Below are 129,188 nucleotides of genomic sequence, written 5' to 3' on the forward strand. Positions count from 1 at the left end.
GCTAGGTGATTGTTCTAATTTGTTTTCTGTTGTTGTGATAAACACCATGACCAAAAATAAGGGGGGGGGGAGAAGGTTTTTATTTACTATTACATGTTACAGTCTATCATTGAGGGAAGTCAAGGCAGAGACTATGAAGGAACTCTTTGCTGGCTTGCTCACTTTACCTTCTTATTTAACCCAGGACCACCTGCCCAGGGATTGGACCACTTACTGTATGGTGGCTAGCGCACACCAACTAGTAATGGGGAAAATGAATCCACAGACGTACCCACAGGCAGTCTGATGGAGACAATTCCTCAATTGAAGTTCCCTCTTTCCAGATGACTCTAGTTTATGTCAGGTTGACAGAAATCTAACTGGTGTAAAGATCTTCAAATGATTTTGAACTCAAGGTGTGCCTGTGTGGAGGCGCTGGGAGTGGTGATGGTAGTGTGTAGTTTGCCTCAGGAAGCCCAACCCTTGGCTCCTGTCCTCAGCATCACACAATAAGTAAATATTTAAACAAATGGAAAATTAAAAATTGTTACCTTGTACCCATGGGACCAAATGGAGACTGGTCCTGTACAGGGAGTTTCCATTGCTTCTGCCCAGAGCCTAGTTAGTAGTCCTAGGACCTCTTCAGTTCTCTTCAGAATCCTCTGCCTAGTGGTGGGAGGCTCAGGCTCCAGATTTCACTGCCAGAGCAGTGTGATGAGGAGGACATGTGGTACCAGAATGGTCTGAGACCTGGTTTAAAGCCTGAGGGCTGCTTCATAGTTTGCCCCTTTAGAGCAGTGGTTCTCAGCCTTCCTAATGCTGTGTGTGACCCTTTAATAACTGTGTGACCCCCAATCATAAAATGATTTTGTTGCTACTTAATAACTATAATGTTGCTACTGTTAGCAATCATAATGTAAATACCTGGTATGTGAAACTTGTGAAAGGGTCGCGACCCACAGGTTGAGAATCACGGTTTTAGTGTGAGCTGGACGGGGTGGTTTTTATATAATTTCTCTGAGATTGCTGATAGCATGTAGTCTGTTGTCCTGTGTACCTAAGCACCTGCTATTATTTCAAATAGATTTTTTAAAAAAAGCATAAACATCATCCTGTCTTCAATTTGGTACAATGCATGGCTGAGAAGGCTGCAACTTGTCAGGACTTTAGAGTTGCTTAAGTGTATGTCCAACCCTTGGCCCAGATAGTTACGATTCAGCCCAACACAAAATTGTAAACTTACTTAAAACACTGTGAAGGGTGAGAGGTTTGTTTGTTTTTATTTTTGGTACGCGATTTCTCGGTCGTGAACTTTGTAGATGACAATGTCGCCTGGTAATGTCACGCAAAATAAACACGGAACTGCAGGCCACTCGTCATTCCGTGTCGCCCAGAGAAGCAAAAGGCTTGCACATTCCTGCGAGTCCAAAGCGCCGTTTTGCTGATGTGTAAAGCGGGAGGTTTCGATCTCTTTTTTCCAGGTTCCGGTGACGTCCGCGAGGATGGAAACTGAGAAGCACCAGGGGCCTAGTTCGCTAACCTCAGAAAGGTTTGTGATCCCGCAAAGGCTGAATTGTGCAACCCTTCTTTTTCTCAAGCCCCTGCAGTTCCCTGTGCGGCTGGCCCCGCCGGTTGGTGGCGCCAAGTCCCTGGAGAACAGAGCAGGCGCGCCCCGCTATGGCATTGCGTGCGAGGCGGAGCCGGGGCTGTAGAGCCGCCTCCCGGCGGCGCAGTCCACCAGGGACATCCCGGGGATTGCTCCTCACCACCTCCCCTTCCCCGGGCGGCCTCGCGGTGGCCGCGTCCGGGGTGAGTACGCGGGGCCCGAGCTCCGCGGCTGCGCGCTCCGAGCGGTCATCGCCGGGCTGCGGGCCTGGTGGGTCCACGGGATGGGGCCGGGCGGGCGCGGAGTCTGCGCGGTCAGGCCTCGGTGCGGCTGTCCTGCCTGGCGAGAGGCCCGCGGGCTGGGGGCCTGCAGAGGCCCCACCTCGGCGGGGCTTGGGCTCGGGCTCGGGCATCCGGCTCGGGTGCGGGCGCCCCAGTGCGCAGGGCAGGGGAGATGCTGGGCGCAGCGGGGAGATGCAGGGAGCATCCACAGCGTCCCGCGTCCCCGTGCTGGCATCCTCCACCTGGAAAAGGCCCATCTTCGTGGGCCCGGATTAGACAGGGTTTCACCTGGGGAGGCGGCTCAGCTGAGCTGTACTTCCGCGCCTGAGAGCGCCGGGGGAGCGCAGGGCGAGCGCTGGGCGTCCTCAGCAGGAGGTTGTCACAGGGGATTTGAAGGACTTCAGACACCTGCCATAGGTCCAGCACCTGATCCCTTTGGGGTCTGTGGATCCTTATCTCTTGATGTTCTGGCTTTCTAAGACAAAGGTGACTAACTCTTGGTTTGGGGTTCAGGGTGAGAGTGATAAGTACCTAGTGAGAGCCTTTGGGGGGCGTGATTATGACTCTGAGGGCACCTGTGGTTGCTAAGTGTAGGGAGGTGGGCGAGATATGAAGTCCTGGAAGCTGCTCTGGCTGATCTCCCCACTGGTTTGGTGGTGAAACCCCAGAAAGAAGGTAATTTGAGAGTTAAGAAAAGGCCTCTCTGTCTCATTTTAACAAACAATTAGCTGGTGTGGTGTGGTGTGGTGTGGTGTGTGTGTGTGTGTAAAATCAATCTTCTGAAGATGTAAGAAACTCAAGGAATCTGAGATGTGGTTCAGGTTAAGCAAGTGGAATTCAGGATAGGGTGTGGAAGGCTGTTCCAACACCCTGCCAGAGAGTGCGGAAATGTGGACACGTTGGTTGGTTTTCTTTTCTTCCTTTTTAAAAGTTAGTTTAAAAGAACAGGTTTGGGCTTTGTGGACTCTGAAAACTCCATGAGATAGCACACACGTTTGTGTACTGGCTGCATTAGAGAGAGGTCCAGTTTTAAGGGTTAAAAACATCTCAAACAGAATAGCTGACCATGCGGAACTGTTTGAGGAAGAATATGTAGGTAGGCAGCCACTTGATTGGGCTAGTCATAGTGTGTGCTTTATCCAGAGATGAGTGCAAATGCCTTGGAAACCAACCATCAAATGTCTCTTGGAGACCTTTCATCTACAGTGGGGACATCCAAAGCAAGTCAGTCCTGGCCTGGAACTCACAAATGCAGTCCAGATTGGCATGGGACTTGGGAAGACCTCTTGCTTCGGTCTTCCCAGTGCTCGTAGTATAATCATGAACCAGGTGACTCCTGGTTTTCTTTTCTTTCTTAATTTTTTCTTTCCTTTAACCTTTTGTGAACAATGGTATGTGTCAGAATTGCCCAGGTTCCTGTTTAAAGTACATTTCTTGGCTATGCCCCAGCCCATTGAAACAAAATCTGTGGGTGTGGACCCAGGAATAGGTATTTTAAGAAGAGTACATGGTGTTACAGGTCTCTGGCTAGTGTTGAAGTTCACTGACAGCTTGTGTGTGTGTGTGTGTGTGTGTGTGTGTGTGTGTGTGTGTGTGTGTATAGAAGTTTGTAGGTCATATTTAGAACAGGCCCTCTTAAAATTTACATGATCAAGTTGCCACTATATGTAACTGGATGTTACTGTCTATAAAGTTACCTGTCTATAATGATGTCATTTTAATCTTTTAGATTATTGTAATGGAAGTTAGCTATTTTTACTAGAAAGCAATGGCATTGTTTCTGGTAATGAGTCACCCCCACCCCTGAATTAGAAATACAACTTTCTCAAATTTGTCTTAGTGACAATTTCTGCTGTTTTGTTCAGGTAGAATTTATGCACACACACATATATTGCATAATTGGGATTGTGTTTTATATATGTTTTTACGTTATTTTTTTCCTACTTGGCTACTGTGAGCCCTTAGGCCATAGTTAGGGTCTTTTAAACATCCATTTTTGGGGTGTGTATGCTTATGTGCACACTTGCATGAGGAGGCCAGGGGACAGCCACTTGTGTTATTGGGGTTAAAAGCCAGTGTCACCATGCCTGCCTCTTTTGGGTGGATTCTATGAATCAGCATCAGGTTCTTGTGTGGTAAACACTTTACAGACTGTCTCTCCAGTCTCTCCAGTCTCTCTCTCTCTCCAGTCTCTTTCTCTCTCTTTCTTTTTTGTTTTTATTTTTTGATATTTTTTATTTGTTTTTTATTTGTTTTTATATTTTTGCCCTGGAACTCACTCTGTAGACCAGGCTGGCCTTGAACTCACAGAGATCTGCCTGCCTCTGCCTCCTGAGTGCTGGGATTAAAGATGTGTGCCACTACCACCTGGCTCTGTTCAGTCTCTTATATACCCTTTTAATAAAAGCATATGCTCTAGGATGTACTATATCAATTAAATCAGATTCCTGGTATTAACTTTTGAGTACATTTCAAGGTTTTATTGTTTTAGCAATGTTGATGCCCATATCACAGTCTCCTCTGATCATACACTAAATGATGGAATCAAGAGTTTTATATATAGTAAAATGCACTTTAAAAATCTTAATTTGCACCTATCTTCTTACTGATATCCCTCCCCAGAAGGAAAAGTGATATGTCTCAGGGTTCTCTTCTGTCCCTGGTCCATTTTCCTTCACTGGATCTCACACTTCGCTGCATGGAAGAGTCCTCTCTTGTTTAAGTTTCAGTCCAGGTCTCGTACTCGGCTGCTAGAATCTGCCAGCTTTGGAGTGAAATTCGGAAGTCTTCCACTTTGTCTGCTCCTCTGGAGAGCCAATCAATACACATTTAAGAGCATGAGAAATGCTCTTAAATAAATGGCAGAGAGTCAGGAAATGCAGACCACTCATCTGCAAACATTCACACACTTGTTAAGAAGTTGAACTTTGAACAGCAGAGGCCTGCTTTTTGTTTGTTTGTTTTTTGTTTTTTTTTCACATTATCTTAGAGATTCTCAGCTCTTAGGGCCATGGGTAGACCTGACCTGTAGTGACAGCAGAAGGTGGGCTTGTTTTTTCTTTAACTTTTACTCTTCTTTCATACATTACATCCTCACTGAAGTTCCCCCTCTCTCCACCCTCCCTGTCCTCCTATCTCCTCCCTCTCCCCATATCAACTCCTCCTGCTTCTCTTAAAAACAAAACAGGCCTCCCAAGGATATCCACCCAACATGGCCTAACAAGTTACAGTAAGACTGGGCACAAACCCTTGTGTCACGGCTGGATATGACAACCCAGTGGGAGGAAAAGGGTCCCAAGTACAAGCACAAGAGTCAGAGACAGCCCCCTTCTACTCCTACTGTTAGAAGTCCCATTGACACCAAGCTACATAGCCATAAGGAAGATGCAGAGGACCTAGCTCAGACCCAGACAGGGGCCATGTTTGTTGCTTGTGAGCCCCTGTGGTCCCTGCTTAGTTGATTTAGTGGCCCATGTTCTTCTACAACCAGAAGGTAGACTTCTTCTTATTGTACTGAAGAATTCTCAGAGAGCTGAAATTGACATAGAAATACTCACTGAGGTTCTACCGAAAAGTCCCACCGGGAATTCTTGTGACTTCTGCAAGCATATGTTATGTAAAACAACTTCAGCCATTTCCTAGTTCAGTTGACTTCATGTTTCTGGACTGTTTTAGGACAACTTTTGTTATAGAATAGGTGTTGCAGAGCCACCAGCATGCTTGTGAAGGGGGCAGACCATCTTTGCCCCTTCCTCTTTCTCTTACTTTTGGCTCCAAGATCAGAACTTTTGCTTCCTACGTGCCACCTACCATGGTAATGTTGCCTCACCACAGCCCAGAAACAGTGAGGCCATTCAATCATGAGTTGAAACATGTCAAACTGGGAGCCAAAATAGCTCTTTTCTAAGTTGATTATCTCAAGGACACACACTTTCTGACAGGAAGCTAGGAGGAGCACATACAACACGTCTGGGTTCACAGAAGGTGTGGGCTGAGTGGTGGCCCTTCCCTTTTGAGTAGTCAGTAGTGGAGGGGAGGAAGTGGTAGGCGTGACCCAGAGCTGTTTTAGAACAGTAAATTGAAGGGTGCTAAGGTGAGCCTTTTCATCGGTTACACTTCTCCTAAGATGAAACTTTGCTTTGTATCTGTTTAATCCATTTTCTTCCCTGTTAATCTTGGTTTTCCCACTCTCTCTCTCTCTCTCTCTCTCTCTCTCTCTCTCTCTCTCTCTCTCTCTCTGTCCCTCTTTTTCTGGTTTCTCTGTGTCACCTGGGTGCCTCTGGAACTCATGATTTACACTAGGTTAGACTCAAACTCAGAGATCTGTCTGCCTCTGCCTCCCAAGTGCTGGGATTAAAGGATTGTGCCATCACCACCTGGCTTCTTTCTCTCTTTTTAAAGATAGCTTCTCTTTCTTCAGTAGGCTTGACTTATGTCATGTTCTTATTCATATAGAGTATCTTAGGAAGTTACGTGTTAGGTTGATTTGAGACATCAGGAGTACACAGAGTTGGGATTTTTTTTTTTTTTTGAGAATTCAGTTAATTGGGGCTATACTCAGGTTCTGACTTTATGTTTTTCCCCCATTTTATAATATTTCAATTTAAATTGCTTAAACGTTTTGAAAATGATAAAGTTCGCTTAGCTTCTAATATGGTAATCCCTTTACACAGCCACAAAATCTCTTATCAATACTATCTAGACTTCATCTTTCAATACTGTTGATGGCCTTTATGTATCAGTACTATTGGCAGGTTTGCAAGGTGGGCAGGCCTCACCTGGTGATGTAATGGCCTCTAAGATGACATCAGTTCCTCTGTTAAGTGTTGTGATTAGCACTTGACAGAGAGTCTTTGAAACTAAGCAGAGGACAAAACTTCATCCTCAAATTTCCATCCATTAATTTTAATGCCCATTGGTGAAATTGGATGGAAGCAATGATGGCTGTAGTATTTGCTTAGTGGTGATTTTTGTTTTCTTCTTGGCTCCTAAATTGGAAATTTACTGTGAGAAAGAGCTACCTTTTGTCTCCTATCCCTTTCTTTATTTGATCACTTATATAAATATGTACTCACAGAAATTCATTTTATCCTGTATGTTAAAATACAGGACCACATTAAAAAGTATTAAATGTTTCCAGTTTGGAATTTGAAGTGACTTAAAATTTTAATATTTATTTGTTGTTGTTGTTGTTGTTGTGGTGGTGGTGGTATGTGTGTTTGTGCAAGCCACCTCTGCACATGTGTGGAAGTCAGAGGATAGCTTGTGGGAGTGGGTTCTGCCCTTCTACCATATGAGTTCTAGAGATCAAATTCAGCCTGGTGATCTCGGTGACAGGTGACCTTACTTGACAAGCTGTCTTGCTGACTCCTACATAGTAACGGTTGTTATCATTTCTATCCCATTCTTACGTCAGAGGTGTCATAGGCATAGGTCATCCAGAAGCTCCCTAGGAAGTTGTAATTGAGACCTAAGGGAAGTGGGAATATATATATATTTGCCAGTCTCTTGGAGTTCTGATGGGACATCAGCTCTTCCTCTGCTGCCCCAGAGAGTCTCAAGCAGCAGGACCAGTGTCCAGGGCCACATGCCCATGGCCATGTGCCCCTCAGTCACATACCCTGTCTGTCGCACATGTGGATAGCCTCAGAGGTATTGAGACTCAGACTTTAGTGTTCATCAACTGCTGAGTGCACTACATCCTTTCTGTCTGGTGCAACAAGCACTTAGTATATAAATTTGGTACCCACCACATCTGCCATGGACACATGGAGATGTGGGTTACTAAGACATCTACTAAGAATGGATATTTGTGCCATTTTGATACTGGTTATAGCTCATCTACCTTAGATTATTTTTGTTATTATGGAAAGTTTAAAAAGTACAGAAGTGGAAAGACAATGGACCCCAGGTTAATATCACTGACCCATCTCAATGTTTTACCAGTCTTGTTTCATGTATTACTCTTCTCTGGAGTCTGGAGGGGATAGTGTATTTGAAAAACAGATTGCAGACATTGAAGGCTGGTGGGTGTCTAAGCCTGTGCTTAAAAGTGGCAGGTGCTCAGAGCACAATTGCTGCATTGAGGGGGAAGAGAAAATAAAAACAAACTCTAGAGCAGATTTCTAGGAAGGAAAGGTGTGTGAGGGTACACTAAAATAATGCCTGAATTTGCTTTCCACAGATTTCCCTGTCATTTCCCATATCAATGTCTTGATTCAATACAAGAGTGCCTCTGGGAATAGGGGAGTCTCACAGTTCCCTAAAGAATAGTACAATAAGTCCCTTGGCACCTTCCTGAGCACCACCTGGGACTTTCTTTTGGAAAGTCATCGTGTTTCTAATTAATAAAGTATTATTTACTTGTGGAAATTATTATTAATTCAGCAGGGGTATGATTATGATTATATCTGGGCTATATCTGATAACACAAGCATCACGGCGATAGACAGCAAATACTATAGCTCTGGAAATATGGCAGGTGTTTGGGTGTGCCTTCTCATTAAATTCTTACAACGTCATTATGAAGTAAGCATGTTCCATCCTCCCATGTTTTATATGAGCTAGGGAAATGTGGAGAGAGCCTGTCCACAAGCCTCTGGTCACTTGGCTGACAAGCAGAGGACGAAGTAGGAGATCTGTCTTGAATACAGAGAGGTGTCCTAACCCCTTTGTATTTTTTTTTTCCTCACAGAAACAAGAAGTTTTGCCCTTGAGCTTTCTTCTGTGTTATCAGTTTTATGGAGGACACTTAAGCTTAGAAGGGGTAAGTGATTATTTCTTAACTGGGCCAGATTTAGTCTCAAGAAGTAGGATTAGGAGTGGGGAGGTCTAATGATTATTAGTCACACTTTTCTCTTTGAGGCTATGTGGCTTGTCTTTGAACAAATTCCATGTACTGCAGTTTAGGGATATTAGTTTATCATTATTCATAGCTCTCTAGTTCTCAGGGAGAGCTCTGAAAAATGTTAAGGCTGGTGCGGTAGCACAGTGGTTAAGACTACACACTGCTCTCAGGCTCCCAGAGCCTACACTGGGAAGCTCCCAGCTGTCTTTGACTCCACCTGCACTTTCATGCGTGTACCCATACACAGACATATACACAATTACAAATACAATCTTAAAAAGTTATTTAGAGCAATTTTAGATTCACAGAAATGTCATAGAGAAGAAGGTTTGGAGTTTTCAAACTTCACCCCATCCACTGTAGGGTTATTTATTTATTTAAGTCAGGGTCTCCCTATGTATTCCTGGATGTTCTGGAATTTGCTCTTTAGACCAGACTGGCCTTGAAGTCACAGGCATCTGCCTGGGTTTGTCTCCCAATGGCTGGGATTAAATGCATGCATCACCACCACCACCCAGCCAGGTTTTAAATTTCTTTAAGTCAAGCCTCTCCACACCCTGTAGATGAGTGCTACTTGTGTATTTTTTTTTTTTTAAAAAAATTCCTTCCTACTTCCCACACTGCAGTCATTTCGTGATCATAGGTTCTTTTAATGCAGTGAGAATTTCCAGGCAGTGTCTCCATAAACAGCTCTCAGGAAAGCAGTGTTCAAAGGCCAGATTTACAAAGGATTTTTATAAAACATGATTACCTATTCCATTTAAGTTTCCCGAAATGAAGTTCTCAAGTCCATATGGGGTTGTCTAGCTGGCCCAGAATGCTGATGGCTTCTTGCCAACTGAGGGGAAGAGAGCAGGTCTCCAGGCAGGCATTTGAACTAGTCCCAAGGAGAGGGGCAAGAAGGTGTAGGAGAGGCAGAGGCCACAAGAGGCACCTGCATGATTCATTTGTGTGTGTTGTGTCTATCCGGGCATGAAAGAAACTGCCAACCTGAGGGTGTTGCTGATGAACACAGGGGCTCACACCCCTAACAGTTCTACCTGGTGTGTGCTTCTGGGCAGTTTAATGGTCTTTGTGAGCTGGGTTAGTGGGTCCAGGTGCCTGCTGACAAGTCTGATGACCCAGTTCCACCCCTGGGGCCCCCATGATGGAATCAAAGAACACCAGTTCCCACAAGTTGTCCTCTAACCTCCATACCTATGCCCTGCCCCATAAATAAATAGTTTTAAAAACAAGGAGGCTAAAATTCTTACCTCACAGAGAATTGTTTGCCTGCTGTCCACATTTGCTATATGCGTTGAAGCCTTAGTCCACAATGTGATGGAACTTGGAGGTGGGGCACAAGTACCCCACCTCTTTGAGACATTTGGGTTAAGGTGAGGACATGAGGATACAGCTTTCTTGTCGGGATTAGTAGTCATAAAAAGGACAAGAGATGTAAAATCTGGATTTTAGATCTCTCTCTCTCTCTCTCTCTCTCTCTCTCCCTCTCTCTCTCTGTGTGTGTTTGTGTGTGTATACATGTACCAAGGAAAAGCCATTGGGGGTATAACTAGTATGAGGGCCCCTAACAAGAGGCTAACCTTGGATCCCAATCTGAGATTTCCAGAAAGCCTCCAGAAGCAGGAGAACTCAAGTCACACTGTTTTATTTTAACAGCCAAGCAGGGTGAGGCCGTGGGATTGTAATCTGTGCAGCTGCCTAAGAAGAACAGGCCTGTAAAGAACCCCAGGCCACCCTACAGACAGGTCTCTTAGTGTAACACAGGGAGATGTGGTTGCCCATCAGAGAGGGTTCCAGCCAGCTCTGATGAAGACCTCAAGATAGGTAGCATACATACTTAATGCATGTATGCATTTCCTTTTCCTTTCTAGTCACGAAAGGTTTAACTAGGAACATGTTCTCGTTGGTCCTTAGCACAGTCTGTTTGACTATGGAAATTATCTAAAATCTGGCTTTATCCCTAGCTGCATTTCTCTTGCTAAGATGTTTGGAATTTGAGACATAATGTGACTTTGATGGCACAGAGAGGATGCTGTGCCCCATAGGTCTTCAGCAAGATGTCCTTACCATCTCATGAATTTACCAGTAGTGGTGCTAGATCCAAAGTACCCTGGAAAGCTGGGGTTTTGTTAATAATTAAGAGCATAGCTCCTCTTAGAGATGAATTTGTATTATCCCACCTCATGGTATTGAAGTATGAAATCAGGATAGCTTATCACCTGTGAGAAACACTATTGATAAAGTGGTGGTCCAGGTGGCTGCCAGTACATCTGCCCACTGGCCATCCCTGGACTAGTCTCTTAAATGTAGCAGGGAGGGTGACGGTCACTATTTGGTGGCTGCTTTAGTGTAGTGGTTTATTATTAATGATTTATTAAAGCTTGCCTGAGGATTCAGAAAAGTAAAGTCAGTCTCAAACTATAGAGATCAGACAGTGGTGATATACATATTTAATCCCAGCAGCCAGAACGTAGGAGGTGGTGGTACACACCTTTAATCCTAGGACTCAGGATTAATAGATAGATGGAACTCTTGAGTTCAAGGCTACCCAGGGGTACACCAGATTGAATCAGTCTAAATGAGTAACAGAGCTCACACATTTAATCCCGGCACTAGAGGGTAGAAAAGAAAGAAACAGGGTCTTCAGTAGAGTGGAGGCATTCATTCTCTAGCCACACTGAGAGGCAGCAGTTTGAGGCTTAGTAAAGAGCTCGTAGGTCAGCCCTTTCAGCCTGAGGTAGAGGTAAGAATTAGTGGCCCGCTGAGTTGCTTTTCTGAACTTCAGCTTGAAGTTTGAACCCCAATATCAGTCTCTGGGTCTTTTATTATTCGTTTACACTTTAGCGTATGCCATGAGGCTGGTCAGTACTTTACATGCTAGTCCAGCCCTGTAGGAAGGTAGATGCTATCTGGGTGAGTTTCATTTTACCACCACTTTCCAGATAAGGAAGGTGGGGTCAGTGAAGCAACTGGGCATAGATCTCATGGCTGCCCTGTGGTCCTGGGTTTCTGTCTGAACCATAGTCCCCGATCTTTACTTGTTTGCCTCATAGATTGTTGACATCCTCTGTTTGGGTCCCCTTGTGTTTCTTGTCCAACTCTACCTCTGTTGGGCTCTGCCCTGGGCTAGCATCTCACTGAGACTGCAACTCAACCGGGATTGGGTTTCTTTTTTCTTTTTCTTTTTTATTAATTTACTTTTTACATTCCAATCCCAGTTAGGGATTGTATTTCTAATGTGCACTGAGGTCTGTCATTCTTGGACAGGGTTTCCACCCAAAACAACACATCCTTTGTGATTGCCTTTCAGGGTTCTCTGGATTAGAAGTGCCGGGCAATGGCAGACATCGCTTCTTAAGTTGTCATCACGTTCTCAGTCGGACTGGCAAAGTATAATTCGAAACCTCTTCACTCCAGCTGAAGTAGAGATACACACTACTCATAAAATAAGAGACATGGGCTGCAACCCACCATACCTGCTACCCTATAGATTACGATTATTGTTGATTTTTACCCTGTGCCTGACTGTGGTTGGATGGGCCACCAGCAACTACTTTGTGGGTCCTATTCAAGTGATTCCTAAGGCAAAGGTCTTCATGGCTAGTTTCTACAAGGTCATACCTTTGGGGAAGGAAGAAACTCTGGTCCATGATGCAATCATGGAAAAAATAGAACTTGGTAACTGCCCTTCTGTGTCTCCAAACCTCAGTAAGTATTTGCTGTTTTTGTTTTGTAAGTACTTACAAAAATATATCATATATATATATATATATATATATATATATATATATATAACAGATATGCAAAGAAGTAAAAGAAAAAAATCAGAATACAGCCTAGTTAAGTTTCAGCAAATGGATGTACCTTGAAGTCAGCATGCCAGTTAAGAAATGCTGTCTCCCAGGAATTTTTAATTTCATATCCTGACTTCAGGGTTTGAAGGTCTTTGAACCTGGCACTGAGAGCATGTGCTATGTGTGGCTGCTGTGACTCAACATTGTGTTCAACTTCTACTTTGTTGATTCTCACCAATATGCAGTATCACATGAATGAACGCGATTGTTAGCATTCATGCTATATTGGGTCGGCTGATCTGGACTTATGGTTCTGTTTCATGTGTTTCCCATATTCTTCCTAAGACAGTGGACTGCCCGGGCACGCTCTCCTGGATTAATGGTGGAAGATGAAAGCATGTGTGGTCTTTTGTTTGTGCCTTGTCTGTTAGTGTCCCTTTGGCTAAACGTATGGAGTCAAGAGATAGGACCAAGTTCTTCAGTGTTGTTTTTAGGGTTATTTCTTCAGGATCTTGTACGTTTTTGATTTCCCATTGATTTCTTGCCTTTCAGCTTCAACGAACAATACATTGGTTTTAGTGGGCATGGTACATTTCAATATATGCTTACATATATTGAATGTGTGGATCAGTATTCACATATTGATTCTTCAGGGCTCACCCTTTCCCAGAAAGCCCTTTAAGCCTTGCCTTATATTGGTCCCCCTTCCCAGAATGCCTTTCTGCAGCCCATGTCTGTCTAGTGGTCCCTCATTCCTTTTCTAGGGAGGACTCAGTGACTGCCTGGGAATGAGCCCCAGCCCCAGGAAATCTCAGCTCCCTGTATGCTCCACCTGCTGTGTTGGTCACAGTGTGGTGCTCATCTGTGTTTCTTAGCGAGACAGTAAACAAACTGTATGAATACTGGCTGCCCCTTCTAGCTGTGTATGTAGTCCAGCTGCTCTCCAAGACAGGCATCTGTGGCTCTAACAGTGTGGTCTGTTGGGTGGCCTGGGGCCTGATGTGGATTGTAGTCTCTCTATCTTAGAATGCCTTAGGCTGTTGAGAAAGGCCACATGAACAACTTGTAAGCAGCTTGAGAATTGAAAGCCTGTTCAGTGTATGTGGGCTCTTACAGGGGCTGTAAAGTACAGGGAAGTTTAATCTTAGTTCCTAAGCAGAATTCTGTCTCCTCCCTTACTGGTCAGCAAACCCTTTGAATTCAGGTCAGAAAGTGGGGGTGAGTTACTTCAGTCTGATATTTGAAGCTTTGCCCAGGTTTCATTACCATGAACAGTCTCTAGTTTCACAGGCAGATGCTGGCTTAGCTGGAAATGTTTACCCTGGTGGTATTATGGGAGAGAAGTTGCAGAGTATATGTAGTTGTAACCTTGGCTACGGATTCAGGTGGGTCTTCTAGTACCTTGCCTGCAGGGATCTAAGTGAGAGTAAAAAGTACACCCCATCTCCCTATCCCCCCACCCCCGGGCAGGAATGGAGTCTATAGAATGTTCTCAGCTTTTGTTTCACCCTCTTTCTGGTGGAGGAGTTGCCCAGTCCTTTCAGATCTCTAGTGAGCAGTGAGGTGTCTGGGCAGTCTACATGCCTCATTCAGAACTGGATCATAGAGCCCGAGTTGACCTTCCCGACACATGAGATGCTCTCACACACCAGCTGCATGCTTCCTCACCAGGCTGCCATCGTCTTACGTTCTATGCATAGTTCATGACTAAATGAGACTTTGACTGGTTGAGAGCAATAGAAGCTGGCAACTCCTATGGTGCTCACAGTGCCAAGGGTCAACCCCCCTTCATCTGAATCAGTGGTGTAATCCCCAGAGCTTTGTGCCATAGACCCTCTTATGACATGATTCCCATGGTGATTGCAGGAGGCCAGAGCAAGCTCATTTTTGAGCCGGACCTCACTTTGGAGGAAGTACAGGCAAAAAACCCCAAAGTGTCTGGAGGCCGGTATCACCCTGAGGGATGTCAGGCTGTGCAGCGGGTTGCCGTCCTCATTCCCCATCGGAACAGAGAGAAGCACCTCATATATCTGCTGGAGCACCTGCACCCCTTCCTGCAGAGGCAGCAGCTGGACTATGGCATTTACATCATCCACCAGGTGAGTGTGGGGCTTTCCTGGGCCCTGTACTCCGCCGTGGAGGCAGCAGTATGTCTGCCTGTTTGAGGTCAAAGGATCATCACCAAAGGGAGAGTTTTCTTCCCTCACCCAGAAGAGAGCAGAGGAAATTCTGATCCTGAATGTTTAGTCACGGACTGATCTCCATGAAATGTTACTATCCTAAAATGTACCCTGGGAGGAAGCCTGCTTTTGTAATCCTTCTCACGTTAGCCAGCAATAGCCTATCCACACCCCTGAGTTCTCCTGCCTGTCCTGTTCCTTCTGGGCTTTCAGTGTTTGTTACACAATGTGGGGTTGGGCTTCTGCCTGTTGCTGTTGAATGTGGCCGTGCAGGAGAGAGCTCTCATGATCGATTTTGCAGAGTGCCAGTGGTACAGCCAGCCAGATCTGTGGCTTTCTAATCATCTCAGATGAGGTTTACTTTTCACTCTCTTGACTCACTCATTTGGCTTGTAGAAGCAGTTAGTAGGAACAGCATGTAACCAACAGTAGGCTGCCTTGGAACAGTTCAGCTTTAAGGTCGGTCAGTTAATGGTGGGTGAGTAAAGATGCCTCTTTTTGGTGTTAAAGTTAATTAAAAGAAAAATAGAGCATCAGTTTAAACATCTGTGTCTTAAGCTTTTTACTTGCCCTGGGCTATTTAAATGATACCCCTTCATATCCTTATAAACTCTAATAAGAGTGTGGGCAAAATCATTAACTGCTTCCTTAAAAGCAGATGTAGCAGATAATAACAATTTTGGGTAGAATTGACAGTTCATGGGTTTTCCTGTCTAGTGCATACTTTATGAGAGACTTGATAATCAGGGGGTTTAATCTAGTACATCTGTGTCCAATTATTTAGGACTTGAAATAAAACTTTAGCGGTTTCAAAGATTTATTTTTATTACATGTATATGAGTGTTTGCCTACGTATCTCTAAGTGCATTGCGTGTATGACTGGTGCCCACCCAGGTCAGAAGAGGCTCTTGGCTTTTCTGCAACTGGAATTACCGATGGTTGTGAGCTGTCAGGAGGGTGTGGGGAACCAAACCCATACCCTCTGTAAACCAGTGATTGTTCTTACTTCCTGTGCTTGCCAAATATTGGATAGTAGGAAGGCATCACCTGGTTCTGCTGGTGCTGGGAGCTGAACTCAGGGCCCTATGGGTGCCAGCAAGCATTCTATCAACAGAGCTAAATCTCTAGCCCACTCATTTTGTTTTAGAATTAATTTTGTTTTTAATGTCATTGGTCAAAACTGTGGTTTACTGAGTTTGAGTTCTTACTCAGGATGGGTAACTACCAAAATATGGTATTATTTTGTTTTCAAAATTATTTTTGCGTGGGTGCCATACTCGTTTGTGCATGATAACATGAATTGTGTCTTCTACCTTGTTGAGATAGGGCCTCTCTTACTGTTTCTGTTGTGGATACTCCAGGGTAGCTTACCTGAGAGCCTCCAGGCAATTCTGTTTCTACCTTCTGTCTTGTCACAGGAGTGCTGGGATTGCAGGTATTTGCACCTCATCTGGCTCTCTTTTCCTCTTTAGTTGGACCAGTTATTAGCTTGCCACTCCCACAAGTTTTGCACCATCTTTACCTCAGCTCATCTTGCAGACAGGACAAATCGTAGGTTGAAGGTTTTGTGTCTGGGTTGGTGTCCCTGTCCTTCCACTCGAAGCCTTGCCTGGTCACAGAATCATCTGGCTTTTTATGTGAGTTCTGGGGATTGAACTCAGGTTGTTAGGCATATGTGGCGGTCTCCCAAGCCCCACCTCCCCTTGCTACTCCTTCTCCTAGCCTACCCCTCACTCCCCCACCCCCAGACTGGCCAGGCTAGCTTGATGAAACCATGAATCCTCCTGCCTCTGCCTCTGAGTACTGAGCTCATAAGCATGTGCCATCACGCCTGTCTGGATCCTCTGTAATTTGTATGAACAGGACAGGAATGTGTCTAGTCTGTTACTTTTTCAGGAAAGTACTGTGGCAATGTCTAAGAATTGCTTATAACCTTGTTACAATAAACTGTCAACTCAGACTTTTTCCTTACAGAATTTGATTTGCCTTAAACAAAGCAAATACTGAAAAGTCCTTGGGTCATACTGCATGTGAAGTGTTGATGATATTGCAGGTTGAGTTTCTTTAGATCCTTCTGCAAGGCCATTGAGGAATAACCTTTGCCATTAGTGTTGTAACAAGATTTTTCCCCCCTTAACCCATTTCCAAGAAAGTTTTAAGTAGCTTAGAAATATTAGCAACAACTTTTTCTGTTGATAGTCCACAATTTCTTCATCCTTGCTGTTGAGCCCTTAGCTTAGTCTCTTGGAAGTTCAGTATCAGCATGTGAGGTTAGCTGGGGATCAGCAGAGAGCTGACAGGAAGCAGTGACACTAATTGGTGTGACAAGCATGGAATTAGTAGTGACACTTTAAAATTGAGTTTAGAACACGTAACATGAGCTCCAGCCTCTTAATGAATGTAAGTGCCCAATTGATTAGTGTTGCTTTATTTTTATTTGTATTTTTAGGCAACATTAATTTTTAGTGCTAAATTACTACATAAAATGTATCCCCTCAGCTGTTTTTTTTCCTTTTTTAAAAACTGTCTTGTGAGCTTTTAAGCTTACTGTTCTGTAGGATTAAGTATGTGAGGTGGGGTTGGGTGTGGAAAGATGACTCAGTGGTTATGAGTACATCCTGCTCTGGCAGAGGTCAGTTTGGTTTCTTGCACTCAATTCCTATAGCTCACAACTGCTTGTAACTCCAGCACCAGGGGACCTGGTGCCTTCTTCTGACCTTAGAGGGCACTTCTTATATTCACATATACTCACATGGGCAGGCACGTGCACGTGCGCGCGCGCGCGCGCGCGCACACACACACACACACACACACACACACAGAGAGAGAGAGAGAGAGAGAGAGAGAGAGAGAGAGAGGAGAGAGAGAGAATAATTTTTTTAAAATGTTGTTTTCTGTTCTGGTATGATGGTTCATGCTATCATCTCAGCATGTGGGAATCTGAAGCAGGAGGATTTCTGTGAGTTCCAGGCCACTTTGGTCTATAGAAGGAATGTCTCAAAAACAAAAACAACGAAAATTTGCTCTCATGCAACCAATCTGCTAAACTTTTTAGTCTTTCTAAGAAAATTAGCCACCATCAGACACCTTGCCAGGCTCAAGGGGTTGCCTTTAAATTATAGACTATAAGTGTGTGTGAAACACACAGCCCAGGCTGGTCTTTTATTATCATTGCATTTCCTCTGTTACATCCTTAGTGTCTCTTGTCTTGTGAATGAACAAGGGTAATATACCTCTCTTAAATGGGTGTGAAGGGAGAGCTGTATCTCCCGAGCTCTTTTCATTTTTATTTCCATCCTCAATAGACTGGAAGTAAAAAGTTTAATCGAGCCAAGCTCCTGAATGTGGGCTATCTGGAAGCTCTCAAGGAGCAGAACTGGGATTGCTTCATATTCCACGATGTGGACCTGGTGCCAGAGAATGACTTCAACCTTTACACATGTGGTGATCAGCCCAAGCACCTGGTGGTGGGCAGGAACAGCACTGGCTACAGGTAAGGCAGCTCGGGCCGTGCATCCCATTTTACTGTGACCAAGGCTGTAATGTGCTGTCCGGAGCGAGTTAGGAAAGAAGGTGGGGGAAGATCTCCCTTAATGTGCAGAACAGCAATTAAATTAAAGGATGAAATAAGGAGAAAAAAGACCTCCCACAACCTTGGCAAGAAGCACAAAACCAGAGGAAGATGGCCTCAGCCTGCAGCACCTGTAGTGGGACTGGACAGGCTTTCCCACAGTAGAATTCCAGTAACCTGCCCATCTATCCCTATCTCCTCTACTGGACAACGTGATTGTGCCCCCATAGGCCAGTGCTTGGACATGCCAACTCCTTTTAGGATAGCTTGCCAGAGTTCTAGGGAAAGGTGGCATACAGATGTCTGATTGGGAATCAGGATATCAGGACAAATTCCTTTCTTTCAAAGCCACTATGGGAAATGCTACCGTTCTTTCATCCCTCTCCATTTCTATCCCCAGGAGAGGAACAAATGATTTTAATTGTGTTTTATATAAGCTCCTAGTCAAACACAACTGAAGGAAATAGGGATTGAGCTACCTTCTAGGTAAATTAAACTGATTGCGGGCACACTTCCCTGTCACCACCTTCTAAGCCCTGCAATTCATGTGTGGTTACCAGGCTAGGGGCCAAGAAGTCAGTTTGAAAAGGCAGTTTAATATACTGAGACAGGAAGCTCCTATGGAGATGGTTAACCTGCAAACACAGCTGTAAGCACTTGGGAAGGAGGGAGGGAGGGATTTAGGGAGGGAGAAGTCCGTAGGAAAATAAACTAAACCGTGAAAAGGGTGGGAGGCGCTGCCTGAGCATATAGAGGGTAGAAGGGAAACTGAGTCTCTTGACACCTTCCCTTGGTCTTCCGGTAGATCTCTGCCTTGGACTCAAGAGAACTCTTTTGTAACTTCCATGGGAATTCCCAGGGTAGGAGTGTAACCCACATCTGCCCCCTCCTTCTGAGGTCCCTGTGACAAAGCAAAGTTTGATTCCACCGAAGTTCACTCTGAGGAATGACCTGTTTATTAGGCTTGTTTATAGAGCATGGGTGAGCAGCTACCGGCAGGACCATGTATGTCACTAAAGCAGCCTCTTGGACATCTGCACTAAGGGTGGCTTCTCTGTGCCTATAGACATGATGGTCCATTGGGTTAGCCTCCCTCAGCCCTTGTAACTTAGCACCTCCTCAGATCTCAAGGTCACGTGCAGTTAGGGCATTTTATTCATATGGTTGGGATGAGTAACTGGCAACAGAGGCTAGGGTCCAGTGATCCTCTCTGCTCCCTCCTTCTATGTAGAAATGTCTAGAGTCTGTATGCCCGGTTGGGATTGACTCTCTGCCTCTGAACCCGAAGCTTCCTGTTCCTTCTGAGCAATTACACAGGTTGTTAAGAGTCTAGATTGTATCATTTTGTTAACCTGCCTTCAGTGGGCAAAGATAATTGCCCACTCCTGCTGGGAACTGATTCTGACTTTCACTTTGGTGTCAACATCATGGATTCCATCAGATGCCATGCACTCTGAAACAGACAGCCCATGCCTGAATCTTGCAGTTTAACTTGTCCTTACAATTGGCCAGACATTGCTATTCCCACACGCCTTTGTCTCCCTTGCATAATTGATTATGCCCGCCCATCTTTTGTCTTAAATCTCTGAGAAAAATTGTGACCCTCTTTTAAAAACTGAAAATAAGCTTGTTTCATGACCTCTCTGTCTATCTGTCTCTCCTCTCTCTCTCTCTCTCTCTCTCTCATATGGTAGGCAAGATCTCCACCACCAGGTTATACTTGCCCTGTTCAGACCTAGATTTTACATTTTAAGCAAATTTTATGACTTTAATTTTTCTTGTCTTATTATATGCATCATATAGGTGCCTCATTTTTTGTGGCCAGAGAGAGATAGGACTTCTATCTCCTTAACTTTGCTATCATAGGCAAAATTCTGCCAGTGGCTGGCACATTCAGTTGCAGGCACTCAGTGCCTTGGCTGGAAGCTCTGTTGCCACTGTGTCATGGAGCATCAAGCAGCTCAGGCTTCTTCACTGTCCTCTTTCAGCCATGGCAGCCATCTCCCAGTAACTCACCAAAAACAAGCACAAGGGAAAGAGGAAGGTCAGAAGCCCTATGTGCCCCAGGCCTTTTAGAAACATGGCCACATAATACAAGTCTGCAAGAGAGATGATGCTGTAAACATCAGGGAATGGGCACTGTCCAAAAAGGAATGCCCCATAAATGGCAAAACTGGAAGAGTCCACAATACTACCCATAATGCAGTGGGGGCATCATTGCAAGCAAGCTAATTAAGGGCAAGATTCTTGTCAAGGGAATTAATGTGCGGATTAAGCACACCAACTCTCCCAGAGCAGAGCTAGTTTCCTGTGTCAGGTGAAGGAAAATGATGGAAGAAAAATGAAGCAGAAAAAGAGGGGCCCCTGGGTTCAGCTGATGCATCAACCTGCTCTACCCAGAGCCACACACTGTGTGAGGACTGACTGGAAGGAGCCTGAGCTGCTGGTGTCCATTCCATACGAATTCATGACCTAATATACAAGAAGGAATAAATGGCCTGTACTGTGAAAACAAAACAAACAAACAAGAAATATTTTCACTTGCTACACATTGGGCATGAGGAGGTTAAAGTAACTTGCCCAAGTATTTCAGCCTCATGGTGAATTTTACTGCCAGGAATTCCTCTGAATTTGCTCCCTTTCTCCAAGGACTCTATTGTAACTCTATGACTACATTTTCCTCATTCTGGGGACCTTACAGCCCTTTAAAATATGTTTGTAAACTCACCTTAGGGCCAGTTAAAATGTAACAAATGCAAAAAAGCAAAAGGCAGTTCAGAGGCATGTGCTAGATAGCTGTGGTGAGAGTAGGTATGTAGTCCCCTTCCTCCCCCCACCCCCGCCAGGCATCTGCTGATCCTCCCCAGATCAGAACTGGTCGCAGTGCTCCTTAGCCTATGTTGGTCCTTGCCAACTTCTGACCACCAGATCCTCCCTTTTTTGCAGATCTAGGTCGTTCCAAGCTCTGTTCCCCTTGATGTGGCAGTGATTCCTTTCCAAGAACCCTGGGGTTGTTCAGTTCCGAGCTCTAGGAGGGAAGAGCTATGGTGGCACTGTGCCCCAGCCAGCAGCTAGAGCATCATGAGTGGTGGCATTGGCAGTCCCCTTCAGAGCATGTGTGCTGGGTCTCTCATGGAGACTGCTCTTTGGTGCCTGGAAGGTTTTTGTGGGGCTGATATTTCTATCCGCAGGGTCTAGATGTAGCTGCTGCTTTGGTAGTTGAGTCCCTTCCCAATTAGCTAGAGTCTGGGAATCTTGGGACACAAGCATTGCCAGTAAATGATAGTAATAGCCATCTTCTAAATATCTTATTTCTTTTTATTGGTTTTAGGTTGAAAATGCCATTTCCCAGAATTTTAGGTGCACTAATGTAATTGTGATAGTCAGTCTAGGTTGTCAATTTGATTAGACTGAGAGGTACCGATGAAATCAATTGTACTTCAGGGGTGCATATGAGGACATCACTAGAGCTAGATCCTGAGGGCTCTGACCTAATCAGTGGATTAAAGGATGGGTTTGTAATCTGATGGCATTAATGGGAAGTGATGGATATTTTCAGAGCTGGGGTCTACTCGGAGGAAGTAGGTCACTCGAAGTGTGTTCTCAGGGGTGTATCTTGTCCAGTCCCCTTTCCTCATCTTTGTATTTTGATTGTCCAGAAGTGAGTAATCTTCTCCACTGGCCACACCTTTTGCATCATGAAATTCTCACTTGCCACAGGCCTGAAAGCAATGGAGCCAGCTGTCCACGAATTGGAAGTATGAGGCAAAATTAAAATTTTCCTCCTCTAAAGTTGTTTCCCTTGGATATTTGTCATGATTATAATCTGGATAATATAACTAACTCTATTTCTATGATGCCATAACTAGGGTCACTAGTTTGTACTAGGAGTGAGAAAGTCCTCGGCCTCAGAGACACCTCAGGGATCTCACTTGTCAGGTGGGAAATGTCTACAGTGTGCTGAGTCTTTCTTTTTTGGTTTTTCTTCTTGGCTGGGAAATGTCAGTATTTAGTTGGCTCCCGGACATTTAGCACTGAAGTTGACTGAAGTTAGAAATCCTCCATGCAGTGCCATGATTGTTCCATAGCTCCATCCACCTGCACTTCCAAAGAATGTCGGTTGTTTTGAGGATTAGCCTCATCACAGCTTGTTGCCTTGTCACTAGAACACGAAGAACCCTTTCACCCTGGAGGTACTCTCTGATGTGTCTCCCAGTCCTTCTCGCGGCTTCTCGCGGCCTTTAGCTACGCTCTTTTGTGTTACTCTCAACAGTCATCCCACACATGCTCAGCTCTTCTTGCCCACTCTGGTTTTCCAGTCATCTCTTCTACTCTGGCATCCTCAAGTGTTCACAGCTGCCAAGTTATCTGTAGCCACAGGTGTCTTGTGAGCATGCACTCTGCTCATCCTTTGCCTGTTGGCAAAAGGCCCAGGAACATCTCCAACTTAGCCTAAGAATAATTTGTTGTCTTGCCCTCAAAACCAAATTATCTTCTTTACACTCAATTTTCATGCAAGGCACTGTATCCCATCCAGTTGCCCAAGCCAGCAGTTCAGGCCAGTGGGGTGTTGTGGTGAATTCTATAGGAAAAAAAAAAACTCCAAGATGGAGATCTGCAGAGTGAGCACTTGCGTATTGTGGGCTGGAACCATCTCCTGATTCACACTTCTTCACTCCCAAAAGCGAAAGGTGAAAAAAAAATATTCACCTTGACTCATTCATGCTGAACATGGATGCAACCCACAATCCTTCCTCACCTAGTGCCCTTAGCAGCTGTGACCATTTGTTGGATTGGTACCTGGAATGAAAGCTCACAGACATTTGAACAGTAGTCTCCTCAGGTACCCTTACCTGTTATCAATAACAGGTATGTGGGGTCATCTTGCTTAGTGATATCAACAGCAACTTGAGTGCCAGGAGGACTGGGAGGCAGACACGAGAAAAGACTAAATGGATGAAATGAACAGAAGTGTGTTCTCCTCAAGACTTTCTGGGATGCTACCCCCAGAAGCAGAGGCAGCCAGAGTGCCTGTGGGAACAAAGGGTCCTTGTGCCAAATGTCACTACTTTTCTCTCCCTTCTCTTTGTGCTGCAGGTTGCGCTACAATAAATATTTCGGGGGTGTTACTGCCCTCAGCAGAGAACAGTTTTTCAAGGTGAATGGATTCTCTAACAACTACTGGGGATGGGGAGGCGAAGACGATGACCTCAGACTCAGGTGAACAGCAGAGAAGGGGGCCTTCCTGGGGCTCTGCTACCATGGTGGCTCTGGAAACCGGTGCTTATGTGTAGTTCCTGTGAATGCCAGGCCAGCAGGTCATGAGGCTACAGCATTTGGCTGAAAAAGGGTAGCGAGGTGTGGAGGGAGGGCAGAATGACCGAAATTGTTCTTTGTCATTGGGAGCTGAGAAACTAAGGAGGATAGTCTGTTGCTGACTTTGGGGTGCATGTTGGTGGGGGCCTTAGGGCCCACTAGTGTGTGGGCAGTCCCAAACTCTCTGATAATTCTCATGCTTTTCCTCGGATCCCCGGGGCCCTGACACTGTGCCCAGCATGAGGAGCAGAGTGCTGTTTCTAGGGAGGAGATACATGCCCCAGAGAAGGAAAGGATGTCTTTTGGCTTCCTGAGTTGGAAGGCTCACCCTGAACTGCTGTAATACCTGGATCCCTTCAGACAGCCTTCTGCCCTGAATGACCAAGAGAAACTCCCCTGACTGCTTGCCTGGCCACCTCTGTTTCCCTCCTCAGAACTTTCCTTTTTTTTTTTTTTTTTTTTTTTTATTAATTTATTTTTTGTCTATCGACGGTTATAGCTTTCCCATTGCCTAGAAAATTCCTATTCAAAAGCCCATGGTCTGTATGTCAGAGTTGTCATCACAAGGCCCTTCTCGCAGTCAGGGGACCATTTCCTCTTCCCTTGGGAAGTATGTTCCAAACTGCAGTTTTGAATGAATAGATGTGTGGCTATCAAATTCCCGCTGTGCTGGTAGGAAGGAACTGAAGGCTTCATGCTGATCAGTTCCCTTTGGGCAGGGCCATTGCAATGTTTCTGAAAGAGGTATGTTTTCCTGCCTGAGGGCTCCATGCCCTCACCATCCGTGGTCACACAGACTGCTGGATTGGGGTAGGGATAGAAAGAGTTAGAAGGAGCCAGTACTCTCTTCTTCCCCAAGTCCACTGCAACACCTAGCGGGGCTGAACTATCATAGACAGTTACTATGATGGTAATGTCCCTCGCTGTCTCCTGTCCTGCTGTTCCTCAGCTTTAAGGGAGAGGGAGACCCTCGGTTTAGGTTTCATTTGGTAAGTGTCGTGTCAGCAGTGGTTGGGGGCCGCCTTCAGCAGCTTCAGCGGTTGGTTCTCTTTAGAGATCTCTGCTCCAGGGTTCTCTTCAGAGATCTCTGCCCCCTGCAGAAAAGAACTTCAGGATAAGCCAATAGAATGGGAATTTATTTAAAGGCATTGGTAATATAGATTAGGTGCAGGTGTTCATTTAAATGTTTTTTTTGGGGGGGGCAATAAATCATACCCCTGTGTAGGTGTGGGCTTCTCTATGGGAGATTACTCTTAGCTGTCTGGTGTGCACACATTCATGCACACAAATGTACACACCCTTGACCCTGTGGGTTTCTAAGTCAGATTGCTTAAAGGGCATAAATTACAACAAGAGTTTAAAATGTTTTAATCTTTGTTACCTTATATGTATGAGTGTCTTGTATGCACAGACATATCTGTGTACCACATGCATTCAGTGCCAGTGGAGGCCAGAAGAGGGTGTTGGAATCCACCTGGGACTGGAGACTGTTGTGAGCCATCATGTGGGTGCTGAGGACTCAGGTCCTCTGGAAGGGCAAGCAGTGCTCTTAACCACCGAGCCATCTTTCCAGCCCTACAACAGGGTTTAAAGGTTAAGCAGAACTTAACGTTTAAGTAGCGTTTAATAGCCTATGAGATGGCTTACTTATTTCTCTCCCAGAATTTCCTTTTGCAAATAAAGTTGGAATGTGGTTTTAGGAGGAGAGTTATTTAGATTTAGGAATGAGAGGAGTGCTACCATGGACAAACTCAAGGGTATAAAGGTTCTGGCCCTAGGCAGACACTGTTTGCTGTTTTTAACATTGTAGCTTGAGGTGTCTATAGGAAAACCTGCATTATCTCTGCAGGCAATTTTGGCCTTATCTGCAGTGCAGAAGCTTCCTTTCTGTCTGCAGGAAAGGCAACTGGATCCCAGGGTGAGGGCCTTCCTCTTCCCATGTCCTTTTGCTTTTCTGTCTCTCTGTCCTGCCTCCATGGGAACACCATGGTCTCAGCACAGATTGACATTCATGCACTGGGTAGGCCGGGAAGGACAGAACACACATTGGTTGAGATCTGCTAGCCTTGAGCACCATGCCTGTGCTCCTACAGAGTGTATTGCCATCTGCAAAGCACAGGCCATTGCATCCTGTTTCGTGGGCCTTTGAAATGTATTCTTTGTCACCAGTCTCCCTCCTGGACAAGCCTGACATCTGGTAGGATGAGCAGACCCAAAGAAGTTGTCAGTTATGGAGCTTAGATTGAACCTTGGTTTATAGCTTTCAAGAGTATGACTTTACACAGCCCTTCCTTTCCTTGTGATGAGACAATGTTATTAATCAGAAGGCCTGACAGACTTGTTTATCTTGCTCTTTGGAATGTATTAAAATTAACATTTCATTAGATTTTTCTCTCTTTTTAAAAACAACTACAAATTGGCATTTCTCAACTAGTAAATGTTAACTATTATTTCTTTGTTTATGATATAGGATCTCACCTGCACTTCAGGTCAGCTTGCATCTTACTGTGTAGGTTAGGCTAGCCTCAATATCTCACTGCTCTTCCTGTCTCTGGTCAGCATCCCCACTCAACCTGCTGGAAGCACGGGTGTATGTTACCACTTGAAGCTTCTTTTAGTGTTTGAATGATCTTTTTCTAAAATAGTATGCTGAGAGTTTTGCAGCAGATTTTTTTTTTCTTAGAAATCACATGGTGTTATAGAATGCATTGCTTGTTAATTTAAGTATCTGGTGGACTTTGGATACAGAGGACAGGGACAATGACTACATACATCTCATTGTGCACGTGGGTAGCATCACACTGTGCCAGCCACCTTTGTGTGTGTGTGTGTGTGTTTAATTGCAGTTAACGAACATTTTTAAGTGTTCAGTGGCAAATAGATGAACAAGATTTCAAAATAACCCTCGATATTTTTCTAGGGTTGAGCTCCATAAGATGAAAATCTCCCGGCCCAACCCTGATGTGGGTAAATACACAATGATCTTCCACACCAGAGACAAAGGCAACGAAGTAAATGTGGACCGGTAAGGCCTGAATTCTCCCACCTAGCACCCCGCTGGGTGCTGAGTCTCCTGGTAGCCAACACACCATGCTGCATTGATCACATAAGCCAGTTTACCTTGTTAAAAGCTGTGTATGAAGGAGCTTTTAAAGCAGAGCCCAAATAAGGGAAGATAGTACATAGACCCTTATTTCTGTGATTGTGAACTCCTGGCTTCTCTGCCTTGTCCTGGTTTTCTCTTCTGCCCATTGGATTCTTTGTCATAGCATCTGTGTGTACGGATTTTCACAGGTGTCCTTAAAATATAAAAAGTCCTCTAAGAACCATAGTGCCATTGTCACACCTAAAATAAAATTAACAAGATACTTCATTACATCAACACATGTTCAATGAGTTTTCAGGTCCTGTTGCTCATCACTTCAATCAAGAATTGCAAAACTGTAATATCCCGATTCTAACATTTCATCTTCATTTATTAAATCTTTTTACAAAGAAGGACACACTCTCCTATCTGTTTGAGTTCCTTGGGGTATAGTTACTACAGGAAGGGCGGACTGAAGGGTGAGTACCCATCACTGATGGATCATCTTCCAGAATAATAATTGGGTACCCTTAGGCATCCTTCTGTTATAGTTCATGTTCTTCATGAAAAGAAAATGGTCTCCACTTTGACCAGCTGGAGCACTTCCCACTGGATTCTGAGTCCCCAGGATGCTCTTTGGGAGCTCCCTGCTCTGTGCTCTGCAGAGAGGCAATATCCTAGCTTTGTCCTATTCTTTCCAGCCCCCATTTGGCCTATTCACTGAGGAACTCTGGCAGATAAACACATTGTAGCTCTGCTGGAAGAAATTTAGGTTTTTGTTGTTATTGTTGTTCTGATTTTTCCCTTTTGAAAAGCTGTATTCAAGAATTTCTTGCTCCTCTATTAATCTCTATATGTTAACAATCTTTTAGCTCTTTTGTTAGAGGCTGTAATTCCAAAAGAATAGACGTTTCTATTCCATGCCAGTCTTTATCAATAGTGGTGCATTTTTTTCTGTTTGCTATTTGATATTTCCAATAGAATACTTATAAGTTGTGTGTCAAGTATGAAGTGCCTTGATACCCAGACAGACCTCTTAGCTATATCCATGTGCCCTCCCTAAACCCACACCATCTTCTTCACACCCACTCCTGCCATAGGTGACACCTGAACTTTGAGATAATTATTTGTCATAATGCTAATTCTTTAGGCTGTTTCTTGGTTTATTGTTTTCCATAAGTTTATATTCCTAAATAAAATAGGAAATAGTTTTGCACATTTTCAACTGTGTTAAGTGAAACCATACTGTATTTCTTCCCCTTGGACATTGTATAGCTCCCCATTGTGCTTCCGTTCTCCACCCGTGTTGTCATTGTCATGGCTGAGCTCTTAGAGAACTCTTCAGGGCTCACTTCTCTACCCCTGCTGCTCATCTCCAGCCACAGGGGTGGATTATCTGTCCTCAAACGCATCCTGTTCTTTTGTCCACCTGTGCCTATTGCCCAAACAGTCTTTGCCTTAGAGCATCCTTTCTTACTTTGTGAACTTCATGTCTTTAAGCTTCAGTGAAACTGACCTTCTCAATGTTCCCCCCTAGGCTCTTTCAGGAAATAAGGTGCTCCTTAATTTATCCTGCTGCATGCATGCATGCTCGACTCTTTTGAAAGCTATGTACCCTCTTATCTATAGACAGCTTTCTTCTCACAGTAGTGGAATGGTCAGAGATCCCCTGATGCTCAGCCAAGGACCTGTTCAGAGTGAGCAGCACACACCCTGTTTCTATCAGTGGTTCTTGCAATCCCTCTGCCCTATAGATGGGAGCCCATTGGAGGCAACAACCACTATTGTTCCAGGGTGTGAAGTAGGGTTTGATCCACAAATACACAGCTGTCATTAATGCCTATTCACTAAGGGAAACTTTTTTTTTTTTTTTTTTTTTTTTTTGTAATGGGGATCTCAAAAGGGATAGAAAATTATAAAACTACTTGTGCTATACTTTGGAGCAGGACAGAAAGCAGTGGAGATTTGTGCTATGTTCTCATTTTTATCCTTCTTTCTTGCTCCTTTTAGGATGAAGCTGTTACACCAGATGTCACGAGTCTGGAAAACAGATGGCTTATCAAGTTGTTCTTACAGATTACTCTCTGTGGAGCACAATCCTTTATACATCAACATCACAGTGGATTTCTGGACTGGTGTGTGACCTGGATCTTTGGATGATGTTCAGAACTGATGATTTGATTGTAATAGTTTTGGCCTAGAGACTTCCATAGTAGTACACATTATGAACTCATTCCAGCTAATTATCGGGCCAAATCTTTCCATTTTCTGTTTTCTCAGCAGAGCTCTTGGTTATGTAGAATGTAGAACCATCATAGCAAGGCAGCTTTCTTAGTTGTTTTGATCACGGTGGTGAAGCTTTGTAAAGCACATACTTGAAGGACTAGCGATCAAAGGATGCAATGGAGGCAGCTGGGGAACCTTGTCCCTGAAGGGTTGACTTCACCGTTCATTATGAGATCAAAGAGCAGGGAATAAAATCCTCAAGTGTCTCCAAGAGCCAGAATTGCTGGGCCTAAGATAGAAAGGTACTAAGCTGTGTTTCTGTTACTCACGTATCCTATATGGCCATCGGGGAAGTGGTGGATTCTGGATGAGAAGAAAGCCATAGAGGAGCGGAGCAGAGTCAAGAATCCGATACCACCAACTTGACAATGAAGAGGTGGCTAAGGGTGGAGTGTGGCATGAACTGGCCACAGTGGCTGTGCCAGCTGCTACCTCTAATCCCCTGTGGTGGATGCTTCCTCTTCAGAAACACCTTCCAGTCTGTTGCCACCCGACCTTGAATGTACCCAGTCTCTTCAGAGAACACATTCTCTCCTAGTTTTTAAAGCTTTTTTTTTTTATATAAAATGATTTTGTACATGTAAGATATGAATGATTGGTTTATAAGCTACACAATGACTGATAATACATCTATAGAGTACCTCTGTAGTAAAATATGAAAAAGCTTCTGGCTTTTCGTCTTGTTTTCTGCTGTTCATTTAGGCCAAAGGTTTATTCGTTTCAGCGCCTCTAAATTTAAACATCTTTAAAACAAAACAGTGGACTGGAGAGATGTTTCAGTAGGTAAGAGCATGGTCTGCTCTCGCAGAGGACTTGAATTTGGTTCCCAGCACTCCCTTACACCTGCCTGCTTCCGGGGACCCTACGCCTCTGGCCTCCATAGCCAACTGCATCAAGTCACATCTCAGCCTTACTCCCTGGCCTCTCTGCATTCTTATTGTTTTTATTCCACAGTGTGTCCTTCACAGCTGGAAGTGGGAACTACAGGGCTTTGGGAGTGCTCCTAGATAGCTGGTGCTCAGGTAGGGTGCAGGAGGCCCTTGAGGGGGCAGGGCCAGTCATTTGGAATAATGCTGAGATTTTGGTGCTGATGTAGAACCTAGAGAGATTTGACAGAGAAGGCTCCCTGGGGAGCAGGGCAAAGGTATTGGGGAAATAAAAGGAAGGGTATAGAAACCATTCTGTTTCTGAGCCACAGTAGTAAGACAATTTCATTTGCTTGGGTGGATGGATGGATAAGTAATTAACACAGGGGTTTGTTAAGTCTTTTGTGGCTGTATCCCAGGTTCTCTCAATCCATCATCATCCCATGCACCACCATAGTCACTTGAGAAGAGTAAATAAGAATCCTGCCAAATAGGAAGAGGAGTAGGGAGAGTTTGGAGTGAACACCACCAAATGAGGAAGAGGATTTGAATTTTTTTTTTTTTAATAGGCTTGGCAGGTTTGTTTAGGGCTAGTCTGGCTTATCAATAACTCTGCATAGGAAGTAAAAGTTTTTTTTCCCCTCTTTATTTAACAAAACCATACCCATGGTTTTCTTGTTTTCGTGCCAAACCTTATGAAAGGAGTTGTATTCTTGGGAGATTTGGTAGTGGCATATGTAGTGAGAAGCCCCTCCCACTTCCTTTCTTTACTCAGAGACTTTGGTATTTTGTCCTGCTTCCTTTGATGAAGGTCTGAAGGTTGGAGGCAGAGGGTCTCTGAAAGTGGCTGGGGAAGGTACCAGAAAAGAGTGGTGTGGTAGGGGATTTGAGACCCGGTTTCTTGGTGGAAGCGGCATATTAGTGACTGTCTATAGAAACCCCTGCCTTTTGCTGTTAGTCACAGGCATCTGCATGAACGAAATGTTGGGAACCATTGAAATTCTGCCTCTGACTTTTCTTCAGCTAATTCTTCCAACCAGGAAAATGTGTAATGAAGGTAACCTTTTGGGTTTGTGCCAGTTGACTCATGCAGGTAGTCCAAGGCCCAGTGAGGGGCTGAGGCCTGTGTTAATTGCCATCACCTAGCTGGCCAAAGGAGCCAAGCTCCCAATTCCTGCAAATGTATTTGGTCACAGTCAGTGCCATAGCATCACACATTTTGAACATTAAAGGTAGATGTGCCGACCCATAGTTGCCAAGTGAGTGCTGGCTGTTGGGGCATTGAAACTTCCTGTGGTCATGAGTGGTTGCTGCACAGGCTTTAAGTCTCCCTTTTTAAACATTTCTTAGGCTGGCACTCATTTCTACGGTGCCTACAGGTGGTAATGTTTTTATAGGGTCTCCTGAGATTACAGGGCTGAGTGAAGGGGGCAGCTGCTGGAAATCTCACAGTTGAGCAGTGGTGAGTCAAGCCCAAACTCAAGTCATCTGACTGTGAGACTGTTCTTTCATGTCTTCGTCTGGGCCTCATTCTTTGGGGGTAGCTTCCCTGAATCTGTATCCCTATTGTGACTGTTACAGAGATCTGGTATCTTCTGGACTCCCCCCAAATGACTTTCAAGTGTTCATCTGCTCTCCACCCTTTATTTGGCCCTTACCCACCACACACACTTCCTTTTATATCCCAGGTGGACACGTTTCATGGAGGAAAATGCCCACATTTCCCATGAATGGGCTCCCGAAGGAGATGAAAGACATTTTCTGCTAGACTCACATTTTCCACTTTTCCCCAGGTCTGAGAGAAGCACAGTCCCTACCAAGAGCCATCCATGTATGCTGTAAGATAGAAAATATCAAGTTCTCGTTTGCCAAGATAGTTTAAACTGTTGCACTTCACCATTTACAGTAAAGGGATAACTCCCGTCTGCTGAGAAAGTCAGGCAGGTCTCCAAAATGCACTCATATGAGTGACACAGAGGTCCCACCTCCAGGAGCACACCTGGATAGACAAAGGGTCCATTGACAGCTGATGAAAATTCATTAAGTCCTGAGCCCTAAGTATGCCTGTGTCTAAGTGTGAAGTTCGGGAGTTTAGAAAAGTCAGTGAAGGGTAGGGCACAACTGAATGCTTAGTCTGTGTCAATTTCTGTCTCTTAGAAAATAGACTGTGTGTGTGTGTGTGTGTGTGTGTGTGTGTGTGTGTGTGTGTACATAAATGTGGGTGACTGAAGAGGCCAGAAAAGAGTGTCAGATTTCTTGGAACTGGAAGTACAGTCAGTGGTGAGCCCCCGACGTGGATGCTGAGAACCAACCTTGAGTCTTTGGTAAGAGCAGCAAGCTCTCTGAATCACTGAGCCACCACTCCGCTCCTCGTATTTTTGTTTATTTTTAATGGTGCTGAACCTCACACATGCTAGGAAATGCTGTGCTACTGACTCACATCCTTCGGTTACTTTTTAGTAATTATGTAGGTGTGTGTGTACACAGGTGCAAGTACCTGACATGCCAGGCAAGGGGACTGTGGCCTGGAGGAAGGCTGGTTGAGCGAGCACATCTCCCATGTGTTGGCAGCACTGCCTTTCTCTAAGACTGTGGTTCTCAACCCGTGGGTCACAACCCCTATAGGAGTCACATATCAAATATTTACATTATAATTCATAACGGTGGCAAATTATAGTTATGAAGTAGCAGAGAAATAATTTTATAGTTGGGGGCACCTCAGCATGAGGAACTGTATTAAAGGGTTGTAGAGCGAGGAAGGTGGAGAACCATGGCTCAACAAGGCTACCCCTACTCTAACAAGGCCACACCCACTCCAAAAAGGACACACCCACTCCACCAAGTACACATGTCCTGATCTCAAGTAGCACTACTCCCTAATGACCAAACATTCAACTATTTGAGCCTATGAGGTCCACTCCTATATAAAGCACCACAGTGCAAACCATAGCACTCAACTCCCAGTTAAGGTCCTCAAAAGCAAGAAAGGATCCATTGCCCTCAAAGAACCCACATTACTGTGCTGACATCTGTTCTGAGTTAAAGACTTTTCTGGCTATCTTTGTTGGATCTGACCACTTGAGCCTTCAGATCAACGTGTATGAAACCAGACTCAACCGCTTATGTGGTGGTTGCTGGATGTTCCCTAGCCTGTTTCCTAGGAGTGGATAAGAAGCCAAGTGAGGTGAAGCAGAAAAGAGAAAGGAGATTCAGGTTGAGAGCAATCCTTTATAGCAGGAAGCAGGTTAGGGGTTAGTTTCTAGTCCTCCCACCAGAGCCCTGCTTGTCAATCAGACAGGTAGGGGTGGGGTTAGACGAGGCAGTAGCTTTCCAAGTTTATATACTACTTATGAATAGCTGGAGAGCATATGTTCTTTTCAAACAGAAGCAGACTCTTGATTCTGGTTCCAGGGCTGACAAATTCAAGCAGTGAGCTTTGAAGTATTAAACATAATCAGGCTGCCAGAGCTTAATGATAAGGAGGACCAGACAGGATGGCCTTTCTGTGTTGCAGTCAATAAAACTTGCCCCAGACTTGTTTGGGCTTTGGTGGTAATTGGTGGACAGGCTAATGGCTGAGAAAAGGAAGGTTTCACAGATGGCATGTCTGGGTGGCTCTCAAGGACAGCAGCCTTCCTTCTCCCCAGAGCCAAGTCCTCTGGCCTCTTTTCCCTGGGCTGGGAGGGCTGAGCTGGGGTCTGGGGCTTGCCACCCTATTTCCAGTCCAGAGGAGGAGAGGGAAGCCACAGGCACCAGGGGAAGCGGTGGGGACAGAAGTGGGAAGCAGCCGTGAAGAAATTGCTGGGTGACTTGAAGGGAGTAGTCCCAGTCGTCACAGCCCAGGCCTGAAAAGGTCACAAAGCTGCAGAGGGAGACTAAGGCTTATCCCTCTTATGCACTGCCCTCTGCCACTGGGGTGGCTGGGCTTACCATCCATTGCTCCTTGGTTTGGGGAGGAACAAAGTTTTCTGTGGGTAATGGGACTTGAACTTTCTACACAGTGCTTTTGAGGCCGAGAACCAATCACAAAGAGATGAAGGTTTACAACAGACAGCATTTTGGAACTTAAATCTCTGAGTGGGAAGGCAGGGGTAGGGTTGAGTAGGAATCACTCATCTAGTGGAGCCCCCTGGGAAACCTAGTTAATGGTGAAAAGCAAAACATACCAGGATGGATATAACTTAGTGGGCAGAGTACACACCATCATCATCAGACAGGAAAGATAAGGAGAAAGTTTAATTCCACGTCTCCCCCCTCCTTTTAAGAAACACAGAGGAGCTTCTGTGCCAAGTGCAGGTGTTATCCTAGCACCCACGGTGCCTTCTTCAGAGAGACAAAGCCAGGTAGAGGGTTGGCAGCAAGCTGTGCTGGGGATCAGAGAGCAGGCTTCTGCTTTAAGGGAGTCCACGCCTCTTTTCGGACTGTTCCTCTGTCCCAGTGTTCTGCCTAACCATAGGGAGCTGGTGAGGCAGGACCTCCTGTGCCTGGGTTAACTGTTCCTAAGTGATGGGTGCATTTTCTGCATAAGAAACACAGTTGGGCTGTTAGCATCATGTATGTTGCCTCCTAGTATAGGAGAGCAATAGCCTCAAAGGTCAATGTAGCAGGAGGGAAAAGAAAAAGGAGAGAGAATTCCAGCCATTTCCTGTCCACGTGGACAATGCACCGGCCAGCAGGAACCCACAGGTGTGTCTCCTACTCTTTCCTCTTTAACCCCCATACTTGGGGCTTTGCTTTTGGAAACCCCGTTTTGTTAGATTCAAGCAGGACCAGGTAAAATAAAAGAAAATGAGCGTGTGTGTTTTATGGGCTTCTTTTATTTATAGGTAAGCAAACAAGAGTGAGTTGTCCGGACTTCCTTCAGGACCCAACTATTTGGACAGCAAACAGAAGTCCCTATAAATCACCAGTTCAAATAGATGGTTTGGATCTCCACGTTGAAATCTTTGAGGGCAAAGACTGAGCTGATGCAAAATGGGCAGTGCCAATGTCCCTAAAGATTACACACTCTCATTTAAAGGAGAATGAAGTTGCTAAATGCATGCCACCCTACAGGGCAGGAGAGGAAGTCTGAATACCTACTAAGTGAAAATGAAGCATTGTCCCAAAGGTGGTGGGTGTGTCATGGCCACCACTAGTGTGGACAGAAGCTATAGCAGAACCAGCTCTGCAATCTCCCATCCTTCTCTCATCCAGTCCATATAGTGACAAACAAAAACCTTACAAGATAGAATAAATAGTAAGATATAAGGGCTGCTTGTTTCTTGCTATTAAATACAGCTTACGATGGTGAGGCAGGTTCCTTTGAATGTCATTGTGCCCCCACATTAAACATAAACAAGAATGAGAGTCATCTCCATTCTCTGCCTTATAGTGTATAAATACGTTGCAGAATGTTAGATAAGGATGAGAAATATTTCTACTGAGGACTGCAGCAGCCTGAGAGCCTAAAGGAAGCCCCTTCCACCTGAGCTGGCATTTGAGTGAGAAAAGCATATGTCACCGCAGAGCACACAGAGGGCATGTGACGAAACAGCAGGTTCCAGCACCAAATCCAGAGTCATCCGAAGAAGGAGGTGTGACAGGGACACCGTGTGCTTAATATTCAATTCTGCTCCAGTAGAGCATGGTACCCAAGAGGACCCCAAACTAGAATTAAAATGGGAAAAGGAAAACAAATGATTAAGATGGGATATTTAAAACATCTACCTTAATATACAAAATGACTTTTGTCCAGACTTAGATGACTCGGAGTTTGTAGCAATAATTTAAGTGATGGTAATTTTCCCCTCTTAGGTTTTTTTTTTTTTCAAGACAGGGTTTCTCTGTGGCTTTTGAGCCTGTCCTGGAAGTAGCTCTTGTAGACCAGGCTGGTCTCGAACTCACAGAGATCTGCCTGCCTCTGCCTCCTGAGTGCTGGGATTAAAGGCGTGAGCCACTACCACCCGGCAGTGATGGTAATCTTAAGGGCTGGCTGCTGCTGTGTCCATTCCTCATAAGATCATTTCGTATAATCTGCCACTCAGAGCAATTTCTCCCTTCCCCACGTGCCCACCACTTCCTGCGCTGTCTCTGACTTCTCAAGTGTTCTTCTCATTTCTGTACTGACATAGCCTTGGGAAAATCCTTCCTGTTATCAAGGATACATGTTCTCCTGTGTTCCTGCTTCTAGGTAGAAACTGCATAGATGATTTATCTTTCTGACTTTTATTTATGTGTTTATTTTTGCGATGAGATCTCATGTAGCCTAGGCTAGCCCTGAACTTGCTATATAACTGAGGATGGCCTTGAACTTGTGACTCCTCTGCTTCCAATTTCCAAGTAATGGGATTAGAGGCATGACAACCATACTTGGTTTATTTAGTGCTAGGATATAGTTTTGGGTTTTGGGCGTGCTATGGCGGTGTTCCACAAACTGAGCTAGATCTCCAGCCATTTGGGTCACTTTCTCTTTCTATCTTAAAACCATTCCTCCTAAAATGCTTGCACCTTGAGTGATCGCCTCTGAAGAATACCACAGAACCTAAAACCTCTTCTCAGGCATGTAGTTGGAATGTCGGGGCTGCTCCAGATCTGCCATCCACTCCCAGAGATCTAACTATGCCGCCTTACTTTCCTGAGCCCCAGTCTCTGTGTAAAATAAACTCCATAACTTCTCTCTCTACCTGAGATCTAGAGCTGTGAGTGAGAATGAAATAATAACTGGACCTAATGTTTATTATGACTTGTATGTGTTTATCATGACTGTGCGCATCAGACACATTTGCTTTCAAAATTCTTTGAAGAATTTGAAGCACAGGGAAGTAACTAACCCAAAGACACAGAACCCAACAGGCTCTCGAGCAGTGGTTCTCAACCTTCCTAGCAATGGACCCTTCAGTACAGTTTCTCATGTTGTGGTGATCCCCAACTACAGCATTATTTTTCTGCTACTTCATAACTCTATTTTTGCTCTGTTGTGAATCATAATATAGATATCTGATCCCTGACCTACGGAAGTGTCACAATCCACTTCCTTTGTGAGCCCTTTGTGAGCAGAAGAGAACTGGCTGTGCCTATGAGTTCTTCTCAAGTATGGCTCCTTGTTGGGCAGACCTACTACTGCTCTTGAGGTGGTTTCATATGAAGACTATCAGACATGGTATCTCATCCATAGCAGACCTCAACATCTCTAGTTCTTATCCCCCATCTACTGAGTTTCAGGAGTTTTACAATATCTATAGTTTAGAATTTGATACTTGTGTAAAGTTAGTTGGCAACCTTATGATCCTCAAAGGCCTTTAGATGTCCTGTAGGTCCTGGTAACACAGCACAAATAGACACTTCCCTGTCATCATTTAAATTGATTTAATAGCTTACTGAGCCTTTACTCTGTGTTATGCTAGGTACCAGGGAACAAAGAACAGCTGGCCCTCTGCCTCTGGCAGCATCAGACATGTCACAGGGACCTCGTTTCACAATAGTGATGAATTCCTGAGAGTGGTCATAAAACACTTCCTGGAGGAACAGCTTTCTCTCTTCTCCCTCGTTTTAAACCCTCTCACTTGGCACTTTTCAAAGCATAATACACAAACACCCTCCGGTGGCCAATGAGGTCAAGAATATTTAAGTAAAAGGACTTCATTTGTCCCGTCAGTGTCTTTAAATGGGCACTGGTGAAGCAAAGTCAGCATAAGGTAAGACTGCTAGGTCTGGGGGAATTGGGGAAGAGGCACTGCATGAAATCTCATGGTACTCTGCACAGCTATGCACTTGTAGGGGAAAGGAACAAGCAGGAAGTTTTATCTCTGACCATCTCCATGGAGCAGCCAAAGCTGCTGCTTGTATTGTACTTTGACTGTGCATCTTTTATAATATTCCATATGATATCCCATGGAATATTGCAATATAGTTGTGCAGAAGAAAACCATGTATGTAATTGGTTATGCACTGACCTATTTTTTTTTCTTGAAATACCATTTTATTTGGAGAAAAGTTAAGAAAAGAAACTACACTTATTTAAGCTTGGATATTTGGGCAGATATTTTCTTTAGAATTTACAGAATTAATCTGTTGCCTCATAGAAAACACCTGACCATATATGGTGCCAATAATAAATTTGATTTTTCAAGCAAAAGTTGGATCTTTGGAAAACTAGTATACTAGCCACGATCTTTTCCAGTGTGACATATAAATATGATATTTTGGTGTCACATAAAGAAATCAACAGACATCAGCAAGTGTTACGAAACATAATGAGACAGCATTTCCCAAACAGCCAGTTTGTGATATTATAGGCTTAGGCATAGATCTAAGATTTATGCAAATAGTACAGAAGTTCTTCACTAATCTAATTCCAGATTCCATATTGCAATTGATCTTGAAGAAGCTTATAGAGATGGGCACATAGTTTCAAAGGAATATTCATGATATTTGCCTTCAGTAAGGTTACCAAATATTCCTGTTTTAACCACAAACTGTTATGAAGAATCTACTTTCTTCCAGTCCTTTAACACTGGTGACATGTTAGCACAGAATGAATGAAGGAACACATGCGAAACCAGACTTCAAGAGGATGGAAGGAACATGCAAAGCGATACCACTTCATGAATTTTTCATTTTGTAAAATAGTTATTATTTTCCTACCAGGGTTATATTGTTTATATGAACTTGTAATTGGCTTATCTTATTTTACAACAAATAATAAATATTCAAATTTTTTCATTCACTATGTTTAGTGGAAATAAATGGTCAATAGACACTAGCCCCATAGAAAAATATTTTTTTTTGGAATTCTTAACATATTTTAAGGTGTTTAAAAGTAACCGGTATCAAACTTTGGAATTGTTTCCCTAATATCATGGTTCTCAGCTGTGAGGGAAATTTAGAATCATCTAGAAAAATTACCAAATCAAAACACAAACACAAGCAAAATAAAACAAAGTACCGAGGCCCAGCCATAGGGTCAACCGAAGGACCCAGAGTGATGCATACAGACTCTGCCTGTCTAGAAGGTTTCAGTGTGCAGCCAGGGCTGGGAGCTGGAGCTCTGACCTCACTGTATGTGCCTCACAGAGAGGCAGCAGGAAGTGATGAGGCCATTGAAGGAGCTAGGAAACTAATGTTGGGCTGCAGAAGCTGTCTAGAGAGGTGACAGAATGGGCCTTGAAGTCTAGCTGCAATGGATTACTTCAGTGTGGAGCACAGCTGGAGTTCACCAAGAAGTCTAGGTGGATTCATTGGGGCATCCAGAAGAAGGGTTTACATAGTAGTCACATCCTTTCCTTAGCAGGAAGGTTGACATCCCACACCTCAAGGGAGCTCATCATCCTTGGCCTGATGCTAGAAGTCTCCTGACTACCTTAGCTGCAATATCTGGTTCCCAGACTTTTTAAGGGTAGTTGAAGTAACCAGGGTCCTTCTCAAGGTCTCTCATTATTGCTACTTTCAGAACTAAAACATGTGCCAAGGATACTCACAGTCCAGCAGAGAATGGCAAATCCAAACCAGGCAACTCCCCAGGCATGCCGATCCATTGGTGCCGATATTAGTTCATAGCAGCCCTGGGAAGATGGCATGAGCTACATTAATGTGGAGAGCCCAGAGCAGAGATGAGAACTGATGCCATCGGATTAATAGTTGACAATCACACAATGCTAGAGTTCCCATCTGAGGGACTCTACCATAACCTTAGAAATCATAGGGAACTTCTAGGACACGCAGAAGCCAGGCAGATTCTGTGCACCAAAAGTTATAGAGGCAACTGTGCTAGATTCGTTCCCAAATTTCAACAACTATTCTAGGTTGGCCATGAGGTTTAGGCTCCACCCAGTGGCTACAGGTGTGCACTGGATCTTCTGTCTCCCATGATTCAGTGTCCTCCCCTTCTTAAGCCTCATACATGCTATTTTCTACCCCTGCATGTTGATAGTTCCCTCACTTACTCTATTATATTGCAGAATGCCCAAATGAAAACTCCTAGAATTTTCCTTAATTTCTTTATCCAATGTTCAACAAATTCTTTAGGGTCTATTTAAAAATATTAAAAATGCAAACACTCCCGAGTGTTTGAGTGTTTCCTTGTACCACTCTGGCCCCTCCAGGGCCTCACTTGAGGGAGAAACCCAACTCTAGAAGAACATGTATGGGCCTCCTCCTGTGGTACTGATTCAACTAATCAGGAGACAGGGCCTGGCACATCTGAGTCCACTTACTAGATCTATGTTTATCTATCCCGTCTAGACATCTCACCATTATTCTGGCCTTGTAAGGCTTGTCTCCTAGACAAGCTAACAATGCTAACAAATCTCCAGTATTTGCATGGGCTGCATCCTTTGCTTAGAAGTGTTCCCTAACACTCCAGTTCCCCATCTCCTCACTTAATTCAGAACTCTGCAGATATCATCTCAACAAAGGCTTTCTGGACAGCCACAGAAGAGACAGCTTTATTTTATCATATGCCATTTACAAACCCTGCCCTATGTCCACTCCTGGCACTACCACTACCTGGAATTTGTGCATCCGTGTGCAGTGTGTTCCTTATTTGTCATCTAGAATAGATTTCAACAGCCAAAAGGGCAGTTTTTTTATTATGCTAATTGTTGAATTCCAGAATCTAGAATGAGTGCCTGGAATCTAGTAGGTACCTAATAACAAGATTTTGTAATCCCAGCATTGAGGAAGCTTAGGTAAGAGGATTATAAATTCAAGGCCAGTCTGAACTACATAATGAGTTTAAGGTCCTTCAGGACCATATAAAGAGTTCAAAGTAAGCCTGAGCTACAGAATGACATGCTATCTTAAACAAATGAATGAATGAACAAAAGAACAAAGAAAAAACAAACTTAAGGATATTAAGTAATGATTAAAATCTCTACTTGGAAAGCAGAGAACATAATCTTGAATATCTTGGGAGGTAATCATTAATCTAATACTATTATAAGAGCCAATTTATACCAGGTGCTGGGTCCTTAGTTGGGCACTTAGCTGAGGCAAGACAGAAAGGACTCTTGTCTTTTAGGACTCAAAGTCAAAATTCCTAGTTTTTCCTTTCATTAGTGAGTTTCCAGGATACAAATCATTTTATTGGGATTTTACTCTCTGAGCATATATTCATATTCTTGAGATAAAGTCATTAAAATTTGCATGTAACATTTTCAAGGGAGCCTGTATGTGTGTGTGTGTGTGTGTGTGTATTGATCTGCTATGTAGCATTCTGGTTGGTGTCCCTCATTACTTACTATACTCAGGCTGACTTTTCTAGGTTTGCTAGATTTTATAGCAGTAGAAACACCTTGGTGTGTTGTAAGTGTTGAAAAGCTTCAATATGGTTTTGAAAGGAGGAGTCATCCACGCCTCTGTTCATTTATCCACCCACCAAACATTTACTGAGTATCTGCCTTGTGTGGAGCATTATGGAAGATGCTGAAGATACAGAACTAAGTAGTGCAGTCCTTAAGGACTGCTCACAGAAATTTATGGACAAGGTAAATGTAAAAGCAACAGCAACAGCAAAGTATAGTAGGTATTGGGTGTATTGTTTTCTTGTAGAGCAAAGGATTGTTGTGGTGGAATTAGCAGCTCCTGTGTGTCAGAAGGTGGGGATGTGTGGGAATCAAGACAGGGAGAGTCAGACTGATGGATCTGCTTATGTTCTGGGGGAGGAACGAGCGAGACTGGGGAAAGTGGGGGCAAAGGGAAAAAGGAACAGAGGAAAAAAATGTCAGAATTTGGGAACTTGGTTGAAGAGTGGGGTTGGGTAGTGCTGGTCTATGCTTGTGGCCCAGCTGGCTGGCGATGAGGATGGAGACCCTGAAGACAGATAAGGTAAAATGAAGGTGTCAAGACGGGTGTGGAGGTCCCAAAGTAGCCCAAAGAAAAAGAGTTAATTTGTATTTCCCCTTCAAACTTGCCTATCTACGCTTGAGTAAGTGGTTTTAGTAGATTTCCAGAGCTGGAGTCTTATGTATTGTAGGGGGGAAGACAAGGCTATGCAATAATTGGAAGATGAATGCCCTTTTTTTTTTGTCCATTTTAGAAAGATGACACTGTTTGTACACGATTATAATTCAGTAAAGACTGGTTTGCATGAGCCACATCTAATGTTGGCATGCTGAAAACATTTTATGAGTAGTTTGAGTGATAGTTGCATTTTATGCTGATTATAAACAATGCCATAGCAAGGTTGCTATAAAGCTCAGTACGGGTTGCTCTGGGCACTGCTACCAAGTCATCCATATCTCTCCCATGTCCTCTGTGAATTAATGCATCCAACTGTAGTCCAGGTACCCTGCCAGGTGTAACAGTGGTGTCCCTCACTCCAAATGTGTGGTTTGTGGCGTTTACTTCTGTAGGAAAAAGCCTGATGCTTCTCAGTTGTTTGACAAACTGACACACTGCCAGGCTTCCTCACAGGGACTTTTCCCAAGGCTCAATGGAGAACTGTGTCAGCGGAGGCCGGTTACAGGGTTTGAGAGAGCCCTCCAACACTTTGGGGGACTACTTCCAAGCCTTTATTGATATGGTTTCTGTGCTATCAAGCTGTGTGGCTTGGGGTTGAAGTCTGACAGCCATTTACTAATTGTGTGAGCTTGGGCGAGGCCTGATTAGCATCCCTTGCTCATATGTATAGATTACAGAGCACAGCCAGCACCAACTTTTGAATGCTCCAGGCATTATAATCTCTGTGTGACACATGACACAACATCTGCCTTTCAAGAAGACTTCAGTAAGTGTTCAGCGATCACCAGCAGGTCACTTTCATCAGTGTAGGAGCACTTCAATAAAACCCATATGAATGTAAACCATTTCATCCCAAGTCACCAGGCTAATCCTGCTAAACACTGCCCTTCATCACCTTTGACCTCAGCAGTTGCCGTTGCTCTGGAACTGAATACTGTTCTCTTTGTATTTCAGCCTTTCCGATTTACACTTTGCAGCCTTTTTATTAATGCAAATATTTCTCAGAAAAAATCAGTTCTAAACATACACAGATCGTCTTCATTGTCACCAAGGTGGTTTGTGCTATAGAAATCCTCACGTTGCAGTAATTTTACTAAGATTAAAATCGCAACCATTCTAAGTGAGCACTCACAGAGGAGATAGATAACATGAAGTGCAGGAGAAATGTACTCACAGCTGACCATCTTTTTCTTCATAAAGAAGCAGACGCACCTGCTGCTAGGTCTTCGGAGGGGAGGGGACTCACCTGACTGTGGTAATAACCCGGCACTCCGAGTTTGCAAGCGTCCAGGTTGAGAGGCTCTTTAAGCTTGTTCATGACACAACACTGCCGAGGCCAGGGATAGTCGGCATCATTATTCTCCATCCGGAAGGCAGAGGTGTATTTCTGCCAGTCTGATGGGCCATTTACACCACAGCAGTGGTCCTGCCAGAGGATAAGACACACATGTTATCTTTATGGCTCATACCAAAGCCATCAAGGTCACAACAAGGTGACATTGAGAAAATACTAGAAAGCATACCATATCTTACATTATCAAATTATTTCCGAACAAGAGCTCAAGGTTTTCCTAAGTTTCTAAAATGTTTTTTATGTTTATTGTTTTACCAGCCATTAATGGACACAATACTGTAAATTCCTAGAGCAGTGGTTCTCAACCTGTGGGTCACAACCCCTTGAGGGTGGATTGGATCTTTCACAGGGGTCGCATATCAGATATCCTGTATATCAGATATTTACATCATTATGAAGTAGCAACAACATAATTTTATGGTTGGGGGTCACCACAACATAAGGAACTGCATTAAAGAGTTGTGACATTAGGAAGGTTAATAACCGCTGCTCTAAGGCTTATTTCATTTGACTATAAATTTGAAATAAATATAGAACTTACCTTATAGAATTTTTGTGAGGATCAGGTGTGTTAATATAACTAATGTATTTGGTACAGATCTAGCTTATAGTAAACTCTTAATAGGCATTTATTATTAATAATATTTATAGAAAGACTCATTAATACAAGAGAAGTATAACTATAATCATTTACAAATCATAAAATGAGAAGTTTTAGTAGTAAAGAAATTATTAACAATTATCCTTGTTTTCCTATTTGTAACATTTTCCTAAAGTAATTATACATTAGTTTTCTTTCTTCTTCTTTTTTCTTCCTTCTTTTCTTTCTTTCTTTCTTTCTTTCTTTCTTTCTTTTTTTTTTTTTTTTTTTTTTTGAGGCAGGGTTTCTCTGCATAGCTTTGGCTGCCCTGGGTTGACCTGGAACTCACTCTGTAGACCAGGTTGGTCTCAAACTCACAGAGGCCTGCCTGTCTCTGCCTTCCAAGTGCTGGGAATAAAGGTGTGTACCACCACCTCCTGGCTATGCACTTATTTTATTAAGAAGAAAGTAAACTGGAAAAATAGTTCAGACCTGGTGGCATACAACTGTCCCTCTACATAGGAAACAGGATCAACAGATATAATCTGATGCCCTGATAACTCTGAACATACCTGGGAGAGAGGCTGTAAAACCCTTATTACGCCCTTTCCTTATCATAAATTCTGCTAAAATGTTTCAGGGAGGAAGTAAAAATTACAGGCCTCCCCCAACTTTTAGAATACATATAACCAAGCAAATCTAAGGGCAAAGGTCATCTTGAAATAGAGTGCAATTTTGCCATTGAGATATAGGAAATGCTAATCAGGAAGAAGAATCATTCTGTGGTTTGTGTGTGTGTGTGTGTGTGTGTGTGTGTGTGTGTGTGTGTGTGTGTGTGCGCGCGCGCGTGCGCGTGTGCGTGCATGTGTGTGCATGCTTGAGTGTATGAGTGCACGTGGATACCAGAGCTGGACATCAGGTGTGTTTGTCAATCTCGCCACATCATTTCCTAAGGCAAGGTCTCTCACTGAACCTGGAGATCATCAGTGAGCCTCAGGACCCCTGTCTCAGCCTCTTCAGTGCTGGCATCACAGACACACATCACCACATCCATCTTTGTATAAAGGTGCTAGTGATTGAACGCTGGTCCTCATGCTTGTGCACCAGATGATTGACAGAGCCGTTTCTCCAGCCCCTTGTTCTGTGTCATCTCTAACTATCAATCTGTGTCATCTCTCTCACTGTCATTCTGTGTTCATCTCTCTAACACTCATTCTGTGTTCCATGTTTCTCTAACCCCCATTCTGTATCCATCTCTCTCACTGTCATTCTGTGTCATCTCTCTCACTATCATTTTGTGTCTATCTCTCTCACTCTCACCCTGTATCCATATCTATAACCCTCATTCTGTGTTCATCTCTACTCCTGTGTTCATCTCTCTCGTCCTTATCCTGTATCCATCTCTTTAACGCTCATTCTGTGTTCCCTCTCTACAGCCCTTCATCCTGTGTTTCAATGTTGTGCATTCTTGGGGAAATGAGTTGCGTTTGAACAAGTTTATTTCAGATGAGGCTATAAGTATAGACAGAAAGAGTTAAGGCTCCAGAACTGAGCTTTGTTTCACTCTAACACTGAGTTGAGAAAGGTGTGGAAACCAAACAAAGGAGACTAAGAAGGGGTCTTCAAGATGACTAATGTAAAAATAAGGACAGTAATGTGGCCGCGGAGTTAGGGAGGATTGACGGAACTGGTAACTGTGGTACAAGTCCTCTAAGTAGTGCCCTGGGATCAGAAGCCTCTGTAGCTGGATAAAAGCAGCTGAAAAGTGTGGAAATGAAAATGCCAGGTACAGGCTTCTCTTCCGAGATTTGCCACAAATAGAACAGTAGTGGAGCAGAATAATAGAATAATGGGTGGACACTGGACAAGAGTTCTTGAAGATGTTCTTGTAAGCTGATGTTAGGGAGAACTGGCAAGTCAGAGCTGAGTAGGCTGAAGAAAAGCAGAGGAAGTCAGATGGAAGCCAAGGACTTGGGTGTGGGGCAGTCTGTCTGTCACTGGTGAAGAGTCTTTGCTGCAGATAGTAGATGGACAGAGGTGAAATGGATTCCATCTGTTTGCTTCTATATTGTTAAGGCATGAGGTGCTGTTGTTGCTGAGGCTGGGGGAGGGGGATTTGGCAGAGGTGGAAAAAGGAAACTCTATACAATAGTGACAAAGTGAATTAATATATATATATATATATATATATATGTATATATATATATATATATATATCTCAGGAAACAGAGAATGCCCACTTGAGCTTTATAATCATAAATTTAAATTAGCACAACTGGGGGACTTTGCTCAGTAATATCTAGCCCTTAGGTGAGGAGTGGACAAAAACTGTATTCGCTTCCATAGGGACTGGGTAGGAAAGACTGGCAAAAAAATAGACACAAATGGAGTAAAGGAGAGGACCAAAGAGAGTGAGGGCAAGAAGAGAGCATGAAAGGGTGATAGGAAAGGAAAACATGGACAATTAACTAGAGAATTAAACTAGACTAATAAATTGGTAAGTTATTCTAATGGGATAAAATGGTGGAATGAGGATATTAGAGCAAGTGAAAGCAATTATAGAAGGTTGTCAGAAAGTGGGTGCCATAGTTATTGGTGATGACATGCTGGCTGGGGCCATGGAAGAAGCTGTCTGAGACGAGGAGAGGAGAACTGGGCTGAAGACAAAGAGTTGAGAGAGCAGATGTGTAAGTACCCATGTGGGTTTTGAAGCCTCATCTAAGGCAGGATGCTGAGAACGTGAATGAAGAGGAGATGGTTGTTGATACTGAAATCCCAACCACTGGAAGGTGGTTGGCAAAAAGCCACAATAAAGAGACCACAGGCCGATCAAGGGAAGAGAAAATAGAGAAGCCATGTAGAGAAAGGGAAAACCTAGTCAATTTTTAGGTCATAGGGCACGTGAGTGTAAGAGGACAGGCAGGGGACACTGGAAGGCAGCCAGGTTTCTAGTGAAGCAGGAGTGTCAAGAGAGAGTTGAAAGGAGTAGAAAGGTTGGTAAATGCGTGAGTGTGTGATTGTGAGAATGTGTGTGTGTGTGTGTGTGTGTGAGAGAGAGAGAGAGGTGTGTGTATGTGTATGTGAGAGAAATTGTATGTGAGTGTGTATGAGTGTGTGTGTGTGTGTATGTGTGTGTGTGAGAGAGGTGTGTTGTGTGAGAAAGAGAATGTGTGTGAGAGAGTGTGTGTATGTGTATGTGAGAGTTGTATGTTTGTGTGTGTGAGTGTGAATGTCTGTGTGTGTGAGAGAATGTGTATGTGAGTGTGAATGAGTATGTGTGTGTTGGGGCCATTGAAGAGCTGGCTCATATTATACACAAAAGATAAAATGGGCCAATATTCTGAAAGACTAGGGTTTCTGATGGTATTTGGAATAAGTTTGGGTATATGGCATGATGTGCACTTAAAACTGTGATTAAATCAAATATCATCTCCTGATACTTAGCAGAATTCTACATAGGAGATATAAAAAGGTGAGACAGGTGCAATCACTATTTGAGTTTGCTGTGGGGGAGAGAAGGCCCCTTTTTCTGTCAATGTAAGGGAGACCTAACATTGTAAGAGGCAGAACACATTATTAATCTAAAGTTTTTAACATGCACTCTGTAAAGGCAAGCTAATCAGCATTATAGCTTGACATAAAGTATGGATCCAGAGGCCTCACCAAGTTATGTTTCCCATTCCCCCTTCTGCACCATCTCCAGTAAACAAGAGGCATTGCTAACCTGGCCAGGAACGAGTCTCTTCCTGAAGGAAGTCCTTGGAGGCATTGACCTCACTCCCACCAACATTCATGTTCTTACTGGTTCAGATGGACCATAGATCACCGAAGGACCACACATCTTACCTGGAGCATAAGCCTATCCCAGGTCTTGGTAACGCCATTGTTTTTCCATTCATCATCATTGGTTGGGGGGCTGTTGTTTTGATACCTTAACAGCATCTGCTTCAGGAAGAGGTTGGTTGTGAACTGCAGGGGTGGGGATTACACAAGAGGGAGTGTCAGCATGCCTGCTCCCAGGAAAGGTAATGTCTTCTGCAGAGCTAGTTGTCAAGGATGCTGAACATCCTCTTGGAGGGAAGCTAACCTTGGGCACCAAGCTTATTTGGCTTGGGCTACTTAGGGTTTTCATAGAAAAAGAAACCACTGCATGATCAGGATAGACAGGTGTTTTGAGATGGCATAGGTTAGGGAAACAGTGAGAAACAGAACAAGAAAGACTCTGAATTGTGTCTCCCATGAGGCAGAACATGCAGGAAGGCCATGGAGTGGTTGAGTGATGAGCAATGCAGGTATCACAGGTTGGGCTTGGGGAACCAGGCTTGCTGGGATCCGAAGTCTTGCTGTCACCTGTCAGTTGCTCATCTTTAAGTTGCTCTCTTAATTTAGAAAAGACAAGCAATACTTCCCATTCTAGATTTCTGAGTATTAAGTAAAAGTGCACTTGTATTAGTAGTGTGCTATTAGCATGGCCAGCACACAGCAAGGGCTTAAAGCATGTCAGCTGCTGCAGTGCCAGCAATGTTGTCATTTTTGCTCTGTGCTTTGGGGACCATACTCACAAAGTCTCGTTGTGTCGCTGCTGTAATACAAGATGCCACTTCAAAACCATACACTATAAACATCATAATGAAGTACTGGGAAGGAAACAGATGAAAACAGAGAATTACAAGAGAAGTCTCACCACGTGATTGCTGTGAGTTTTAAGCACATTCATCTAACTGTGATATGCAGTCACTATGTAGTCCAAACTCTCTTGGATCAGCTGCTTGGAAACGGGGCTAGTGCATGCGGGTCAGCACAGTTCTCTGCTTATCTCTAGAAAAATGGCTATTAAACTTAGAGCTTTCTCACCCAGCATCATGAATTTCTATTTTAACTTGGAGGAGCTACTACAAGCAATGAAGGAATGGCGTGGGTATTCCAGAGTCTTCGTGTACACACGCATGCCCAGTGGCGGCTGTTAAGATAGCCTTAGTGCTTCATACACGATGCCACAGATTGTAAACCCCTTCTAAGTGGGAGTCATTTTCTTCATGGATTGCTGAAGATGTAGAACTACAGAAACCAGGAAAAGATGACAGAACACGTTTAATGCCTTATGTCTTTCCTACCCAGGCTCATCTGCAACGAGCAGGCAGCCCTCAGGCATGGGGACTCATTGGTGACCTCCTTTCACAAACCCATGTCCTAGTGATTCCAGCTCTGGTGAGGGCAGAGCAGAGCTCTCTGTGTGCTACCCACGCTGTGCACAGGTTGCACAGGTGGCAAGCTACTGTGGACAAACAGCTCTGCACAGCCCCGTCCCTAGTGTCTGGCTGGCAAACAGCAGAACAAGCAGATGCCCTTCAGTGTGTGTCAACCCCTTGTGAGAACTTGATCTCTGCCTTGCACACTTTTATACATGCGATGTTGCCCCTAATGTCCTCCTTGTGAGGAAGCGCTGTGGGAGGCAGTGGGGGAGACTGGAAGTTGTCGTCCCTTTTTGGGTTCAAATGTCAGGGCTGTTTGATGCTTTCACTATCTGGCTCCAAAAGGAAACAAACACAACTACTTCCATGAAAAGATGAGTAAAAAGGGCCTTTTGAGACACCATAGACCCCACAATTGTCTCCATATTGGCCATTGCCTTGCTTCCTGGTAGGAGCTCTGGTGGCTTCTCTTACAGAACCTCAGGACCCTCTACAGTCAGGCCAGACAGGAAGCATTGGCACAGGCATTTCCTTCAGCTTCATAGAGAAGTCTCCGTTCCATGCCTCCTTGCCAGCTCAATTCTCTGGCTTTGTTAGGCACATATGGCTGGCCCAGAAGGAGCCCAGGCTGCAGCGGAAGATGTCTTCAGGAAGATTCCCCCCACCCCTGCCTTTTCCCACTGTCTGAGTGGCTGCCTTTGCCCTGGAACTAACTCACCCAAAGGAAACAGAGAAGGTAAATATTCTGCATTCCCAGGCACTAGAGCGATGGTTACCTTAAAGAAGTGAACCAACAAGCTCCTTAAGTGACTGATCTTCTTCTCTAGAAGTGGGACTCAGGGTAGATTCTCTTAAGGGATAGGGAGAGGTGAGTGTGTATGTGTGTGTAGTCGTGATGGCATAAACTGATGTCTGGGACACAGGAGCAGAAGGCTGAGGTCTAGGCCCAAGGAAGAGTTTCTTCCCAGCTGGCTAACAGTTCATTTCCATTTGCAAAGGCAGAGCATGATTTAGTCAGTGGCTTGAGACCACAGAATAGTGTGTATGGGTCAGTCACATTAGTGCTGTTCAGGCACTTCCAAGGTTCCTGTACTGCAGTCAATGACAGCGTGGGAATGCAGGCTATCACACAAAATCGTTGGCCTTGAACTCAAAAACGTCTTCGGAGAGATTCTTGTTTGCTTTGAAAAATTCATGTTTACTTTGTATTTTGTATCTTAACACACTAATATCTGACTAATATTAAAAGAAAACTTAAAACTACCTATTACAAGGATCTAACAAAAAAGCCCTCCATGTGACTTTTCTCCTGTTCATATAATTCCTGGCTGCAAATGTTGGGCACATGCAGACAGGAGCTGAGAAGAACACACCGGGTGCACACAGTCAACCAGAGCACCCACAGGTGTTTTCCTTTTCAGTTCTTTTTACTAGAACCTGAACTTGCAATCATGGAGGGCATCTATCTCTACTTCCTGCATGGATGATCTTACAACTGGGGACCTCCAGTTTCTGTTTTGTTTTGTTGTTTTTACCACTCACTGGAACTCTTCTTCCACTTAGCTCAGTGAAAACTGAAGCTCCGTGCTCGGTGGAGAAGAAATAGTTGACAATTGGCCCAGGAAAACAACTGCAGAGAATTTGTTGTCGTTTTGAGAAAGGGTCTCCTGTAATACAGGCTGGCCTCAAACTTGCTATTTAGTCAAGGATTACCTTGAATTTCTGATCATCCTGCCTCTACCTACAGAATGCTATAGGACTGTAGATATGAATTACCACAGCCAAATAATATGGTGCTAGGGTTTGAACCCAAGACCTTACATGTGCTAGGCAGGCACCCTATCAACCGAGCTATACCTCCAGCTCCAAGAGCGTTGTAAGGTCTTACCGCCAAGAGGATTTTCCTGTTGGACTTCACAATTCCTACTATGGCTAGAACGGATAGGCAGAAGAGGCAGATACCCACGAACATGCCTATCCAAGCTGCCCCGTAGATATCATCGTTGTTGGTGGCTTCAAGCAGCGGGTAGAGACTGTGTTGGTCGGATACAAAGAAGATGCACTCTGCAGTCAGGGCAATGCCACACATCTGGAAACAAGCCACGAGTGGATCTGTCAGGTTGGTGGCCAAGAGCAGATCACTGGGAAGGGGATGAGGGCAGGGTATGTCCTAGAGCTGAGTCCTTTCCCTTGCAGAGGTTTTATGCAATGGATTCCTCATTTCCAGGAGATCCATGTACTTTGCTTTCTCTTTGATGCTTTCTTCTACATATATCTCTGTCTGTTTTCAATTTGGGAAAAGATTTAGGTAATCTCAGACTACCCATAAAGCTCCTGTGATACAATCCATTTAGACAGTGCCTTCTTGATTGAAAGTTATCTCCCTATCCTCTCCCAATAAGAATCTTCCTCTCTTGTTATATTTGAAATGTGCTGGCCATTGTCACAGTGGTTATGGAATCTTAGCAACTGTCCTCCAAGTGCTCATATTCTGTGGATGAACAATCATGTCTCTGAATGATGATAACTCACCCACAGGTATTCACAGAGAGGCAGAACAGAACTGAGCCAAGGACCAGCTCTCTTGACTTCTTGACTAATGTTCTTTCCTTATCCACATGTCCACACAGCTTGGGCTCTGAGCCGCTCTCACACTCTGTCCCAGCACAGTCCCCAAGTCAAACCAAGGTGAAACTGGGCAGATGCATAAAGGAAAGTTTGGCAGGTGTATTTGGACACTGGCCATAGTGAACATGACTCTAAAAATTCATTATATCTTAAAAATTGGATAGAAGATATCTATTTTAAAGTTGACCATGGCCTTTTGTCATAATAGGTAATTATTCATGAGTGTTTTAAGATTCTAGCTAGTGTGTTCCCTACCACATTTCTTAAAATAAAGGCAGTATAAAGGGGAGCAGTAACTGTACCATTTTCTTAAACTTTCACTTTTAGTTAATCTAAAAACCATGCTTACAAGAACAACACAATGTTTTGAAAAGTACTCTTGACTTACACCGACAATCACGTGTCCAAAAATCAACAGGCCCTGGAAGCAACGAACAGTGGAATCGTCTTTGGCCATCTTCAGGATTTCCCACAAGCTGAAGACACAGTTAAGGCTGTTACAGTTTGATGGAAGCAGGTAGCAAATATTGCCTCAGTTTCTACACTGTCATCAAATCATGACATCACTTGTTTCTTTTTTTTTGCATCCAAATCTAGGCCATGAGAGATTCTAGTAATGGTGGAAATTTGATACCCAAGGTTGGCAGTCACAGAAGTTTTATAAAGAATAAAATAAAGGCCCTCATAGTTTGACCAGTGCCTTTTAGGAGTCCTTTAGCATATGAAGAACACCAGAGTCATCATTCTGAGAGGGGTACTGAGATTCTTCAAGATCACCAGGGCCACAAAGAGCAGACCTATCATGGTGATGACCAGGCTGACATACACTAAGAGTCCCTGCTATTGGCTCTGCCATCCTTGGACAAGGCCAACAGTAACCACAAGGAAATGAAGAGAGTTGGCTGAGGTCACTATGGCCTGTGGGCTGATGTTAAACATTTTGTTATCCTATATATATATATATATATATATATATATATATATATATGTGTGTGTGTGTGTGTGTGTGTGTGTGTGTGTGTGTGTGTGTGTGTAATTTCCTTGTCATAGGAGAGACCTGCAGAGACAGAGGGATGTTTAGCTCCAAAGTGTACTCTTCTAGGAACTTCATATACATATCAGATTCCCAGAACCTAACAAGAACAAAAATGTGGGGGAGAATGAGGCTCCTTTGCACACCAGGAAATCAAAACCCAACTAGCTGGTGAAGCAGTACCTCCATGGTCACACAGACCAACAGTGACAGATTCAGTGACATCTTTGGTCTGTGTGACTCTGAGGCCCACACTCTTTTCTGCTGATTGCATGAACTCCTAGAAACTATTTATACTGTTTATGCCAAATGCAACTAAACATGGGTCTCATGTCTCCTTGAAGATCCTCTGGAAGGAACACAAGGTTAAGTGTTCGGGTCAATCATTTTGGCTTCTGCACTTGAGACGCTTTGAGAGAAGCTGTTCCATCCCTCGACACTTTAACCAATTGACACCCTAAGTCTAAGGGTATTAAATGATACAGTTTGCATGTTGAGGCATGTAAAGGCGCATGAGGAAGATTGTTACTTTCTAGGATTTTGTGCTAGGAGAGACGCTAAGTCGTCAAACAGTTATCATATATAAGTGGATGTCTAAATACCTTACTGGGGTCTGGGTGCGAAAGACTCCTGGCTAGCTGATTATAGAGTCAGCCTTTGGATCAGGAGAGTAGAGGAAAGTAGAGAAAAGCCTCTGGATCAGGACAGTAGAGGTATGATATGTAGGAGGAAAGTGAGGTGGGTGGTAGGCATTCCAAGGAGAGGGGAGATGAGGGAGTAGATTCAGAAGAGCCAGGTGAAGACAAGATAGCAAGTTAGCCAGCTTGCTTGAACTCCTGGTTTATGGACAAGAAATCTGTAGGGAGGTGCGTCTTGCTTTTGTTGTTTTATTTCTCCCCTTCTAAAATTATGTGTTTTTGTGTGTCTGTGTGAGTGTATGTTATGTCGTATGTATGTGGATGCCTGTGTAGATCAGTCACTTCGGATCCCCTGGAGCTGGAGTTATAGGCTGTTTTGAGTCACCTGATATGGTTGCTAGGGAGTGAACTCAGGCCTTTTTAGAAAAATTGCTGCTCTTCCGTGCTGAGCCATCTCCTTCAGCCCAAGACTTTTGTATGACCTGGGCTTTGATAACAGTTAACTCTGCTGTTGTTCTGTAAGGCGTGTATTAATAACCTATGTAATTTAAACACCCATAGATATTTTCCATTTCTTGAAGGCTGTGGAAATTTAAGGTGTTAAATGTGTGAGTGCTTTTGGCTCAGGGCTTGGCACACACATCCCATCAATGTTTGTCAAAGGAACAGAAGAGTCTGGACCCTTGTTACACCATCTCCCAACTCCACCCACCCTGTAGAGTTTCTGCTTAGAAATGTCAGTTGTTTGTCTGGAGTAATTCTTGTACATCAGAGGGTTAGAACCTTGCAATGTCTAGAAGGCTCCACCAGGAAGAATCTAACAGGTACAGCCGGATTAGTTACATTGTAAAGTTTGCTATTGGCATGCATGGACATTAATTCTGACCAGCTGGGCTACTTTCTAAACCAGACACACAAGTAAACCGACCTTGAAAGACAGAAGTTCAGATAATGGAAACAGAATAAAGGGCAAATATCTGGAGAGACCAAGTTCAGCATCATCCCTGGCCATCAGTGCACAGACTCTGTAAGCATGTGTCACATAGCAGTCTCTTGGTAGTGGGCTCAAAGAATAGAGAAGAGACTTTTTTTTCTTTCAGGAAATCTAAAGTGGGGTGAGAGCAATATGCATTTTAAAGGCAAATGAACAGGATTCAGTGCTAATAAAAGGGGAAGCGTGAGGGATGCAGAGAAAAAGGAAGGGGCCAAGTAAGGGCTCTTAACTGGTCCAGGTGGAAGCTGAAGGGGTCAGGAGCAAGGGATGTTGCTCCAGTGCCTGACTATGCTTTCCCAGAGATGCTTTTGTGACGGAGTCTTTAGAAGTAGGTGGTTACTGTTTGGCTTCTTGGCTGAGACCAGGTGAGGAAAGAGGCAAAGAGCGACAAATCAGTACCACACAGGAGAATCGCAAGAATCAGAATTAGGATGAGAAAACGCAGACCAGAGTAGAGAAGAGAAGGGAGGAGGTCAGCGGCTGGTATGGGCAAGAAAAACACAGGAGAAACCTAGACTGTGGTGTGGCAGGAAAGACTGGTGGGGCAGTCTCCCGTGGGCTGGCCGCTTGAGGAAGGACTGCATCAGTAGACAAGGTGTTCTGAACTTGCTGGCTCTTCCAGCTTTTTCAAATAGTAACCCAGAGAGCCAAGCTTGCCTTGGGGCTGGAGAGGTGGGTCAGCAGTAAAAACTGACTACTACTCTTAAGAGGACCTGAGAGTCCAGCTCTCTGCATCTGGGTTGGACAGCCCACTACTGCCTGCGACTCCACTTCCAGGGGATCCAATGCCCTCTTCTGGCCTCCAAGGGCACTTGCATACTCTTGATTACTCCACTCCCCCACACACAATTAAACATAAGTCTTTTGTAGTTCTGTTTTGTTATAAATAAATATAAATAAAAAATAAAAAAAGCCATGATTATTTTCCATAATGACCAAAAGGGATGGGAGCTGTCACTTGCCAGCCTCCAAAGCTCTCTGTTCTGGGATAAGCACCTTTTGTTCATCTTCTCAACAGACTTAATAAATGGATATTTTTGCCAAAAATCTGCACTTGTTTTTTTATTGCTATAGTAACAGATTTCCTCAGTCTAACAAATATAATATCTGACAAATTAAGGTCAGAAGTCTTAAGTGAGTGACAATGGGCTCATCTGTTGGCTGGGCTGCATTCCTTTTAACATTTTAAATGTTGTATATTTTTGCAAATTTCATGCATGAGTACTATGTTTATAATCATTCACACTTTCCCTCTCCCTCCAACTCTTCTGCACCTACTTACTCCCTCTCAAATGTATGATCTCTTCTATAACTATTATTGTTTCACACACACACACACACACACACACACACACACACACACACACACACACACACACACTGAGCCCATTTAGTGTTACTTCTATGAGCATGTATTTAGGGGCTGACCTCTTGGGATTGAATGACCTGTCTGAGAGCCAATAACTCTTCATCTAGGGGCCTTCTGAGATTTCCCTAATCACGTTGGTATTGTCACGAAGGTCTTTGTCTTGAGCATTCCTATTGTTGAGGTTTCATGGGATACACACTCCATAAGGATCTAGGCAGAGAACTTGTTTCCTTCCATCTTGACCATGAATAAATTTGGACTCATTTGCTCAAGGCCACATTGCCAGAAATCCCCAGGACCCAGAGTCAAGTTCAGGTCACCCTGGTTAGGTTATCTAACACCAGAGTTTAGCAATCCTGACACAATGCTAGCACTTTAAGTAGGAAAAGCAATGCCTATCTAGCTTCCTTGCAAACATGGGAATAAAGAGAACACATACATTTTCTCTGTTCACAAGAGCCTGTCTTTGCAGAGGTCAGCAACACCTGACTTCTCCCCATTCACTTCACTAGTTTTTTGCCATAGCCTTTCACAGGGCATTAACACACTAATAGTTTCCCACTGTTATCCAGGATTCTATGTAGATGTTTTGCAAGCCCACAGCTTCTTACTCCCTTCTATTTTCTGGAAATATAGGGTGTAGCATGAAGTCAGTGGGAGGCCAGTGTTTGGTAGCATATCCTCAGCCACTTGCATATTGTTTTCCGGAGACAGGGTCTTTTGAAATAGACGAGACAGGCCTCAAACCTGTGATCTTCCCACCTCAGCTTGCCAAGTGTGTCATGATGCCTGGCCTTGTCTGTTATTTAGATTAAGCAGATATTTGTGGCAGCCCCTTACAGCCATATACGTTAGAAGGAAGCCAAATGCGGGTTCCCTGTTGTTCACATTCACTGTGTGGTCAAGTAGTGTGAACTAATGGCAAGTATGCTAGACTTGGCAACAGAATGCCAGATTCAATCAAATCAAGTGTCCCTGTAAGAGCTACTCTGAGCAATGACTGACCTTCTTAGGGGCTACTTCCTCGTTTATAAAATGGGCAGAATACAACTAGTTTCACGGACTACCATTATCATTATCATCAAATACTAGATGGTTTACAAGCGAGATGTTAATTATGACTGGGGGGGGGTATTTGGAAAGGAGAGAGACTTGGGTTAAGGTTATATTTTATACTCTAGAGACCCATGAAACATAGAAAGGATGTACTAATGGTGGCTGGTTGGCCCTACAGTTAAGGGCTTCCAGGTCAAGGAGAATCAGCCTTGTATCCACCTCCTCTTCCCTAATGGGCAGCTACTCTGCCAGAGGGTACTGGAGGCCTCACACGAACTTGGTACTCTTTTGTGCCTCTTTTTGATTCCATGATTGGCTTTAAGAGGTAAAAACCTCTCTGGGAAAAGAGAAAAAAGCCTCCTAGCTGTGCTGGGGTGTGACCAGTGTCAGGTACCAAGTTGCACGCCTGTCTGCAGGGAGGGTGTCTGTACATTCCATCAGCATTCCTGCACAGTTAACTCTTGCCCTTGTGCCCTGGCTGTTGCTGAGCCTGTAGTGATGTAGATGTGGCCTCTGAGATTTTCTCCTGCTTTCTCTTTTTGCATCGTTCCTCTCCATAAGAACATAACGTTAGAATCCAGCTGCTGCTCGGGGTCACATAGCTCACAGCAGCGGTTCCTTCTGTGAGTCCCTAACTGACAGACCTCCAGATGCCTGAATCTGTCACCTGGGGTGTGAGCAGTTATCAGTGGCCACAAACCCTGTTTCCCACTACCTTCTCTGCCTCCTTCCAGAGATCTCCCACATCCTCAGATAGGTATGAAAAGAGAGCCCACTTCTGCCACATGGTCTCTGATGGTCTCTATAGAGATGCTGTCATGTTGTCTGTCTCTGATCCTGGGGCCTGAGCATTTCTCACTACCACCACCATGCTGCTACCTCTGCCTGTCTATCTATGGCATCAATAACTTTTCTAATAAACTTTTCCCTCCCCCCCCCCCATTCCCTCGGTGTCCCTCTTGAGCCTCCCTCCCCACTCTGAAACCTTTTACTCTTAGTAACTTCTGTGGAGGGCTTCCTGAATATTATAGCAAGGACTCCCAGATGGTTTCTGTTATAGTTGCTCCAGCCCCAGAACAGCATAGTGCCTGATACCCAAGAAACATTCAATGATTTTTCTAAATAAAAAGAAAAAGTTGGTTAATGTTTGTTTGAGGGAATGGGAATGTAACTGAATGTGTGAATGAGTGATTTGCATAGAGCTTGTTGTGGAAAAGGTTAAGGAATAGGGAAAAGCAGAGAGAATGGCCATCCATAGATCCTGGCTTGAGTCTTAGTTTGATCACTTAGTTCAGTGACCCCAGGACTCTGGTTAAGCTTTATCTGTTAATGAGAGTTGCAAAGCCTGGTATCAAGGGGTCTCTAAAAATTAAATGAGACTATGCAAAGGTCTCATACCATATTGGTTGCCTAGCCAATATTAATTTTCTTGGCCTTTGTCTCAGCATTTTGAAGCAAATTAGAGCTAGGAAGCATTGAAGGCAACTAAATCAGTGGATTCATTAAAAAACAAAACACAACATAGCCATGATTTCAAACGAAATAAAGATATATGATTTCAATATGGACTCTAATATATTAAGCAGATCAAAATGGTGCTTCTTCAGCTGGAAGAGGAGTGGGGTGTCTGTGACCTCAGAGCACCTGGCACCAGGTCTCAATCTTGTCCAAAACTAGTATTCTAGGACTACCAGAAAAGAAAAAGAAAGATGCAAGTAGGCTAAGCAGGCCGTCACCCAGAGAATGTATGGAGTGTAGACAGACAGCCCTGGCTACAACAGAAGTGGACAGCATACGGTCTCTGTGCAAAGGGACATTGAGAGGCTTTTAACTATGCTTTGACCTGACTTTTATCTCACAGTTAAGGGAATCCTGTACACAAAGCCACCAGGAGGAAGCCTTCCACCCCCAACCCGCCACACCCTGCTGAGTCCTCTCCTCTCTTCCTTCTAGTTTATGAAATGCCACAGACACAGAATCACTCCTTGGCTCCTGATTAGAATGTAAAAGCATCCAGGAGAATCATGATGAGCCCCATGAGGAACAGCGGCAGTGCCTCATTGTGAGGGAGTGGGAAGAGCTTTCTTCTTACTGATCTTCAGAGGGAGAAGAAAAGTGCTACCAGAGGGAAGGAAGCAGACCCCAAATGAAAGTATGACATGAAAAGACAAACCTCCCTTGTCAAGCCCAGAGTCTCAGGTTGGGTGTGGTGGCATGTGCCTGCAATTCCATCATTCTGGGGTCAAGAGAGGAGAGCTCTGAATTTAAGGGCAGTCTGGGCTACATTGTGAGAGATCTCATTTTAAAACATAAAACAAGGCTGGGGATGTAGCTCAGTGTTCGAGTACCTGCCTAACAACACATAAAACAACAATGACAAAAAGAAAAGGTAAAGAGACGAGGGTGGGGGAAGGGAAACACACACACACACACACACACACACACACACACACGGAGCGGGAGAGAAAGAGGAAGAAAGAGAGAGAGAAACGAGAGAGAGAGAATACATATAGGCACAACTTTAGCTTGGATCTTTCTAGATAGATGACTCCTAGAGATGTGATAGGCTCTCTGGTCTTGCCTTCCATTTAGCACACAGCATTAGAGGTGGGCTCACAGTTGTGACTTCCTGAAACTTCTCAAATTATTCTCTTATACCACTTCCCTCACGTATGTTAAGTTTTCTTGCCTGGCAGTGCTAGAAAGGAAATAGATAGGGTATGAGAAATACCTAAATGTCAAGTAGCAGAGAGCAGAGGAATAGCTGTGCCTGCTAACAGTGATGGCCCTGTTGGCTGACTGTGGGCCTCACCTTACAAGAAAGGGTCCCTGTGAGCCCCGCCCTAAAGAAGAATGTCCCAGTGACCCAGCACCTCCATGATTTAACTGCTCAACACCCTGGGAGGCTCTCTTCTTTTAGACGTGCTGCTTTTTTAAGAGGTTAAAAAATGTATTGTCTTCTTTTCTTGTGCCCTCATTGTTTTCTCATGAAGTTGTTCATGCCCAGGGTGTTGATCACCTCCAGACACACTGAGTAGGTTTAAAAACAATTGCTCACTAAACAAACCAAAGTTCAAAGCAGGAGAGAGGTGAGGCTCACCTACCAGTCATGAGATTGTCTTTTCAAGTTCATTACCTCTTTTCCTCACCAGAAAGCACACAAACCACACCTCAAACTCATGCTAGAGAAATCTGGATTAAGAGAATGGGAGGGGAGGAAGGGGGGGAAGAGGGAAAGAAGGAGAAAGACAAGTCAGAGACCCTTCCCATCAGTGTGGTCTCTGTCCCAGTTAGAGAGCAGTGGCTCATCAGGTGTGTGGGCAGCCCGCAGAGCCATTGGGACCGAATTCCAGGACAGGGCACCGTAGATTCTGGGGTTGATTTATGCTGTTGCCAGGAATGTAAGCAAGAATGAAAAAATTTGATGTTTCACTTACTGCCTAAATGGTGGTATCTAGTTAACTTCTCTTGCTGTCTAAATGTTTATGAGTCTTTCTAGGTAGTTTAAACATATAGGAAAGTTGATTTTGTAAGTCTAGTACAGCAGAAAGCGAGACATTGTGCTGTGAGCATGGAAAAAAGGCATTTTTACACTTACTGGGAAGATTAATCACAAGGAGAACTACTTTCTCATGGAGCTGGGAAGAGCAGAGCAACCACGTTAGCTGTGAAAATGAAATATTGCACAAGCATGATGCATATTGCCTTCTTTTCTGCTGTGCTTACCAAGCCTACTCAGCAAGAAACAGACAAGCAATTGCCTTGACTTTTTATAAAGGCCTTAAAATTAATAAAAACTCATAAATGTTCTTTAAAAAGCCTAGAGCCACTGATCAATGAAAATTTAGGCTTATAAACAGAATCATAAAAGTATGAATATCCAATAATGCTAGTGTTACTTGAAACAATTTGTGTGAAAATACAAAAATATGTGTTTTTAGAGTCTGCAGATCATGGTGGACTCATTGGTGAACAGAAAAAAAAAATCAGTCCCGTAAAAATGGCCTTGATTAGATAAAATTAATTTGTTGACTTATTCTACACTGATCAAAGCAGAACTGTTCTCAGGGAAGACCTGTGAAGAAACTGCCCCATAAATCCTTTCAAGGGCTTGTCAGACCAAATGATTTCTGACAAGAACAGGAAACTTTTTTGTCAGGTAAAGAGATAGGCAATTAGCAAAAGAGCATTTCTTGTAAAAGTTACAAGATCTCAAACTAGAAAAGGTACAGACTCTTAGCGGTTAGGATGTATGTATAGCCCCCTTTCTTCAAATCCCACTTTCTTGCTCCCAGGAGAGCATAGATTGTGAGGTGGCGGGCTTCTCTGAGAGGTTTGTGTACTCACACTGTGGCTGCAGGGTGATCTCTGCTCCGTTTGGCTCCTGGTCCTGGGCGGCCGACTCACTGCAGTGCACACCAGCCCAAGGTGCTTTTCTACCCCACTGCTTCTCTGCAGCGCCCTTCCCAGGGAAGGGTGGTCTGTGCCTGGGAGGAGCATCTCACATGGGCTGAGCCTGATGCTGTCTGAACCTGCCCAGCTGAGCAGGAAGCTGTGGAATGTACATCTCTGATGTCGGGGTCAGCTTTACTCCTGGAGTACAAACTTGGGATTTTTTTGTGCTTAGTTGGATGTTCCTTCGCTTGACTGGATCATTAACTTCTAAGGCTTTGTGTGGTAAAGAAGCCTGTTCATTTTCCCTACTCATTCATTTGCACAGGGTCAGGGCTAGGTTCAATTTCTGTAACCACAGGTTATATTCTCAGGGACAGCAAATGAAGTAATGCTCATACAGTGAATGCCACAACAACTGTAAAGGAGAAGAAAGTTGGAAACATAGATGGAGGAACACAAAGAGACAGGATCAAGTAATTATTTGAGGTCTAAAACTAGGTCCTTCCTTTCTCTTGCTTCTCTTTGTCCCTTCCTTTATGACCACTGAGTCATATGCACACAGCATGAAGACTATTGCATGGTTAGTTTAGTCTAGTGTTGAGGGGTAAATAGAGTAATATTAGAAAGAACTGAACACTTTCATCAATAGACTTGGGAGTTCCTCATAGATTAGCACCACCACCTGTCATAGGCAATGCTCTTCTTATTCAACGGGAAGAATTAGTATGCATTGCTTATTAGGGAGTGCCCCAAGATCCATGCCCATAGAGGCTCAAGCCCAGTCTAGGGAAGACAGCCTTGGGTCATGGCCTGGCAGTGATGAGGCTGATGGCTTGTCTGAGCTCTGCACTGAGTCCTCCATGATCTGTCTTTAGGAGAGGGTCACCCAAGGAAACAGATTTTCATAGCTGAGGCCAATTCCTGAGCAGGGCTGACAATAGGAGGCAGTTAGTCTTCGAAAGGGGACAACATAGAATGTCCACATCCCTTTGAAAGCCTTCTTTCTCTTCAATGTTCCAGAGTCTGGTTAGACAAATTAGGATATGTCACACAATAGAATTCTACACAATGGTTAATGAATCCATGTACAAATAGTACCATAGGAACACGTTTTAGTCATTTATTCAGCTAATGCTTATGAATATTCATGAAATGTCAGGATTAATATAGAAGCTAAAGATGAAAATCAGCAAGCAAAATACAACAGAACAGCTCAGCTTACACAGTAGCCTGTCTAGTTCTGTACAACTTTATTTTTAAAAACAATATATGAATTTCCACTTTAGGAAGAATATTCAACAACTATTAATAGGAATCCATTTGGGTGGTAAGGTATGGGAGACTTTGCTATTGTTTCTGAAGTTCATATCCTTCCAGCACCTACATGACAACGTTACAAAGAGAAACATGCCATTAAAACACCATCCCTTGGAAACTGAAAGCATAGTGAAGGTGTAAGAATGCACTGTGTGAAGCCCATGTTCCCTACTCAGAGCTGCCCATGTGCTCTGTCCACATCTCAGGTGCCACTAGCAATCTCTTCCTCCTGGCTGTTGCCAGACTGATTCCTCACCACTCTAGCTGCTGAGGGACCCTTCCCAGTTGCTCTCATATCCCCAGAAGTGTCTAATATTTGCAGTGCTCACAGCCAATCCTGCTTCCCTTTTCATCATCTTGTTAAATTTCCTTTTATAAAAGAATCTAGTCAGGCTGCAGAGATGGCTCTGCAGTTAAATGCGCTTCCTGCATTTTCTAGAGGCTCTGTGCTCAATTCCTAGCATCCACATCTGGTAGCTCCCAACTATCTGCCTGTAACTCCAGCTCTAGGGGATCTGACACCCTCTTCTGGCCTCTGTGGACCCTTGCATTCATGTGCACAGGCACACACATAGCCACATAAGTGAAAATAAATCTTAAGGAAAAGAACAGAAGCCTGGTGTTGCTGTTGTGTTGAGTTCCTGGCCCACATTGCCCCACCCAAACAAGTTAGAGCAGTATTGGATGAGAAAATGATTTTCTTATTTGGAAGGGTTTAGGGTGAGTTAGTTTTACTCCATCTTGGAAAAACATGATTGTTGCATAAGAAATGCTCAAAAAGAAAGCCAAAAGCACATGGCCAAAGTGCCAGTCCTATGGTGTTTGCTTTTCTATTTTTCCCTTTATTATTATTAATTTCATTTTACATTCTAACCAAAGTTCTCCCTCCCTCCCTTCTTCCTGCCCCCATATCAACCCCCCCAGCCCACCCCCATCTACTCCTAGAAACAGATAAGGGCTTCCATGGGGCATTGACAAAGTCTGGCACATTAAGTTGGGCAGGGCCAGGCTCCTCCCTCCCGCCCCTGCCCCCCCCCCCATTTAAGGCTGAGCATGTATTACTCTAAATTATTTTCTGCTTTAATGCATATTTTTAGTCTGATAGCTATGATAGAGAATAATCCACCTATTTCCTTCAGCCCCTCACTCAGCGGAAAACAACATTTTGTAGTGGAATCATTCCTTCAGGGACTATTGGGATATGCCTCCTCGTTCGAGACAGTCCCATCATGAATCAAGGGCAGACAAACCCTGATCTCCTGGCTTCTTTGCATTTCACTCCACAGGACTGGGTCCCATTGTCTCCTCTACCAGGTGTTTTCACTTAAACACGGGTGGAGGAGATGATGGTTCGGTTGCTAAACTGCCTTCCATGCACACAGGAGGTCTCAAGTTTGGATCCTTAGCCCCCACATAAAAAGGCAGATGTGACAGCAAATGTCTAACTCAGTGCTGAGGACAGGAACAGGTGGATTTCCTGAGCTCATTGGGGAGCCAGCCTTTTCAACCAGTGAGCTCCAGTTTCATTGAGAGACCTTGACTCAAATAATAGGGTGGAGAGTGACCGAGGAAAGCTGCTATAGTTCAGCAGCAGCCTGGGTTCAGGCCCTTGGACCGGGAAGGGGTGTCAGTGAGAAGAAATAACCAGATGAGTTTCCCACAAGAGGCTGGCCCTGAATAGCTCCAGCCATCCTTATTTATACATTAAAAACAAGCATGTTTTTCCATACTAACGAACAAGGATTTCCCATCCTCCAGTGGTAAGCTCCAGCAAAAACAAATATGTCAAATACATTTTTTTGTTTGTTCCCAACTTTTACATCAACATTTTTAAACTAAAAACAACACTTATCATTTTGCAGGCTTGGCCAAATACTGATCCAGGTATATCCTATCTTTACAAAACTAAAGGTGATTGACATAGACACACATTTTCAAGAACAACAATATTGTTCAAAACATATTTACAGAAATAGGTGTGATCTGCCCAAATCCTGTCAGCACTGAATTAGAACAGCTCCTGGGGTCTGAAGTGACACTTTGCATCCCCAGACGAGAAACCTGAGAAGCATAGGCTCCCAAAGTATTTTAGGGGAAGATATACTAGGAAAAAAAGTGATCACATCTATTCTATGCATGATAGACAAAATGTTGCTAAAACCACCAAGAAACTAGCCAGTATTGCAAGAGAGAAGGCAGTGTGCAGCCAAACAGTCTTAGCTAGCAGTGTTCTGCATTGTCCAGAAGCCCACAGTCCTTGCCTGTGGGCTTTTGTCTCATCTGGTCACCTGTTGGACAAGCACTCATATACTGGCCCAAATCTAGGCTGCACAGCTCCCAACAGAAAGTGCTTACTGTCAACCTCTGGACTCCACATACATGGCCTTCATGTGCATGTGCACAACCCCACATGAACATGTACTTATCACATACAGAGAGATAACTCTGATTCTTTACAACATAATTTGAGTGGGTATTGTATTCTGTTCTATGAATTTGAAATAATTTTCCTGGTTGAAAATTCAGGTCATTAAAAAATTCTATCGTTATAATAATGTTGCAGAAAACATAAGATTTTAAATACTCATTATTTCCTTGGTTAAAAACACTTAAAATGTAGATTTATGGCTAAAGACTATGTTTACTTTAAAAAGTTTTATTGATGAGCATCTCAGAGATGTTGGGAAATGATTGCTTCCTGCAATAGTGTAAGAAAGTTCCCATTTCTCTTCACTTTCAGGTATGATCTTAAGATCAAAGGGCACTTAAAAATCCTTTAATTTTTAAAAAAATTTCTATTTCCTTGGTCAGTTACATGCTTTCATTAGTGAATGTGTTATTTTTATATTGCTTGTATTGTCATGACAAAACACCCTTGACAAAGGCGACTTATAAGATAGAGCGATTAATTGGGTTCATGGCTCCAGAGGTTAGAGTCCATGACTATCATGGCAGGCAGCATAGCAGCAGGCATGCAGGCATGACCCTGAGATAGTAGCTGAGAGCTATCGTCTGATCTACAAGCATGAGGCACAGGGAAATAGAGAATGGGAATGATGTGGGCTTTTGAAAGCTCGCAGCCCACCACCAAGAACACCTCCTCCAATAAGGCCACACCTCCTAATTCTTCCCAAACAGTTCCAGCAACTAGCAACCAAGTGCTCACTCGAATACGTGAGCCTGTGGAACCATTCTCATTTAATCCACCTCAGTAAATTTTCTTTCATGTTCTTGACCATCTTCTTTAAGTGGCCATGTGTGTGGGCTTACAAATTAGCCTGAGGAAGACTTGGTACATTTTGAGAATATTGATACATCATGTATGTTGCAACTATTATTGTTTTTTTCCGGTTACCCCATAGGTTTTATTCTCTCATGTCAGTTATGTATAGCTCTTAATGGTTTCTGATTTTGGCATTGTATTTAAATGCCCTTTTAACTCAGGATTTCATATTACCCTGTTTTTCTACTTTATTTAATCTTTCTTTTCACCTATGTGACTATATTTTTCTATATGTGTTTGTTATTATGTATGTCAAAAGGTATTATATGATGTGTGTTAGATCATATACTAACACACAATTATAATAGCAGCAGCAACATCATTTGGACTGCTCTACTATAGTTTCATTGTATGTTTCAAACATGACCAATGAATAGCTGGACAATTCTGTGTTTTGAGAATTATCCTTATATTTTTATTATAAAAATTGACACGAATCTTCCCTATGAAACTCTATAAACTCAGTGCTACTTCTGAAGGGATATATAGTTCATCCACCCGAGTGGTTTTATACTGGGGCAGTGTAGTGAGACATTTACTTTGTCTGCACCTTTGGCACAGACCACACCCATTGGGGTGGCAGACCACGGCCATTGGGGGGTGGGGACATGGGCGCATGTTACCTGGGGGAACTAAGGCTGAGGAGGGGGCTCTGGGAGGTCTCTTGCTGGCAGCACAGGGACAGGAGAACATCCAGAGGCATCCTTGGGACCTGCTGGGGTTCATCTGTCTATGTTGTAAGTTATTTCTCCCTGAATAAACATCTATTCAGCCTATTTGTTTCTCCTGATCCTTATTAAACCTCAATAGGGCAGTTTTGGTGATGACCATGTGTGATGACTAACACAACTGTAAAGGTCATCAGAACAGGCACTCCCCCAGTGACTCAGCCATATGTCAAAAACACAGCTCTTTCTGAGTTTTACCCTCACAATGCTCTTAATTAAATATTTTTCTTCCTTGTGGCTGAGGATTCAACCCACAGCCTCACATGGCTGACGTGATGATTGTTACTGCTTCTGGGACACAGGTACCCTGGAACAACACTTGTCTACACATCTCCATACACAAATATCAGGGAAGAGGACCAGCAGGGTATGGGAGATTTAATTTCTTTAGACTTTTTACCAATACGTGCTACTTACTGTCTCTCTTTTTGACCACAGCCATTCTGCTAAATGTGAGTGCTGTTTCATTGCGACTCTAACTTACATTTCCCTAATTACCAATGATATCCAACTTTCTCTTTGTGAGGCTCCTGCATTGCCCACTGTGCTAAAGGGCAGGGAAATACAATCTATAAATAACAGAGGGGAGGGTTGGGGGTGTAGCTCATTTGGCATAGTGCTTGCTAGGCATGCATGAATCGCTGGGTTTGGTCTCCGGCATGGCAAAGAATTGGGTGTGGTCATACATTTATAATTCCAATATTTGGAAGGTAGGGATAGAAACATCAGAAGTTCAAGATCATCCTTAGTTACACAACCAATTTGAGGCTAGCTGGGGCCATGTGAGACTCTGCCTAGAAGAAAGAAATAGAAAGGGAGGGAAGTGGAGGAAGGAGGGTAGGAGGGGGTAATGCAGGGTAATAGTAGATTTGGTTTCTGCTACTGTGAGGAAATCAGTAAGTAGAGTGAGGGGAGGTCCATCAATATTATGTTCAGGTCCGATTGACAGTGCTCCTGTTGATAAGAACACTTCTAATTCTAGGTGTCTTTTCATATGTTTTCTTAACAACAGAAGGTCTGAAGATATAGCTTAGTGGGTAGAGTGCTTGATTAGCGTGCCTGAGGCCCTGGGCACCTCAGCAGCTCAGCATGGTGACACATCCCTATAAGCATCTGTACTTGGGAGGAAGAGGCAGGAAAAGCTGGAGCCCAAGGTCATTCTCACCTGTACAACAAGTTAGAGGCCAGTCTGGGCTACTTTGTTTCCATCTCAAAATAAAACAATACTTGAGACACAGCTCAAAACTCTGTGAATAATTATTCCACAACCATCCTTGAAAGCTTCCTTCAAGCCAAGAATGATGGTGCACACCGTTAATCCCAGCATTCCGGAGGCAGAGGCAGGTGAAGCTCTGTGAGTTTGAGGCCAGCCTGATTGATCTACAGAGTGAGTTTCAGGACAGCCAGGGCTACACAGAGATACCCTGTCCCAAAACATCAAATAAAATAAACCTTGTGTTTCAATCTCAGTTTACTCCCCACTGAGACTTTCGGCCCCCATATTTATTCTTCAAGGCTACTCTGTCCTCTTTGCACTTTAGTCAGTGAGCCAATTCTGCCCCCCCCCCCCAGCTAGTTGCACTCAGATTCTGCTTGGCCTGTGAGGGACCTCCTGTCACTTAGGAACTCCCACTGATAAATCTTCTGTACCAGATGCCTTTGTGTAGAGAGCCTGAGTCACGACATGTGAAGTGTTGTGCACATTTTCTTCTTTCTTAGGTAACTATGTGCAGAAACAATCACAGCCAGCTCATCTTCTCTGGTTCACTGCTTCACTATGGAAGGTCACAAATGATGGTTGTGACAGGCATCAAAGACAACCGAAGGGTGTGGCTGCTGCTGCCAGAGTGGTTGGATCTGGGGCGTTCTGCCTTTAGAAACTCAGTAAAACTGTCTAATACCAGGGCTAAACATCAAAAAACTAAATTCAATGCTTTAGAGTTGATTTTTAAAAATTCATTATTATTTATTACTGTGATGGTCTGTATGTGGCCTATGTATGATGCATGTGAATAGGGGGAGGTCATGGTGGGACATGTGCACCAAGTGATAGCGTGGAGGTCAGAGGACAACTCCACTCCCCCCCCCCCCACTGAGACAGTTCCTTCATTTAACTGTGGGATTCAGGGGTTGAACTCAGGTTGCCTGGCTTTTATGGAAGGCACTTTTATGCACTGACCCATCTGATCAGCCTCTTTTCATTTCCGTTTGTAGTTTAGATCATCTTGTTACACAGCCCAGACTGGTCTTAACTACAGATTGTCCTTCTCTAGCTTTTAAATGCTAGGATTAGACTTGTGTACCACTAGCCTGGTACAGATCCAACACTAACAAGGCATCGCGTTGTAGCCTGCATATTTCTATCACAACTAATAGGGATGGATTCTCAGTCTTTAGGTTATTTTGTTTGACCATCTAATCAGCTTACATCACTGTAGTTTATTCCATAGGTTGCTGTTTGTTGATCAGCTTTCATATCATATTCCAGGCTGACAATCAGCAGGAGGTATTATTTGCACAGAGAACATTTATTGAGTTTGAACATATGCACATTTCATGAACAATTTAAAGGAAAAGCTAACCAATCTTGAGACCACATAGGAATGTTTGGGGTATAATTATGAGACATAGGTGTCAGTGACAGGACAGCAGAGTTTGTGTGTGAATGCCAAACAAGTATAATTATGACAATGCACATCATTAGCTAACAAGATAAAGAGTCAAGTCTGCCTCATTATTCATACAGGAAAGTTTTAAAATATTTGACATACAAAAGCAGAATCAAACAATCATTTCAAGTATGATTTCTGGACAGATACTCTCATAGCAGATACACTGAGTTAAAGCGCTTTGCTGTTAAATACCAGCTGGACTGGTTGCACATTCCACACGATATAGATTTCTTTAGGGGATAAAGGTGATGAGGAAGTGACTTTTTTTTTTTTTTTTTTTTTTTTTTTGCCTCCCCTGCACAGATATATGTAGGCTAAAAACCAGGAGATTAATTCTCATTCACCAACGGCAGAAAAAAAGCAGGCAGTGATTAACATTACGTTGCTGTTAATATGAAACACCTGTAACACTAATAATCATTTGTTAAAAGAATAAAAATGTTTCCCACACATTTTCTGATTGGAATTTTGTGAGCAGCTTAGAGCCATGTGAGGTCCTCATGTTCTCTGAGAGGTTGAGAATAGTTTTTGTTTTTGTTTTTTGTTTTTTGTTTTTGTTTTTTTTCTGAGACAGGGTTTCTCTGTGTAGCTTTGTAGACCAGGAGACTGGCCTCAAACTCACAGAGATCAGCCTGCCCCTGTCTCCCAAGTACTGGGATTAAAGGCGTGTGTTACCACTGCCTGGCAAGGCTGAGAATAAGTCCCTTTTGAGACCTGACCTTACTCTAGTTCAGGCTTTGTGGGAGCAAGTACTGAACTGTCAACGCATGGGTAGCCATAATGTGTATATTTTGTGTGATTATCCAGAGAGATCTATGCTAGTTATGTGAAATTTACAAAGGTAGCTTATATATGCCTACTGAAAACACATTTTTCCAGTGAGCAGAGCACTGCGCTGAGGTGGATGACAGAACACAGCGCTGGTGAGAGGTTCGTCTTCAGAGGTTCCCCTGCTGATCTCTGTATCTGATCATCTCCTGTACCTGAGGAGAAGAAGAACTGAGACATTCTCCATTTGGAATCACTACATCTTGTGGATGTTAAATATGTAGAAATTTAAAACACAAAATCCTTGGGCTGAGTAGAAATAATTAGATTCCATAAATGAAGGATACATAGTGTCATCTCTATATAAAGAGTTACAAAGTAGAGATAAAGAGGCTGGAGAGATGGCATGTTGGTTAAAGGCACAAACTCTGGTGGCTCAGGACTGCCTGTAACTACAGCCCCAGGATCAGCAAAAACTGTGATTTTGCTATTATTATTAATCATAATGTAAGTGTCTGTGTTTTCCAATGGTCTTAGTCGACCCCTGTGAAAAGGTCGTTCGACCCCCAAAGGGGTCATGACCTCACAGGTCAAGAACCACTGGCCTAAGATAACAACAGTTACTAAACTGCTCCCTGAAGTATTAAAGTGCTGGATGGGTGGAAACAAGAGGATCCCTTTAGAAAGAAAGAAGTAGGTGATGATGCACACCTTTAATCCCAGTACTCAGGGAGGCAGAGGCAGTGGATCTCTGTGAGTTGGACGCCAGCCTGGTCTACAGAGTGATTGCCAGAGCAGCCAGAGATACACAGAGTACAGAAAGAAAGAAAGAAAGTAAGGAGAGAAGGAAGGAAGGAAGGAAGGAAGGAAGGAAGGAAGGAAGGAAAAAGCATGGCAGCTTTTTTATGTGAGTGCCAGGGACCAAACTCAGGTCCTCATGTCTACACAGCAAGTATTTTACTGAGTCCTCATGTAGTGTTTTTTTCTAATTCATTCCAGTGATAAAATTTCTACAGGGGCTGAGGAGATGGGTAAAAGCAAAAGTACTCACTGCACAAACATGAGGGTCTGAGTTAAAAATCCACATAAAAGCCCAGTGTGAGGCAGGGGCTTTTTAATCTTAGTGTTCCCATAGGGATAGGGAGATAGAGTGTTCCTACAGGAGGTCGAGAGAGTTCCCAGCAGACACTCACAGCCAGCTAGCCTGGCACAGTCCAGAAAAACAAAAAGAGACTCTGTTGTAAACAAAGTAGACATATGTGAGAAAGGTAAGAAACAAACAAACCCTGCTTTATTTTGCACACACAAACACACAGAATGTAGGAGACCATAGTCAAATGTGGGTGAACTTATAAGACAGTGGAAGTGTCAATCATAAAGAAAATACTGTTACATTTGTCATTAAACTTAAGAATTTCTGCTCATCAAAATATAAGAGGCAGAGGGTGAGACAGAGTGTGGAAGGATATACTAAAAAATTGATTAACTAAACACCCACAGCCAGGACATAGAGAAGCCTGCTTCTGAGGAGTAAGACATGAAGCAATACTATAGGAAAAATACATGCTTTCAAATGGCCAGTAAACAGATGGAAAAACATGAAGTACGTATCAGCTAGGAAAAGGCAAAAGGGCACTGTAAATTTTACTATGTGCTTACTTGAACAGCCAAGGCTAAATACAGTGGCAACAGGGACACTGGTAAACCTGTGGAGGAGCTGGGGTAGGGCGTAGGGGTGCAAACTGGTACTCTCACGTTGGAAAATGAAAGCAATCCATTTGAAGCTAAGCAAACACGTGTTCTACAATTCAGTGATTAAAGTATACAGCCAAGAGCAATGTACCACTGAACAACATGAATGGGAAGGCTCACAGCAAGATTTTTCGCAATAGCTCAAAATTGGAAATAATCTGCACACCCATAGAAAAGAGAATGGCTCAGCCATAGTATTCTACATGATGAAATAGCATGTTGTGTGGAAAAGGGATGAATAGCTACACACAACAGATGGATCCATCTCACAGACATAATTTTGGGGAAAAGAGGTAAGACAAAAACAGAACTGAGTGTAGATGGTGCAATTCAAAGACAGTTCAGAGAGCTCGCAGGTCTCAACAACAGTGTTTCATAATTCATGTTCAGCAGCAATTTAAGAAAAGTCAGCAAGTTACTATAAAGGTCTATACTATAAGCAATTCCTTTGTGGGAAGTCATGAGGAGAGAGGTTTCTGTGATGCTGGGATGTTCTTTTTCAGTTTGAGACAGGGTCTCACTATGTAGCCCCAGCTGGCATCGAACTCACAGAGAGAGATCTGTCTGCCTCCACTTCCTCAGCACTGTCATTCAGAATGTGAGCCACCATCCTGAACATTGTTCAGGACTTTAATAAGAATGACTTGGAGCTGTCCATGGTTTGCTTTGTTCATCTGCCTGTGTATGTGCTGTTTTCCGATTAGGAGAATAGAATGGATGTTCTCCCCCACTCCATACCTGGCTTAGCATGAAATCCAGGGGATCATCTGGCTTTTCGTAGACTAGGTTCTCAGTGATCTGCTGAGAGAAAGCATAACACACTACACTTGGCTCCTAGAGATCTGCAGTCAGCCCTCCGCTACCCGAGGACATATCGTAGTTAAAGACATTCTTCACATGTCCCCAAGTAACATCTTACTTTCTTTATTTGGAGGAAATCAGGCAAATTGAGATCAGATTCGGAGGGACAACAACTTTAATTTAAGAAGCAATGCATATTTTTGGTTGTTCCCAAGACCAATTAGGTGGTGGGAGAGAAGTAGTTTTTGAGAACTCTGATATTGCTAGATGATCAGTTAATAAAACGTTTGCTTAAAAACTAAAGAATGGCATTTTGAATAGAAAACACTGGGGATTTACATATAAATCTTCCAAAATGCCCGACTTTAAAATGTGAAAATTATGTTTAGTTTTAATATTGAATGAGGAAAGCTATCTCAGATTTATGACACCTGTTTCCATACTTTATGCTGTTGTTGAATAACTCAAAATGTTATCATATAGCAAGCACACATCTTCATTTGCAGGGAATAACAATCAGGTACATTCCAGGAATAATATAATCAAATATGCTCAATATACCTGTATCACTCAATCACATATTCAATACATACTTGGCATTTTTAATTTAGTTAATTGACTGATTTTATAGTTCTGGAGATCTTGTGCATGTGAAGCAAGTATTTTCTCACTAAACTACATCTCCAGCCCCTTCATATATATTGTTATTAACAACATGCATATTTGACAATTTATTTTCTTTAATATCATTGTGTTAATAAGCATTATTTTCTTTAATTTGAAAAATTAAAATGGTCAAAAATTTTAAGAAAATTAAATTTATTACATGTGTGTGCGTGTATGCGTGTGTGTGTGTGTGTGTGGTGCTTTGGTCCATGTAATAAACTTGTATTAGTGTGTATGTACATGTGTGCATGTGTGTGTAAACCTTGCACATGCAGAGAGCTTATATTCATGTATATGCATGTGTATGCATGTTAGCTTGTGTGTACTTTGATACATGCAGAGAGCTTGTATTAGTGTGTGTATACGTGTGCATTTGTGTGTGTGTGTAGCTTGGTCCATGCGGGGAGCTTGGAGGACAGCTCTATGAGTAAGTTCTCTCTTTCCATCTTTACATGGGTTTTGGGGATTGAACTCAGATCATTAGGCTTCGTAGATCAAAAGGCAAGGGCTTTAAATCCATTAAATTATCTTGCTAGCCCCCAAACTGCTTTCCTAAATACATTCCCTCCTTCTGTTTTCCAATTACTAGTTCTCCGATAAAAGGCTGAAACCTAGTCACTTGCACTGCATTGCAAAGCAGAGCTAATGAAATAGATATTTTTAAATCCCTATTTTATACGAAGAGTCCAAGAGTCATGGAAGCTAAGCAATATCCCCCAGCTCATGGAGATGGGACCAACTTAGAACCTGAGTGGTGGTGCTCATAGAGTGTGGTATTCCTTCCTCTATACCAGTGGCTCTCAGCCTTCCTAATGCAGTGACCGGTTAATACAGTTCCCCATGTTGAGCTGCCCCCTCATCACAAATCATTTTTGCTGCTACTTCATAAATGTAATTTTGCTACATGATAAATACCTGTGTTTTCTGTTGTTCTTAAGTGATCCCTGGGATAAGGCTATCTGACCCCCAAAGGTATCAGGACCCACAGGTTGAGAACCACTGCTCTATACCCTACTTCAAACTTTATTTTTTTGTTCATTAGAGACAAACTAGTCTACCTTTACACCTGTCTAAAACAGTCAGCCCAAACACACAGTGTTATATGTATGTTATATGTCCAATAATAGTAATGTGTAAAGAAATGTACCTGATGAACAAAAACAACCCACCAAATTACAGCTTCCACAATGTCTCGTAGTTCCATTCTGCTCAAGATACCTATTTAAAAGAAGCTCCTACTGAAACTCCTGGGATCCATGAGGTTTATGAATTCAGGAACTGGAAGAAATATATTAATTCTACTATTTCCTCTAAAGAATGTTGCATGTTTGAAGACTCAGGTCTAAAAATCCCTTCAATTTCATTTTTCACTGATTTTTTTCATAAACATATTTAAACTAAAACTTTAATTATTGGCCAAATTCTTCCCCAACTACCATTCCTTAAGTCTTTGATGGAGTTAAAGTCATGCTATCATTTGCTCAGTGTTTCTCTTAGACTCCTTTTGGTTAAAACACTAATTTCTGAACTAGACCGCGCTTCCCATCACCACCTTTACCAGCAATTTTCTTTTACCATGTTTAAAGTCTACAACCAGGAAGAGAGGTTAAGAACTGAAAGCTTTACCTGGCTGGGCATGGTGGTGCATGCCTTTGATCCCAGTATTCTGTGAGTTTGAGGCCAGCCTGGTCGACAGACTGAGTTCCTGGACAGCTAGAGCTGTTACAAAGAGACTTGTCTCAAAAAAACCAAACCCAAACCCAAACCCAAAGAATAAAGAGCTTTACCTGGAATATCTGAAGAATGTTGTGCTTTTCCATGTAGCGGAGTGCCACGTGATAAGGGTCTTCAAAAACGATGGGAGGAAACCGCCTCCTATAAGATTGATTGTGTCTCTGAGAACTCTTTCTTTGTTCAAATTCTGTAACAATATCCTGAAATTGAAATATTACCCCAAAATTTTACCATTTAAAAATAAATCTAAAAGTAATAGCACTTTTTTTATTATTTATTTATTTATTTATTTATTTTTGCTGTTGTTATCAGTGGGATCGAGGTTTGATGAAAGTAAAATGAAGAATTAAGATTTAACACCAAGTAAGATTAAGTAAGATACTGGCTATGATACTTTCATGTGTGTGTGTGTATGCATACATGTGTGTGACTTAAGGGTTCCTTACAGGAGCATGGGCAAAAGGTTATTGACAGAAGCATGGGTAACTTACCAGTGGTTATATCACAGAAGAAAATATATCTGCCCTAATAACCATAAACTACCTATGATCCTCAGAGCCAGTTCTCTGAGATACCCAACTCATCTATAAGCACTATAAAACACCTCAAAACTTAGTGTGAGGGCATTTCAGGTTTCTCTACTTTAAATATCTTCTCTCACACAGGGATTTCCAGTTAACTTCAAATCTCCTTGCTATGGTAGAAACCCAGTGTGGGAAATGATTTAGTACATTAAATGACTTAGCACAGAGTCAGTAGTGTAACCTAAGACCGTTGGTTTTCCAAATCCTGGTTCACTGACCCTTCCTGAGAGGCCTGAGGATAAATGGGAGGCAACATATCTTTTGCTTCACATTCTTCCTGAAACCTATGGATTGCATGTAAGACATTACATGGGCTTATAACTCATCTCTGATTTAGCGTGTTCTTGTTCCTAACCCCACAGGTCCTGTCATGACCTCCAACCTCCCAGGCAGGTATCAGATGTCCCTTTTACCTACAGTAGTGACTTCTGTGGTTTGAAATTTGTCTTGGCTGGAGGAATAGTACACTTTGGTTGTGATGGAGGGCAGTTTTTCGTATGAGAACTGAGAATCGCTGGTGAATTCAGCATCAGGCGGGTTGTAAGCTTGGATAGTGGTTGCACTTTCTGTTTCTCCGGCAGTTGAGACCTTGGATCTGAGGTCTGCTTGGCTATCTTCAAACGTGCAAGGCTGTATTTTGAAGTCAGCTTCTTTGACCTCTTTGTTGTCATCAATTTCAGATAATGATCGGTTCTTAGTCTGGGCAAGTGTTTTGTAGTATGAGCGGTAGTCAGCCTGTTTTTCTGTTTTATGGCTCACACTACCATAGTCCATTTCCTCATCCTCACTAAACATATGTTGATCAGTGTAATCTTCAGGCAGGAAATCAGCTTCATTGTAGACTAGGCGTTGACCCTTTCCATATTCAGCTTGGTCTGATGAGGTCTGGTCACTATGCTCCAAAGTTCCTTGGTCAGTCTGCTCAGAAGCTTTCTCACCAGAAAGCAAAGACACTCGGTCATCTAGCTTCTCAGAGGCTTTTCCCTCAAGTAGGCTTGGCAATTGCTGATTAGGTGACTCCAAAGTTTTTCTCTCAGTATGATCAGATGACCTTCGGTCAACAAGCTGAGATGCTCTGTACTCAGACGGCTGAGAAGCCTCTTCAGAAGTTCTTTGGTCAGTCTCTTGAGACCCTTCATTAGCAGCTTGGTTGGATGCCTTGTCACTGGTTTGCTCAGATGATCCAACCCCATGGTGTTCAGAACCTTTGTGAGGAGCTTGGCCTTCTCCTCCTTCTATGTAGTTCTTCTGGTTATTTGGGGATTGGTCTGTGTCTTCATGGTTCTGGGATCCATTTGGAGCCTCTTGTGGAGGCTCATCCATTTTCTGCTGCACCTCTGACTGGCCTCAGTTGCCAGGCACCATGGGTGGGGTCTGGGCCGGGTTGTCTAGGCAACCTTCCTTGAGCTTGTGATTCTGTTGGGCTTTGTTCTGCCTCTGCTGAGGCGGCTCAGAGTAGGTGGGTGGCTATCTGGCTGATGACTGGACAACCATCACTTTCAAAAGGAAGACTGCCCATGGGCTACTGCAGGGAGAACAAGAGCTGAGACACTGTCTCCTGAGAAGAGGTGAAGCACATAGACAAGCAACATGGAATCTCCATCATTGCCTAGTGTAGTTGGTTTATTTTTCACTCTTATTCTTTTGCCTCTTTACTCTTTGGGGACCTGCCACCCAGCTCCTGAATAAATCTCATGGAATTTTATTCTTACTTACGAATGCCTGGTTTTAGCTTGGCTTGTTGCTATCTAGCTTTTCTTAACTTATTCTATCTACCTTTGGCCTCTGGGATTTTTCTTTTTCTTCTGTATGTCATACTTTCACTCTTCCTCTATGGCTGGCTGTGTGGCCCCACTGGTAGCTGGCCCCTAGCATCTTCCTCCCCTCCTTTTCTCACTCTTCAATCCTGTTCTTCCCTGATTTCTCTCTACATGCCAGTCCTGCCCATTCTTTCTCCTGCCTACCTATTGGCTGTTTAGCTCTTTATTAGACCAACCAGCTGTTTTAGACAGGCAAAATAACACAGATTTGCAGAGTTAAACAAATCCAACAGAAAAGAATGCAGCACATCTTTGCATTAAACAAATATTCCACACCATAAAATATATAACACATTTTTAATATTCAATAGCAGACTAGCAATGAGGCCTCATGATTTTTACTGGTGCCTAGAGCTATTTGTCTTCTTGTATTCTGTTTTCTTTTGTTTTCTAGGCAGGTTCAGGCAGTGTGGGGACTAGTTACCACTTTCAGGTTCCACTTATAACCAATCCATCCCCCCGAAGAATATGTGGGTCCCGCATCTGAGAGGGTAGACTATTGTCATTAAAGTGAATCCATACCGCTTTGGGGTCTGACTTAGCTTTGTCACAGCCATGCTGTTTAGCATGTGAGTCATAATCATCTATGGCTGGAATGCTGATGGGAAGAATGGGTTCTCAAGGTAAACTGCCAAGTAGTCTTAGGACAAAATCTGTGTTAGGGTGAGAAGGCCAAACCAGAGTTTCAGAAAGGAAGAAAACAAAGTGTGGACATATGCCACAGAGAATTCACACTTGGCAGTGGTGGCCAGTGGCAACCAGGTTTTAAGATTTGCATCCCTACTCTGAAATAAACCTTAAATAATGCATATGTGAGGTCAGACAATCTACTATCATAAGTTTAATTGCATTAAACAATTAGAGATTTAAAATTTAAAAGCCAATAGTTTGGGTCAATCTGTGGAAGGAGTGGGAACTCGACTCCAAATTCAGGAACAGAGAGGGAAGGAATTCCAGAGACACTGAGATAAAACCATTTATGAACAAGTATCTAAAACAAAATAGCAGCACAAAAACTGTTTGCTGAATAAAAATTTATAAATGAACTGCCATATTTAAGACCATATGGAAGAAATGGACACCATGTTAGCATAAGGTAATTGATATACTTCCTTATAGCTTGCAATTTCAAAAAAAATCAGTCTGTATATCTGCTTTTCCATTTAAATACAACCATCATATATATTTGAGATAGATAGGCATTCTTCAAACCTTTCAAAGACCTACAGAATATGACATTTAAAATGGTTTAGGGTTTTTCTTGACAATGAGACATAATTGTTCCTGGCAACACCACCTGGGTCAGAAAGGAAGATGGACATTGAAGAAACTCGTTATAGAGTTTGCTTTCAATATGGCAAGACTAGCCAATTGGACAAGATACTGCTCTTGTCTGGACTGTTTGACTTTATGCTGTATAAACTGGACATGCAGGACCCACAGAAAAGTGACTGCTGATTCAAGATGGACATTGCTACAGAGTTCCTGCTTCATGGAAGAGTCTGCCAGACAGTCTGCAGGACAAAGAGAAAAGTGACTGACAAACTGCCAATACAAGAAGACAGTTTTAAGTTTCCTGCTTTACTGAAGAGTTCGCCAGACATACTATGGCCTATAGGCTGAAGATGGAAGATTACAGAAGAACTTCGGTTGACTAACCAGGCAATGAGTTGTCTCTGTCATTTCTAGAGTTTATATACTATCCTTCTGTGGTCTTTGATGGAGTTGGAGACAGATAGTTAAGGTTATAGTTTTCCTTAGTTAAGCTTAAAGATAAGTTACATGTAGGACTTTAGATTCACAAATATAGGATAGATGATAGAATGGCTTCTTTTAGTCTTGCTAAATGTTAATGGACTAAATATTGTTAACTGTGATTCTTCTTTGATAACTGTTGTGTTATATATTTTGCTATTTTAAGGTTAAAAGCCTTCTTTTTATTTAGACAGAAAAGAGGAGATGGTAGGAGATGTCATTCTGTATATGTTTCTCATACTGGTTAATGAATAAAGCACTGTTGGCCAATAAGAAAGGAAGATAGGAGGGACTAGGAGACAAGGAGGAGAAAGGAAGTAGTAAGGAGGAGTCAAGATGGAGAATCTGGAGAAAGCAGTATGCCGGCCGGCTCCCCGGTAAGAGAAATACATAGATCAGCAGAAATGGGTTAATAATTAAGACAGAGCTAGCCAATAAGAAACTAGTAATGGGCCAACAGATTATATATATATATAAAAAAATACAACCATCATAGAAAAAGAACCAGTATTCAATGTTCAAGATACAACCTTTATCTATCTAAAGTCATATATATAGGTGTGTATATACATTGCCAAATGATTTACTTAGAACTTTCTCCTATACCTGTCATATCTATAGGTGTGTATGCGCATTACCAAATGATGATTGATTTAGAGCTTTGCTCTTGTAGTAGAGATATCTGTAGTCACACACTTTGTTCCACTGTTGCTCCTACTGCAACCCCACAGCTTTCTGGTGTTTTGTGTTTTGTTTTACCCATTTCAAAGTGTTTTCTCACATTGTCTTAGGGATGACGTGATCTTTACTAATGTACAGAGGCTTGCTGTCAGTCCTAATATACCACTATCAAAGGACATAACCCCTGTGTCCAAATATACCCCTGTGTACGGACGTGGCCCCTGAGAAGATTGTGTATTTCCTGTGGTTTGACAGAGTGGCTTTGCTGTGTTAGCTATCTCTTTTGTTATATTGTTTATGTTCTGGAGTTGCTCATTGACTAGTTTAAGTATTGAAAGTGAGATATTGAATTTCCCAACTACTTTAGCAAAATTACCTTTCCCTCTTCAAATCTGTTAAAATTATTTTATGTTTTGAAGTCAGCAAAACTCCATAAATAATGTGTTTATAATTCCTCTACCTTTGTGTTGAGTTGATCATTTTGTCAGTATGTAAAATACTTGTCTATTTTAACAGTTTATGACCCAATGTTAACTTTATTTTGTCTGATAATTAACATAGCAAGCAAGCTCCCTTTAGTTACTATGTATGTGGTGTGTTTTTCACTTTCAACATATTTTCAATATTAGAACCAAGAAGATTCTCTGATAGGCAGAACACAATTAGATCATTTTTTCTAAAGTCCATTATGACAAACTATTTCTTTTATTTGAAAAGTTTAGTTCATTTACATTACTTGATCATGGAAGAGAAAGGGCTTCTGCCAGTTTTTGATCGATCTGTTTTCTGTTGTCATATCCTTAGCTGTTCTATTACTGTCTTTATGTTTGATATCTTTTTTTTGATAGTCTACCATGTTAATTCACTTTTTGTTCTTTTTGTGAATGTAAGTTTTGTTATTAGTGGTTATCAGAGATCATGGTGAATTTTTAAATTACACCACCTATTAAGTCTTTTCATTAGCTGCTTTACAGTTATTAATATGCACACATTGAGTTATTTCTGCATCTCTGGAATGAAACCAAGTAGGTCAAAATACACCATCATCTTAATGTGTTCTTGAGATGTGAAAGTACATATTGGAGAATTTTTTTTCCTCTAAATTTATCAGGAAAATTGCTTTAATAATTGTTTTTCATTGTGTATTTATAAGATTTTGGTACCAGGACAGTACAGGCTTTGCAAATGTGTTTAACTGCTGAGCCATATCTCTAGGCTTACATACTTACATACTCTTATTTTTTAAGAAAATATTTTTATTTCACAAATACGGGTGTTTTTCTTGCATGTATAGATGTAACACATGCATGTATGCCATGCCCACAGAGGGAGTCAGTCTCCTGGAACTGTAGTTACAGATGACTATGAGCCATCATGTGGGTGCTAGGAACTGAACCCAGCTTCTCTGCAAGAACAGGAAGTGCTCTTAACCATTGAGTAATCCCTCCAACCCTATGGTATAGACTGATTCTAAAGTTCCTTAATTGATTTCAAATCTGGGTGACCTATCTGAATATGAGAGTTAAGTCATTCATTGATAATGTCTCAGTAACTGTCTGGCCTTTTGTTCCTATCAGTCATTGTTTGGTTAAACTGAGAGCTCTGACATTTACTATTTGTAGTTATATTTCCAAGATAAACTGTGTAATGATCTTTATCTCTTTTGACTAGTTTGAATTTGAAGTCGACATTATCAGATAACAGTTTGAATTTGAAGTCGACATTATCAGATAACAGAATAGCTCATAGCCACACCAACCTATTTTTCAGCATCCATTTTATTGATAGATTGCCCTCTATCCTTTGAATCTGTCTGTGGGTGTCTACCCATGAATAGAGTATCTAGGAGACAGCAGATAGTTGGACGAAGTTCTTAGTTCAGTTAACCAGTTGTTGGTGGTATGCTGATGTCAATGTCTTAGTAACTTACCGATTGCTGTGACAAAACATGATGATGAAGACAACTTAGAAAAGAAAGTTTGGGATGGTTCTAGAGAGTTAGCGTTCATATTCCCAGAGGGAACATGGCAACAGGCAGGGAGTCACGGTACTGGGGCAGTAGCTGAGAGCTTACATCCTGATCAGCAAACAGGAAGGGGCAGAAAGGGTGAAAGAGAGGGGGATTGAGAGAGGGGGGGATATCATGGGATTTGAAACCTCAAAACCCACCCCAAATACAATCTCCTCCAACAAGGTCACATATCCTAATCCTTCTTTAGTAGTTCTACAAACTGGGAACCAAGTACTCAAACATGAGCGTATCTGGTCCATTCACATCCAAACCACCATAGCCACTTGTAGTCATTGCTGAGATCGACTTAGGAGCCCCTGAGCCTTCACTGGTTGTTTTTATGGTTGGCTGCATTGTTTATTCTCTTCTTTCACCACTATGAGTAGTAGGGGTTTTTCTGGTTCACTATGTTAGCCATGATGGATTTTGCTCATTCTGTCTTTTGTTAATCAGTAGATTAACAAACATATGAAACTTATTCTTGCCTGTTATTTCATGATGGAAACTGTTTTTTCTTCCTCCTGTGTATATCGTATCCCTTTAAGTATTTTTATCAGGGCTGGCTTTGTTGCCATGAATTGTCTTATCTTATACATGTCTTGAGATGTCTTCATTTCAGTATCAATTTTAAAGGAGAGTTTTGATTGATGTAGCAATTACTGGAAAGTATTTGTTCTGAGGCTGGAAATGCAGAGTCCCATTCTTTTCTCACTTTGAGACAGCTAGGGAGAGAGCTGATGTTACTCTGATCTGTTTCTCCTTGTGAGTGAGTTGGTACTTTACCCCTTTTAATATTCTTAGAAATGTAGTATCTTGACTCTAATATGTCATGGGGGAGTTCCCTCTGGTCAACTATCTATTTGTGGATCTAGATGCATTTAGTGTTTGTATTTCTACTTCTCTTGATTTGGGGGATATTTTTTTTTTTTTGCTAGGATTTAATTGAATAGCTTCTTGATGCCTTTCATTTTTATCTTAGCAACTCCTTCCACCCCATGCATTCTTCAGTTTGTTTTCTTGATAGTATTCCAGAAGGCTTAGATGGTGTTGTTTTGCTTATCTGTGCTTTTAAAATTATTGGTATTTGAGGGTAATTACTTTTTGACCTTTTCCCCCATTCCTGCTTTTTTGTTCTTCATAGGATGTGTTGGTGATACTTTGCACTGTTTCCTAAATATTTCTATTTTTTTCTAAATTTGAAATTTCTTTGCTGAAGTTTTACTTGATGCTGACATGTTCATGCTTGTTGCTGATTTTCTCATGTGTTTTCCTAACTTTTCCCACTGTGTTACTTTCTTTTCCAGGTCCCAAATTAAATTAATTTTTTTTTATCATTTTTTAAGATTGTTGCAATTTTTGAAAATAAACAACTGAAACCTTCACCTGTCATTTTTCCTATTTCAGTTCAAATTCAGTAGTTGAAGAGTTCTTCAGTAGTTGATCTTTGGGGGAGTCTCACCTTTTCCTAATCTCTGTGTGTGTGTATGTGTGTGTGTGTGTGTGTGTGTGTGTGTGTGTGTGTGTGTTTCTGTGATGTGATTTGTGCATCCTTTGGCTCCATATTTCTCCTTGCTTTCTTTGGGGCTCTTTTTTTTTTTTAACTAAGAAACTACTCTTGATGGCTAAAATGAAGGATACATCCCTATAACATTAATGACACCAAATCAAACAAGATAGAGAAATGTATATCACCAACAAGCATAAGCCAGAAAATGGGAGAACTAATATAGAATGTGCTATAAATTTTAATTATTTAGGTAAAAGTGGAAATAGTATGAGACTGGGACACACACACACACACACACACACACACACACACACAAAGTGAAGTTAAGTAAATGAAATGAAGACTAGCTGGGATGGAGAAGCAAATGATGGATCTAAAGAAAAGACAATAAAAGATTAGGAAATTTAAAAAAAGGAAAAAATTAGATTCCACTATTGAAGTTCAAAAGAAAAATTAGAAAACTGTGAGGGGGCCAACAGTAAACTTAAACGTGAGTTTTTAAAAATCTAAATGGAAACAAACGCAACCCCAAATAGAACAGAAGAAAACAAAGCAACCACAAATCCAGTAAGGTAAACTCGAAATTCTACTAAAAGTAGATAAGAGGGGAAGGGAAAGAGGGCGAAGTGGAGGGGAAGGAAGGGGGAGAAATAACTGTGGACATAAAAGGAGAAGAAAAAGAGAAAGAACTGAAAAGGAAAAGATTCCCCTGAAGGGCTAATCTAATTAATCTTAATACAAAATCAGGAGTCAGATACCGGGGTTAAAAGTGGCAAGTAAGTGATCCTGTTAGGTGGAGGGTCAGGAACCACCGGGACCTGAGCTCTTCTGGTGTGACAGCAGGGCATGTCTGGTGGGAGCAGGAACTCACAGGCTCTTGCTCCGTTGCTGTGATTGCTTATTCCAATTCCTTAGAACTTTCTTTTTTAATGCACGTTCTTCACATTACATAAAAATAGAGATAGTTTTAATTATTTTTCCCTCCTCTCTTCTTGTAAAAACTGTTTTCATTGTGTGTACTCACTGTACACGGTGCTGTTGCATAAGGACATTTCAGACAAGTAAGTATTTTATGTTGAGTGTCTCCCACACAAACACCCTACCATTTCCTTTCTTACCCTCCGGCTGTTCTCCTTTGGTCCCTAGACAGTTTCATATATTGTTGGGAGCTATGCGGCCTAGTTTTGGACCAGAGTGCTTATGCAACAGGTCCCCAGATGAGGCAAAAGCTTATGGGGACAGTCTCACTCCGCAAGGACCAGTGGACTTCAGGACAGTCTACAATACTGCTAGGACGGCACAGCCTGCACACTCTCTTCTCTCTTGTAATATTAGTGATTATCTTGGGACAGATGTGATCATTCCTGGAAACTCCATTTTTTCCTTGCCTTTTCCCCCTAAAATTCCTTGGGAGCCAATGCTTCTCAGGTTTCTTGTCTGGGGATGGCAGCTGTCACTTCAAACCCCTGAAGCTGTTCTAATTCTGGGTTGATTGGATCTGAGGCAGATCACCCCTATTTCTGTAAATATGTTTTGAACAAGATCATTGTTCTTGGAAATGTGTGCTTATGTCAATCACCTTTTAGTTTTGTAAAGACAGGATGTACCTGAATCAACATTTGGCCAAGCCTGAAAAATGTTAAGTGTTGTTTTAGTTTAAAGGTGTTGATGTAAAAGTTGGGAAAAACTACATTTGACATATTTGTTTTTGCTGGAGGTTAACATCGGAGGATGGGAAAACTTGTTTGTTAGTATGGAAAAACATGCTTGTTTTTGATGTATAAATAAAATTGGCTGGAGCTATTTAGGGCTGGCCACTTGTGTGAAACTCATCTGGTGGTTGGACAGTTGATTTCTTTGTGCCAACACCCCTCTCCTATCTCAGGACTTGAACCCAGGCTGCGGTGGGACAGCAGCAATATCTATTTTCATGTCATACATGCATACACATTTTTATGTATATAGCATGAGAGAAAATAGAAAACATTTGTCTTTCTGAGACCGGATTCATTCTCCAGGTGCATTTTTTCTGACTGAAAAAGGTGCATTGTACATTCACATTGTGTTTTCCTTATCTGTTCCTCTGTTGATAGACACATAGGTTGGTCTATGACCTCCCTGTAGTGACTAGTGATTCAATCGATGTTGATGGGCAAGGGTCTCGGTGAGATGCTGACTTGGAGGCCTTTGAGTGGACAGGAGAAGTCTGGGTAGTATGGAATACCTATGTAGTTTCTGAGAAACCTTCATCTTGATCGCTGTAGTATTTGGGTGAGTTTACACCCCCATAAGCAGTGTGTGTTTCCCTTTATCCACATTATTGTCAACATATGTTATTTTAGTATGACTGACATTTGAAATGGGATGGAATCTTCCCATTAAGATAGTCTCTTAATTTTTTAATTAAAATTTTGTTATTATTTAAAATTAAAATTTATATTTTACCATCCTCCATCTCCTTCAATGTACCCTGTCTCACTCACTTGCTCTCAAATTTATGGGCTCTTTTTAAAATTATTATTGATATGTATGTATGTATGTATGTATGTATGTATTTAAATGCAACCTTTTGAGCTATTTAGTATTCCTTGTGTCTATTTGACTTCAGGGCTGAGAACCTGCAATTGGATACCCAATTAGGGGGTTCATCCCTAGGGACAACTAATTTCCCTTTTTTAGCAGTCTTTTGTTGCCTGTAGAGATTTCTTCCTTTTGCAACAGCGTCTCTACTAATGTCATTGTTCAGATCCTATTTAGGTAGCCATGTTGTTGAAGCATCATGGGTGTAGCTTACCTTTCATTTCTAGGAGACACAGTCTCACAGTATATTTCTTCATCCTCTGGCCCTTACAATCTTTCTGCACTCTCTTTCCTAATGTTCCCTGAGCCTTAGGTTAATGATTATGTTTTAGACACATCCATTGGGTCTGGGCAGTCCACCATCAGTTTGTCTCTGCATTTTGATCAGTTGTGATTGTCTGTAATGATCTCTATCTGCTGCAAACAGAAACTTCTGTAGTTCGGGGTGAGGGCTACACTTATCTGCGTGTTTAAGGGGTAGAAATTATGCTGGTTTAGTGAAGTGGAGACAGCAGGCTCTCCTGTAAGATTTATGATGTCACTAGTCTGGGGAATTGGGTAGATTTCTAGTACCAGGCATGATTTTCCTCCTGTTGAGTGAGCCTATTCAATTGCACATCTGTTGGTTACAACCAGGATACCAGTGTCACTTTTGCACCCTTAGGGATATCTTGCTCAGTTCATTGTTGTAGCTCACAAACAGCATTGCTGGTATTACTGTTGTTTGCATCTCTCTCTTGGCAGCATGTAGTACTATGAAAGCTAGTCTTCAAGGAGGGAGGCTTTCAGATCAAATCTTGACCCCTCTGAGTCCTGAGTTTGAAGACCCTTCAACAATTGGGTCTTACCTTCACAACTGGATTTTATTGGGCAACAGAATAGTTTAAAATGCTTGGAGATCTCTTGGAATTGCCTGACCAACAACTCAAAAGAAGGTTTCTCATGCTTGGTTCTGGGGTTGAATTTCTGAGTGACTTGTGCTGATATCTTAAGTATTTTCCCCTCTAACAGTTTAAGAGCTTCATGTCTTTGACCTATTTGATATTGATTTTGTTTTGCACCGGGTGAGAGATAGAGATTTAGTATCAAGTGAATATCTAGTTTTCCCATCTTTTGTTGAATAATGCCTTTCCTCAAATATATGGTCTTGACATCTTTGTCAAAAATTGGTTCATAGCTTGTATTGGTTTACAACTGCTCTGTTCTGTTGACTACATATCTATTTTCTTGCTAAGACACTGCCTTTTTGTGACTATGGCTTTGTAGTCTAACTTGAGACCAGACATGGCATTGAAACCTAGCATTAGTGATTTTTTTCCCCCTCAAGATTGAGTTGGTATTAGCCTCATTCCCTCTTTCCCTTCTTTCTCATTTTCTTTTTGTGCCACAGCACCTTCTTTATTCCCCCTCCTAATTTTAGCCATTTAAATGTCTTTTTGTGTGATCAATTTAATTAAAGTTTGTTATGTCTTCTTTCAGAAAAATCAATTTAATATTTTCCTCTCATTTTCTATTCTCTATTCTCTATTTTCCCCAATCCTTATTATTTATTCCTTCTTTACTATGTGGATGTAGTTTTTCTCTTTATATAGTCTTATGGAAGAAATTTAGATTATCAGGATTTGGGTGGTAAACGACATTGTTTTCCTCTGTACAGTGCTCTTCTGAATTCCTCACTTTGGTTCATTCTGTTTGCATTTAGATTCATCCCTAAGTATTTTCCAAACCCATCCCCACTTTAAAAAAAAATCATTGCTTATCTGGAATGTGTTATTCAATTTTCACTTATTTGTGAATTTCCTAATTTTTTCTATTTTGATCCACAAGTTAATTTCACTGCAGTTTATGAATATACTTTGTAAAAATAAAACACTGTACTTGTACTTTACTTAAATGAATACTAAACTGTCAACATTTCAATGAGTAACCAGTGCATTGAAATAATTACTGAGATATTCTACATTTATATCAAGTGCTCACAATCTTCTGGGTGATTTTTTAATGGGACATTTCAGTTCAGATAAGCCACATTTCTAGAGTTAAAGCCAAATATGGCCAGTGCCTGCTATATGGGACATATTCCTTTAGAACCTATTGATGCTTGCTTTATGGTCAAGCATATGGTGCATCTCAGGAAATGTTCACATGCATTTAAAATGCATATTCTGTTATGACTGAATCATGTATGCAAGGAAGATTTCCTACAAGCATTTGCCTTTTTTAAAATATAGAATTTCTACATTATGTCTTCACAATATTTTGACTCTTTCCTCCCTCACTATTCCCAGATATGAAGAGATGTCATCTCTGGTGGTAGCTCTTCTGCTGTAGTGGGACTGCTGTTCCCGAACTGGTGAGTGACTTGGTTGTCCTATACAGTTATTACCCCAGTGGCCTAGATGAAGGCTTGATGTTGGCAAGTCTTTATTATTGATTGAGGGAAGGGCTTTGTGTGTAGCCATCTTCTTCCACATCCTCCTAACATTGAGAAAATGCTTCCATTCATTAATCTTGAGAAACAATCAATTTCCCATTAAACACACTCCTTCAACACACAAAAATCAGTAGCTAGTGATCTGAACTAGAAACCAAGAACACAATCTTATTTATAATAGCGATCTGAACTAGAAACCAAGAACACAATCTTATTTATAATAGCTACTGAATGGTGAAGACTATAAAACATTGATGAAGGAAATACACACATGTAATGAAAAGACAGTATTCAGAGAGAAATATTGTTTAAAAAATCAATTGGGTCTCAGCTAGAAGGCCTAGGCAGTCTAAGGGACCTCGGACAATGGAACCAGGATGTATCCCTGGTGCACAAAAGTGTTTTGGGGGTACATCCCCCATGGAGGGATACTGTCTTTACCTAGAGACAGGAGGGAGGGCCTAGCCCCTATTCCAAATGATTTGACAGATTTTGATGACCTCCTCCTGGAAGGCATCACCCTACATGTGGAGGGGGGTTGGGTGGGAGGGGAGGGTGGGGGGAATGTGAGGGTGGGAGAGAGGGAAAGTGGGAGGGAGGGAGAGGGAACTGGGGTCGATATGTAAAATAAAAAATAAAATTAAAAAATCTATATGACACAAAACAATCAACATAGTCAATTCCTATCAAAATGTCAGTGGCCTTCTTCATAGTAATGGAAGCAATCTTAGAATTTGTGTGGTAATATCGTCCCCCTTTCCCTGCCTCTTGCCCTACAATCAAAGCAATTTTTTTTTAAAAATTTATTATTTTACATGTCGATACCAGTTCCCTCTCCCTCCCTCCCTTTTACTCTATCTGCCCTCTCACATGCACCCTAACCACCCTCCCCTCCCATCCCCCACCCCAATTCAACATGTAGGGGAATGCCATCCAGTTGGAGTCATGTAGATCTGACAGGTCATGTGAAGTAGGGACTAGGGCTTCTCTCCTGTCTCTAGGTTAAGGCAGTTATCCCTCCATGGGGGATGTGTTAGCAAAGTCCTTTTGTGCACCAGGGATACATCCTGGTTCCACTGTCTGAGGTCCCTTAGACTGCTCAGTCCTTCTGGCTGAGACCCATATTGGGGGGGGGAGGGCTGAGTCAGTCCCATGCTGGCTTCCCAGCTATCAGTCTAGTGGCCTTTAGCTCCTCCTTGTTCAGGTAAGATGTCTGTATGTGTTTCTGCTGCATGGTCTTGTCCTCTCCATCTGCATCTGGGTTCTAGTTTGACTCAGTGTTCATGTATGGGTGTTTGCTCCTGTTTCCAACAGGCATTAGATGAGGGCTCCATGGATAAGCTAGTTGTTGATCTCACTCTCCGAGAAGGGCATTTATGGTAGCCTTTCCACAGAAGCTCAAATTGTTAGTTGGCGGCAGTCTTGTAGTTCTCTAGACCTTTCTTTGGGTTCAATTTTCTCTTCAACCAATATTGGCTCCCTCTTTTATGTTCTCTCTCTCTCTCTCTCTCTCTCTCTCTCTCTGTGTGTGTGTGTGTGTGTGTGTGTGTGTCTGTGTCTCTCTCTATTCCTAGTTGCACAGTCGCACGTGTTTTCCTCTCCTCTCCCTCACTTTCTCCTACTTCTCTCTCCATTCGCTGCCCCCTCCACTTCCCCTGTGCTCTGGGGGACTTGTCCTTTCCTGCTTCTGTGAGGGACTTTGTATCTGGTGATGGGAATTATAGGCTGGTGATCCTTTGCTCTAGGTCTAAAATCTGTATATGAGTGAATACATACTATGTTCCTCTTTTTGTGACTGGGTTACCTCATTCAGGATGGATACCATTTTTTTTTCTGCAGAGTAGTATTCCATTGTGTAGATGTGCCACATCTTCATTATCCATTCTTCAATTGAGGGGCATCTAGGTTGCTTCTGGGTTCTTGCTATTACAAATAGTGCTGCTACGAACATAGTTGAACAGATGTCTTTGTTGCATGGATGTGGATCATTTGGGTATATGCCTAAGAGGGGGATTGCTGGGTCCTGTGGTAAACTAATTCCCATTTTCCTGAGGAACCGCCATACTGATCTCCAAAATGGCTGTACAAGTTTGCACTCCCACCAGCAGTGGAGGAGTGTTCCCCTTTCTCCACATCCTCTTCAGCATGAGTTGTCATTGGTGTTTCTAATTTTAGCAACACCAATCACATAATCTTGAGCAAAAAAAAAAAAAAAAAAAAAAAAAAAAAAGTGTAAGGGGGCACTAGAACACTGGGTTTTTAATACATTGTAAAGTTGTGTTGATCAAGACAGTGTCATCTCACAATCAAAATACACACAGAGACCAATAGGATAGAAAACAAAAAAATAAACTCACACATCTGTAGTCCAGTAGTTATTTTTGCTCTTCATTTATATACAGATTTAACTCTGGTGGCCAGGCTGGTCCTTACACAGATGACAGGTGTGAGCTATTACACTCAACCTTAGTTAAGTGATTTTAACAAAACAAAAAAACCGAAAGGTGCTAAGCAAGTTCAGTTCAGTGATTACTGCTGGGATTAGATAGCCACCCGCAAAAACAGGCCCACAGCTCTTGACAGTTACAAAGTCAGCTTAAAAATGGATTAAAGATTTAAAAGCAAGGCCCCAAATCATGAAGCTACTAGGAAACAACAACAAAACAAAACAAAACAAAAACCTAGGTCAGTGCTTTAAGATATTGGGATGGCAAAGACATTTTTGGTAAGACCCAAAAAGCACATGTAAGAAAAAAAGTATAAATAGACAGATGTGGGTATACCCAATCTGGGTAACAAAGGAAATGGTATATATAGTACAACCCAGAAAACAGGAGGAAGTATTTGCAAACTATATCTAACAGTGGGTCAGTTTCAAGAATATACAAGAACTCAATGGTCAGGACCAACCTTATTTGAAAATTGTATGATTCATTCATATAAATAGGCATCTCTCTCTCTCTTTCTCTCTCTCTCCCCTCTCTCTCCTTTCTCTCATTCTTTTCCTTCTTCTTCTTCTTCTTCTTTTTTTTTTTTTGGTTTTCTTTTTTATTTTTTGAGTTAGGGGTTCTCTGTGTAGCCTTGGCTGTCCTGGAACATACTCTGTAGGCCAGGCTGGTCTCAGACTCACAGAAATCCACCCGCTGCTGCCTCCTGAGTGGAATTAAGACATGCACCCACCGCCCTGCCTAAATAGGCATTTCTTAAAAGAAGAAAGAAAAAAAAATGGCTAAAAGGTTTTTTTGAAGAAGTGCTCACTACCAACAGTCATCAGAATGCAACATCTCATAGCAGCAAGGATGGCTACAGTCAGAAAGACAAATAGCATGTGCTGTCAGGAATGTAAATTAGTGGGGCATTATGGGAACCACATGGGGATTTACTTAGAACTTAAGGAAGCCCTTTGAGACCCCCTGGTTCTGCTACTGGGCATATAGCCACAGAAATGAAACCAGTATGCTGAAGACACACCAGAACTCCTACATCTACTGCAGCACTAGCCATGGTGGCCAAGAAATGGAAGCAGCTTGTCATCAAGAAAATATGGATCATAGACACAGCCATAAAAATAGCTAAGTCCTGTCACTGGGTTGTAACGAGGGGCCGTTTTATTAAATGAGGTAAAATGTGTATAGGAAGATGGGTACCACATGATATCACTTACATGTGGAAAATAAAACAGTTGCTTTTGTGGATGCCAAGGACAGAACAAAGGTTACCAGTACCTCCAGAGAGTGATGGAGAGGTGGCGGGGTGGGGTTGGGTTGATGAGTGGCTGCTGGGGTGTGGCTCTGAACAAGCAGATGTGCAGGGTTAGTGCACAATAGAGCAAGTATAGACAATAACATACTCCATGCTTTCAAAAGCCGGGGAAAGGTTTTTGAGTTTTGATCATGAGGAGATGATACACCAGAAAATAAATGTAATCTGAATTAAACATTAGGCAGTGTGTGTACATGCCAAAATATCACACAGTTCTCCATAAATAGGTATCACCTGTAATGTGTCAGTTAAAAGGTAAACTATTAATGGAGATGGGCAGACTTCAGGAGTGGGAGGGTAAATCTAATCTCCATTGGAAGAAGAGTATAATGCCTTATTTAGTTTGTCCTCCTAAGTCTGAAACGGAATCTCAGTACTTCAAATCCAGTGTGATGTATGGAGAGAGATAGAGGGCTTAGACCAGCAAAAGTGGTTTTCTCTAATTTTTTTGGTTTTTTATTTAATTTCATATATTATATCACAACCGCAGTTTCCCCTCTCCCCTCTCCCTGCCAGTCCCCACCCCATTCACTCCTGTTTCGCTTCATACAAGGGCAGGCCTCCCAGGGATATCAACTAAGTATGGCATAACAAGTTGCAATATGACTAGGCATGTCCCCTCATACAAAGGTTGCATAAGGCAACCCAGTAGGAGGAAAGGGTCCCAAAAGCAGAGACAGCTCCTATTCCTAGTGTTAGGAGTCCTACAAGAACACCAAACTACACAACATACATACATACATACATACATACATACATACATACATACATACATACACGCAGAGGACCTAGCTCAGACCCGAGCAAGCTCCCCGATTGTCAGTTCACCCTCTATGAGCTCCTATGAGCTCAGGTTGCTTGATTCTGTGGGGTTTCTTATGGTGTTCAAAGGTGGTGTTTTAAACTAATTATCTCTCTCTGTTCTTGGGAGATGAGTTCTAACAGTTCAGTTAAAAGTTAATTTGAAAATCTGTGATGGAACACTTGCTGTGTGTCAGGCAATATCCGCAGTACAGGAAACAGCTCTTCAATCTCACAGATTTTATGTTATAACAGTGTGAAAAGATGTGATGGGATGGATGGCTTGGGAGGTAGTCCAGTGGCAGAGCGCTTGCTCAGCATGCAGAAGGTTTCTGTCCCTGCCGTGGTGGTGGTGGGAGGGAGGAGAACCAGTGATGGAAGAAGTACGAACAGCTGCTAGTGAACATTCAAATCACCCAGAGATTTTAAGATCTTAAGTGTAGGACAGGGAGCAAGTCAAACGCGGGACGACAAATATTTCATCATTATACCTCATGGATTTGGAATGTGAGCATTCACCTCAGAAATCTAGGCAAGAATGGAGATTTCCCAGAGTTGGACCAGGGGCAGGGAGTGTCAGATAAGAGGGAGCCAGTGGGTGCAAAGTTGCAGTAAGAATAGTTCCGCTGCCCCCTTGCATAGCACTGTGACTACGGTGAACAGCAATGCTTTGCACAGTTAGATGTAGCAAGAAGAGAGAATTTTTGATCATTCCCTCTCAAAGAAGAGATAAACATTTGAGACAATGGGCATGCTGATGAGCCTGCTTTAGTCACTGCAAAATACATTCATGCATGGAAACCACATTATACTACATATGTTTGCCAAATGAATGTCAAATAAAAAGTAAACAATAAACAAATACAATGAGCCTTAGAAATGTATGGTCAAGCTGTAACTTTTAGATGTTTTTGTTATACATTTAAATATGGTGAAGTGTGAAGTTATATATATTTTTAAAATCTCCTTTCTGTTCCCTTGTCTAGTTGATAAATTATAAAATTTCTGAGTAGTAGCAGACATTAGAATAGCTTTGTCCTTTAATCATGTGTGTCAAATAGTCTAATGCCTCCTACATCCTCTTAGTTGCTCAGAATCGAAACCAGAGACATTTCCACCCTGTCATACTCATTCTCCACACTGACTCACTCTAGCATCTGTCAACTACTGGGAGGCTTGGCTCCTTCTCCTGAGACAAGCTGTGGTCTTTCCCCAATTGCCATAGAGCTACAGTTCAGATTCTCATGTCTTAGCCATATTACCACCCCTCTAACTGACCCCTTCACCTTTCAATTTAACTTCTGGATTATTTTTTTTCTCTAAAATCATTGTGAGCCCTTACAAAAATTTCAGCAGCTTTTCAAAGCAAATAAAGTTTGGGTTTGGGATGGCTTTACCCGCCCTCTGGGTGGAGTTCCAACTAGGCTCTGTTTTGATCGCTTTCCTAAATACACTTGCTGCTGCAACTGTTCCTGGTTAGATATCATCCCCATAGTTGGCACTGTACTTTTCCAATCCTGCATCTGATTTCTGACTCCTCCCAAGATACTTTTACGTATTTATTGAATACCTTCTCCCCTCTTTCAGAGCCCACCCACTTTCAGTCTACTGTAGGGAGCATTTGTACTGTGAACCCCCTGTAATCTCTGGAGTTGAACCAATACAGCGGTGTTCTCATAGACTTCTGCTTGCCTTACACAGCAGCACACGGGGCCATGGATTTTCCTTTTTACATATAAAGACTATGTCTTTTTTTTTTTTTTTTTTAAATTACATTCTGACCAGCCCTTCCTTTACTGCGATCTAAAGCTCATCAGTGCTCGGAAAGTGCTTGCTTTGAATTAGGGCTTCTTCATGACCCCTCTGGGGGCATCTCAGTGATCTAAAATTGGGACATACTCTGTAGTTGGGTAGCAAGATTAACTATGCATATTCACGCAAGAAAGGAACTTAGGCCCCTGACACCTATTGTATTTCTAAGTGACATTCTCCACCTGCATCTGTTTTCCAGCTTTCATGTTTCTTATTTTAAAGTTGGATATATTTAGTGCAAAATTTAAACAGTGATCATCTTCTAGATCATCCAGGAGAAATAGATTTCACATGTAGAAAAGTGAAACTCTAAAGATGTATGAGAACAAGTGCTTAAAAACACTTATGTAGAAAATATGTTTTGATTTTCAAAAATGACTTCTATAATATTTATTTATTCTTTGGCAATTTCACATATGACTACAATGTGTTTGGATTATATGCCTCTAGTCATTAATTAGCCTGCTGAGACCAGCACAGTTGTAGGATTTGTGTGATTCTTCCACTAGAGGGCAGCAGTGATTCATGATTGAACAATAGACTTAGGGGTTAGTTTTTGGAATAATTTCCATGCACATTTGGACAAAATACTTTAAGCTGAAGTGACATCTTTTTTCTCAGTAAAGGACATTGTGCTTCATTGTAGTACAAGACTCCTTCCTTGGCTTTTCAACTTCCTGCTTCATCTATCCACACAGCAAACACCTGTTAGTCTCTGTTCCTTGCTGGGAGCTGTGCAATTCTTGAGATGGAGAGCTGAATCAGACACAAGTTCTGCTTCAGAGATGTCAAATCATGTACACACTGAACCCAGGGGCAGCATACTCGTAGAAGACACAGTATGTAGTACAATGTGGATGTTTCCTGTTGTATTTGTTTTATCTTACTACTCAAAATAGCCATAAGAAGTAAGAATTAACTGGGTGGTGGTGGCGCACGCCTTCAAGCCAGCACTCAGGAGGTAGAGGCAGGCAGATCTCTGTATGTTTGCGTTCTAGGACAGCCAGAGCCACACAGAGAAACCTTGTCTTGAGAAACAAAACAAAAACAAAAAGAGAAAACAGTAAAGTAAGAATTAACATTTCCATTTTTGTGTAGTACAACATATCAGCACAGAGGTGATGTTGGAACCTGGCAGCCCCAACACAGCACTTTATCACAGCATTAAACTGTGCCCCATACAAACTGTGTCCTCAAACAAACAAACAAACAAACCCCATCATTTATGAAGTACTTCCTCTTTAGGTCTGTTTGACAGTGTCAATAAAGGTATGCTCTTTCTGTCTTAGAGTCTAAATTGTTTGAGAAATAAAAGAGTGCAGAAATGAAATCTATATCTTACCTTTATTACAGAAAGACTTTGATGAATTAGAAGTTTCACAGTGTTACATTGTTTATGATCTAATAAAGCTGGCCTGGAGATCAGAATGCAAAGCTAGCCACAGTCATAGAGGCCAGGCAGTGGTGGCACATACCTTTAGTCCCAGCAGCTCTACTAGATAGCCAGATGGTGGTGTCACATGCCTTAAATTCTGGCATTAGAGAGTTAAATAAGACAGGAGCAGGGTCTCAGAGCTGGCAATTAGTGTCCAGCCACATTGAGGTCAGGCTCCCCCAAGACTTGGTAGAGGTAAGAGCTCTAGAGACCTGGCTGCTTTGCTTCTCTGACTGATCTTCAGCTTGAACCCCAATATCTGTTGCTGGGTTTTTATTATTGGTGCTATAAGGTTTGGGGTTTAGAACTGTTTCAGAAACCTGCTTGCTGATTCTGAGTTTCAGCATGGATGGGTCTCATCCTCAAACCACCATGTAGCTCCACCTCCTAGTAGGGCAGTCCCTGAAGGAGTAGAGAAGTGAGTGAGCCCATTCCTCCCAGGAAGGAACTATGAGATGCCAAGCACACCCAGCTCATTGTTCCAAAATCTGCCAGTCAGATCATCACTGTTTCCTGTGAGCTGAGAGAAGCCAGAAAATTGCTTCTTAGGGAGGGACAAACCTTCAAGTGATGGAGGCGCATCCCTCTTCATTGCAGAGTGTGTGGCAGCTACTTATTGTTGCACTTTTATAAAGGTGCATGCCTACATCCCAATCCCTAGGACCTGTGAGTATCTTACATGGCAAGGGGTAATGCAGGTTGTGGGTGGAACTTACTTTGCTAATCACTTGAACTGGGTGGTTATCTTGGACCTGCATTGTCATCACCTTGAACACAGAAGAGGCATGGAGAAGAATCACAGAGACAGAGAGTGGCTCCCCCAAAGCCCGAGGCAACAATTATCCACTGAGGCAAAGGTTTTGACTGATAGCTGCAGAAACTTTTTCCTCTCTGGCCCAGGTTTGATTCCACTCTCAGCAGCTTCTCTCCACTGTCCCTGTCCCCCGTGCGCTCCCAGCTCTTTCTTTAACATCTCATTGGGAGATGTGACTGGATAAAAGGATTGTGTTGCCATGTCTTTAGGAAGGCAACTGGTAGTTATTCTTCTATTTCCCGAGAACACATGTCCACAGGAGACAGGGTCTGTGGCTTGCCTCTATTATTTGGGTTTTATGTCTTGTAGGAATATGCTATTATTTAACTTTTAAGTAAGTGTCATGTGCATTTGACTTTGCTATCTAGTTGCCTTTCAGATTTAGTAGAGGTTCTAAAAAATGGAAGAACTCTGTTTGCACTGCTCATCTTTCTGGCATCCATACAAACTCCTTCATCATCTGTGTCCTATCATTAGCATGGCCAATACACCCCTACCACACACTATATCCAATGAGGACAGTTTCTAGGATGCACAGCTTAGTCAAAACTCCCCCTAAGGTCTCTTCAGAGCATTATTTTCTAATTGTATCTAGACTGTCTTCTGGTCCTAATTTTATTTCTCTCTCAGAAGGTGATCTTGTTGATTAGCTGATGAATAAATGCCCTTGGATATTCTATTTCTCACTATGAATTATTTATTTATTCAATTAAGGTTAACCCTCCTTTGGGCCTTGCTCTTTATACCAGAAATTATTAGGGTACAAGAGGCAGATAACTGAATGAATTATAGGTCCCAAACCAAAGGGTCTCCCAGTCCTTGGGGAATCTGTCCTTGCCTCAAACGACGTCAGACCCCAGAAAATAACCACTGGTGAAGAGAAGAAAAACCTTGATGTTTTAACTCCCAAAGCGATGAATGTATTTAGTCAGTTTCTTGGAGGTAAAAGGAATTAAACTGCGTTTGATTTCCAAGGATAGGGAAAAGACAGATGAAAGTAGAAGGTAAAGGGACAGTGTAAAAACAAGTGGGAAAAAAAGCATGGAAAAAAAAAAGAGCCAAGAAGATGAAAAGTGAGGAGGAGAGAGGCAGTGAAGAGTAAGCCATGAAAGACACAGAGCAGCTTCTGGGCAGCTAATGCTTCCTCAAGAGCCATAAACAGCAGGTGGAATGATGCAGTTGAGTGACCACTAATAGAATCTGTGCTGTCACTTTATCTTCTAAGCAGCCAAGAGGTACCAGCATCACTACCATGAAAATTAATATATTAAAAAAAATACACAACCCCCAAACTTCCTGGGTAATATTTTAGTAGATGGAAATTCATTAATGTATTAATAGATTTTGGTCTGCAGGGAAGTAGTTACGGCGAGATGAAAAGCAACTGCCACCCTAGGTAGGGGCCATCTTCCCTTAAAGATGCAAATTAAGCAGCAGCTCTCAAATGTTACTTAGGAACGTTACAATTAGCTGCAGTAATAATTGTGCTCTTTGGTTCTTGCTTTGTGTTACAGTGACTCTAATTAAAGGCCTAGTGATGTCGGAAAGTCACATTAATTATTCATCTGCAAACATTTACATAGACTTCCCTGCTCCCCTTCAATAAATTATCAACTTCACATCTCCATAATTTAATCAAAATGACTAAAAATACACCATCTCAAACTTCGGCTCCTCCTTTCTGGTCTTTGTGTCTTCAGCGTTATGTTAGGAGAGAATACTTCCAACTGTTAATGAAAAACAGGAGAAGAAAATCTGTCTGTGGAAATTATGTTTACTTTTTCCCACACTGTCATATTGATTGGTATAAGGCTGTGGTTTGCAAATGTCTGAATTTTTTATTTTTGAGCAAGATGAGAAATACCATGGTATTGTGTTATTATTAAAAGCCAAATGCTGCTATGATTATTAATAGAAGCAGAATATTCAAGAATACAGGGACAATCCACCATGCTCTCCATGCTCACTCAGTGTGTGAAGAACTGAGGCTTCAACAGTTTAACATAGAAATTTCACACACACACACACACACACACACACACACACAGGCAACTCCCAGGGCTTACAGACGAGGCAGCATGACTAGAGAGTTGTATGCAAAATTAGAAATTCCATTTTAGAAAAACAGTCTAAGGAGACAGATGTACAATTGGATGGATTAAGTAGTTACTTAGTTGGTCTGTAACTAACTCTTGAAGCTGGCAGTCAGTCAGTCAACCCCAAGGACTCTTGGAGGGTGGTAACGGCAAAAATGTAGACTTTAGAGTCAGCAGGGCTCAAAGTAAAAAAATCTCAATTTGGATTTTCAGTAGTTTCTGAGCCATTTAAAGTCTGATCAATCTTGATGGACAATGTCCTGGTCCAGGACCACTATATTGCAAGGAACAGTGACCCCTTCAAGCACATTAATTAACTACAGTGCACTGTAGGGAACACAAGTGGACTAGACAGACAATGAGGATAGCTTTTCATTTCTTCAAGCCTTCTGACTCTAATTCCTGTACACAATCTGTCTTTTCTGAAGGATTGCAGAACAAAGAAACAGAAAGCCATCCTGTATTTATGGTTCGAGAGACTTAAAATTGTTTAAATAGTAACATTCTAGTTGACCTAGAAGTTCAACCCCCTCTCTCTCAAAAGACAGTTTTTGAGATTTGGGGACGAAAAAAATCAACAATTGAATCCTAAAATTCACAATATTCTAGAGAACCAGAATAACCAAGACAACCCTGAAAATGGCAGGGTACTTATCCCTTCCTGATTTCACAGTTTCCTATGAGGCTATAAGAACCAAGGGACTGGACCTGGCATGGAGGTGGACATGCAGGGTCAGTGGGATGAGATTGGAGACTTCAGACATTATAAATGTGCACACACATGTGGTCTGATTTTTTCTAAGCTGACAAATGTTGCCTAGGAAAAGAATAGTCTTTAAAGAGAGCTAGACTCTTTAAAGACAACTAGACAGCACCACCCAAAGCAATGAAACTATGCTCTTATGCTATACCACATACAAAAAATTAACTCATGGATCAGCCACAGACCTGAAAGTGAAAGCTCTGAAACTCATAGGTAAAGAGGTCCACGTGTGACAGACTGCAACTGCACAGAGCAGACCAAGAGAGCCTTCATCCAGTAATTGATGGAACCAGAGACAGAGATCCACAACCAAACACCAGGCCAAGCTCTGGGAATCCAGTCCGAGAGAGGGAGGAGGGATTACATTAGCAAGGGGGTTTGAGAACATGGTGGGGAAACCCACAGATACAGTTGACCTGAACTTGCAGGATTTCAGGGACTCTAGATTGACCCTATCAGGGTAGCCTGCATGAGACCAAACCAGGACCTCAGCATGCAAGTGACAGTTTTGTAGCCTGGTCTATTTGTAGAATCTCTGACAGCGGTACCAGGATCTATCCCTAGCCTGTGAGCTGGCTGTTTGCAACCCATTTCATATGGTGGGATGCCTTGTTCAGCCTTGGGGGGGATGGACACTTGGAAATAACCTCAACTGAGTGTGCCAGGCTTTGCTGACTCCCCATGGGAGGCCTTACTCTTTCTGAGGAGTGGATGGGGGTGAATTGGGGGGAAAGAGGAAAGGAAGGAGGGGGCTGTGGTTGGTATGTAAAATGAATACAATACACACACAGAAAGAGAGAGAGAGAGAGAGAGAGAGAGAGAGAGAGAGAGAGAGAGAGAGAGGAGAGAGAAGAGGTCCACATGTTTGTGAACTTGGATTAGAGATTGTTTCTCCACCCAGGTTTTTCCTCTCTGTCATGTTTTTCTCCTCCCCCACTCCTTGTTTGAGATATTGTATAGCCAAGGATGACATTGAACTTAACTACAACAACAAAAGAACAGGCAACAAAAGAAATAATAGCTACATGACTACATCAGGACTAAAAGTATTTGTGGGTTTTTTGTTTTGTGTTGGTGTGTGTGTAGGTCTCCATGCATGCTGAGAATGCACACTACCCCTGAGCTACACCAACAGATAGTATTGAGAAATGAAATGATAACCCACAGAACAGGGGAGATTATTTGCAAATCATTTAGCTGATAAGGCCTGATGTCCAGAATATATCAGGAGTTTCTGCAACTACATATGATTTAAAAAAAAAAAAAACACCCAGAAAGAAAAACCAATCCAATTAAAATTTTGGCAAAAGACTTGAATAAGCATTTCTCCAAAGATGTGTAAACTGCCAGTAAGTATCTGAAAAGATGCCCAGTGTCACAGAATCAGGTTAAGGCAAAGTCAAAGCCATTGTACAAACACCACATCTTACCAGGAAAGCAGTGCCTGTGGGAGATGGAGAAATCAGAACTTTCACACACTGCCAGTGGAATGTAAGATGAGATCAGCCCTTTAGATTAGCCTGGTACAGAGTGTGTGTTTTCACATGTGTTCAGTGTCCTATGAAGAAAACTCTATAAATGAAGTAGGTTGGTGGTTGTCCAGGGATGAGAAGGCATTGAGAGAAAGGGGAGTGACTACCAATGAGAGTGCAATTTATTTGGGGATGAGAAAAACAATGTGTTCTGGTTTATGGTGATGACAGTTGTACAACTCTATGGATATGGTCAACCCATTTTGTTGTATGTTTTCATTGAATGTCTTATGATGGCATGATTTCTGATGACTGTGTGCAAGGGAGGTCATTTTCATGCTGTGAATGATTAGTACTAATTATCAATTTGATGACTCTAAAGTTACCTGGGAGATGAGCCCCTGGGAGATTATCTTGGTTACGTTAACTGATGGGAAATGACATGACCACCAATTACCAAAAGTACACACCTTCCATCGTTCTCCTTTGCCACATGGCTTTTCCTCTTGCAAGCTAGAAAGAGCTGAGTGTATGTAGCTCTGGTGGCAGTCCTCAGCAGCACAGTCCTCCAGAAGAGCAGTCTGGCAGAGCTTGTGGTACTCAGGTTGAGGATTGACCTCTACAAGTCTGTGTCCTGGGATCTTAAAGACATGCCTAAGCTTTTGGCTTGGCAACATGTTAAACTTATTTTTTTCCCCCAACATCTTCCAGGCCAGGGACAGTTTCCTCCCTAAGAGAACTGATGAGTTGGAAGCTGTGGAGTGACTCTCGGTGATTGTGAGCCTCCAGAGTGTGCTTGGCATCTGTAGACAGCTGAAACCTGAAGGGTGGGGTTTTCCCACACTGTAACCTCCCCATGCTGTAACATGAAATGCCTCTCTAAACCAGGGAAACAACTATGTGCATTCTTTAGTCTCTAATGCACAAAAGCCTAGCAAATTGACAAGACAGTCTATGGCAAACTGTGTGTAAATTCTCTATTTTTCATTTTGAACTTCTGATAGAAAGTTTAATTATTTCATTTGTGTCATTGGATTTGATGAGTAAGATTAAGGGGGACAAGATAGTGTCCTGGATTTGCAGATTTGTTCAGTATTATCTCATTGATGATAGAAAACAGATCATGGTACTGATTGCTTTGGGTGAGCTGTATATGGGGACATCTCTGCATCCTATATTACTTTTCACAATATAAATCTACTTAGTAGCTTTAAGTATCATGTATCATATGATGCCAAGCATTTTCAGTAGCTACATTATTGACTGATAATTAATTAGGATGGTGCTTCAGAGGCTTTTGCATCTCCTATATGCTCATGTGTGGTGATATATTGTTTATGATTTAATAAAGAATGTCTGAAGGATCAGAATGCAAAATCAGCCACAATAGTTATCTATAGAAGCTGGGCATGGGGCACACACCTTTAATCCCAGAACTCAGGACTCAGGCAGATATATCTCTGTGAGTTCAAGGCCACCCAGGGCTACATGAGAATGAAGCAATCTAAAAGAGAAATAGAGTACACCTTTAATCCCAGCACTAGAGCGTATATAAGGAGCTCAGTGCAGTCTCAGACAGCAGTCTAGGATTCTGAGGCTTGCTAGAGAGCAGTGCAGTCTGGAGATGCAATCTGAGGTTTGGTGGATTGCCCCTTCGGTCTGAGTATTGGTAGAGGTGAGAACTCTCTAGTGGTTGGCTGTTTTGCTTTACTCGTCTTCACTTTGAAGCCCAATATCTGTCTCTGGGGTTTTATTACTTGTGCTACACTCATGGTTTTTTAAGATTATATTTTATTTTTAAGACTGCATTTTATATTTAAGACTGTGTGTATGTGTGCCTGTGTCTGCTTGTTTGTGTCCACAGAGGCCGGAGGAGGGTGTCAGACCTCTTGAGCTGAAGTCACAGATGGTTGTGAGCTGCCAGACATGGGTGCAGGGAACTGAAGTCCAATTCTTCACATGGACTTCAGTATTCTTAACTGCTGAGCCATCTCTCCATCCGTCTCATGGCTTATTCCTAATGGTTACTTTAAGACCCCAAACCACTTAATACATAGACACGAGAAAAGGGAAAGGGTACTTAATATATTTGAATGGACTTGTAACAGACGCTCCATTATTAACACAAATATTGTGTCCTTCTGGATATGTCACTAACCTTTGGATAATGAATGTATTAATTTCATGTTCTAATTCATTATAAGGTGGTGTGCTAAGGGATAAATTGTACATATAAGCACAATGGCTGGAACAAAGTAAGAAGACCACTAAACAACAACAATGCATGTTTGAACTCACTGTTGGGCAACAAATGTTTGCTTATTCTTACATCCCAGGTCATATCACTGGGTCCACACTAACTTTTCTGGCTCTTTATGCAATTTTGACAATGTAGTGGTGATTGGGGCTTTGGGTTTCCTTTATCTCTTAGTGGTAGGAGTCATCTCATAGTTCAAGTGTGAATAATGGACACTTTCATTGCAACTTATTCATGCGCTCCTTCATTCAGAGTAAGGATTTTCTGAGGTTAGAAGCTAACAAGAGTCATTGTCACCCATGGTGATATGAATTGTTGGCAAGTCCTCCATCCTGGAGGTAAGCTCTTCTGCAGTCAGAGCCCTGGGAAAAAACTAGGCCCTTTCATCCTGATTTGAGCCATCCTATAATTAGTAGGCTCTACTTTCAGTATAGCTTCAAGATCTAGGACTTTTCATTTATCTTCTCAAACCATGCTTAATATTTCATCTCCCCCCCCCAAGTATTTGAACTTAGATTAGAATTTCTGAGCTTCTTTATCAGTTTCTTTTGTTTTCTAGATTGTACAGTGTACTCTTTGTTTATTTCTTCTCTGTAGCCCAGGCTGGAACCCATGGTGATTTGCTTGCCTCAGCCTCCAGAGTGATGGGACTGTAAGCAGGAACCACCATGTTCCTTTCTTTTACTTAGATTAGCTTTCTGTCTCTAAATGAAGATAGATAGCTTGCCTTTTTTGTTTGTTAATTTTTTTATTTAAGCTTGTTTTACATGTCAATTCCAGTTCCCACACCCTCCTGTCTTCCCCTGTCTCCCCCCACCCCAACCCTCATCCTGTCCACTTTCTGCTCCCCAGGGAGGGTGAGGCCTTCCATGAAGAGTCTTCAAAGCCTGTCATATCATTTGGAAAAGGGCCTAGGCCCTCCCCCATGTGTCTAGGCTGAGAGAGCATACCTCTATGTGGGATGGGCTCCCAAAGTCCATTCATATACTAGGGATAAATACTGATCCACTACCAGACATATCATAGATTGCTCAGACCTCCAAACTAACACCACATTCAGGGAATCTGGGTTAGTCCTATGCTGGTTTCCCAGCGATCAGACTGGAGTCCATGAGCTCCCCCTTGTACAGTTCAACAATTTCTGCAGCCTGGTCTTGACCCCTTTGCTCATCACTACTCCCTGTCTTCAGTTGGATTCCTGGAGTTCAGCTCAGTGTTTAGCTGTGGGGTTGGCTTCTGCTTCCATCAGCGACTAGATGATGGCTCTAGGATGGCAGCATATAAGGTAGTCATCAATCTCATTGTCGGGAAGGACATTTAAGCAGCCTTTCCACTATTGCTTAGATTGTTGGGGTTATTCTTGTAGATTTCTGGACATTTGCCTAGTGCTAGATTTCTCTTTAAATCTATAATGGCTCCCTCTATTTGGTATCTCTTTTCTTGTTCTCCTCTATTCTTTCCCTGCTCAATCTTCCTGATCCCTCATGCCCACCTCTACCCTCCTCTTCCCCCTAACTCCCTCTCCCTTCCCCCCATGCTCCCAATTTCTTGGGAAATATGTCCCCTTTCCCCTTTTCCAGGGGACAATGTATTTCTCTCTTAAGGTCCTCCTTGTTTCTTAGATTTTCTGGTGGTGTGGATTGTAGGCTGGTAATCCTTTGCCCTATGTCTAAAATCCATATATGAATGTGTACATAAGTGTTTGTCTTTTTGTGACTGGGTTACCTAACTCAGGATAGTTTTTTCAAGATCCATCCATTTGCCTTTGAATTTCAAGACTGCATTTTTTTGTTTGTTTTTTTTTTTCCCCACTGAGTAGTATTCCATTGTGTAAATGTACCATATTTTCTCTATCCATTCTTCAGTTGAGGGGGATTTAGGTTGCTTCCAAGTTCTGGCTATTACAAATAATGCTGCTATGAATATAGCTGAACAGAAGTCCTTGTTGTATGAATGTGCATATTTTGGGTATATGCCTAAGAGTGGAATTACTGAATCTTGAAGTAGACTGATTTCCATTTTCCCAAGGAACTTCCATACTGATTTCCAAAGTGGCTGTATGAGTTTGTACTCCCACCAGCAGTGGAGGAGTGTTCCCCTTTCTCCACATCCTCTCCAGCATCAACTATCATTGGTGGTTTTGATTTTAGCCATTCTGACAGGAGCAAGATGGTATCTCAGAGTTGTTTTGATTTGCATTTCCCTATGGCTAAGGATGTTGAGAACTTTCTTTAGTGCCTTTCAGCCATTTTAGATTCCTCTATTGAGAATTCACTATTTAGTTCTGTACCCCACTTTTTAATTTGATTATTTGTTGTTTTGGTGACTAGCTTCTTGAGTTCTTTGTATATTTTTGAGATCAGCCCTCTGTCAGATGGGGGTGTTGGTGAAGATCTTTTCCCATTCTGTGGGTTCCCTTTTTGTCTTTTTTACTGTGTCCTTTACCTTACAGAGCATCTCAGTTTCAGGAGGTCCCATTTATTAGTTGTTGATCTCAGTGTCTATGGTATTGGTGTTTTATGTTCAGGAAGAAGTCTTTTGTACCAATTCATTCAAGGGTACCTCTCACTTTCTCTTCTAAGAGTTTCACTGTGTCTGGAGGTCTTTTGGTGCTTATTGAGGTTTTCTATATTGTGGAGTATGTGGTTATTTTTGAAGAAGGTTCCATGTGGTGCTGAGAAGAATGTATATTTTTTTGTGTTTGGATGGAATGTTCTATAAATATCTGTTAAACCCAATTGGATCATAACTTATGTTAGTTCCTTTATTTGTTAAGTTTCTATCTGGTGGATCTGTCTAGTATTGAGAGTGGGATGTGGAAATCTCCCACTATAAGTGTGTGAGGTTTTATGTACAATTTAAATTTTAGTAATGTTTCTTTTACAAATGTGGGTGCCTTCATATTTGGGACATTAGATGTTCAGAATTGAGACTTCATCTTGATGGATTTCTCCTGTGATGAATAAGAAATAACCTTCATCTATTTTGATTGATTTTAGTTTAAAGTCTAATTAGTTAGATATTAGGATTGCTATACCTGCTTGTTTCTTGGGTCCATTTGTTTGGAAAATCTTTTCTCAACTCTTAACTCTGAGGTAACATCTGTCTTTGAAGTCGAGCTGTGTTTCTTGTATGCAGCAGAAGGATGGATTCTATATTCATATCCATTTTGTTAGCCTGTGTCTTTTTTATAGGTGAGTTAAGACCAATAATATTGAAGAATATTAATGACAATTGACTGATAATTCTTGTTTGTTATTGATTTATTGTTGGTGGCGCTATTGTATGTGGATTTTCCCCAATTTTTCTTTTGGCTGTTGGTAAAGTGGAATTATGTTTTTGTGGGTGTAGTTGACTTCCTTGGGTTGGAGTTTTCCTTCCAGTAGTTTCTGTAGGGCTGGATTAGTTGACAAGTATTGTTTAAATCTGGTTTTGTCATGGAATATCTTGATTTCTCCATCTATAGTGATTGAAATCTTTGCTGGGTGTAGTAGTCTGGACTGGCATCCGTGATCTCTTAGTGTTGGTAGAATATCTATCCAGGACTTTCTGGATTTCAGAGATTCCATGGAGAAATCAGGTGTAATTCTGATAGGTTTGCCTTTATATGTTACTTGACCTTTTTCCTTTGCTGCTCTTAATATTCTTTCTTTATTCTGTATGTTTGGTGTTTTGATTATTATGTGGCCAGGGAACTTTTTTTGTGGTTCACTTTATTTGGTGTCTGTAAGCTTCTTGTACTTTCATTGGCTTGTTTTTCTTTAGGTTGGGAAAGTTTTCTTCTATGATTTTGTTTAATATATTTTCTTCTGTATCTTTGAGTTGGGTTTCTTCACCTTCTTCTATACCTATTATTCTTAGGTTTGGCCTTTTCATGATGTCCTACATTTCCTGGATATTTTGTGTCAGGGATTTGTTGGACTTAAGATTTTCTTTGGGGGATGAATCTATTCCTCCTAGTTTATCTTCAATGCCTAGGATTCTCTTTTCCATCTCTTGCATTTGGTTGGTTATGCTTGCATCTGTGTTTCCTGATTGTTTGCCTAGCTTTTCTATTTCCAGTATTCCCTCAGACAGACAGTGTTTTTTTTTTTTTTTTTTTTTTTTTTTTTTTTTTCCCATCTCTATTTCAGCTTTCAAGCCTTGCACTGTTTGACTTGTTTCTTTTAATTTTTGGTTTGTCTTTTCCTCCATTTCTTGAATTTTTGTATGTTTTCTCTTTCATTTCCTTAAGGGATTTTCTCATTATTTCTTTGAGGGTCTCTATCATTGTCATAAGATTGTTTTTAGGGTCGTTCTCTTCTGCTTCATCTGTGTTTGGATGTTCAGGTTTTGCTGGTGTAGAGTCCCTAGAGTCTGGTAGCGTCATATTGATCTTTCTGTTGTTGACTATGTTCTCATACAGTTGTCTACCCATCCCTTCTTCCAGTGGGTATCAGTAGTATCTTTCCCTCCATTGGTAGGTACAGGACCTGGTGCAAGTAGGCCCAATACTTCAATGGCTCTCCTCTTCCAGTGGGAGGTGGAGGTGGGACCAGGTTGCTGTCAGACTCCTGATAGGTCGGTTCACCAGGGTGGGCTCCCCCACAAGCAGTCGCCAATCTTCAGGAGGCTCCATGCAGGGCACCGGAAGGTGGACTAGAAACAGGCCCAAGCTTACCTCCTCCTACCATGGTTGTAGGTGGGGTCAAATTGCTTGCTTTTTTAAGTAGTCAATAATGTGAGAAATCATGTGTTACTTTCCGTGTTTGTTGCCTTACTCTGTGTATTAAGATGTGGAATCAACCTAGATATTCATAAACAGATGGCAAGATTAAGAAATTATGGGGTATATATTAGCAATGGAACATTGTTCATCCGTGGAAAAGAAGTGTCATAGAAGATGTCTTGGGTTTCTATTGCTGTGAAGAGATACCATAACTACAGCAACTCTTACAAAGGAACACTTTTAATTGGGGTGTCTTGATTACAGTTTCAGAGGTTCAGTCCATTATCATCATTATGGGGAGCGTAGCAGTGCACAGGCAGCCATGGTCCTGTAGTAGTAGCTGAGAGTCCTACATCTTGCAGGCAGCAGGAAGTCGACTGAGGCACAGGGTGGTATCCTGAGCATAGGAAACCTCAATGCCCACCACCATGGTGACACAGTTCTTCCAGCAAGGCCATCCCCACTCCAACAAAACCACATCTCCTAACAGCACCAATCCCTATGAGATTATGGGATCAATTATATTCAAACTACCACAGAATATATTGCATTTGATAAAATAAGTGAGATGCAGAAAGTAGTACTTCATGTTTTCAAATGTATGTGGAATCTAAAAACAACCAAACAAACCTGAAAGCAAACCAAAACAATAAGAAGACTAGCTGGATTCAGTTCAGAGCAGTATAATACTTATCAGAATCTTGAGAGATCTGGGGAAGGAGGGAGCTCAGAGAGGTTGGTCAACAGTATGTAGGTCCAGCTAGACTAAAGAGAAAGATCTGATGCTTAATTTATACAGTGAAGTGACTATAGAAAATAAAATGTTTATTTCAAACAACTGGAAGAACTACGAAGTGTAAAGAAAAAATATTAACCCTGATTTAATCATTGGACATCATGGGCATGTGTTGAACTATCACAATGTGAAACATAAATATGTATAATCAAAAAGCAGAGGGAAAAAATAAAAGAACCCTTAATTTTTCTTCCTGTCTCCCTTACTCTGCAGCCCACCACAGTCAAGCTGGACTGTCTTGGAAAAGGGCTATGGGTCAATGGAGTTTTTCCCCCTGGTTCTTTCCCTTTAAATAAATCTGATCCTTGGCAATTCAGCTTTCAGACACATTCAGCTCTTTCAGGGTGGTGTGGCTATAGGATATCTTTTGCTAATTCATACATCTCCAACTTGGCTTCTCTGATGTGACTCTTTGTTTTCTTTCTCTATCCTGTATTTCTATAGCCTATATTTGGATAATATCCCCTGGAGGGCTCTCCTTTCATCTAGTTATTCTTTGATTTCTTTGCTGATTCATTTTATAAAGATGTGAGTGCCTAGTGTGCACCAGGCACTGTTAGGTATAAAAACACAATGGAACCTTTGTCTTCATAGATCTTACTTGTTTTTTTTTTCTCTGCAGTATTGAACATTGAACTTGGATCTTACACATGCTCATGTGTGTAAGGGTTTTTATCACATGCTTTCTCTCCAGACCTTTTTAGTTTATTTGAGACAATGCCTATCCAGGTAGGGTTTGATCTTGTGATCCTCTTGCTTCAGTTTCCCAGGTAGCTGGGTTCAGAGCTCTGTGTCACCAGGTCTGGCTTATGGAGCTTCATTTTTACCAGAGGCGAGCTGGAAAGGTGTGGCAACCCTTTCCTCCAGAAAGCCACATCCTAATTTTAGAATCTGTGAATATATTAAACTGCATCCCACAGAAGAATTAAGGCTGCAGATAGAATGAAGGTTGCATATCAGGGATGAGGAAGATGTAATCTGAGAATGAAGCAGCCAGAGTGAATGCAGAACAGAGTCTTACACTAAGTGGGGTCAAGTTATAGCTCTGCCTCAGCATATGATATGTGGCGGGACTGGAAAGCTACAGTGAATCTATTGTATTAAAACTTCTACCTGGGGAGGTCCAGGGGACATATCCTTTGCACCTGTGAAAACTGAATTTGGGATGAGACCTTGGACACTAAGAGCCACAGGGGGGATAATTGGAGTATCAGGCAATATCTTTCATGGAGGGGCAGCACATAATTCTTACTAGAAAACTTACTCTGTGTGGATTTCCCTTTTCCTACACACAGTGCTTCTGCAAAAACTACCATCTGTGAATTTGTAGACTGCTTTAGCCACTGTCATGATATTCCACGTAAACATCCCTTCTGGCTAAGGAAGTCATCTCACAGATGAAATCTACGGGGGACCAGCTGATGGAATTCATCCGTCTTGTCATAGATCTCACTATGGCAAAGCATCTGTCTTAATAATGGTAGGATGACTCTGAATAGGGAGCAGCGGGAGCACTACTTTGTAGAGCTGAGGGAATGGCTTCAAGATGCAGAACACATTCCAGTCCAGGGCTGAGTGTGTTGTATTGTTACTCCTGCAGCCAGGGGTCTTGAGTCCAGTAACCAAGGGCTGAAATTCACGCTGCCTTCTCATAATGTCCCCTAGTGATCTACAGACAGAACTTAATTTCCCACCCCCAGATTAAAGCTCTATTGGACCAGAAGTCTTCATTCCAAAGGAAAGGATAATCCCTTTGCGAGGGTAGCCTATGAACCACAATTTTGAGGAGGATCCTCGGGCTCTTTGGCTCTTCATGCCTTTTGGTTCACTGTCTCGGATATGGTGATGAATTGTGACTGATCCAATATGCTTTGAAATCTGTAGATGAGAAGGGATATCAGAAATAACATTTATTAGACTTGAAGTATCCTTAACTTTAACAGGAAATTAAATAAATTGGTATTACTAGTTTAGTTCAACAGTTGTGTCAAATTGTTAGGTTACAATTGCTGTGCTGGTTAGTTTTTTTTTTTCACACACTCTAGAGTCAACTAGGAACAGGGAATTTTGGGATGAGGAATTGCCTCCCTCAGATTGGCCTGTAGGTATGTCTGTGGAGGTTTTTCTTGACTAACGGTAGATGTGGGAAGGCTAAGTCCACTGTGGGGTAGTGCCAGCCCTAGGCTGGTGGTCTTGGATTATATAAGAACGCAGGCTAATTGAGCCATGGGGAACAAGCTGGTGGGCAACACCCTTCCATGGCCTCTGCTTCAGCTTCTTTCTACAGGACCTGCCTTGGCTTTCCCTTGATGATAAACTGTAACCTTTAAGGCAAATAAACCCTTTCCTCTCCAAGTTGCTTTGGGTCAGAGTTGTGGGTTTTTTTCTCCCTCTTTAAGCATCATACACACATCGTTTTATTTTAATATATTAGTTCCAACATGGGACTAGATGTAAGAAGTTCCTTTACAAAAACTCCCAGGAAAAGAGACCAGTTCATTTTTATTTGGAACTGTCTTTTTTTTTTTTAAATTTATATTACAATTTTGTTTTACATGTCAATCCAGTTCCCTCTCCCTCCCCTCTTCCCGTGCCCCACACTGACTCCCTATCTCCTTTCATTTTTGCTCCCCAGGGAGAGTGAAGCCTTCCATGGGGAATCTTCAGAGTCTGTCACATCATGTGGAATAGGCCCTCTCCCATGTGTCTAGTCTGTGGAATGAACTCCTTAAGTCCATTTGTGCACTAGGGTTAAATACTGATCCACTACCAGAGGCCCCATAGACTGCCCAGTCCTCCTAACTGACACCCACGTTCAAGGGTCTGGGTCAGTACTATGCTGGGTTCCCAGCTATCAGTCTGGGATCCATGAGCTCCCCCTTGTTCAGAGTCAGCTGTTTCTGTGGGTTTCTCCAGCCTGGTCTTGACCCCTTTGCTCATCACTGCTTCCTGTCTGCAATTGGATTCTAAGAGTTTGGCTCAGTGCTTAACTGTGGGTGCCTGCTTCTGTTTCCATCAGCTACTGGATGGAGGCTCTAGTAATCAATCTCATTATCAGAGAAGGGTATTTAAGGTAGCCTCTTAACTATTGCCATTCTGACAGGAGCAAGATGGTGTCTCAGAGTTGTTTTGATTTGCATTTCCCTGATGGCTAAGGATGTTGAGAACTTTCTTTAGTGTCTTTCAGCCATTTTAGATTCCTCTATTAAGAATTCTCTAGTTCTGTACCCTACTTTTTAATTTGATTATTTGTTGTTTTGGTGACTAGCTTCTTGAGTTCTTTGTATATTTTGGAGATCAGCTCTCTGTCAGATGGGGGGTTGGTGAAGATTTTTTCCCATTACTGTCTTGTTGACTGTGTCCTTTGCCTTACAGAAGCTTCTCAGTTTCAGGAGGTCCCATTTATTAATTGTTGATCTCAGTGTCTGTACTATTGGTGTTTTATGTTCAGGAAGCAGTCTTCTGTACCAATTCATTCAAGGATACCTCCCACTTTCTCTTCTAAGATGGTCACTGTGGCTGGGTTTATGTTGAGGTCTTTGATCCATTTGGACTTAAGTTTTGTGCATGAGGATAGATATGGATCTTTCTGCAATCTTCTACAAGTCAGCATCCATTTATGCCAGCATAAGTTGTTGAAGATACTTTCTTTTTTCCATTGTATAAATTTAGCTTCTTTGTCAAATATCAGGTGTTTGTAGGTGTGTGGATTAATAATCAGGGTTTTCAGTTCAATTCCATTGGTCTACCTGTCTATTTCTGTGCCAACACCAAGCTGTTTTCAGGGCAATAGCTCTATAATAGAGTTTGAAGTCAGGGATGGTGATGCCTCTAAAAGTTCCTTTATTGTACAGGGTGAATAAGAAAAAACATTTCTGCCTTGCTACTCTTGTGGTACACCTAACAGTGGGAAGAGGGACTGTTTCTGACTCTTTTGCAGGCTTTTAAGACCCTATTCCTCATACTGTGTAGCTGTGTCCAGCCTTAAGACAAAAGGAGGTGCTTAGTCTTACTGCAACTTGATATGCCATGCATTGTTGATATCCATGGGAGGTCTGCCCTTTTCTGAATAGGAATGGAGGAGGAGTGGATGATGAGGATGCAGAAGGGAGGGAGCAGGGACTGGGAGGAAAAGAGGGAGGGGAAACTGCAATTGGGTTGTAAAATTATCTATCTAGCTTTCCATTTGTCTGTCTGTCTATCTCTCATCTATCTCTATCTAAGCTACTTAACCTAAAATTAAAGGAAGGAAGAAGAAAAGAAAAAGAAAAGCACTTCTGACTTTCATGCCGAGAGTCTTGGGTTAAGATACATGATTTAGTTTTGTCTGCAAAACTCTGACAAAGGGAAAAACAGCATGAGTTCTGAGTCAGGAACTCCTGGATTCTAGCTACCTGGTGACACATGTGGGCTGCTTTTAGATAAGGTCTTGCTAAGCGGCACAGGCTGGCATTGAGCTCAGCAACCTCCTCCCACCATTTATGGAGTGCAGGGATTACAGATGTATTTCTCCACACCAGCCCATCCTAAGGCACTCTCCACTGAGGTGCTTTGAGAACCCTAGCGAGGTCCTTTACAGACAAATATAGCCTTTGCAAGGTATGTTAATGTTGGGGATAAGTGAGATTATGCCTCACACCTAGAGAAGCCCCCACAGATGTTCCTCCCTCCTGCACACTGTCTTTCTTCTCAGAATTGTCTCATACTTGGGTGAATCATTACTGTATGGGATTTTAGAGCTGGGAAGAAATAGGTCTCAATTTCATTGCCATGACGACAGACTTGGAGAAGTGAAACATTTCCTCCTGAAACAGTGAGCAACTGTTAACAAAGTAGCACCTTTTTAATTGGTGGCAAGTATGTGATTTGTTCCTTCTTCCCCACTTTGCTGTTTTCCTTAATCCTATTTGTTTATTCTGAAAGGACAGAAGGAGAAAGTTGATTTTTCTCCTTGCTGGGTGAACAATGGTATCTTACCATTTTATATATCTACCCCACTGCCTGCAGAAGATTGTCCAAGGCAGCTGGGATTTTGTTATTATCTGAAATTGGACTGTGTCATCATCAGTATCTATATGTTCTTCAGATAATTTTCATATTTTACTTACAAAAACCAAACCAAAAAAAAAAAAAAAAACCTTCAGTGAGTTGCAGTGGCCATTGGGTCTTCCATATCATAAGTAAGACCATTTCCAAAAAATTTATAAATGAAAATTCACAAGTAGACATGAAAAGCATTATTTTGAAATGTTAAGAGTTGGTTCAATTAATGCTTAGGAAGATATATAATATAATTTCGTAGTTTGGTGGTCTTAATTGTCAGTGCTGTTATAATAGCCAATGAAAACAATTACTTATTGTAACTAAGAAATGTTGTCCATGCTTGTTTTACTGAAAAGGGACCCTAAATCTTGATTTTTTTTTAAAAGATCAAGAAATCATCCTTTTATCACATCCCTCTGTGTCAACATTGTGAGATAATATGTTCTATCTAAAAGTTGTTTTTAAAAGTTGCTGTATGCAGAAATTATTTGTTGACTCTTCTTAGAAGTGAGAGATGGAGAAACATGTTGCCACTAATATTTAAGGTTCCTTCTCCATTTCAGACAGGAAGACAACTGTTTGTGTTCATTGTGAAAGGCTAGAATATGTTTTTGGCCTCTGATAAGGCACTTGGATAGGAATATAATTTTTCACTTGGACAATTATTGAGGAAATTATTTTTATATTTTAAAAGTTTTTTTTTTAAAAAAATTAAATCCTATCCAGAAAATTATCCTTTTCTTTTAGATTTTCCAATTTTGTGGAGTATAAGTTTTTGAAGTGTGACCTAATTATTCTCTGGATTCCCCCTTTTCATTTCTGATTTTGTTAATTTGGGTATTCTCTCTCTGCCTTTGGTTAGGTTGGATAAGGGTTTATCTATCTTGTTGAATTTCTCTAAGAATCAACTCGTTGCTTCATTGATTCTTTGTATTATTCTTTTTTGTTTCTATTTTGTTGATTTCAGCCCTGAGTTTGATTATTTCATGCCTTCTGCTCCTCCTGGGAGAGTTTGCTTCTTTGTGTTCTAGAGCTGTGCTATTAAGTTGCTAGGGTGGGGTTTCTCCAACTTTATGTAGGCATTTCGTACGATGAACTCTTATCACTGCTTTCATAGTATCCTATAAGTTTAGGTTGTTGCGTATTCATTTTCATTGAAATTTAGGAAGTCTTTAATTTTTTTCTACCTTCTCTACCTCAAGACCCAGCTATACCAATCTTGGGCATATACCCAAAGGATGCCTAATCATGCCACAAGAACACTTGCTCAACTATGTTTATAGCAGTATTATTTGTAACAGCTAGAACCTGGAAACAACCTAGATACTCCTCAACTGACAAATGGGTAAGGAAAATGGGGTATATTTACATAGTGGAATATTATTGAGCTGTAAAAAAAAAATGACCTCATGAGATTTGCAGGCAAATAGATGGAACAAGAAAAAATAATTCTGAGTGAAGTAACCCAGATCCAGAAAGACAAACATGGTACGTACTCACTCATAATTGGGAGTAGCCAACCTACAATACAGAGCTCCAGAGAGGTTAGGGAGCAAAGAGGGCTCAGAGTGGGCTGCATGGATTTCCATAGGGAGGGAAAATAGAAAGGATCTCCTGGGTAAACTCACGGAGAGGACTGGAGAATGGAGAAATGGGAATTTGAGGGAGCAGTTTGGGTGCAAGACAGGGCCTACGGAGAAACCTGGTGTCAGGGAAACTCCAAGGCATCCTCAAGTGCTTAGCTGGTTTTTGGAAACCTGTTCCCAATGCTGGAGTACCTTGCCCAGCCTTTATGCATGGGGAAGAGCCTGATCCTACCTCAACTTGATGTGGCATGCTTTGGTAAAGCCCATGGGAGGCCTGCCCCTTTCTAAATGGAGACACAGAAGTGGGTGGATGGGGAGGGGAGTAGATGGAAGATGGGTGAGGGGGTAGGGAATGGAAGGAGAGGAGAAGGGGAAACCTGTGATCAGTATGTAAAATAAAGGAAAATTGTTAATTAAAAAACAAAAATAGAAGAGTTTAGAAAATGTAGGTAACTGTATTTATGACTTTGTAATCCATGCTCTGTGGTCTCATCATTTCATATTCACAGTTCTGCTCATCAACTTCCTTTGCATCTCAGTTTCCCTGCCCACAGTCTGGGGATTGACAGCTCTAACAATATGGGATACATGGAGCAGTGTGATACAATATGTGGGCTTATCCATTAAGACTTTCCCCAGTCATTCGTCTTCCAGCATCCATTCCTAAGATACAACAGTTTCAACTTGAACTCTATAGAGGGAAATTGGGGCCTCAGGTTTGACCTCTTACCTTCTCCCAGTTCCCTCCCTGTTCTGTTTCTGACAAGTTTACCCTTCTTCCTGGCTAGACTTATAACCCCCCCTTTTGTAATATCCCGATTTGTACGAGGGTGACCTACAATGCATTTCTTTTGTGTGACTCCTCTCAACTTGCCTTGACATTTTTTAATATAAATTTTTATTTAAATTAGAAACAATCTTATATTACATATCAACCCCAGTTCTCTCTCGCTCCCATTCTCCCACACCCCCCATCTTCCCCATCCCATCCCTCTTCTGTTCTATTGGGAGGGTGAGGCCTTGCACGGGGATCACAAAGTCTGTCACATTATTTGGGGCAATGCCTAGACCCTTCCCTGTGTATCTAGGCTGAAGGAGTATTCCTCCATGGGGAATTGGTTCCCAAAGTCCTTTTGGGCATTAGTGGTAAATACTGGTTCCACTACCAGTTGCCTGACATTTTAAAGGGATCTATTGGAATTTAACAAAACTACAAATAATAACTAGAACAACAATGAAAGTAGGACTTCCTCCTCCTTAAATAGCATGCTGGAAAAAGTATTCTTGGCTATTTCCTGTTGTACAGGAATCATGAGTCCAGAAAACTCTTTCTAGACTTCTATTTAATTATGTCAAATTCTGTAACAGGCCTACTTAAGACCAGACCTTCCAGCCAGGTGGTGGTGGTGCACACTTTTAATCCCAGCACTCAGGAGGCAGAGACAGGTGGATTTCTTTGAGTTCGAGGCCAGCCTGATCTACAGTGTGAGATCCCGGACAGCCAGGGCTTTTACACAAAGAAACCCAGACCCTTGATAAAACTTGTCTTTGTAGGTTTTATTTGATAATGTTTTGCAGTTTTGACTAAATTGAAAATCCTCGAGGGCAGAGATCGTGGATTTTAATGCTTAATGTATCACTGTGGTGGCTTGAATGACAAATGTTCCTTAGAGGCTTAGGCTTTTAAACACTTAGTCTCTTGGTGGTAGTGCTGTTTTGGGGAGGTTATTGAGTCTTTATTAGGTGAGGTTTTACATGAGGAAGTATCTCAGAGGGTGTGGGTCTTCAGAGTTTATAACCTCATTGAACTTCTAAACCAGTCTTTGTTTCCTGATGTGTCCAGGGGGAGTGATCCCTCAGCTCTGTGCTTTGGCTGCCTGCTACCACACCTTCCTCCTCACCATTATGGACTCTCCATCTGAAACCATAAGCCAAAATAAACTCCTCCTTCTATGAGTTGCTTCTGGTCATGGTGTTTCATCACAACAACAGAAAAGATACTGATGCAGTCACTGTAACTTGGACAGAGCCTGGGAGTTGTTAATGTCTCTACAAGCATGTTATGCTGCACATCACCAACAATGAGAATTAGTATGTGATTAGATTGACAGCCTCTTATGTCATCTATTTTTTCTTTAATCAAGGAACAGGCAGAAATATTTACTTTCTAAAGGAGGATGTGGCAAAAATGAAAAAGTTCTAAGTTTAAATGGCAAGTATATCGTCTTGGGAAGTAGAAAGTGGCTCCATGAATATCATGGGCACATGTGGTATCTTGCATCAGTCTGTACCATTCACCTTCTCTTCCTGGGGTCACCAAAGCTTCCCTGGGAAAAAAACAAGCAATACAGGACCCAGAATCACTTCCATAGGTGAGTTCAGTCATAGTTCAAAATGGCTCCAGAGAGTGCTAAACTGTAGCTAGGCAAGGAGTAGATATAGAGCCAGCAACAAGACCCCAGGAATTCTTGGCCATCTAGCTGGTCACTAATAACCCAGTTACCTTATTCACTCACAGTGTATGCATGCCCTTTGCATAGTGATGCCTTAACTTCCACTTCCAACACCACCAGGGATTTTCTGTGCTTGCTGAGTTGATGAAGGACTGCCCAAGAGCTGTGAAAATCCAGTGGTATTGTCAGCAATGGGAAGGACTGCCTGTGAGGAAGAGGTATTTGTAAGAGTGGTAATATTTTGAAGTCTCTCAAAGATAGTTGTGAAGGCTTTCTTGCAATGTTTTACAGAGATATTTTGATCCTCAGTGCCAAGCAAATGCAGGCAATTATGTACATCTTCAAAATAAGATCCAGGGAAAAGTTGGAGGTGGAAATAGCAAGTCTATAAAATGGATGCTTTATCTTTCTGGTGGCAGGCTTTCAAGTAAAGCCAATTCTGCTGATAATGGTAATAATATCAGCTAGCGGTACTTGCTTGCCAGGCTGATTATCTTCCTGGCACTGTAATGGACATTTTCACACATATTAGTTCATTGAATCCTAATAACAACCTGTGAAGTAGGAATTGTATTCCACTTTTGTAAATGTGGTAGTTGAGGCATAGAGAGGTAAATTGACTTCCCAAAAGGTATTATACTACATAGCAGAGTGGAAATTGAGCAAACCAGTTATAACTTAGAAGTTCAGCCACCAAAGCTCTGTTTTGTATATACTTTATTTGATTCTAATAGCAAGAGAGCTACATTATGGAGATGTTACAGAATATCTAGGACAGGAAGAGAGCTATTCTTAGAATGCAGACATGATTTAAAATAGCAAATACTACAAAAACAAAAATAAAACAAAACAAAAACAAAATGATAAAGCTTTTAGCTGAGTCATAATGAGAACCATACACACAAATATTTAAAAATCTAGGTAAATAGAGGTCTCTTTGCCTGGATTCTCCCGAAGATATAGCCTGAGGCAAAGCTTATGTATAATTAGTTTGAGAAGAATTTTCAGGAGAAGTAGAGCAATTGAAGGAAAAGTTAAACAGGGGAAAAGCTGGTTAAAGATGCATCTTTTGTTGGTTATTGATCATGCCAGAACCTTCTTAGGAGTCTGGTAAAACAACTAAGAATGGCTATTTGAGGTGTAGGCAGGGCAAGGATTATGTGTTGACATTCATTCCATTCAGGAATAGTTCCATAAGTATCAACATCTGTGAGTGCCTGAGGAGCAGTGGTGGTAGCATTCCCGAGGCCCCAGGGTATCCTGTGCATCCACAGCCCCGAAGCTGAGGAGCTGAGGTGAGAGGAGAAGCTGAGCTCAAGTATTCAAGATTCATGGGGGCAACACTAGGTGACTCGTGTACACAGTATGGTTTTTGTCAGAGAGGTTTATTGATGAGTGGCTATTGTGTTTGGGCTTCTTAAATTAGTTTACCTGTCATGCAATTTTAGACTCACATGTTTCAGTATTGCATATGGGTTGCTCATTCTGTTGCAGTATGGTGGAGCAAAGGTACAGTGGCAGAAATAGCTGACAGTTTGCATCTTGATACACAAGTAGGGGGCAGAGAAAGGTACACTGGGAATAGCAGGAATCTTTTAAACCCCAAATTGCAACCCTAGTGATACATCTCTAACAAGGCCACACCTCCTAATCCTCCCCAAACAGTTCCATCAGTTGGAGACCAGGTATCTAAACATGTGAGCTGACAGAGGCTGTTCTCATTTGAACCACCATAGTAGGCAAACAAGTGCCTTTGACTCCTGAACACAGAAGCTGCTCCTGAGCAGAAAGAACTTCTCCATTGAGCCATGGCAAGACATGTTTCCAGGCGTGGGAAGTGCACTAAGTATGAAGAAGGTGGTCCCAAGATCAGCAGTATGCACAGGAGAGTTTTCATACCATATCACACTCCACATGATGCTCATGTGTGGACAACACTGGTGATATTTACTACATGCCTGTGTCTTTTTTTTTCTAAAAATCATATTAAATCTCAGACTGATTTATTATAATTGACATATCTTGTAGGCCATCTAATCTTTTCTTCATTATGTTACTATAGAAACAGCATAGCTCACTGTTTTTTAATTTAGGTTGCAATTGTTATGGGATATTTTAAATTTTACTATTGGGACCATATAAAAAACAAGAATTATTTAGTCTTCATTCTTACTAAATATAAAATTCAGGTTAATTTTTAAAAGGTTGGCATCTTATTTCAATGTCAAGGAAGAGGGTTATTAGCTGATATAGAGAAGATAGGCTAAAGTTTGAACAAACTTTTAGTATTAAGAGTAGAAAAATTATCAGCTGCAAGCAGTAACATTGATAATTCAAACAGAGGTATTGAACTTTAGTTTCCTGGCCTTATAGACTAGAAACCTGGGTAATATTGCTTGATTCTACTGTGTAAGAGTAATGTGATCTGACTATGCAGTTTAAACCTCCCTTGAACCTCAGGTTTTAAACATTTTTTTTCTAAAAATATGCTTTTTTGTATGTATATGGTGCTTGGCATTCATGTTTGTCTGTGTGCCTCATGCATTTGGTGTTCACTAAGAAGAAAGTATTGGCTCTCCTGAATCTGGAGTTATTATGTGGGTGCTGGTAATTGGACCCGAGTTCTCTGGAAGATCAGCCAGTACTCTTAACCACTCAGTCATCTCCCCTAAATCTGCTTCCTTTATCCAGAAAAACAGATTGTATTAGTTACTTTTATCATTACTATAACAAAGTACCCTTTAAAAGAATGTTATGGCACAGCTGGGCAGTGGTGGTGCACACCTTTAGCCCCAGAACTCAAGAGGTAGAAGCAGGTGGATCATGAGTTCCAGGACAGCCTGGTCTGCAAGTGAGTTCCATGACAACTAGAGTTGTTATACAGAGAAAAATGAGAGAGAGAGAGAGGCAGGCAGAGACAGAGAGACAGAGATAGAGAGTTATGGGACATGATTTAAGGGGTGCAGCACCATGACAGGGAAAGCATGGTAACAAGGGTGTGAAACAGTGGGTCATACTGCATCCACAGTCAGGAAGCAGAGACAGGTGAATATGGATGCTATTTTAGCTTCTTCCTCTTTTTATTCAGGATGGGACCCAAGCTCATGGGTGGTGCCACTTATACCCAGGGCAGGACATCCTGTTCAGTGAAGGTGGCAACACCCCTACAAACATGCCCAGAGGTGTGTCTCCTAGATTATTCCAAATACAGTCAAGTTGACAATGACTATTAAACGTCACAAGGGAGGCATAACATATTGCACAGGGTTACTGGGAGGATTTGAATGAGAATTTGCATTTTACCTCTTCCATAGGTTAAGGCATACCTCACATAGTAAATATACTATAGTATGAACTGAATGTAAATATGAACTGCACACTGTGCTCTGACTCTGACCTTGACTCCCACGTTGGCCATTGAAGCCACCTGCCTGCAATTCAAATCATCAAAATCTTATATTTCCTTCTCTTGCATGTTGCATTCTTGCCCAGATATTACTCCTTTACACAGATTTCCTCTGATGAATTCAATCAAGTCTAGCCTTCAAAACCCTCTTTACTTTTTAAATCTTTGAACTATAAGTCTATTGGTACCTCTAACCTAGAAAGATAAAAACTTCAGAACATTGGTTTCCAGAATAGAAATTTATGGTGACAAATGACAGCAGATAAAGCCCAGATTTTGAGTAGCTCATAGACAGGAAGCCTGGACATCACAGCATGATGAGCAACCAAGAGGGACGTGATAGTTGCTGCTCTAGTTGCTGGGGAAAATATCTGTCAGAAGCAACTTGGCAGAGGAAGGTTTTTTTTTTTTGTTTGTTTGTTTTTGTTTTTGGCTTACAGTTTGAAAGGGCACAGTCCAATATGGCGGATAAGGAATGGTAGCATGTGAGGTAGCCAGTTACTTTGTGAGCATAGTAGTTCAAAAGCAGAGGCAGTTGAGTACTGATTCTTGGCTCACTTTCTCCATTTTATTCCATCTGAGAGGTGTGTTTCTTTAGTGATTCTAAGTCCATCAAACTTATAGCGGAGATGAATCATTACTAGAAGCTGGGTAGTCAAAATGATGCTATAGGAAACCTTTCAGTGAAGATTTCTTGGCAGCTCCCAGAGTCACCCAAACATCTGGTCTCAGGTTTAGGGACCACATCTGTCTCCTCTGCTCAGTGGATGGTGGAATGCTTTCTTCCTTAGTTTTACATCTCATTATTTCCTACTCTTACCTTAATCTTAGTGCTTTATTTTTTAAGGTTTATTTATTTTTATGTGTATGAATATTTTCTCTGCATGTATGAATGCATGTCATGTTCATGCCTTGTGTCTGAGGCCAGAAAAGGAGTTCAGAACCTCTGGAATAGAAGCTATAGAAAGTTGTCAGCTATTGTGTGGGGCTGGGGAACACAGCCTGGGCTCTTTACAAGACTAGCTGAAAACTGCTGAGCCATTTTGCCAGCTCCTTCTCAAGGCTTACATTTCCAGAGTTGTGCCTGTCCTATTGGCTAACATCTTGTTCTGTGGCTGCATATGGGTTCCCAGAGGTACAAAAGCTCAAAAGCTTTTTTTTTTTTTCTTTGCAAATAAAACTGAGAAATTTTCTGTATACTGGGCAGAGGGAGGTCTTGATGTCAGAAGTTAAACATCCTAGATGTGGAAAATGTTGACCAAAGTATACTCAAATTGAACATTTAGCACCTACTCATGCCCTTTCCTTTCGTTTGTACTTAGATACACAGGAGATATACTCTTCTTAGGACTGGAACATCACTCAGTGCTCTCACATTAGACATTGTGGCTTGAATGTGAAATATCTTATGCTGAAGATGGTCCCCAGTGTAGGGTTCAGAAATAGAACTTTTAGGATGTGATGACATCATGTGGGTTCTGATCAATGAATGCATGGATCCACTGATAGACTCATAATGGACTAGATTGCTGGAAGCTGGTGGAACTCTGTAAGATGGGACCTGATGAAAGGAATTGGGTTGCTGGGGACTTAGGGTCTTCATCTCTGCTTATCAGCTGCCGCTGGGTAAGCAGTGTCACACGATCCTGATGTGGTAATGTTCTGTCGTGCTTCAGGCCCAAAGCAATGGGACCAATTGACTTTGACATGAAGCATCTGAAATGGTGAGCCAAAATCTTTCATTTGTTTATTACATACTTTTTTTTTGATAACAGGATATAGCTCAAAGTTTTGTCAGTTATCATTTCAAGATTTTAGTACAGAAGTGATTAGTTTGTTCTCACATTCTTTAGTTTGTGGGCTGTAACAATACCAAAAGGTAGTTAATGTTCTCCGTGATCCAGCAAGTGATGCAGCGATACAGCAAGAGATGGGATAGCAATGGAAGCTACAGACTCTGAGGCTGATGATGAGACCTTGGCTGATTTCACCTTGTGCTTCGAAAGACAACATCCTTTATCCCTCATGCCAAGAAAGGATATGATTTCAGACCTGGCCACGAGCCCAGAGTCTAGGGAGTCAAGTGTGTTATCTTCTTTATGCAATGTGCTTCCAGTAAACTTGATCATCTACTCCACAGTTCATTCTTTCCCAGCCAGGGTTCTCAGTGGACTCTTTACCAAATGATCACATGGGTTTTCTCCTGTATTCTCAATCTGCTGAACGATTATCGATTTGCTTCCAGTTTTAAACCATTGCTATACTTCTAAAAGATATCCGACTGGTGTGATGTTTTATCCCTCCACAATAGCACGGCTAGGTGTGGTTGGCAAGTGCTAATGTGTGTTGCTCTGCCTGTACTTTTTCCCTCCTATTACCTTTCTTAATATTTGACATTCAATCTAACATGAACATCTCTATTTTTTTAAAAACAGTTTTCAAAATATTGCATTTTTTTGTCTCCAGAACATTTGATAAATTCTGTTGACAGTCTAGATTTGGGCTTTTATTTCTAAGAAAAAAATCAACTTATTATTCAATTAACTTCATCATAGGTGAGTATCCAGTTTTTGTATTTATCTTTATATATGTATTAAGTCATATTTTTTTCTAGGATTTTGTTCATTTCTTCCAAGTTTCCAAATTTATAGTAAAAAATGTTTGTTATTTAACTTTTTAGATTTGTGTGGCATCTGTAGTAATATTTATCTTTAATATTATTTGATGTGCCCCTGTTCTCCACCCCTGCAGTCCATGACCAGCAATATGGCCAATTCAGCGATATGTCTTATTTTTAAGTCTTAATCAAGTTTCACTAGAATCTGGCTAATTTAACCTTTTAAAAGTACCTATTCCCCTCTTTCTTAAACTTGGTCTATTTTACCTTATTTATCAAAACTATTAACCTATATAGTTTATGTCTTTTTATTTGTCTCAATGGATGCAGCATTTAACATTTTAAGTTTTCCTTAAAGTAATTTCTTTAGCTAAGGCTTTAGCATAAAATATTTGAATTTTTCTAACTACATTTTAGTTTTCTTATGATTTCACAGTTGGCTTTAAATGTCCCCACCTTTCCTAATACCAAATGTGTGTGTGTGTTTGTTGATGCCGCTCTTTATATCATTGTGGGCAGAGAATATATTCTGAATGATTTCACTCCTGTGACATTTCTTAGGGCTTCCTTCTTCTACTCAGGTATTGAAACTTTATTCAGGGGTCAGGGAGATGGCTCAGTGGTTAAGAGCACTTGCTACATTTGCAGGGAATGTGGGTTCAGTTATGGGTACCCACATGACAGCTTATAACTGTTTGTAGCTCCAGCTCTAGGGAATGTAGATACTCCTGGTCTCCATGGGTACCAGGCATGCATATGGTGCACACACATACACACAGGCAAAAACCACACATACATATACAATTAAAAAAGTCTTTAAAATAGTTTTCAATACCTGCCACTGTCATATGTTGTTAAAGGCATTGAGAACTGAGCTGTTAGAGTAGAAAAAAATTCTCATTTTGGGGCTATATTGGATGGAGAAGATATTAAATAAGACCATTTAAGAAAGAGACTGTTTATAAAGAGAGAGTAAGTTAGTGATGGAGCACTAAAATCACAACAGGGGAACAGACTTTTAAATGTCTTTGTAAAGGACTTATAATTTTCGTTTATTTATTCTTTGTGGCTTTCATAGCATGAATCTCACTCATCTCCCTGTCCCCTCCTATCCACCCTCAGTTCCCACTCCCCCCCTACACACACACATAAAATGTAAGAGGAAAGGAAAAAAAAAGAAAAGTCTTGTAGTGGAAGCTGTAGTCTGACACATTGAGTTACACAGTTTCCCTTTTATTCATGCATCTTTACTTTCAAGTGTTCATTGCAGAGTCATTGGTCTTGCTAGAGGCCTTTGGCTTCTGCTTTTGACACTGGGCCCTCACTGGGGCTCTTCTTGGATGTCCTGTTGCCTGAGTCATGGATATCCTGAAGGACCGTGCTCCAGCAGATTAGAGATGGGGTGGACCAACTCATAGCTCCTGTTCTGGGCCTGGACGGTTGTATGGTTGTTCAGCCCGCCAGCTCATCCCCACCCTCAACACTAGGGTGAGCTCTCTGGCACTGCCCCTGCTAGTTCACCCTATGCAAGCAAGGAGAAAAAGCCTAGGCTTTCATACCCTCAGGGCAGGGTCACCCACACCTACATCACCAGGGCCAGCTCTACTATATTGCTCAGGTAAGGTATAGGGTTCATTCTCCAGAGTGCTGTGGCTGGTGAGGGACAGGGACAGCTCTCCTGCTCTCCTGATCTCAGGGCCAGCTCTCCCAACTGCCACAGGCAGAGCCCATGCCACTGTAAGGCAGATGAGAACAGGGCCCCTCACATTCTTCAGGCCAGCTTACCCATGCCTCTGTCAACATGGTCAGCTCTACTGTGCTGCCTAGGTGAGGTGTAGGGCCCACTTTCTGAGTGCTCCAGTTGGCAAGGGGATGGTAAGCTTCCTCACCTGGTTTTATACACCTTTAATCTTCAATATGATTGTCAGTTAAGACAGACTACATAACAACAAAACTCTTACATGCAGAATAGTGGCTTCCCAAAGATGTCCACCTTCTAATCCCTAAGACTGGTGAGCTTGGTACCTTAAATGGTAAAAGAGAATTGAGAGTTGTAGGAGATGAGAATTCAGTTGACCCGCAAATAGGATATCCTGGATTATCCAAGTAGGCCTATTGTAACCACAAGAATCCTTACACTTGGAAGAAGGAAGCAGAAGTCCTAGGTTTTTGTTTTGTTTCTTGTTTTTTTTTTTTTTTTTTTGTCCTGGCAGTGGCAGGAGGCATGACCCATTGCCGTTGGTTTTAAAGATGGAGAATGGCAACTATGAGCTCAGGGTAGAAAGTAAGTTCTAGAGGCTGGGAATGGAAAGGCATGAATTCTGCCCTTCACTCTCCAGAATGGAGCATAGTCCTGCCAATATCCTGATTTTTATCTCACTAGGACTTAGTTTAATTTTTCACTCCAAACCCTGTAAAATACTAAGCGGTGTTGTTTTATGTCACAGGTTTGAGGGATTGGTTAGCAGCAATAGATAATGAACACAGGCCCTCTCTAGTGTTACGAATTTTCACTTTTTCACTGACATGGACACTCAGGAACACATTGAACAAAGGAATGACCCAATGGCCTGATGGATATGGGAAGTCATCAATGTGTTCAGCATAGACTGTGGACAATTCTCCTTTCCTTTTGACCTTTGCCTTCTCTTCTCTATGTTTTGTTGAGGGATCATCAGTTCATTTAAAACTTTTATAGCTTCATATTTCCTCATCAGTCAAGCTTTCTAGTCTTTGTCACTAGAAACACGAGCCTGAGTTATGTTCATAATTGTGAAAAATCCACCAGGATTTGAAAGAGGGAAACAACTGATTTCCAAGATAGCCCAACATATAAAAGTAAACAGTGAGTTGGAAGCAGACCAGCTTAATGAAAACTGGTGGGAGACTTTGCATAATGTTAATAAAATTTCCTCATAGCAAAGGGACTGTGCCAACACTCTTAGGTGACATGTAAAATGCTACTTGAAGTATTGCTCTTGTCAAGTCTCTAAAAGTCCCTGATGCCATTTAAAATTTGCCATTGGGAAGAATTCAGATGTATTTTGTTACAATGGGTCCTGTACAAAAGCAACTTTTTGAAAATACTAATGTGTTTGTGATGGAAAAGTTTTAAAGAGAAGGGGCTGAGGTTTTCCAGTAGATGTAGATGCAGGGATGGTTTCCTTTGACAAAACTCACAATGGTGATAGGGACTGAACATTGGGAGGAAGACAGATTGCTACTCACCTCTGTGTGAATCCGGCCAACCCAAGCTGCCAGGGGGTGTGAAGAAGTGTGTAAGAGACTCAAGCCAGGCTGTACTCAACTTTCAGAAGGGCATTTGAAATGCTAAATGCTCTATGTACATCAGCACACAAGGGATGCTTGCTGGCATTCTTGCTGTATCGTTTTGATACATTTCTTTGTTACTTTAGGGATTTTTCCCCCTAACTCCTTATAAGGTGAGGAGAATCCCTCATATTTTATCTTCAAAACGACCAACTGTGACTGTAGACAGCCCCTGGCTCCAAGCAGCTGGTCAAAAATAATTATGGAATAAGTAAACAGCCCAAACAGCTCTTTACTAGCCTTAAAATAACTTCCATATAAAACACTCCATAAATACTAAATCTCCAAGTTTATATGCAATTAATAATTAATTTATACACATCAATGGAAAGGGATCTGTGGTATTAATACTTTAAAATATCTAATTTGAGAGTAATTTATATTTAGCTATAGAAAGCTTTATAATTCCATCGCTTTTTCTTAATTATATTTCTCCTATGCCAATAATAAAATTCAGTTCCCATTCTTGAATACAAATGAGCTGATCATGCAAAGAGATGGCCCAGCATTTTGATGGGTTGAAAAGTTTATCTGGTGTTCAATTTAAACTTGGATAGGTAGAAGTTGAATCTGTTCTCATGCCATCTATGTTTTGAGTCAAGAGGGCTCAATTATAACCACAGTAGAGTCCTACCTGCTTCTTTCCCTCAGCTCTTCTATTCTCTGTCGTAGGACTTTAGCAGAGTTGCTGTATGATGGGTGTATGTGTGTGTGTGTGTGTGTGTGTATGTGTGTGTGTGTGTGTGTTAGATATTAGAATGAACAGGAACTTTGTAGAGGTACTTTGACCTTGAAGAATCCTTGTGGAAAACAGTGACTGTTTTGCTGACCGGGCAGTGCAGCCATCCCACGACTTTGGTCACAATACAGACTTGTGTTATTGTGTATTGCAAATGATACATAATAAAGAGTCATGGGGGTATGTGAAACTCTCCTTTAGTAAGACAAGTGAATTAGATTAGGGACCTTGGTATGAGGAAATACTTTATGTTACAATCAGTATGCCTTTGTATGGCTGTTCTGGGCTCAGGCCATCGGAGAGGCTGGACCTTCCTGTGGTCTCATAGGCCTTAACATTTCATCCTGGAATGCCTTCTTTCTTCAAGTGACCTGAACTGGTGCACCAACACTTCTCCATTTTTTTCCTTAGGTCAGCTACAATTGCCCTAGTAAACCCCATGCAACTACTACTAATGTGGGGGTGTTGTCTAACAGTCTCTTACAGGATCAAAACATTCTATCCTGCTGGGGAGGTAAACAACAACAACAAAAAAACCAAAAACAAATAAACAAAAAAAACCAAAACAAAACAAAACAAAAAGCTTCAAGAACTCCCTGAAACTGACCAGATGCACTATGCCTTGACCTCCACAGTAAACAGAGGCTTGTTGCAAGGTCTGCCAGACAAGAGCTGCTTAGAAGAGGTTCCCATAAACTGAGACATGCAAAGGACACTCTCCAACCTACTGAGCTGCCTCTAGGCTGTGCAGTGTGCTCCAGGTTTCCCAGCTTTTGTGAGCTGTCGCCCTTGCTGGGGTCACCTTTGGTCTTGGAGTCACTTCTACCCCTGTATGTCACCCTCACCCATATTCCTACAAGCAACGCAATAAAACTCCTTGGTTCAAAAAGTTGGACTTTAGTGGTATCTGTACTTTGGTCTGTTGTGGGTTCCATATCTGGGGTGGAGTGTGTTTTATCACCCACAGCAAGCGGGGATGGTCCCGTGGGGGCAGAGAGTGGGTGGGATAAATACTGGGGAGACAACTTCAGTGTTTCTCAGACTAGCTTTAAGACACCACGACGTCTTTAAATGACTTCCTAATGTAGTCAGGAAAGCCAGAGGGACCATGTGAGACTCTGGTTCTGGTTCTACCTATTGGTGTTTGCAATCCCTGAGGTATCTTTGGTTCTCTTGAGAGCCACTATTCTCCTGTGTGAAGGAGGGTTATAA

At 42.1% G+C, this 129,188-nt stretch overlaps 3 protein-coding genes across 6 annotated transcripts; 1 reads left to right on the plus strand and 2 right to left on the minus strand.

Moving 5' to 3' along the window:
* Positions 1 to 1,509: 1,509 nt before the first annotated feature.
* Positions 1,510 to 29,613, plus strand: B4galt4 (beta-1,4-galactosyltransferase 4). 4 transcript variants are annotated; one of them, XM_051191479.1, is made up of 8 exons: positions 1,510 to 1,528; positions 8,561 to 8,632; positions 12,027 to 12,424; positions 14,377 to 14,609; positions 17,996 to 18,183; positions 23,359 to 23,481; positions 26,498 to 26,602; positions 28,673 to 29,613. In XM_051191479.1, the coding sequence occupies exons 3-8, from the start codon at positions 12,172 to 12,174 to the stop codon at positions 28,803 to 28,805; spliced, it is 1,035 nt and encodes a 344-aa protein (XP_051047436.1). In that variant the 5' UTR covers positions 1,510 to 1,528; positions 8,561 to 8,632; positions 12,027 to 12,171; the 3' UTR covers positions 28,806 to 29,613. The 4 variants fall into 4 exon arrangements, with proteins under 4 accessions (XP_051047436.1, XP_051047434.1, XP_051047433.1 ...); XM_051191477.1 differs by lacking the exon at positions 1,510 to 1,528 and adding an exon at positions 1,670 to 1,788; XM_051191476.1 differs by lacking the exon at positions 1,510 to 1,528 and adding an exon at positions 1,691 to 1,855.
* A 5,007-nt stretch (positions 29,614 to 34,620) lies between these two features.
* Positions 34,621 to 60,987, minus strand: Upk1b (uroplakin 1B). The gene is made up of 8 exons (XM_051191481.1): positions 60,946 to 60,987; positions 51,897 to 51,984; positions 50,769 to 50,969; positions 48,251 to 48,325; positions 47,535 to 47,657; positions 43,001 to 43,180; positions 39,273 to 39,356; positions 34,621 to 35,463 (listed from the first exon to the last, which is right to left on the minus strand). The coding sequence occupies exons 2-8, from the start codon at positions 51,963 to 51,965 to the stop codon at positions 35,413 to 35,415; spliced, it is 783 nt and encodes a 260-aa protein (XP_051047438.1). The 5' UTR covers positions 51,966 to 51,984; positions 60,946 to 60,987; the 3' UTR covers positions 34,621 to 35,412.
* Positions 60,988 to 69,931: 8,944 nt separating this feature from the next.
* Positions 69,932 to 76,643, minus strand: Tex55 (testis expressed 55). The gene is made up of 4 exons (XM_051191621.1): positions 75,716 to 76,643; positions 74,768 to 74,914; positions 72,252 to 72,314; positions 69,932 to 69,976 (listed from the first exon to the last, which is right to left on the minus strand). Exons 1-4 carry the CDS (start codon positions 76,619 to 76,621, stop codon positions 69,932 to 69,934), a joined length of 1,161 nt encoding a protein of 386 aa, XP_051047578.1. The 5' UTR covers positions 76,622 to 76,643.
* Between the last annotated feature and the right edge of the window lie 52,545 nt (positions 76,644 to 129,188).

Source organism: Phodopus roborovskii, unplaced genomic scaffold, assembly GCF_943737965.1.
Source record: "Phodopus roborovskii unplaced genomic scaffold, PHOROB, whole genome shotgun sequence".
Taxonomy (NCBI): domain Eukaryota; kingdom Metazoa; phylum Chordata; class Mammalia; order Rodentia; family Cricetidae; genus Phodopus; species Phodopus roborovskii.

Bases quoted from the DNA above. Each gene is read 5' to 3' on its own strand.
- Upk1b (XM_051191481.1), bottom strand. From the start codon at position 51,965: ATGGCCAAAGACGATTCCACTGTTCGTTGCTTCCAGGGCCTGTTGATT. The intron at 47,658-48,250 runs GTGAGTATGGTC...CCACCCCTGCAG, and splicing joins CAGCGACACAACGAGACTTT to TTCACAACCAACCTCTTCCT. The intron at 43,181-47,534 runs GTAAGATGTGTG...ATCCTCTGGCAG, and splicing joins GGGATAGGCTTATGCTCCAG to GACCACTGCTGTGGTGTAAA.
- Tex55 (XM_051191621.1), bottom strand. From the start codon at position 76,621: ATGGATGAGCCTCCACAAGAGGCTCCAAATGGATCCCAGAACCATGAA. The intron at 74,915-75,715 runs GTAGGTAAAAGG...TTTCAATTTCAG, and splicing joins AAACCACAGAAGTCACTACT to GATATTGTTACAGAATTTGA. The intron at 72,315-74,767 runs GTAAAGCTCTTT...GCTTTCTCTCAG, and splicing joins ACATTCTTCAGATATTCCAG to CAGATCACTGAGAACCTAGT.
- B4galt4 (XM_051191479.1), top strand. From the start codon at position 12,172: ATGGGCTGCAACCCACCATACCTGCTACCCTATAGATTACGATTATTG. The intron at 14,610-17,995 runs GTGAGTGTGGGG...CATCCTCAATAG, and splicing joins GCATTTACATCATCCACCAG to ACTGGAAGTAAAAAGTTTAA. The intron at 23,482-26,497 runs GTGAACAGCAGA...ATATTTTTCTAG, and splicing joins GACGATGACCTCAGACTCAG to GGTTGAGCTCCATAAGATGA.